General features: G+C 44.5%; 4 protein-coding genes across 10 annotated transcripts in view; 2 read left to right on the top strand and 2 right to left on the bottom strand.

The window, feature by feature from the left end:
• The first annotated feature begins 2,471 nt into the window (after positions 1-2,471).
• Nupr2 (nuclear protein 2, transcriptional regulator) lies at positions 2,472-5,958 on the top strand. Its single transcript, XM_036172668.1, has 2 exons — positions 2,472-2,837; positions 5,532-5,958. The coding sequence occupies exon 1, from the start codon at positions 2,525-2,527 to the stop codon at positions 2,831-2,833; it is 309 nt and encodes a 102-aa protein (XP_036028561.1). The 5' UTR covers positions 2,472-2,524; the 3' UTR covers positions 2,834-2,837; positions 5,532-5,958.
• Positions 5,959-40,007: 34,049 nt separating this feature from the next.
• Vkorc1l1 (vitamin K epoxide reductase complex subunit 1 like 1) lies at positions 40,008-84,675 on the top strand. 2 transcript variants are annotated; one of them, XM_036172442.1, is made up of 3 exons: positions 40,008-40,211; positions 78,445-78,554; positions 82,242-84,675. In XM_036172442.1, the coding sequence occupies exons 1-3, from the start codon at positions 40,018-40,020 to the stop codon at positions 82,466-82,468; spliced, it is 531 nt and encodes a 176-aa protein (XP_036028335.1). In that variant the 5' UTR covers positions 40,008-40,017; the 3' UTR covers positions 82,469-84,675. The 2 variants fall into 2 exon arrangements, with proteins under 2 accessions (XP_036028335.1, XP_036028336.1); XM_036172443.1 differs by lacking the exon at positions 78,445-78,554.
• Positions 84,676-86,747: 2,072 nt separating this feature from the next.
• Gusb (glucuronidase beta) lies at positions 86,748-105,845 on the bottom strand. Of its 5 annotated transcripts, none has more exons than XM_036172142.1 (13): positions 105,677-105,832; positions 104,790-105,184; positions 102,441-102,626; positions 101,854-102,035; positions 101,148-101,290; positions 100,540-100,727; positions 99,644-99,787; positions 99,238-99,416; positions 99,005-99,151; positions 96,676-96,760; positions 94,035-94,211; positions 90,739-90,874; positions 86,748-86,977 (listed from the first exon to the last, which is right to left on the bottom strand). In XM_036172142.1, exons 2-13 carry the CDS (start codon positions 104,997-104,999, stop codon positions 86,955-86,957), a joined length of 1,800 nt encoding a protein of 599 aa, XP_036028035.1. In that variant the 5' UTR covers positions 105,000-105,184; positions 105,677-105,832; the 3' UTR covers positions 86,748-86,954. The 5 variants fall into 5 exon arrangements, with proteins under 5 accessions (XP_036028035.1, XP_036028036.1, XP_036028033.1 ...); XM_036172143.1 differs by lacking the exon at positions 86,748-86,977 and adding an exon at positions 89,842-90,242 and having other exon boundaries at positions 104,790-104,906; positions 105,677-105,845; XM_036172140.1 differs by lacking the exon at positions 86,748-86,977 and adding an exon at positions 89,842-90,242 and having other exon boundaries at positions 105,677-105,831.
• Positions 105,846-130,733: 24,888 nt separating this feature from the next.
• Positions 130,734-142,493, bottom strand: part of Asl (argininosuccinate lyase) — a 15,507-nt gene continuing 3,747 nt past the window's right edge. For both annotated transcript variants that reach the window (XM_036172681.1, XM_036172680.1), the window contains 15 exons: positions 140,180-140,374; positions 139,466-139,549; positions 139,191-139,247; positions 138,951-139,048; positions 136,856-136,933; positions 136,674-136,751; positions 135,699-135,751; positions 134,849-134,911; positions 134,149-134,263; positions 133,922-134,006; positions 133,752-133,811; positions 133,412-133,495; positions 131,240-131,320; positions 131,044-131,150; positions 130,734-130,934 (listed from right to left, as the gene is read on the bottom strand). In XM_036172681.1, the coding sequence (XP_036028574.1) occupies positions 130,790-130,934; positions 131,044-131,150; positions 131,240-131,320; positions 133,412-133,495; positions 133,752-133,811; positions 133,922-134,006; positions 134,149-134,263; positions 134,849-134,911; positions 135,699-135,751; positions 136,674-136,751; positions 136,856-136,933; positions 138,951-139,048; positions 139,191-139,247; positions 139,466-139,549; positions 140,180-140,374 (1,383 nt within the window). In that variant the 3' untranslated portion in view covers positions 130,734-130,789. The remainder of the gene's footprint in view (positions 130,935-131,043; positions 131,151-131,239; positions 131,321-133,411; positions 133,496-133,751; positions 133,812-133,921; positions 134,007-134,148; positions 134,264-134,848; positions 134,912-135,698; positions 135,752-136,673; positions 136,752-136,855; positions 136,934-138,950; positions 139,049-139,190; positions 139,248-139,465; positions 139,550-140,179; positions 140,375-142,493) is intronic.

Below are 142,493 nucleotides of genomic sequence, written 5' to 3'. Positions count from 1 at the left end.
AATTAAAAAAAAAAAAAAAAGGCCTACAGACTTTCCTACAGGCAATTTGAAAGCATTTTTGCAATTGTGTTTCCTCCTCCAGATAATTCTAGTGTGTGTTAAGTTGACAAAAACTAGCCAGCATATCATATTAACATTGATTATTTCTTGCATTAGGATAAACTGTAAAAGTCACATCCCATCAGGTGTAACCACACTGTAATTTAAACAGCTGGTTTAAAAATTTTTTTATTCATTTATTTGGGCCGGGTGTGGTGCTGCACAGTTTTTTTGTTTTTTGTTTTTTTGTTTTTTTTTTTCTGGACGACTCGTGGCCGTAGAAAATACTGCCATGTTTTATTGTTAAAAAACGTCGCCGAAAACTCCCTCCTTACACCGCTGCGCCCAGCCGCCCACCTGCGCTTAAGGCAGAAGTTAAAAAACCACAACGGGACAGTTTTAGTCCCAGAATTTGGGAGGCTCAGGCAGGTGGGCCTCTGAGTTCAAGGCTGGCCAGAGCCGTACAGTGAGACCATCTCTGGAAACAAACTGTATCGGTTGTCAGTGGCTGTGATAAACCACATAACCAAGGCAACTTAGAGAAGAAGGAGGTTATTTGGACTCAGGGTTCCAGAAGGTTAGGTCCTTGATGGCATGAAAGCAGTGGGCAGAGTGGCGGGCGCAGAATGCCTAGTTTACACCCTTTGCTGTAAGCAGGAAGTAGAGGCTGTATGCCCACCGTCAGCACTGGATATGATGATGATACATGCCTTACAGAGTTCCAGACCAGTTAGGGCCACATAGTGAGGCCCTGTCTCAAACATCACTTTTTTTTTTTTAAGGACTTCTTTTCCTGGCGGTGGTGGCAAATGCCTTAGGTCCCAGCACTTGGGAGTCAGAAGCAGGCAGCTCTGAGTTCGAGGCCAGCCAGGTCTAGAGAATGAGTCCAGGACAGCTGAGGCTACACAGAGGAACCCTATCTAGAAAAAAATCAGCCAGTTTCTAGTGATAGAATTTCTCCAAAAAGGCCATACTTTCTAACCCTCTCTAAGCATTGTTACCAACTATACATGAGCCTAAAGAGGAAGATCACATTCAAATCAAATTACCACTCACAAGGAGAGAGTCTGTCCATATCCATCTGTCCATCCTGCCACCTCGTGGGACTTGGGGATAGAACTCTGGTCATCATCAGATCTGTGTAGAAGTGCTTCTCTCTGTCCGGTGGCGGTGGCGCACACCTTTAATCCCAGCACTTGGGAGGCTTTGGCTAGCCTGGCTGGCCAGCAAGCCCCAATGAGCCTCTTGTGCCTGCCTCTCTTGGTCCCTCTACAGGGATGAGGGGAAAGGCCTTTGCAGCCACACCTGGCTCTTGTTTGTTTGTTTTCCAGACAGGGTTTCTCTGTGTAGCTTTAGAGCCTTTCCTGGAACTCGCTCTGTAGTAGATCAGGCTGGCCTCGAACTCACAGAGATCCATCTGACTCCCTCCTGAGTGCTGGGATTAAAGGCGTGCGCACACATACACACTAAAATTTTAAAATTTAGATGCATTTATTATTTGTGTGAATGAGTTTTTCCTGTATGTATGGGTGGCCAGAAGAGGGCTTCAGATCCCCTGGGACTAGAATTATAGACTTGTGGGTTATCATGTGAGTGTTGGGAATAGAACCCAGGTCCTCTGGAAGAGCAGTCTTAACCACTAAGAACTCTGTCCAGCCCCTCCGTTCTAAAATACTACTTGGGATGGTCAGTCAGTCTTTTCAATTTATGAGGCACTCTTTTTGGTGTATCCGTTGAGGGAGTTTCCAGAGAGCAAAGATTGAGGGACAACCACCCTGAATGTGGGCAGCATTATCCAGTGGGCTGGGGACTTGAATAAAAATGGAGGGGTGGGAGGAGAAAAAAGCAAGCAAGACTCTAGAATTCCCCTTTCTTTGCTTTCTGATTGACCAATGCAGGTATGAATAAGTAGCCTCAGGATCCTGCCCACCGCGCCTTCCCACCCAATTCCTGCCACGTATTTGGTTATAGCAATGAAAAAGTAAACGTTGAAGAGAATAATCATGTCACACTAAGAAACACAGGAACAAAGCGAAAGTAATTCAACAAGCCTATTTTCTTTTGCAAAAATGAACCCCAAACTGGGCTAGCCAATACATTCGGCCCAAAGGGCCCCCATCTTTTTTATCCCTGTGCTGGGATTACAGGTGTGCACAACCACATCTGATTTATACAGTGCTGGGGGCGGAACCCAGGGCTTCGTGCATGCTAGGTCAGGACGCTACCCACTGAGCCACGTTCCCTTGCTCGCTCCCTTCAGGTTCGTGACCAAGAGAACCAGTAGGTTTACAGTTAACAATGCCGCCCCGCGGGGACACTCAGAATTCCCAATCTGGAACAAAGAAGCCTCTCCTAGAAGCCACGCCCCTCTGTGAGGTCACAGAGGGTTCGCCCCTGCAGCGGAAGCCAATAGGAGCCCTAGGCGGGGCCTTTGGGGCGGAGTAGCCAGCGGCGGCGGCGGCGGCGGGCGGAGCGCAGCGGCGCGATGGACCCGCCAGCTCGTCCTTCCGTCTCCCGCCCACGGGCTCGAGCTCGCCCGCCGCCGCCGGAGACGCTGCCCACTGCGGGCTTCGACGACGAGCTGTACGACTGCCTGGACTACTACTACCTGCGTGACTTCCCGGCCTCTGGAGCTGGCCGCAGCAAGGGCCGGACGCGGCGCGAGCAGCAGCTGCGCACCAACCGCACGGTGCCCGGCGGCCACGAGCGCAAGGTGGCGCAGACCCTGATCAACGGGCAGCGCAAGCGGCGCCAGCGCCAGCTGCAACCCCGGCCGCGCACGCGTCTCACCTGAGCGGGTATGGGCAGGCAGAGCCCCTCGTTACGGGGGTAGGAAATAGAAGCTCCTGTATCTCAGGCGGGTCTCGAACTCACCAGCGTAGGATTACCCTGGAACTCCAGATCGCCCCGTCTCCAGCTTCCAAGAGCAGGGATGATAAGACATGGGCCACAATGGCTAGTTCTTTTTCTTCCTTTCTTTTTAATAATTTCATTTTTTTTTTTTTTGGTTTTTCGAGACAGGGTTTCTCTGTGTAGCCTTGGCTGTGTTGGCACTCACTCTGTAGCCCTGGCTGGCCTCGAACTCAGGAGATCCTCCTGTCTCTGCCTCCCGAGTGCAGAGATTAAAGGCCTGTGCCACTCCTGCCCGGCGTTTATTTTTTATTTTTTGATACAGTATCACGTAGCCTAAACTGACCTCAAACTCCTCATCCTCCAGCGTTCACCTCTAATTTCAAGCAAGGGCCATGATCACATGCTGTGTTGTTTTGTTTTATTGATTAGGGCCCAGAGTAACCCAGGGTGGCATGGTATTGGGAGCAATCCTCAACCTCTCTAGCCTTGAGATTACAGGTCTGTGCCACCATGTTCCCCTCTCATACTCTTCTGAGACTTCCCAGCTTTAGTCATAACTGTACTCGACCCCTCCCAGGGCTTTCCTGGCTGTTAATGCAAGTCTATGGTTTGGAAGTTTGCAATTAGATGAGAAAGTTCTAGGTCAGAAGTGCCAGAATATGTCTCAAGAAATACATCCGGGAAGGTCGGCTTACACCTGTAATCCATCTCAGTGCTCTGGAGACTGAGACAGATGTATAACTGCCTGAGTTTGAGGCCAACCACGGATACAGTGTGTAGCGCTGTCTTGAAACAAAACAGTCCCTCCTTTTTTGCCTTCTGTCGCTGTGTTAAACACCCTGATCAAAAGCAACTTGGGCAGGAAAGGGTTTATTTAATTTTCCTCCCCCCAAGACACAGTTTTTATGTGTAGCCTGTCCTGGAACACTCTCTGTAGACCAGGCTGGCCTCAAACTCACAGAGATCCGCTTGCCTCTGCCCCCCCCCCCCCCCCCCCCCGCCCCCGCCCCAGTGCTGGGAGTGCTGGGATTAAAGGCGTGCACCACCCCCACCCCCCAGCAGGCGTATTTCATTTTAAAGCTTACAGTCCATCATGAAGGGAAGTCAGAGCAGGAGCCCAGAGGCAGGAACTGAAGCCCAGTCCACAGAGGTTGATGTGTTTACCTCTCTTACACCTCCCAGGACCATCTGCCCCGGGTGATCCTGTCCACAGTGAGCTGGGTTCTCCCACATCAATCATTCATTGAGAAAATGCCCCCATAGACTTGTCTACAGGCCAGTCTGCTACCTCTGTCTTCCCAGATGACCCTAATTTGTGTCAAGCTGACAAAAAACAAAATAGACAAACAAAACAGGAGACAAAAGCTAGGTATGATAGTGCATACCTATACACCTATAATACACCTATCACATCTATACACCTGTTCACCTATACACCTATAATACATCTATATACCTATAATACATCTGTACACCTATACTACATCTGTACACCTATAATACACCTATACACCTATAGTACACCTATACACCTATAATATACCTATACACTTATTATATACCTATAATATTCCTATAATATACACCTTTACACCTATTATACACCTGTGCACCTATAATACATCTATACACCTATAATACACCTGTACACCTATTATACACCTATAATACACCTATACACCTATAATACACCTATACACCTATAATGCATCTATATACCAATAATACACCTGTACACCTATTATACACCTATACATCTATTACATACACCTATACACCTATAATACACCTATAACACATCTATACACCTATAATACACCTGTACACCTATTATACACACCTATACACCTATAATACACCTATACACCTATAAATCTCTTGGCCCTAGGAAAGTGAAGGTGGAGTCAGAGGTTCAAGGTCAGAGACTAGAAATGGCTCAGATGTTGAAGCAATTGTTCTTGCAGGGGACCCAGGATTGGTTCCCTGCCCCCCACCTCCATCAGATGCCTCATTACTATCTGAAGCTCCAGTTCGAGGGGATCCAACACCCTCTTCTGGCCCCTGAGGATACCGCATGCACGTCATACACAGGCCTATATTTGAGCAAACACATACACATAATTTTTTTTTTTTAATGAAAAAGATTTTTTAAAAAAGTTCAAGATCATTGGCTCCATAGTCGGTTTGCAGCCTCCATGAGACAGAAAAGGGGAGGCTGAAAATCAGCTCAGTTGTGAGTTGAACACTCAGTGTGTGTAAGATTCCAAGATCAATCACCAGCATTGTCTACTTGGAACCCATACGAATAATCTTAGCATTAGGGAGGTAGAGGCAGGAGGATCGAACGTTTATGTTATCCTTCATTACATAGTTGGAGGCCAGCCTGGGCTACTTGTGATCCTGTCTAAAACAAACAACAAAAACAGTGCACTAGTGGCTCTGACCTGTTACGCTGGCACTCGGGAAGCAGAGGCAGGAGGATCATGAGTTGGAGTCCAGCACGGGCTTTATTGTGAGTTTTGGATCACTGTGGGCTAGAGTGACACCCCATCTCAAAGGAGAAAAAAAAAACTAATAACTTCTAATGCTCTTTGTGAGACGTGGGGGAATGATTGATTTTTGTTTCTTATTTTTTACAGGAAACCCGAAAGACCTGTTAAAAGTATTTTCAACTGTAACTGAGTTCCTCCATGTTGGTCAACAGGACTTTTTTTTTTGATAATGTTTAAGTTTCCTGCTTCAGTCTTTTCCTCAGTAATTAATTATTAAGTAAGTAGTTTCCAAGTGGGGATGTCTTTTTAGGGCTTCCAATTAAAAGAGAACAGCAAGAATGCATTTTAACTCTTCTGGGTTTTTCTCCCTTCCCCACCCCCTCCCCCCACCCCGTGATAACTGGTTTCCATTCCGCAATATATAAAGTGTAAAGGAGCAATCATGAGGCTAAAGGGATTTCAGCAACAGCCTAAGGACCTGAGTTTGATCTTTCAAAGCCATGGTTTTGAAAACCTGGGTGTAGTGGCCCACACTTAAAATCCTAGCATTTGGGAGGTAGAGACAGATTTCTGGGGCTCACTGGCCAGCTAACATAACCTACGATATGTGTTTCAGGCCAATGAGCAACACTGCCTTAAAAAAAAAAAATGGATGTGTCCTGAAGAACCCTACCTGATACTGAATAATTGCCTCTACATGTACATACCCATGCTCATGCACACACTCACACCCCAATAGTGAACTGGGGAGACAAGATAGGATATTTCACAAGAAAAGATTCTACCCATATGTCATTTCTGAAAGTTTGGTTTTGTTTTTGGGGAGTGATTGAGACAGGGTCTCTCTGTGTAGCCTTGACTGTCCTGGAACTTACTATGTAAACCAGGCTGCCCAGGAACTCAACAAGTTCTGCCTGCCTCTGCCTCCCGAGTGTTGAAATTAAATATATGCACCATCACTTTAGGCGGAATGTTTTTTGTTTGTTTTCAAAACGGGGTTTCTCTGTGTAGTCCTGGTTGTCCTGGAACTCCCTCTGAAGACTAGGCTAGCCTAGAACTTAAAGATCTGCCTGCCTCTGCCTCTAGAGTGCTAGGATTAAAAGCCTATACAACCACTGTCAGGCATCAGGCTGAAGGTTTTTTGTTGTTGTTGTTGTTCTTTTTTCAATTTATTTAATTTTATTTTATGTGCATTGGTGTGGGGGTGTCAGATCCCCTGGAACTGGCATCACAGACAGTTGTGAACTTCCATGTGGGTGTTAGGAATTGAACACGGGTCTTCTGGAAGAGCATCCAGTGTTGTTTTGGTTTTTCGAGACAGGGTTCCTCTGTAGCTTTGGCGCTTTGCCTGGAACTCGCTCTGTAGTCCAGGCTGGCCTTGAACTCACAGAGATCCGCCTGGCTCTGCCTCCTGAGTGCTGGGATTAAAGGTGTGAGCCACCACTGCCAAGCCTCAAATGTATTTTTTAAATGTATCCAAGATTTTGGTTTTTTTTTTTTAGCTGAGGATCGACCCAGGGCCTCGCACTTGCTAGGCAAGCGCTCTACCACTGAGCTAAATCCCCAACCCTCTCCAAGATTTTAAAGAAGCATTGTAGGTACTCTACATGAGCAGGTAGTCAAAGCATTCCCTCTCTCTAGCATCTTTTCTTCAACCTGTAGACAAGGTTGTATATCAGTCACACGCAAACTGTTTTAGACAACAGTGGAGTTATACAGGCCAGCAAAAGATCACAAGCTAGCTTTTATTTATCATCTGTCTTCAGTCAGTCCCTCTGCACCTTGAAGTGATCCTTGGCCAGGAGAGGAAGGTGTTTTACAGCCTAAATTACCTTTGGGACCTTCCCATTGCAGCATCCAACAGGCTGGTTTTCTCATTTGTAAAGTGCGAGCAACAGTGGATTCGTGTCTCAAGTGGATTCGTGTCTCAGGGTTACCATTGCTGTGATGAAACACCATGACCCAAGCAACTTGGAGAGGGAACGGTTTATTTCTCCCACGGTTCCAAATAACGGTTTATCAGCAAAAGCAGCGAGGGCAGGACCTTGGGGGCAGGGGCTGATGCAGAGGCCATGGAGAAGTGCTGCTTACTGGCTTGTTCAGCCTGCTTTCTTTTAGAATCTAGGGCCACCAGCCCAGGTTCAATAGTCTGAGCCTTTCCCCATCAATCACTAATTAAGAAAATGTCCTACAGCTGGGTTTTATGGAGGTATTTTCTCAAAGGAGGCTCCCTCTTTTCAGGTGACTCTAGCTGTTGATATAAAACTAGCTGGCAACGGGTTGGTGGTGGCGCATGCCTTTAGTCCCAGCACTTGCGAGGCAGAGGCAGGCAGATCTTTGTGAGTTCGAGGACAGCCTGGTCTCCAAAGTGAAAGGCACAAAGCTACACAGAGAAACCTTGTCTCGAAAAACCAAAAAAACAAACAAAAACTCGCCAGCACAGGGCTTGATAAAAGCAATCCATGTAAAGCAATCCATATATATCATAGACATTAAAGTTATTTGTAATAATGCTCCTATTGCATTGCTGCTGGTTCATACCATCTTAGCCTTCAATTTTTTTTTCCTTTTTTGGTGTGTGTGTGTGGGTCATGCATTAAGACAGTCTCGCCGGGCAGTGGTGGTGGTGCACGCCTTTAATCCCAACACTCGGGAGGCAGAGGCAGTCGGATCTTTGTGAGTTCGAGGCCAGTCTGATCTACAGCGCCAGATCCAGGAAAGGCGCAAAGCTACACAGAGAAACCCTGCTAGAAAGAAAAAAAAAAAAAAAGACAGTCTCATATAGCCCAAATTGACTCAAAAATACACACACACAGAGGAACAGTTTGGGAGCTAAAAAAAAAAACCATGAAATGTGACAGTCACCTTATACTACAGTAATTCTATTAAAAGTATTATCACAGAAACTGAGGTTATAACTCAGTTGGCACAGTGCTATTTAATATGCGCGTAGTCCCCAATGTTCAACTCCCAACGCCACGAAACCAAAACAAGCATTCCATCCCAATGATCACTAAAGCACAGGCCTTGGAGTCTTTATAACTGTTGCATTCCCCTCCTGAAATGCTCACACCCCTAATAAAGACAAGGCTTGCTTCCCTGATTCATGAGTGACTCTATTCCAGTGTTCCTGTTCCAGTCCTGCCCTGGGGTGGCAAAGACGGTTCAGTGGGTAAAGGTGCCTGCTTCTAAACCTGATGACCTGAGGTCAAATCCACATAAAGGAGAGAACTGACTCCCAAAATTTGTCCTCTGACTTCCATAAGCACCACCCACCCACACATTTTCATCAATGAACACGCACAGACACACACAGGTAACTTTTTCTTTTTAGTTTTTCAAGACAGGTTTTTTTTTTTTTTTCTGTGTAGCTTTGCGCCTTTCCTGGAACTCACTCTGTAGCCCAGGCTGGCCTCGAACTCACAAAGATCCGCCTGCCTCTGCCTCTCGAGTGCTGGGATTAAAGGCATGTGCCACCACTGCCCCGCTCCACAGATAACATTTTAAAGCCCTGTCTTACCCCCCCTCTTCTCTCTCTCTCCCTCTCAACTCTCTCTTTTTTTTTTTGGGAGACAGGGTTTCTTTGTGTAGCTTTGGCTGTCCTAGAATTAGCTCTGTAGACCAGAGATCTGCCTGCCTCTGCCTCGGGAGTGCTGGGATCAAAGTTGTGTGCCACCAGCACCTGGCTCCATTCTATTTCCAAAATACTTTCTGAGTGGAAACTAAAATGCCTGCCGTGTAGAGCAGCCTGCTCTAGAGAGCGAGATCCAGGACAGCCAAGGCTACACAGAGAAACTCTGTCTCAAGAAACCAAAATAATAAAGTTTTCCTTTATTTTCTTTTTAATAACAGCACTCATTCAGCTGTGGCTAATGCTCAGGTAGGAGCATTGAATGGAGGGTTTCAGTAACATCCACCCCTTAGGCTTATGCATTCCACATGTTGTCATTCTCCAATCTCTTTCGGGTCCCCATCCAAGGTTACACTTTGAATAATTTAAACAGAGATAAGAGACTTCAAGTCTGGCAGCTTGGGCAGATGGGAGATTTACACTGCAAAGAAACGTCCAGACTCATCTCTTAAGTATAGCAGGGTTGTCCTTTTTAAATAGTCATTACCTGGGCTCGCCTTGCACACCTGGCTGAATTCTGCCTTTCCTAAGAAGAGCACCAGGGACTTAATAGCATGTCAGGATCTAGTGGCTGTTGTGAGCCCCCACACCCCCAAGCTGCCCTTTAGAGCAGTGGTTCTCAACCTTCCTAAGGCTGCGACCCTTTAATACAGTCTGGACAGTATGTGGGCATATCAGCCTGTGGACAGACCTGCCTGGAGAGGGATAGAAGAGTGGTGTCTAAGTTCCTTAGATCATCAGAAATATGTTGGATTTAAAAAAAGATTTATTACATATACAGTGTTTTGTACGCGTGTATATATATATATATATATCTGCACACCAGAAGAGGGCACCAGATCTCATTACACATGGTTGTGAGCCACATAGTTGCTGAGAACTCAGCTCAGGACCTCTGGAAGAGTAGCCAGCACCCTTAATGGCTGAGTCATCTCTCCAGCCCCAGAAATATGTGTTTTCTGATAGTTGTCCTGTGAAATGGTCATTTGATCCTCAAGGGATGGTTGAGAACCACTGCTCTTACACATAAAATAAAAATAAGTCTTAAAAAAGAGCCTGGGGCTGGGCAGTGACACATGCCTTTAAACCTAGCACTCGGGAGGCAGAGGCATGTGGATCTCTGTGAGTTCAAGGCCAGCCTTGTCTACAAAGCAAGTTCCAGGACAGCCAGAGCTATTACACAGAAACCCTGTTTGGGGAAAAAAAAAAAAAAAAAAAAGTCTGGAAAGCCAGGTAGTAATAATGCAGGCCTTTAATGTTAGCACTCGGGAGGCAGAGGCAGGCAGGTGGATCTTTGTGAGTTCCAGACTCCAGGACAGCCAGGGCTACACAAGGAAACTCTGTCTCGAAAACAAACAAACAAACAAAATTCTCTGGGAAATGCTATACAAAAGAAGAAAAATGAGGTGGGGAAGGGGGAGAACATGCATGATTAGGGTATGATGGTACTCAGTATGTATGACTAGGGTATGAGGGTGCTCAGTATGCATGATTAGGGTATGAGGGTACTCAGTATGTATGACTAGGGTATTAGGGTGCTCAGTATGCATGACTAGGGTATGATGGTGCTCAGTATGCATGACTAGGGTATGAGGGTGCTCAGTATGCATGACTAGGGTATGAGGGTGCTCAGTATGTATGATTAGGGTATGATGGTACTCAGTATGCATGACTAGGGTATGATGGTGCTCAGTATGCATGACTAGAGTATGATGGTGCTCAGTATGCATGACTAGGGTATGAGGGTACTCAGTATGTATGACTAGGGTATTAGGGTGCTCAGTATGCATGACTAGGGTATGATGGTGCTCAGTATGCATGACTAGGATATGATGGTGCTCAGTATGCATGACTAGGGTATGATGGTGCTCAGTATGTATGACTAGGGTATGAGGGTGCTCAGTATGCATGACTAGGGTATGAGGGTGCTCAGTATGTATGATTAGGGTATGAGGGTGCTCAGTATGTATGATTAGGGTATGATGGTGCTCAGTATGCATGACTAGGGTATGAGGGTGCTCAGTATGTATGACTAGGGTATGAGGGTGCTCAGTATGTATGAATGGGTATGAGGGTGCTCACGTGCAGTCTCAGTACTCTGCTGGTACAAGCAGGAGGACCCAGAGTTCAAGGACATCCTCGGCTACACAGTAATCTGGAGGCCAGCCAGTGCTACAGGAGACCCTGTCAACAGGGAACATAGAAAAAGGAAGAGTTCTGTTAAGAAAAACAAAAACAAAAAACACTGCCAAACTGGGCATAATGGCTCGTGTCTATAATCCCAGTATTTAGGAGGCTGAGTGAGGCAGGAGAATTGCCACAGCTTTAGTCCAGCCTGGGCTACAGAATAAACAGAGAAAAGAAGGAGAGAAGGAAGAAGTAAGGAAGGAGGGAGCCAGGCTCAACCACAGTGTTCCCTCCCCCACTCTCCCACCCCACCCCCACCCCCTCTCATCCCACCTCCTGGGGTCAAAGGTTCTTAAACCCTGTGCTAGTGAGGCCAAACTAAGGACCAGGAAGCCCGTTAGCTACCACAGTCACCAAGAGGTTTTATTTGAGCTATAGTCTATAAAGTGCTTTCACTATAATATGTATGACATAATGTATATTGCAATACAAGCTATGAAAGCATTTTCCCATCTAGTACCCAACAACCTGCCTTTCAAATCCAGCTGCTTCCACTCATGTCCATGTGCTCTGCTTACAGGAACACAGTTGTGTTTGTGTTTTTTTTTTTTCTTTCGAGACAGGGTTTCTCTGTGTAGTTTTGGTGCCTGTCCTGGATCTCGCTCTGTAGCCCAGGCTGGCCTCGAACTCACTGAGATCAGCCTGGCTCTGCCTCCCCAGTGCTGGGATTAAAGGCGTGCGCCACCTCCGCCTGGCACTGTTACTGCCTTTGTTCTCTGTGTTTATTTCTCCTCGCAAACATTGAGCCCTTACTCTAGCAGCATCAGAAGTGCTGCACACTTGTAATGTCACTACTAGGTGGGTACAAGCAGGACAGGAGTCCTGTGTAGCCCAGGCTGGCCTCCAACTCACGATCCTCCTGCCTCAGTCTCTCCATGTGGCTGGGGTTGCAGAAGCACACATACATGTATAAACACTCCCCCCGGAAGTCCCGCCCATTCTCTCCTGTCTAGCTATTGGCTATCTGGCTATCTAGCTCTCCATTAAACCAATCAGAAGGCGCCTTAGGCAGAGCTGCATCTTTACAGTGTTAACTAATATTCCGCACCAGCCATGGCCAGATACAAATGTGTTTTTTATTCAAATCACAGGCTTTTTTTTTTTTCTTTTGGTGTTTCGAGACAGGGTTTCTCTATGTAGCTTTGCACCTTTCCTGGATCTTGCTCTGTAGACCAGGCTGGCCTTGAACTCACAGAGATCCACCTGGCACTGCCTCCCGAGTGCTGGGACCAAAGGGGTGCGCCGCCGCCGCCACCACCAGGCTCATTTTTCTTTTTCTTTTCTTTTTTTTAAATGTCTGCACTGTAGGACACAATACTGCAAAAGCAGAGGGTCTTTTTTTTGTTTTTTGTTTTGTTTTGTTTTTTCTTTTAGAGTTTTTATTTTCCTTTTGATTAAAAGTTATGTTGGTCTCAAAAATATAGAAAGGAACTTAAATTTTAAAAAACTGAAAAAAGGGGGGTTGCGGGTTTAGCTCAGTGGTAGAGCGCTTGCCTAGCAAGCGCAAGGCCTTTTTTTTTTTTTTTAAAAAAAAAAAAAAGGAAAAAAGGAAAGAATGAAATCAAAGAGCCAGACATATTGTCATAGTGATCTGGTGCTACATGGCTGTAATCCCAGCACTTCAGAGGTGGAGGCAGGAGGAACAAGAATTCAGTGTTGTTCTTGACTATATAACTAGTTCCAGGCTACCCTGAGCTCTATGAAATCCTGCCCCCCTCCCCAAGTCCCTTGCCAGTCGGTGGTGGCACACACCTTTGATCCCAGCACTAGGGAGGCAGGAGCAAGCAGATCTCTGAGTTGGGGACCAGCCTACAGGGTGAGTTCCAGGGAGCCAGGGCTGGAGGAAGCAACCCCGTCTCATACCAATCTTTCTCTACTGGGGCTGGACAGTTTTCCCAGTGGTTAAGAGCGCTTGCTGCTCTTACGGAAGACCTGGGTTTGGTTCCCAGCACCCACACGGTGAGTCCCAACTATCCCACATTAGACCCTACCTGATCCCAGCTTTCATGTACATGTGTCTGTCTGTCTGTCTGTCTGTCCTTTATTCCCACACCGTCCCTATCAGGTCAAGTCCCAAACCACACAGGATGCAGCATGAACTCTTTGTGTGTGTGTATGTGTGTGTGTGTTTCTTGTATGTATGTTTTGGGATCTGTGAGCATGTGAAGGGTAGAGGTCCATGTCAGACGTCTTCTATCTTATTTTTTTGGAATAGCGGTTTCTCATTGAACATGTGGCTCATCAATTAGGAAGCTGCAAGGATCTTCCTGTCTCTGCCTTTCCAGCTCTGGGATTACAGGCACAAGTTGCCATGCCCAGATTTCTTTCTTTCTTTCTTCCTTCCTTTCTTTCTTTCTTTTCTTTCTTTCTTTCTTTCTTTCTTTTTCTTTCTTTCTTCTTTCTTTTTCTTCCTAGCTATCTATCTAATGCTTTCTTTTTTAATGTTTTTTATATTTATTTTCATTTTATAGTTCTGTCTATATGCATGTTTGTATACCATGTGTATTGGACATCCTGGGCTGGAAGTTACAGTTATGAGCTGCCATATTGGTACTTGGAGTTGAACCCATGTCCTTTGGAAGAGCAACCAGTGCTCTTAACCTTTGAACCATCTCTCCAGCCTCATCCCACCTCCCCTCATGCCCAGCTTCTTTTTTTTGAGCTGAGGATCGAACCTAGGGCTTTGCACTTGCTAGGCAAGCGCTCAACCACTGAGCTAAATCCACAACCCCCATGCCCAGCTTTTTAATGTAGGTTTTGGAAAACCAAATTCAAGTTCTTTTAAAAAATTATAATTTATTTATGTGTATGTATGTGTGTCTGTGTATATGCCCAAGGAGGTGAGAGAGGTGAGCTCCCTGAAGCTGGAGTTCCAGGCAGTTGTGAGCTGCCTGATGTGGGTGCTGGGAATTGAACTTGGGTCCTCTGCAAGAATAACATGTGCTCTTAACCATTGAGTCATTTCTCCAGCCCAAACAAATGAGTAGATTTTTGTCTTGTTTTGTTTTAGATTTTCAAGACAGAGAAAAGACTCCATTGACATATGGTGCCCCATGTGGGGCACCAGATGAGGCATAACCCTAATAGTCTTAATAATAAAAACCTGGAGTCAAAGCTAGGCTGTGGTGGTGCACGCCTTTAATCCCAGCACTCAGGAGGCAGAGACGGGTGGATCTCTGTGAGTTCAAGGCCAGCTTGGTCTACAGAATGAGTTCCAGGACAGCCAGGGTACACAGAGAAATCCTGTCTCAAAAAACCAAATATATACTCCCTCATAGACAAATCCAAAGGCTCTTTCCTCAGAAGATTCTAGAGTTTTCAAGCTGACAAACACTATCACAACTACCCAACCTCCAACCACGTAAGCCAATTCTATTACTGCCCCCCCCCATACACATCTTAGTGTTTCTATTGCCGTGATGAAACCACCACAAACAAAAGCAAGTTGGGAAAAGAAGGATCATCACTGAAGAAAATCAGGACAGGAACTCAAACAGGGCAGGATCCTGGAACCAGGCATTTTTATTACTACTGTATTATTTTATTTGCGTTTTGTTGTTGTTATTGTTGTTGTTTTGGTTTGGTTTTGGTTTTTCGAGACAGAGTTTCTCTGTAGCTTTGGAGCCTGTCCTGGACTAGCTCTGTAGACCAGGCTGGCCTTTGACTCACAAAGATCCACCTGCTTCTGCTTCCTGGCATCACCACTGCCCCGGACAGATTTATTTTATTTTGTGTATATAGCATTTTGCCTGCATGTACAGCTGTGCATTACATTCATGCAGTGCCTGTGGTGGCCAGAAGAGGGTGTCAGATACTCCAGGAATTACAGAGGGTTAGGAGCTACCACGTGGATGCTGACCATTGAACCTAGATCCGCTAGAAGAGCAGCCAGGGCTCTTAACTGCTGAGCCGTCTCTCTAGACCTAAGACTTATTTTTATTTTTAATTCATGTGTATATGTGTGTCTAGTCAAGTGTGTAAGAGTTCCCGAGGAAGTCAGAAGAGGGCATTGGCTCCCCCAGAGGTAGCATTATAGGCCATTATGAGCAGCCCAATGTGGATGCTACTATCTGAACTCCCATCCTCTTCAAGAGCAGCAAGTGCTTGGAACTGCTGGGTCACCTCTCCAGCCCTCTCACACGCTCTTGTGAAGACAGGGCAGAGTGGGGAGAGTTAAGGCGGTCTTCCCTCTTTGCTATTTAAATAAGCAGCAGTACGGTCACATTCATCATTCAGGCTGTATCCGAAAGCCACCAGGAGCAGATGGCCCAGTGTGTGTGCTGGAGACCTACACAAGGGAATACTCTGGGATTAGGGAAGGCTTTCTAAGGTTAAATAAGAGTGGTTTTAATGCTGGCAAGAAATAACTATGGGGCGGGGTGGGAGGGGTGATTATGCAGTGAAGGCAGGGAGAGAGGAGATCCCCCACCCCCACTCTGGTGCTGGCAACAGGTCTTTACTACGGAGCCGCGCCCCCTGCTCCTTCCTGGCCTTTGGTTGTAACTGAAGGGAATATTGTGATAGTACATAAATTCAAGGCCAAAAAGTTCAAGAGGGAGTCAGGGATGATAGCTCTGTTAATCCCAGAGCTCCAGAGGTAGAGAGGCAGAAGGATCAGGGTTTCCAAGTCATCCTCAGCTACCAAGCAAGATGGGGCCAGCCCAGAGCTACATGAGCCCCTACCTCAAAACAAAAAACATAAGCTGGCAAGAGATGTGCTGTCTCCTTGGAAGCATACACGGTCCAGTGAAGGATGCTGGTTATGAAGTTGTTACAAAATGGCTCCATGTGATTTTTTTAAAGGTTTATTATTTTTTAATAACAGAATTCTTTATTGATTCACTGGAAAGTTCACATCAGGCATCCCAATCCTGCTCACCTCCCAGTCCCTCCATATCTGCCCCCTAACCCCTCCAAAAGAACCCCCTCAATTAATTCAAAACAAAACAAAACAAAAACCCCACCTCAGCCCTCCATCTTTCGCCTCCCCAGGAACTCGTCGTTTGTCCTGGTTTATTTATTTTCATTTTATGTGTGTGAGTGTTTTGCCTGCATGTATGTCTATGCGCCATGTGTGGCGGTGCTTGCAGAGGCCAGAAGAGATGATTGGGTCTCCTTCAACCAGTTACAGATGATTGGAAGCCATTAAGTGGGTGCTGGGAGTCGAACCCAGGTCCTTTGGGAGAGCAGCTGGTGCTCTTAGTCACTCTCCGGCTACCCAACTCCGTGGGATCTTACTCCGGCCCTTCTCACACAGTCAGCAAACCTCAAGCTCCAGCTGCCTTTTCCTCTTCCCTCAGGACCTTCCCTAAAATATTTCTTCTGCAGATGGCAGGTGTTAAGACTTCGTCCACAGCAGATATGGGAGAGGCGCGTGAGAACGGGGCTTACCTTTTCGCAGGGCATGCGCCTGCGCTGTGTAGGTTGGTCGTCCCTAGTCCCAGCTTCCCACAGCATTCGCCCGCTTTTCTGGAGACATTCCTTATCGACACAAGGTTTCAAATGTATGCTATTTAATCTACGTGTTTGGTGGCAGACTTGTGATCAATCCCACAGGGTAGACACCTAGCATGTTCCACATAGGGACTCTTCTCGGGCCATTCAATCTTAGGACTGTGTCCTCTCCAAGAAGACGTGGACCTCCTCTTGAAATGAATCCCTTCTTGGGCATTCTTTCTCAGCCTAGGTATCTGCTTCTCTTGTTAGTGTATATGCTAGTGTGGTGTTTGTTTGCTTGTTGTTGTTTTTGCTGATTTTTTTTTTTTTTTTTTTTTTTTGTATGTGTGTGTGTGGTGCTAGGGATTGAACCCAGGGTCTCATGCTTGAGTGTTCTATCTCAGAGGTACACGCCCAGCTAAACTTTCTATTCTCCTGCTTCAGCCTCCTAAGTGCTGAGATTAGAGGCATGTGTTACCGTAATACCTACTTTAAAGTTATATACTTTCTCTCTCTCTCTCTCTCTCTCTCTCTCTCTCTCTCTCTCCTCTCTCTTTAAAAAGCCTCACCATGTAAGCTCTGGCTCTGGCCTGGAGCTCATGATGTAGACCAAGTTAGCCTTAAACTCACAGAGAGCCACCTTCCAGTGCCTCCAGAGTACTAGGATCCACACACATGCTATGATGTGTGCATCCCTTACAAAAGTAAATAAGTTAAAATATAATTTAAAAGAACTGCTGTATCTGAGGAAGATCCAGTTGGGGACAGCAGAGAGCCTGTGTGACTCATGCCCTTGGGAGTTTCCAGAAGGAAAGTACAATAGAGACAGGAGCAGTGACATTCCTTTATGATTCTGATTGTGTCCTCATTTTTCACTCCTGACCTAGCATTGGCATGTCTGGAAGACATGGGTTACACCTTTACTGTCACCTGATTTTTGCAGATTATTGGTGGCTAAAGCTTTTACTAGGGATAGTGCAAACATATGCCTCTCTTTATCTTAACTTTGCATTTGTCAACTGAACTAAAGATGGATCAAAAATAATCTGGAAAAGGGCCAGAGAGATGGCTCAATGGTTAAGAGTAACTTACTACTCTTGGAGAGGACCAGAGTTCAATTCTCTGCACCTCAAACATACCCTTGTCTCTAGCTCTAGGGTATCCAGTGCCCTCTCCTGTCCTCAGTCACTTGCACTGACACACACACACACACACACACACACACACAGAGGTAAACAAATAATAAAAATTTTACTAATATTTGGGAAGGAGCTGGAGAGGTGGTTCAGTGGTTAAGAGCACTTGCTACTCTTGCAGAGGACTTGGGACCAGTTCCCAGCACCCACATGGTGACTCACAGCCATTTGAGACGTCAGTTCCAAAGGATCTTTTTTGTTTGTTTGTTTTTGTTTTGTTTTGTTTGCTTTTCGAGACAGGGTTTCTCAGTGTAGCTTTGCGCCTTTCCTGGCTCTCGCTCTGTACACCAGGCTGGCCTAGAACTCACAGAGATCCACCTGGCTCTGCCTTCCGAGTGCTGGATCAAAGGCATGCACCACCACCACTGCCTGGCTCAGCTCCAAAGGATCTTATGCTCCCTTCCGGCCTCTGCAAGCACACACATGATGTACACACATATATGTAATCAAACACATAGAGAGAATGATACATTTCCTTGGGATTCTGAAATCACCATCAGCAAACATTAAGAAGACACACCCATGATCCCAGCAGTTGGGAGGCTGAGACAGAAAGACTGCAAATAATTTGAGGCCATCCAGGCTCTATAATGGGTCCCAGGCTGGCTTTGCCAAAAATAAATAAATGAATAAATAAATAAATAAATTTTGAAAACCCTCTGAAGAAGTACAAAGTACTGCTACTAATAAAAGTGAGGTTACTGAAGGAAGTCATGAGTCAATAGGACTTTGCTCATTAGTCACCCTCCAGCAGAGCGTGGCAAAGGGCTGGAATGTCTGAATGTCATCATCATATCCCTTCCACCCAGAGCGGGAGGGAGGCTTTGCAGTTATTACTTCATGTAAGACCATCGTCAGCAAAATCAACAGCTATTTCCCAAACACAGAGCTATTGAGTTAACAGCCTTGGTCAGGAAGTGGGTATTGTATTTGTCTGGCCAGAAGTAGGTCCTGCCCTGGGCAAATGGCACAGCGTGGATATGTAGGCGAACCACACGAATGCACAAAGCATACACTTGAGGGTTGAACTTGACGAAGCTGGAAGAAGGCACAATTGTTTTGGCAGCAAGCACAGTTTGAACTCTGCCCCTACTTCCTGTGTGATCAGAGAATTCAGAAATCCTCATGAGCGGCTGGAGGCATGGTTCAGTGGTTAAGAGCACTGGCTACTATTTCAGAGAACAAGTCCCCAGCACTCACATGATGACTTGCAACTGTCTAGAACCCTAACGCTAGAGGGATCCAACACCCTCTTCTGGCCTCAAAGGGAGGGCCACTATACACCCATGGTGCACAGATAAACATGGAGACAAAGCATACACACAAAATAATAAAATAATTAAAAAATTTAAAAAGAAATACTCATGAACCTCAGTTTCCTATTCTGGGAAATGATTAGTATAATCTGTATTTTAATGACTGGTATATAGATTAGACAATCTAGTTGTACGTAAGGTATCTAGTGTATAACTGAATAATATTTCTTTTGGCTCATTCTCAATAAGTGCTTAGTTTTTAAATTTTTTTTTTTTTTTAGTTTGAGATAAGGTCTTTCTATGTAGCCCTGGCTGTCCTAGAACTCACTGTGTAGACCAGGCCAGCCTCTGCCTCCCAAGTACGGGATCTAAGGCATGTGCTACCATTTCCCAGCTACAGTAATTTTTGTATGGAACCAGGAAGATGGCTTGGTGGTTAAAAATGCTTCCTTGGTGTCTGAGTTAGGATTTCTGCTGGTGTGATAGGACACCAAGCAACTTGGAGAAGAAAGGCTCTGTTTCACCTTACCGTTTACAATCCATCATGGAGAGAATTCGGAGCAGGAACCTAGAGACAGGAACTGAAGCAAAAAGCCATGGAGAAGTGCTGCTTACTGGCTTGCTCTCTGTAACTTGCCCAATTCCTTTGTTTTACACCCAGGACCACCTGCCCAGGGATAGGCACTACCCACCATGGGCAGGATCTTTCCACATCAATCACCAATCAAGAAAATGCCCCCCAAACTTGTCTAAGACCAATCTGAAGAAGGCATTTCTTCAATTAAGAGTTATTCTTGGCCGGGCAGTGGTAGCACTGCCTTTAATCCCAGCACTCGGGAGGCAGAGGCAGGCAGATCTCTGTGAGTTCGAGGCCAGCCTGGGCTACCAAGTGAGTTCCAGGAAAGGTGCAAAGCTACACAGGGAAACCCTGTCTCAAAAAACCAAAAACAAAACAAAACAAAAAAGTGTTATTCTTTGGGGTTGGAGAGATGGCTCAGTGGTTAAGAGCACTGGCTGCTCTTCCAGAGGACTCAGGTTCAATTCCCAGCACCCACATGGCAGCTCACAATTGTTTGTAACTCCAGTTCTAGGGTACCCAACGCCCTCATACAGACATATCTGCAGGTAAAACACTGATATACATAAAATAAAAAAATAATAAATTTTTCTTTTTTAAGTCATTCTTCCCAGATATTTCTGGAATTGTATTAAATTGACCGAAACTAACAAACCAACAAACTAACCACTTTCAACCTAGGCAAGCCTGACAACTTCAGCTCAGTTCCTGGATTCAGGGCGGAAGGAGAGAGTTAATCTCAGAAATTTAGCCACTGGCTGCTACGCTTGTGCGGTGACACACAGGGACTCTCACTCACACACAATAAAATAATAATAAATCAATTAAGGAGGCTAGGCTCGGTCAAGATTGTGTACTGCTCTTGCAGAGGACCAAGTTCAGTTTTCAGAATTCACATTAAACAGCAGCACACAACTGCCTGTAATCCAGCTCCAGGGGAATCCGGCCTCCATGGTCCCCTGAACTCAAGTACATACCCCGCCAACACCACCCACACCAAGGAGCACATATAATTAAAAATAATTTATTAAAAATTATTGGAGCTGCAGAGATGGCTCAGAGGTTAAGAACACTGGCTATTCTTCCAGAGGTCCTGAGTTCAATACCCAGCAACCACATGGTGGCTCACAACCATCTGTAATGAGATCTGGTTCCCTCTTCCGGTGTGCAGGCGTACATGCAGACAGAACACTGTGTACATAATAAATAAATAAATCTTTTTAAAAAAGAAGTTTAAAAAATTATTTATTTACCTTGGTACTTTGTCTGTATGTCTGTGTGAAGGTGTCAGACCCCTTGGAACTTGAGTTACAGATAGTTGTGAGTTTCCATGTGGGTACTGGAAATTGAACCCAGGTCTCCTGGAAGAGCAGACAGTACTCTCAACCACTGAGCCATCTCTCCAGCTCCTAAAAATAATTTTTGAAACCTCCAAACAATAAAATAAAAATGTTTTAGAATTAGTATAAGCGTGATTGGGATGTAGCGCAGTTGATAGCATGCTTGCCTGGCATGAAGGAAGCTCTGGGTTTGATCCCCAGCACCCATAAACTAAGTATGGCCTTTAATCCCAGCACTCGGGAGGCAGAGGCAGGAGGATCTCTTCGAGGCCAGCCTGGTCTACAAAGCAAGTTCCAGGATAGTAAGAGCTGTTACACAGAGAAACCCTATTTTGAAAAACCAAAACAACAATATATAAAATATAAATAAATAAATAAATAAATAAATATATATATATATATATATATATATTAGAACACACATACACACACACACACACACACACACACACACATATATATATATATATATATATATATATATATATATATATATATATATATATATATATAGTTGAGACTAAAGGGATGGCTCAGTGGTTAAGATCACTTGCTGTTCTTGCAGAGGACTAGGATTTGATTACCAGCACCACAGGATGTCTCATAGCTGTAGTCCAGTTCCAGAGGCTCTGACACCCTCTTCTGGCTTCCACAGCAACCAGGCACTCGAGTGGTTCACAGACATGCATGTGAGTAAAATACCTACACATATCAAATCAAATCAAATTCCATGATTATTTTTAATCTACAATTTCTCTTTTGGCTCATAGCTGCTGTATTTCCTGACTTGGCACATTTGAGAGTTTCCGTTTAATGATTTTATACTGGATGACATCTTCATGGAAGATTCTTTAAAAAAAAAAAAAAAAAAAAAAAAAGATGCATTTTATGCCTGTGTGTGGGTGTGTGCAGATGAATGCTCGTGCCAACAGAGACCAAAGTGTCAGACCCCCGACCCCCCACCCAGAGCTGGTCACAGACAGTTGTGGACTGTCTAGTGTGGGTGCTGGGAATGGAACTTAGGTCTTCTGGAAGGTCACCAGACATTTTTTTTTTTTTTTTTTTTTTTGAGACAGGGTCTCACTATGTAGCTCTGGATGTCTTGAAATGCATAGAGAGAGATCCACATGCTTCTGCTTCCCGAGTGCTGGTATTAAAGGTGTATGCCTCCATGCCTGGCATGACTCAGTCACTATCTGTCTATCTATCCATCTATCCATCCATCTATCCATCTATCTATCTCTCTATCTATCTATCTATCTATCTATCTATCTATCTCTATGTTTTTGGAGACAGGGTTTCTCTGTGTATCCTTGGCTGTCCTGGAACTTCCTCTGTAGACCAGGCTGGCCTACAATTTAGAGATCCTCCTGCCTCTATCTGCAAAGTTCTGGGATTAAAGGTGTGCCTTGGCTGGGCAGTGGTGGTGCACACCTTTATTCCCAGCACTTGGGAGGCAGAGCCAGATGGATTTCTATGAGTTCTAGGCCAGCCTGATCTACAGAGTGAGTTCCAGGACAGGCACCAAAACTATACAGAGGAACTCTGTCTCGAACAACCCCTCTCCCCCCAAAAAAAACCCCAAAAATAAATAAATAAGATAAAATAGAGGTGTGCCCTGTCACTACTCAACTTATTGTACATTCTTTACTGCTGAGCTGTTTCTCTAGTCCCCACAGAATATTCCAGATGCTCCTTCCTTAGCTGTTAGTGTAGAATCATCTAGCTGTGTCAGAGACTCTGGAAAAGTCTGTGGCTGGCCAAAGGGTCTTGTCATAGGTAGATCATCCTCTCCTGCCCAAAGGTTTGTGGAATGCTACCTTAGTCTTTCAGATTGAAAAACTCAGTCACTGGGCCTAAGCCAATTCTATATTAATTTTTACAGGCATATGATATGTCCTTTGATGAAGGACTGTATACTTTTTTTGTTTTTGTTTTTCCGGACAGGGTATTTCTGTATAACAGCCCTGGAACTTGCTCTGTAGACTGGGCTGGCCTCGAACTCACTGAGAGCTGCCTGGAGTGCTGGGATTAAAGGCGTGTGCCACCCTGCCCAGCCTGTTATTAGATTCTTAAAGCAAAAGGAAAATAAATTGCTTTGATTTGATTTTTAATTTTTATTATTTTTTTAAATTTCATTTTAAATTTTTTTAGATTTATTTTTTTCTTTCGTGTGTGTGTGTGTGTGTGTGTGTGTGAGTGTTTTGCCTACATGTATGTCTGTGCACCATGTGTGTGATGTCAGAAGACGGCATTATATCCCCTGGAACTGAAGTTGGATGGTTGTGAGTTGCCATGTGGGTGCTAGGACTTGAACCCGGGTCTACTGGTAGAGCACTGGAGGACTTAACTGCTGAGACTCCCCTCCAGCTAGATTTAATTTCTAAATTGTGAAGATAGACAGCAAGTGTGGATGAGTTGTTCAAAATTGGGCGGGAGAACACTGTGTCTCACTCTTTGTTACTGTGTGTTGACTAGACTGACTGCTGGTACTCAATGCTGTGGAATAATCCTCTGTCCACTGTGTGATTATATGTTGCTATGATTGGTTTAATAAACAAGATGACTGGCCAATAGCTGAACAGGATAAAGCTAGGTGGGAAACCCAAACTGAGAATGATGGGATGAGGAAGAGCAGAGTCAGGGGAGACACCAGCCAACCACTGAGGAAGCAGGACATATAGAAAATGAGGTAACAAGCTGCAAGTCACATGGCAAAACATATATAATATGGGTTAATTTAAATGTAAGAGTTAGCTAATAGTATTCGGCATTCAAAAGAAGAAGAAGAAAAAGAAGAAGAAGAAGGAGAAGGAGAAGGAGAAGAAGAAGGAGAAGAAGAAGAAGAAGAGGGGGGTCAAGATCATGACGGGGAAACCCACAGAGATAGCTGACTGGTGCGAGTTGGAGCTCACTGATTCTGGACTGACAGCTCGGGAACCTGCATGGGACCGAACTAGGCCTGCTAAATGTGGGTGACAGTTGTGTGGCTTGATCTGTTTGTGAGGTCCCTGGCAGCAGGACCAGGACTTATCCCAGGTGCATGAACTGGCTTTTTGGAGTCCATTTCCTGTGGTGGGATACTTTGCTCAGCCTTGATACAACGGGGAGGGGCTAGGCTCTCCTTCAACTTGGTATGCCAAACTTTGTTGACTACCATGGGAGGCCTTACCCACTCTGAGGAGTGTATAGGGGTAGAGTGGGAGGGAGGTGAGGAGGTGAAAGAAGGGGAGGGAGAGGGAACTGGGGTTGGTGTGTAAAAAGAAAAAATTTTAATAAATAAATATATTTTTAAAAAAAGGAAAAAGAAGAGTTAGCTAATAACAAGCCTGAGCTATTGGCCAAGCATTTATAAGTAATATTAAGTCTCCGTGTCTGTTATTTGGGAACTGGCAGGCAGGACAGAAACTTTCACCAACAACGCTTTTCTCCACCATATACCAGCTAAGGAACAAACAATGCTCCTGTACAGTATCCTTCCATCTTACCTGGAGGTTTCCCTTCATCCTCAACACCAGTACCACCTGCTCTCCAAGTTCTTCTTGGTTATGCCTCATCTTCTCTCCTGTCTACTTCCTCCTCCTCTGATTCATTCTCCATCCCTCCCTCTCCCTTTCCATCCTCTTCCTTCTTCTCTTCCTCCCTTCTTTCATCCCACTTCCTTCCTTTCTTCTATCTTTTGTTTGTTTTGAAGCAGGGTCTCTCACCATAGCCCTGGCTGTCCTGGAACTCACTAGGTAGACCAGGCTGGTCTCTGCCTCCAGAGTGCTGGGATTAAAGGCGTGTGCCACCACTGGCTGGCAATATATATATATAGTTTGTCTTGACACTGAGTCTCACTATATAGCCTAAGTTTTGAGTGTCCTGCCTCAGCCCCTCAAGAACTGTGCTACTACACTCCATAAATGTTTGTATCTAAACTGAGTGAAAACTAGAAAATCAGGCAAACTATTTGAGTCTCCACTAGTTTAATCTTTTTGGGTTACAACTTTCCCTATCTGTCGCCTGTCAGCTGACCATTTGTATGTTCTTTTTTCTTTCATGTATGTGTGTGTATAAACACATCACAATGAGTGTGCAGTGGTCAGAGGACAGCATCCAGGAGTCAATCTAGTTCTCTCCTTCCCCTGAGTCCTGTCACCAGTCCTCCATCTTCTTTTTTTGAGACAGGGTCTCTCCCTGAACCTGGAGCCCACTGATGGGCTAGAACGACTGGCCAGTGAGCCCTCCGGTCTCAGTCCTTTTAAGCACTGAAGTACAGGCACATGCTTCTGTGCCTGAGTTCTTGCCCTGGCCAAGTAGGGATCGAGTATTTCTGTTTGGGTGGCAAGCATTTTACCAACTGAGCCATCTCCTCATTTCCTATTAGCATAATTTAGCATATTCTTAATCAATCTCAATCTCCCCCCACCCTTTGAATGTTTCTTTGTCATCAAGAGTAGGATAATTTGGAGGTCGGGCATTTAGTTGAATTGGGAGACTACTTGCCTGGTGTGTATGAAGTCTTGGGTCTGGTCCTTAGCACTGTATAAACCAGGCATGATGGTACCCTGCTGTGATCCTAGCATTCAGGAGGTGACTCGGGATGATCAAGGTTCAAGGTCATCCTGAGCTATGTTCAAGTCAGAGAGAGAACAGCCTCATTGTATGAAATCCTGTCTCAAAACATCAGAGAGTGAGGGAGGGAGGGGACACAGACACAGACACAGACACAGACACAGACACAGACACACAGACACACACACACACACAAATAATAAACACTTCTGTTCACCTCAGGTCTCCGGGGAGGGCATTTGGAGAGTGGCCAACCGGTTCCAGCCTTTGACCTTCATTGCGAACCAAGCAGTGGCTTTCCATTTGGGCATGAGTGCTGTTCAAGAGCTTGCACAAACACAGGTTTAGAAATAGCACTTATGAAAAGGTTGTAAAAGAGGCAAAGGACATGACTTGTCCTCGGAGGTGGAAGCCTTTCAGAGTGGCCTCGGGCGGTTTCCCGTTGAACTCCGGAAACGGAGGCCGGATCCTGTCTCACCAGGCTTCCAGTGAGAGACTCACTGTGGGAACAGTGGACCTCAGAGCTGTCCTTCTCTACTTGGCATATTAGACCTTCTGCTGCTCTGAGCAATGCCTAATAGAAGCCATTTGAAAGGGGGAGGGCAGCGGGCAGTGGTGGCACACGCCTTTAATCTCAGCACACTCCGGAAGCAGTGAGTTTCAGGACGGCCAGGCACACACAGATAAACCTTGTCACAAACAAGCAAACAGAATTGTTTAGTCTCTTTGCTATTTATTTACTTTTGAAACAGGGTGCCAGGTTTCAAACCTAGCTCCAGATCTTTGTGCTAGGTAAGCATTCTACCGACTAAGTCTCATCCCAGCCCAATTCAGTCTCTTCAGCACCAAGTTTTCTCTTCTTCAAAATCAGGATGTGGTGTGGTGGGATGTAGTCTGTACTCCCAGCTCTTTGGGAGGCTCAGACAAGAGTCATGTTTGAAGCCGGAAGTTCAGAGCCAGCCTGGTCCGCATAATAAACCCCTATCTCAAGAAATAAAACAAAGTAAGATGGGAACAAAGAGTAAAGTTAGAGGATGAAACCACATGTTCCCTAAACAATTTTTTTCTTTTCTTATTTTTTCAAGGCAGAATTTCTCTGTGTGGGCCTGCCTGTCCTGGAACTCACTCTGTAGAACAGGCTGGTCTCAAACTCAGAGATCCACCTGACTCTGCCTCCTGAGTGTGCTACCACGCTACCATGTAACGTATTTTGGTTATGTTCTCCCATAGGCAGAGTTTTCCTGTCCTGCAGCCACTCTCAAATAAACACTCAGAGGCTTATTATTAACTGCAAATGCTCAGCCAATAGCTCAGGCTTATTACTAACTAGCTCTTACTTTTTTTTTTCCCCTGAGACAGGGTTTCCCTGTGTAACTTCGTGCCTTTCCTGGAACTCACTTTGGAGACCAGGCTGGCCTCGAACTCACAGAGATCCGCCTGCCTCTGCCTCCGGAGTGCTGGGATTAAAGGCATGTGCCACCACCACCCAGCTTAGCTCTTACATTTTAAGTTAATTCATACTCCTTATTTATGATCTGCCACGTTGGCAGTACCTTTATTAGCATGGCACATTCATCTCCTTTTCCCTCTGCATCTGGCTGGCAACTCCTGACTCAGCCCTTCTCCTTCCCAGTATTCTCAATTTGGCTCTCCCACCTAACTTTATCCCGTTCAGCTATTGGCCAGTCAGCTTCTTTATTAAACCAATCACAGCGACAAATCTTCACAGTGTACAAAAGGATTATTCCACAGCATTCTCCCCCTCAACTCTTCTCAGATCCTCTTTATGCCCTCTATCCACCTAACTTGGGAACTTTTTTTTTTTTTTTTAACCTCCCAGACCAATTTGTGTTGCCTAAAATATTCTTGGCTATGTGCTGTTTTTTGTTTTTACTCTTTTGGAGGGCCTGACACCCAACTCCCAAATAAATCCACACACAGAGCCTTATTCTTACTTATGAATGTCCGGCCTTAGCTTGGCTTAGTTTCTAGCCAGCTTTCCTTAACTTACCCTGTCTATCTTTTGCCTCTGGGCTTTTCCTCATTGTCTTACTTCTGTAAATCTTACTCTTACTCCATTGCTAGTTGTATAGCTGGGTGGCTGGCCCCTGGAGTCCTCCCCCTTCTCTGGCTACTTCTTTTCAATCTCTCTTCCCAGATTTCTCCTTCTCTTTGTACTCTCTACCTGCCAGCCCCGCCTATCCTTTCTTCTGCCTCGCTATTGGCCATTCAGCTTTTTATTAGACTGTCAGGTATATTAGACAGGCACAGTAACACAGCTTCTCAGAGTTAAACAAATGCAACATAAACAAAAGTAACACACCTTACAATAATATTCTACTGCATCACCCAGAGGTTGGCTTTGGACTACAAACTGCTCAGGACAATTTTGAAGCAGCTAGCTGAGATGATCCAGCCTCATAGACTGCTCTAGCCAGGACTTGAGATAAGCCCTGCACTTTCTCATTACACAGAGACCGGACAATAAATGATACAGGCAGCTTCCCTAGGACTTGACAATTAACCCAACATTTTTCTTTTCAGGATCCCCTAAAGATGCTGTTGTCCCCAGACAGCAGGAAGTAATTTTTTGTTTGTTTTTTGAGACAGGGTTTCTGAGTGTAGTTTTGGAGCCTGTCCTGGAACTCATTCTGTACACCAGGCTGGCCTGGAACTCACAGAGATTCATGTCTCTACTCCCAAGTGCTGAGATTAAAGGCCTTCACTCCCACCTGGCTGTGCCACCACCGCCTGGCACAGTAAGTAATTTTAAGAACATGACACCCTGCTGGGCGGTGGTGGCACACACCTTTAATTCCAGCACTTGGGAGGCAGAGCCAGTGGATCTCTGTGAGTTCGAGGCCAGCTTGGTCTAGAGAGTGAGATCCAGGAAAGGCGCAAAGCTACACAGAGAAACCCTGTCTGGAAAAAAAAAAAAAAAAAAAAAAAAAAAAGAACATGACACCCACATTCCCAAGAGGTAGGGTGGGTAATTTTCAGTCTTTGAATGGATTATGGATATTTGTCATTGTTTAGGGAGGTTGGTTATTGTTTAGGGAGGTTAGTTACAAATTGTTATTGGTAATGCTTTTTTTTCTTTCGGTTTTTCGAGACAGGGTTTCTCTGTGTAGCTTTGCGCCTTTCCTGGAACTCATTTTGGAGACCAGGCTGTCCTCGAACTCACAGAGATCCGCCTGCCTCTGCCTCCTGAGTGCTGGGATTAAAGGTGTGTGCCACCACCACCCGGCCTATTGGTAATGCTTTAGAAAAAAGCTGAACAAAGAAGATTAGATTCAGAGTTCTTGTTTTGAAAAAGGAAAAAAAAAAAAAAAGCAAAAAAAGGCATATAGAAATGATAGGATAAGCTGGGTGGTGGTGGCACATGCCTTTAAACCCAGCATTTGGGAGACAAAGACAGGCATGTCTCTGAGTTCAAGGCCAGGCTGGTCTACAGAGTGAGTTCCAAGACAACCAGGACTGCTTCACAGAGAAAGCCTGTCTTGGGAAAAAAAAAAAAAAAGAAAGAAAGAAAGAAAGAAATGATAGGATAAAGGGTAGATTATTGAATCTACTCTGAAAAGAAAAAAGGGGGATATAAATATGATAAGATAAAAGGATAGATTATTGAATCTACTTTTAAAGAGCAATTACTTGTTTTAAATATTTTACATTGATATGGATCTTTATAGATTGATACAAATTTGAGATTTTTTTTTGTTGGAACATACTGTACATACATTTCTAATCCTGTTTGAGGTGTTTTACCTATACATCTCATTTAACAATGTAATGCAAATTGCTAGTCCTTGAAAGTTATTATTAACAACTATTTAGGATAATAAAGAAATTCAGGTTAGTAGTTAGTCACCTATTCTAATTATACTTGTAGTCTTGTTAGGTATGTTTTCAAGGTCAAACAGATATATTTTTGGTAGACAGGTGGTCTTCAAACAATTCAGAGATCTACAGAATATGGCATTTAAGATGTTTTAATAACATATTCTTGTTGTTGTTGTTGTTGTTATGACAATGAGACATGTCTGCTCCTGACAGCACCAATCTACTTCAGAGAAGATGATGAGCATTGAAGAAACTCCATATGGAGTTTACTTTCTTTGTGGCAAAAGTTAGCCACTGGGCAAGAAAATGCCCTTGCCCTGACTGCTGACACTATGCTGTCCAAGTGGGACAAGCAGGACACAAAAGACAGTGATGGCTGAACTTCACCAAGAGAGGGTAGGACAGCCCTTCAGAAAATTCTGCTTCACAGATAAGTCTTTCAGATATTCTAGGCTTCTAGGCCAAAGATGGATGTCCCAACATTGTAGAGGAACCTTGGGTGACTGTCCAGGCAGCCAGCTGTTTCTGTCATTTCTCACTTTTTTTTTTTTGGAAGTCGCTTGTTTGCACTTCCTGCTTACTCAGGTAATATTATTTCCTTCTCAGGTCTCTGATGGAGTTGAAGACTTTATAGTTACCTTGTTTTCCTTGTTACCAGATTCAGAAAAGACATTTGCCAAAGGGGTCTAAAGTATGTAAGGTTGAGAGACATTAAAAGATAGTTTGGGTAATGCAAGTTAGAATAGAAAGTAGATTAAGTACAACCATTTAAACTCACCAAAATAGGATAGCTAATGGAATATTTTCTCTGAATTTGTCAAATGTTTATGGACTAGACATTGTTGATGTATTTATTGCCTGAATACATTGTATATAGTTATTGTACTTCTTTATATAGTTTTTTCTTATATTAGTTATAATCTTTTTTTTTTAATTTTAGACACAAAAAAAGAGAAAGGTGGTGATATTTTGTTTGTGCTCTAAGGAATAAAGCTTGCATGGAGATCAGAGTGGAGAGTTAGCCACTAATTAACCATAGAGACCAGGCAGTGGTGGCACACACCTTTAATCCCAACACTTGGGAGGGGGAAGCAGGAAGATCAGGAGTTCAAGGCCACCCTGGGCTACATGAGATTGATCCATTCTAAAAGAGAAACAGAGCCAGGTGGTAGAGGCACATGCCTTTAATCCCAGCACAAGGGAAGTGGAGACAGGAAGTGATATGGCTGGGCAGAAAGAGGAATATGAGGCAGGAGGAGATAGGAGCTCAGCCCTTTTGATCTGAGTTGTTGTGAATGTAATAGGTGACTTTGACTAGCTCCTTTACTTCTCTGATCTTTCAGCATTTACCCTGATATCTGGCTCCTGTTTTTTTTTGTTGTTGTTGTTTTTTGTTTTGCCAGGGCTGAGGACTGAACCCAGCTCTACCACTGAGCTAAATCCCCAACCCCTGGCTTGTTTTTAACTAGCTCTTATAACTTAAATGAACACATTTCTATTCATCTACGTGTTGCAATGTGACTCATGGCTTCTACCTTTCCTTCTGGATGTCTGTTCCCTCTGCGTCTGCTGGCGACTCTGCCTTTCTTCTTTCCCAAGACCTTTCTGTTCTCGGAAGTCCCGACTAACCTTTTCCTGTCTAACTATTGACCATTAAGCTCCTTATTAAACCAATCATAGTGACACATCTTCACAGAGTGTCAAGGAATATTCTGCAACAGAACACCCTGGTGGAAAGCCATGACGGAACTAAGTCGGTCACCACAGGGCAGCCAGGAAGAAGAGAGGGACAGGCAGGAGGGGACCAGGGCGAGGCATTCTCTTCAAACCCACTCCTCCAGGGACCTGCCACATCCAACCAGGCCCTACTTCCTCATAGCCCAGTTAGTATGAGTTTATCAGTGGATTAACACATTATTAATCAGTACCCTCGTTACAGCCAATCATCTCTCAACAGTGCTAGCATCTGGAGACCCAACCTCCTTGGGGAACAGTCCATATCCAAACCGTAGCACCGGTGTCTTCCTTTTCTGTACGCAACCTGTAGTCGTCACCTTCTGATATGGATCCCAGTATTCTCTACCTCATGGTAGTTGCTGTTTATTGTGATCTTTCCCTCGTTAACGTAGGTAGGTCAGACCTGCTTGCCTGCTTGCTTCTAAGCAACATAATAAACAAGATCGACAGAAGGTCATTTTGATGATTTGATTACAACAGACTGAGGCTTCTGTCTGGCTCTCTGTCTTTCTCTCTCCCAACCCCCTGCTTGCCTGCTCACATTGAGGAGACAAGCTCTCCTGTTGGGAGGACCAGATGACTAGGAACGGAGGGTAATTTCACAGCCACTGCTATCGCCCCACTGAGACCTACAACTGTCCAATCAATGAAGAGGTAGTTTGGACCGAGAGTGTGTCAGCTGGCTTTGAACCTGGTTCTTCTGCAGGTGGGCCTTAGGATCACCGGGCAGTGGTGGCCTATGCCTTTAATCCCAGTACTCAGGAGGCAGAGGCAGGAGGATCTCTGAGTTCGAGGCCAGCTCAGTCTACAGAGCAAGTTCCAGGACAGCCAGAGCTACCCAGAGAAAACCTATCTCGAAAAACAAAAACAAAACAATAAAGAGAGCATGGTGTTGGGAGGAAGCCCTGACTCAGGGGACATAGGTAATTGGTTGGTTCCTGAGAGCTTGGTCTCCAGCTGGTGGCTCTGGGGTGCCTTTGAAGAGAATGCCAATAACTGAGTCTGTCTTCTCTCTTTGCTTCTATCCACCAAGAAGTCAAGAATCTCTTCTACCATGTGCTCCCACTGCCATGATGCGAGTGTGTGGGGCTAAGCTACCATGCACTAAGCCTCTGAAACCATTTGCTTGATAAACGCATCCTTCCTTAAGTCAGGCATTTTGAGCACACTGAGGAAAAGTCAGTGTAGGAGACATTGCCCCGACTCTCCACTTCCTTGCCTGACAGTGTCCGTGAGTCTCCTCATGTCCTCCTTCCAAGGGAACTAACTAATGCCAGCAAAGTGTCTGGGGTTTCATCTTTTTTGTTTGTTTGCTTGTTATGTTTGGTTTGGATTTTTGAGACAGGGTTTCTCTGTATAACAGCCCTGGCTGTCCTGGAAGGCCCTTTGTGGATCAGGCTGGCCTTAAACTCACAGAGATCCACCTGCCTCTGATTATGAGTGCAGGGATTAAAGGTATGTATGTGCCACCACTGTCCAGCTGTTTTTATGTTTTTTTTTTTTTTTTTTTTTTTTAAGGGAGATGAACTGTGCCTTCTCTTAAACCTTGAAGAGTTGACATTCTGGGTAGCTGGAGAGACCAATGTCCATAAGATCATTATTTTATTTATTTATTTATTTATTTATTTATTTATTTATTTATTTATCACACAGTCTTATGTAGTCCACGATGGCCTCAAATTCACCATGTAGTTCAGAATGACCTCAAACTTCTCATACTCCTGCCTGTCCCTCCTGAGGGCTGAGTGTTGTGGATATCGCTCTGTGTAAATAAAGTTCTGATTGGCCAGTGGCCAGACAGGAAGTATAGGCGGGACAAGAGAGAAAAAAATTCTGGGAAATAAAAGGCTGGGGAGAGACACCGCCAGCCGCCGCCATGAAAAGCAACATACAAAGACACTGGTAAGCCACGAGCCATATGACAAAATATAAACTAACAAAAATGGGTTAATTTAAGATAAAAAAAGTAGATAACAAAAAGCCTGCCACAGCCATACAATTTCTAAACAATGTAAGTCTCTATATGCTTTCTTGGTTGGGTCTGAGCGATTGTGGGACTAGCGGGTAAAAGAGATTTGTCCTGACTGGGCCAGGCAGAAAAACTCTAACTACAAATGGCGCCCAACGTGGGGCAAGAGTTTCCACCTAAAACCTAAAAAAAAAGATTCTAAACGAAGCTAAAAATAGCTTCCTAATTGTCTCTCTCAAGTTAGCGGCAGCCTGCCGGTTTGAGCTACTATGGCGAGTTCCTGACATATGCGTCTAACCTGTAATATGATGGGAATGAGGAGTCTATAAATGACACTTTACTCTGCTACATGATGGATTTAACCTTTACTAGTTTAAAAAAAAAAAAAAAGTTTCTGGGCTATACACTGCTTTAATAGAACTGCTTCTGATAGTTGATGTTACACATAGCTCCAGACCCAGAGCTGTCAACAAACTGTACCACCGCCATGTTGGGAAACTGAGATGGATAAAGCCAACAGCCACAATGGCGTTTCAGTCTTACAAAGATGGATATTACACAGAGAATCTGGTTTGTCTTGTCTTTGGGATTTTTAACTACAAAAAAAGATTTGATCATAAAAGCTGTTAAATTAAACAAATATGTAAATTTTAAAGATACCTTAACTTCAAAATTTGGATATAAAGATATGTTGCTTTGGAAAGGAGTCTCTGCTTTTGTTTCCACAGAAAACCAGAGACTATGGATTTGTTCCAGATTAAGATACATCAGGTTTGATCAGCCAAGACCACCTGAAAGGTCTCCCATGACACCATGGCCCAGATGATACAACATCCAGAATGGTTTCAAGGCAACTGGCTCAAAGGTTCACCCTAATGGACGACTCCATAATCCTAAAATTTTCTTTATGTCCCCATAAGATACAGTGCCCCCCTCCAACAGGAAATAGTAATAAAAACTACACCCACATTCCCAAAATTATCAAGCTGGCTTTAGAGATAAAATTGGCTCACTCCTTCTCTAAACCCAAACATATTACTAAAAAAAAAGGTTAAGAGATTCTTATGTCCCAAATCAAAAGAGCCCTCTGGTGTGGGACAGAAAAAAAAACAATATTTTTCTTTAAAACAATTTGATTATAAATGAGATCTCTTTCTAAAGAAGAAAAGGGGATATGATACAGATATAATAGGATGAAAGGGTAGATAAAGGAACTTATTTCTAAAGAGCAACAACTTGTTTAAAATGTTTTACATTGGTATAGATTTTAGTCTATTGATACAAAGTTAAAGTTAATTTTGTTATACTATGTATATATTTCTACTCATGTTTAAGGTATTATGTTTGTATAAAACATATAAAAACTCTAACTACAGCTGAGATTACAAATATGTGCCACCACAGCTGGCCAAGGGACTAAGTTTTGAACACATGATTTTGAGGCTGACATATCAGAAACTTAGAGAACATACTCTTGCATTATCATGTGGCTTTCTACGATAGTTAAGTATAATGTTAATGTGGCCACATTTGAGTCTAGATTTAACCAAGGCTAATTTTCAAATGACAAAGCAAACACAGATTTTTTTTTTTTTTTTTTTGAATAGGGTTTTTCTGTGTAGCCCTGGCTGTCCTGGAACTCTCTGTAGACCAGGCTGGCCTTGAACTCCTCTGCCTGCCTGTGTCTCCTGAGTGCTGGGATTAAAGGCATGCCCCATTGCCCAGAGAAGAAGGCTGTTCTAAGTGCAGACTTCCTATCCTGGTGGTCAGCCTACTATCCCTGCCTGGAGGGTTAGGATTGTTGAGGTCAGTCTGGACTACATATGAATGCCAAGCCCTCTGGCTACAGAATAAGACCCTGTTTCAAAATATATAAAATCAATAAGTGAATAGGCAAGCTAGCAGGCATTGGCCATGGTAGCACATACCTGTAATTCTAGCCCTTAGATTGGGTGGAGGCAGGGGGATCAGGCAGTCTTCCTAAGGATCAGCCTCAGCCTCATAGTTAGTTTGAGGACAGCCTGGGCTACATAAGTCATTTCTTGAAAAAATGTCAAAAATAAACAAACAGAAAACCCCCAAATAAGCAAACAGACAAAATGAGAATGTGAAACTGTGATTTTTTTTTTTTTTTTTTTTTTTTTTTTTGGTGATAGGGTTTCTTTGTGTAGCTCTAGCTCTGGCTGTCCTGAAACTCGCTCTGTACACCAGGCTGGACTTGAACTCACAAATTTCCACCTGTCTCTGCCTCCCAAATGCTGAGATTCAAAGGCATGCACCACCATGCCCGTGTGCTCTAGGTAGTCTTTATGATGAGATCTGCTTGCTTGCTTGCTTGCTTGGTTTAAGACAGGGTCTCCCTAAGTAGCCCAGAGTGGTCTCAAATCCATGATCCTTCAGTCTTAGCCTCCCAAGTAGCTAGGATTACAGGATATTCTCAGCTGGGTATCCCAGGGTTTGGGAGATGAAAGGAGCAGGAAGTATTTGGAGGAGGAGTTCACAGTCATCTTCAGCCACAGAGTGAGTTTGAGGCCAACATGGGCTACATGACACCATCTCTCAGAAACAACAAAAGTCAAAGAAAAACCACAACAAAACAGCAAGAACAACAAAAATTTCCCAGCCAGGTGGTGGTGGTGCACACCTGTAATCCCAGCACTCGGGAGGCAGAGGCAGGTGCATCGCTGTGAGCTCCAAAGCTACAGAGAAACTCTGTCTCGAAAAATGAAAAAAGAAAAAAAAAATTCCCGAAGGACAGTCAAGATGGCTCATCAGGTGTCTGGAAGTGACTCTCATTTGTACCACGGCACATGCACACCCACACTTAGATGCATGCCCAGAGCACGTTCCAGGACAGAGAAATCCCGTCCCTAACAATCAAAACAAAAACCAAACCAACAAAACACACAAACTACCTAGAGAACTTTGCTAAAAAAAAAAAAAAAAAAAAAAAAAAAAAAAAAAAAGCACTCCTAGGCCTCTCCCCCTAAGAATTACATTTTAAATTATGTATTCCATAGTTGAAATACTGATCAGTTAAGTTTTGAATGTTTATTTTAGGTCATTGGTTCTGGAAGATTTTTAATCTCACCCAGTGCTGTGTTTCATTTTCACCCACGGAGAGGATTAAGGTAACAATAGGGAGCATTTACTGGACACTCCCATGTGCCAGGCGCCAAGCATCTAATCCTCCTTAACTCCTCTAGGTCGGTGGTACAGCCCTCCTAATTTATAGATGAAGACAATGAGTAGAGGGAGCAAGAAGCCTGCCAGGCACACAGCTAGTGAAAGGTAGGGATCTGAATCCATGCTCTTAAGCAATAGGACACTCTCTGGGATTACAGTGGTGAACCACTGCATTCAGTTCTTCAACTATTATGTGCACCGAAGCTAACCTTTTCAAAATCTACTTACTAGAGAGGTGGAGGCGAACAGTCAGAAGTTCAAGGTCATCATCAGCTATATGCTGAGTTGGAGGCCAGCCTTAGGATACATGAGACGTGACTTAAAAAGAAAAAAGTGCCGGGCGGTGGTGGCGCATGCCTTCGGATCTCTTTGAGTTCGAGACCAGCCTGGTCTACAGAGTGAGATCCGGGAAAGGTGCAAAGCTACACAGAGAAACCCTGTCTCAAAAAACCAAAATAAATAAATAAACAAAGAAAGAAAGAAAAGAAAAAGAAAAAAGAAAAAGAAGAGTGGAGGGACCTTGGAAGCAGTAGCGAGTCAGGTGTGGTGGTGCACACCTGTAATTCTAGCCTTCCCCCACTAGTCAAGCACTTTACTACCGACTACACCCTGCCAAGGTCTCCTGCTTTGTCTCTTTGGCTGTCCCTGCTTTTGAAATGGTGCTTTCTTGATCTTTGGAGGAACGGGCCGGTCCTTCGTAGAATGTAACCTGTTGAACAGCAGTGTCTCTGAGTAAAGCTTCTCCAGACGGCCTGGAGTAGGAGAATGCCCAGCTAGAGAGACGCTCCAGTATCTTCTGGCTTTTCTGCCCACTGACCCTTCCCCTCCTCTTCGCGTACCTGAGTCCCTTCAGACGGCTTTTCAGGGGGACAGTGGCTTCTTCTTTTTTTTTTTGGAGCTGAGGATCGAACCCAGGGCCTTGCACTTGCTGGGCAAGCGCTCTACCACTAAGCTACATCCCCAACCCCGACAGTGGCTTCTTATCATCTGCTCTTTTGTTGTTGTTGTTTGGTTGGTTGGTTTTTCGAGACAGGGGTTCCTCTGCATAGCCCTGGCTGTCCTGGAACTCCATCTGTAGACTAGGCGCTTATCCTCTGCTCTTAAACCTGACTTCTTTTGACCATTTCTTCTCAAGTATTGGCTTTCAAGTAGCAAGCAGATGAACTTAAGTCCTATGATACTCTCTCCTTTATTCCAAATATTTCTTCCCATATATATAAATTATATATATATATATGTTATGTGGGTGTGCATGTGTGTGTAAGAGAGAGACAATTTACGTACTTATATGTCTGGGTGAATGTACTTATTTGTTCGTGGAGGTCAGAAGAGGGCATTGGATTCCTCAAAGCTGGAGTAACAGGCATTGACAGGTGCTTGCCTTGAGGCACACACTCCAACACCGAGTGAGACTACCTTGTTTCTAAGTCACAATGTATGAAAGCGATAGGTTATCGTTTCTCAGATCATGTCACAACGAAAGACTCAGGATGAAATGATGGCTCGGTTGGTAAAAAATGCTTGCTGCCTAAGCTTGAGGACCTGAGTTCAAACCTCTGGCACCTATCTAATGTGGTTGTATATGGCTGCACCTACTCATAACCCTGGCACTGGAGGTGGGGACTGGCAGAGAGACAGATGGATCCTCAGAGCTTGGCCAGCCACAGATTCCAGATTCAGTGGGAGACTCTGCCTCATGGAAGTAAGTTGGAGGGCCATTCATAGTGGATTACACTCAATGATCTTCTTCATACCCACGCATATGTGAACACACACCCCAATCAATCGTATCATTTTTAAAGAGTCTCATCTCAGCCGGGAGGCGGTGGCGCATGCCTTTAATCTCAGCACTCAAGAGGCAGAGCCAGTCAGATCTCTGTGAGTTTGAGACCAGCCTGGTCTTTAAAAAAAAAAGTCTTATCTCATCTCTTCCCTCTCTCCCTGTTTGCTGGAGGTTCAACCCAGAGGCTCACACATACACTCTGAAAGTGCTCGAATGTTAAACTATGGCTCCCTTCTCTTTAACCCCTTACTATGTGCGAGGAAGCCAGATGCATTTCCTGGAGGTGCAAATTGGAAAAGTTGCTACTGCCCAGCAGCCAGAGAGGGCCTGCAGCCTGATAACTGCCATGGAGTAAACCTGAAAGAGGACTCTCAGGGTTTTCCCCCAGGTTTCTCTGGGGGAAAAAAAATGTTTATTCCTTGCTTAAGCTGCAAAAGATTGGGGTGATTCGTCACCTAAAGTTGTATAATTAATTGAAAAAGATTGCTTACTAATCAAAATCACTTTGTAAACCCCCCCCCCCCAAGCTTGAGAGCTCCACTGGGGCAAAAGCTAGCAATCTCCAGAAGCAGCTTGTTTCTTCATAGACACAGATGCCCTTATATGTTGTTTTTCCTTTCCAGTTTTGGCTACCAGGAAACTCAGAGTCAGTTATGGCTCAGTTTTAACGATTGTGCAAGCCCCTATGACCTGCTTATCTTTCTCCTCACATCTCCCCTTTCGTTTTTCTTCTGATTTGCCCTTTTCCATGTCTTGAGTTTTTTTGTTTATTTTTATCCTTTTTGTATGAATTTATGTTAAAGCCATATCAAATCCAAATTATAGAGAAGTATTCATGAACCCATTTAAAAATAGTTTTTTTCTCTAAATGTAAAAATAGTTTCGCATATTTAAGAAAAAAAGTTTTTCACGTGTTGAACGCAAGATGACTGGGGAAGATCATGTCATGCAAACGTTGTCTCTGGAGCTCTGGAGCCATTGGTCAGGGATAATTTGGATTGGATAAGAAATATCAAGTGATAACGACGAAAAAGAGGGGGAAAAGGGCAACTGACTGCTACCAGGGGCCAAGGGCTTGCCCAGTCATGCACAGTAAGAGCATCTTTGAAATCGATCCCTTGCAACAACCCTCCTAAGGCTAAGCCAAGCCACCTCGCGCCTCACCCCTTCCCCGGCCACACCCCTCAACTCCCCTGGTCGCGGCGTCTCTGCCCCCTTCCCACAACACATCAGAGGTTTTTACGCTCCGCCCCTTCCCTCCGCTCCCGCCTTCTCCGCCCTTCTTTACTCCGCCCTTTCTTTGACCGCTCCCTCCAGTCTGGTGAACCCTGCCTCAGTCCCGCCCTCCACTTGCGCCACGCGGCCCTGGCTGGTTGAGACCCCCGCCTCTTCCCCGCCCGCGCGCTTCCGCCCACCCCCCGCCCCTTTCACATTAAACCACGCCCACCGCCCCGGCCACGCCCCTCGCCTGCGCCGCACCGCCTCCCGGCTGTTGCGCGCTCCGCCTCCTCCCTCCACACTTAGGTGCGCTTTCCTCACCCCGCCCCAATGCCGGCCAAGCCCCGCCCCTCCGCCAGCCCTTCCCTCCCCTCAGGCCCCGCCCTCCGCATGCGCCGCACCGCCTCCCTGGCGGTTGCGCGCTCCGCCCCTCCCTCCGTGCCCGCGCGCGCGCCCTCCCCGCCCAGTCCGCCTCACTCCTCTCGGGGCGGTTGGGCCGCGCGCCTGTGGGGGCGGGGCCCGGAGGAGGCGACCGAGCCAATGGGGCGCGGCGGTGGCGGCGGCGGCGGCGGTGGCGGCGGAGGCGGTGGCGGCGGCGGCGGCGGCTGGGTCGGGCCCCGACGGGCGGCGGCGTCTGAGGTGGAGGCGGAGGGAGGCGGCGGCGGCGGCGGCGGCAGCGGCGGCGGCGGCGGCGGCGGCGGCGGCGGCGGAGGGGGGAAGATGGCGGCGCCCGTCCTGCTGAGAGTGTCGGTGCCGCGGTGGGAACGGGTGGCCCGGTATGCAGTGTGCGCCGCCGGGATCCTGCTCTCCATCTACGCCTACCACGTGGAGCGGGAGAAGGAGAGGGACCCGGAGCACCGGGCCCTTTGCGACCTGGGGCCCTGGGTGAAGTGCTCCGCCGCCCTAGCCTCCAGGTAGCCCGGCTTGAGTGAGGGGAGCGCGACGCGGGCGGCGGCGGGGGGCGGGGAGCGCGCGGGGAGCTCCGGCCTGAGCGAGCCGGGCCCGGGCCGCGACACGGACGGCGGCGGCCGGGTCGGGGGCGGAGGGCAGGCCGCCGGGATGAGGTGGCACGGTGCAGCCGGGAGGGCGCGGGCGCGTCCTGGCCGGCGTGACTTGTCTCCCTGTTGTCGCCGTGCGAGGCGGGTGAAGACCCCGGTTGCAGGGATCGGCGAAGCCAGTGTCCATCCCCGGGGTCCTCGGACCTCTGCTGCCCCGGGGCAGTGTGGCCGGATGTACGCTCTCGGGGATGGCTTTCCCTACCACCCTCCGGTGGTCCAGGACAGGTGTTTTCGGTGCTCAGGCCTCTTTGTACTCCCGTAGAGTTACAGAGAATTGGCAGCCTTCTGGAGGCGACAGTGACATTTGCGGGTAGACACGCGTTTGACCCTACTCTGGAAGAGGACAGTACCAGCACTTAACCTATCTGATTTCTTGGATTTTTCTCCCTCGTGGATTTCACGAAGTGTGCCCAGCAGGGGGAAAATGGCCAGAGTTTGGTTGTACTTTTAAGTTTGGGGTGAAAGATGCGTATGTTGTGTGTAGTGAAGATGTTTGAGGCACCTACTACGATGACTTTTATTTTGAGATCCACATTGTCCTGGAACTCATCCGAGTGTAACCACCGAATCTATTCTCCTGCCTCAGTCTCATGAATGTCGGGAAATACAAGCATGCACCACCGTGCGTGACTTAGAATGACTTTTAAATGTTGCTGATTAGTATTAACGGAACAATCCGCAAAAGATTAAATATGCACAATTTTGCCAAGCTGGTTTGTTTGAACAGTTTTTGTTTTTGAAAGTACAGTTGATATTTTTTTTCTGTTACATTTTATTTAGTGCGTTATTTATTTTTTCTAGTGTATTTCCAAGTAAATGACTTGGAAACATTATTTTACACTTTTTAAAAAGGCTTTTTTTTTTTTTAAGGGTAGCAGTCATCAAAAACAGCAAAAGTGAAAAGAATTATTGCAAAATTGATAGTTTGTAATTTTAGTAGAGACTTCCTACCTCTAATATTTGGTTGTTGTTGAGAGTGCTTAGCGCTAGAAAGATGGCTCAGCCGTTAAAAGCTAGGTTCACAACCAAAAATATGAGAGAGTGCTTAAATTTCACTGCATTTCTTTCCCTCCCTTTGATAAATTGCTAGGGAGACAGAAATATACAGCTCACAAGTTTATTTTGCCCTCCATATTGGTGGAGGAATATTTGAACAAGCTAAGATTGGAGTTTCTCTTGTATTTATTTGTAAACTTAAGGCTGTTTATCTTTTCCACTTAGCCCTTTTCATGAGCCAGGTGGGTTGTCTCATTTGCTCTTAAATGGAATTCCTGTATGTACCTTTTTACTTGAAGAATGGTTGTCACTATGGCTTCATTAAACATTTTTTGTTTTGTTTTTTTGGGACAGGGTTTCTCTGTGTAGCCCTGGTGATCCTGGGACTCACTTTGTAGATCACGCTGGCCTTGAACTCAGAGATCCTCCTGTCTCTGCTAGGATTAAAGGGGTGCATCATCATGCCCGGCTCATTAAACATTTAAAAAGTGCATTGAGGATGTAGCCACCAATTTACATTGGAGAATATATCAGTGTGACAAAGAGCTCATAGGAGTTTATTTTCATCCAAGTTAAGTGTTCTTAGACTTATTTCAGACACTTTGAGAACCACTGAGTGTATCTTTCTGTTATTGCCCGTATTTATATTGAGCTGGAGCACACCCAGTTGTGGAGGTTGGTGGACAACATGTAGGAGTCAGTTTTCCACCATATGGGTCCTAGAGATTGAACTCAGATCATCAGGCTTTGTGGCAAGCATCTTTGCCAGCTGAGCCATCTCACTGATCCCACTGAGTGTATTTTATGCACACATTTTTTTTTTAATGTTCTTTGCACTTTTGGAAAGGGTTTTTAAACTCAAATAACACTCAAAATTTGTTGAATGGATAAATACAGAATCAAAAGAATATACAGCAGCATATTTCCAGTACTTACAAACCATGAAATAAAAGTGACTGGATAATAGGCTAATATGAAATTTAGTTATAATTATACCAACTTTAAAATTTTTTTATAAGTCTATATAAAACTTTTTGGGCCTTTTACTATTTGGTCATGTATAAAGTAGTTTACTGTATGCTTAAGTTCTTAAAATTGGCTTTTCTTTAAGAGACTGTCTCTGAACCATTTGATTACTATACATTAGATATTCTCATAGTTAATAATGCACCATAAGAAAAAATTGTTTATGCTTTTTGTTTTTTGAGATAGCATCTTGCTTTGTAGTTCTGGCCAACCTTGAACTGAAAGTTGTCCTGTCTCAGCCTCTTGAGTACTGGGATAATTATAGCCTTGCATAAACATTTGTCCTGTCCTTGTTTTGTTTTTTTAATAAGACATGATTAAATGATATTTAGTAACATCAGTTAATGAATGAAAATTATTTTAAAGTACATTAGTCTAAAAATCTCTCTCTGTCTATCTCAGAGGTACTAGAGATTGAACACAGGACCTGACCAATATTAGGCAAACTCTTTGTTACTGAGTTTCATCCTAGGCCCATTTTATTTTTTGTCAGAGCCTTACTATGTAGCATTGACTGGCTTGGAATTCAGAGATCTGCTTGCCTCTGCATCCTAAGTGCTGAGATTAAAGCTTTATGCCACCATGCCCAGCATTGTTTCTTAAGGTAGATCTCATGTAACTCAAGTTAGCCTCAAACTTGCTATGTTGCAGCACAAGTTGAGGCTGACCTTGAACTGAGTCCTCCACTAATATTCTGAGATTACAGGTATGCATCATCATGCCTAGCTTCTATATATCTGTAATATATAAAGTGTGACTATAGTATGTTGTGGCTGATGTTTAGTTATATAGTGATGTATTCAAATATCTTAAATTTGCGTTGGAGAGATGGCTTACTAGTTAAGAGCATATACTGCTCTTCCAGAGGATGAATCCAGTTCCCAGCACTCATAGTGAGTGGTTCATAACCACCTGTAACTGCAGCTCTGGGGAATTCAGTGCCCTCTTTTTTCTTTACTTCCTTTTCTTTCTTTCTTTTTTTTTTAAAATGAGTCTTTTGCCTGTATACACTATATGTATGCCTGGTATCTACAAGGTCAGAAGAGAGTGTTTGGTCCCCTGGGATTGGAGTTTGAGCAGTCCATGTGGGTGCTGGGAATGAAACCAAAGTCTTTGCAAAAACATGTGCTCTTAATCGACGAGCCAACTCCAGCTTTCATACCCTCTTCTGGCCTTTGAGGACACCTGCACATATGTGCACATATCTACACATAAACGTAAATAAAAATGAAGACTTTAATATTTTTAAATTTGATGCTTACCAAAGGATAGGAAAGAAGGCATTCTAACAGGACAGACTGTATCCCATATATAAAACTATTTCAAGAATTAGCCTTTTTACTATCTTGAGGGGTGTGTATGAGTGTATTTAATGAAGATAAGGGAATTTAGACTAAGTTTGCTTTGTAGACTGATTTTCTTTTGGAATTGGGTAGTATAAACGTCTATAAGATGCTCTTGACAGTGCGGGAAAGCCCTTAAGGAGGCACTACTAGAGACACACATTAGTTCCTTTGGTTTGAAGACTGAGTGCCAGATAGCAGTAGTATTACAAGGTAATGTTAGGAGACAAAAGCTTGAGCCCAGAGTTAGAATGGATGGTAAAGGAAATTAACAGAAGAGAAGGTTCCCGAGCAGGGGTTGTTCCAGGACCGTGTTAACTCATATGAATTGCTTAAATCCACTTTATTCTCATTTCTCAATTTCTTAATTGAAATAGAATAAAGTAGGCATTAATATTAGATAGTTTTAAGGTCTCTGTGTCTAAGGCCTTTAGTATTTTGGAAAGTATAATTACATAACAGAGTAGTGCCAAGCTTTTGGATTTCAAAAGAGACATTGCCCCCAAAGTTCAGAGGCAGCAGAATTGCCAGTAACAGCAATAGCAATGGTACCAGGAATGGTGGCACACACCTTTAGTTTCAGCATTCATGAGGTCGAGGCAGGGGGAATCTGTGAGTTCAAGGCCAGCCTGGTTTATATAGCAAGCTCCAGGACAGCCAAGGCTACCTAGAAAGATCCTATCTAAGTAAACAAAAATAGTAATGCTATTGTCTGTCACTGTCATTGGTTTGTTTTCTGGTATTTTAAGCAATTTGAAAGAGTAGAATCTTTTTTGTTGTTGTTGTTGTTTGTTTGTTTGTTTTGTTTTTTCGAGACAGAGTTTCTCTGTGTAGCTTCGTGCCTTTCCTGGAACTCTCTTTGGGGACCAGGCTGACCTCGAACTCACAGAGATCGCCTGCCTCTGCTTCCAAGTGCTGGGATTACAGGCGTGCGCCACCACCATTGCCCGGCTAAAGAGTAGAATCTTAAAGTGACAGATCTTTACGTTGAATTATTTATCTTTTATTGAAATGTTTACATTAAGCATTTAATCTCCAGTACCACAGTGAAAGGACATAGAAATGTTCTGTTTCTTTGTCAGAGTTTTAGGCATGATGAGGACATAGAGGTAGTGGTAGGTTAAGATCAGAAGCATGGCTTCTAGAGTACCAGTTTAGAGCCTCCCATTCCCCCCCCCCCTTTTTTTTAAGATTTATTTATTTATTATGTATACAGTGTTCTGTATGCATGTACACCTGCAGACCAGAAGGGGGCAGCAGATCTCACTACAGATGGTTGTAAGCCACCATATGGTTGCTGGGAATTGAACTCAGGACCTCTGGAAGGACAAAGCAGTGCTCTTAACCTCTGAGCCATCTCTCCAGCCTTCACCCCTTTCTTTTGGAGACAGGTTCTCACTATGGCCCAGGCTGGCCATGAACTCATCATTGACCTCCTGCCTCTCTTTCCCTCACAGTGGCTGTGTACCACCATTCCCAGTCCAACTGTTTAACAAATTTAAACAAGTTTTCATCATATGTTCTGACTCACCTCTTGTTTTTTTGCTAAGCATTATTTCTACCGCTCCATACTTTAAGAGTTTGTATTTATATCAGTGAAACATTAGTAACTGCTAGTATGTGAGAGAACTTCCTAATTTAATGAATTCGGGTGAATTTAAGAAACAGATTGCTGTGTTGCCATTGTGTCTTGTAACAAATCTCAGAAGCAGCTTAAGCAAAAAGGGATGGAAAGACACAGAGTGAATGTGGGTGGCCACATGTAGCGAAGATGTCAGTATTTACAGGCCGTGCTTGCTCTCTGCTGGGCAATATCTAAATACTTTACATATATTATCCTTGTAACAGTCTTTTGAGCTCAGTAACTCATCATTGCTTTACAGATGAGAAACTGAGGCACACTGTGTGAATGAAACTCATTCCAGAGAGTGGAATAGTAGAGGCCTGACTAATGTCGGCAGCCTGGCTCAGGACTCCAATCACTTTACTATTTTTAAATCCTTTATTATTATTTATGTGGAGGTTAAAGGGCAACTTTGGCAGCTTTTCTCCTTCCACCTTTACAGGGGTTCTAGGGATCAAGCCCAGGTTGTTAGGCTTGTTCAGCAACAGCTTTTACCCATCTCACTGGCTAGGGTATTGCTTTTACCTCTGTTTATTTTTATTTTCTGAGATAGGGTATCACTATATAACTTTGACAGACCTAACCTCACAATCTTCCTGCTTCATCCTCAGGGTACTGGGTTTACAGGGGTGTGCCATCATGCCTAGCCTTTTACTATGGCTTTAAATTCCATTTAGATGGGATACTGATTTATAGTGGTGCCCATATTAGCAAAACTAAAACCATTAATGGGAAGTGTTCACATTTTAAAATTAGAAATGAATGTGGAAATGCCCAGGCTCTTAGTATAGCTTTTTACCTATCTACAGCAGTCTTTTTAGAAAAACAAGGACATTACTAAGAAGGTGTGGTGTTCAAGAAGTAAGTTCCTGGAGTGTGTGCCCTTTAAGCCTAGATCTGTGAAGGCCTGCCATTCGTCACACCCAGTAGTTAACAGATACTCCTGAGGATTTAGGAGGCTAACCTAGTGAAGAAAGAGAAATGCATCTAGGCACCTGCAGGGAAAGGGAAGGTTTGAATCTGTGTTGGGGTAATCCAGTAGTTCTCAACCTTCCTAATGATGTGACCCTTTAATACAGTTCCTCATGTTGTGGTGACCCCCAACCATAAAATTACATTCATTGCTACTTCAGAACTGTACTTTTGCTACTGTTAGGAATTGTGGTGTGAATATCTGTTTTCTGATAGTCTTTGGGGGTTTCCACCCATAGGTTGAGAACTACTTTCTCAGGAATGCGTCTTGTGAACACACAGACGGGATTGGGCCTTGGTTGAGCTGGCTAAATCACTAGGTAGAACTAAGACTTCACATGCAGTTGTTTCTGTATGATTAGAAACAACTCCAGAAAATGGCATTGGGAAAGGCATGAGCACTGGGAAACTGGCCATTAAAGAATACACAGCATGTGTTGTCTTTGAATGTGACAGACCTACCGCAGTTAGGTTAGGACTGAGATCTAGAGCTCCGAAAACCAGATATTCTACCATGTTCTTGTCACAGACTTGAGCACCGAGCCTTCAGTTTTTCTCCTATAAAATACTTGGGCAAGACTGCTAGACAGATATCTATCTAAAATTCATTCCTTAGAGTCCTTGTTTGGTGTCAGAATTTCACAAGTGTTTGATTCCTGTTTTAGTGTTTTAACCTTAAACACTGTAGGCATTTATATAGGCTCAAATGCATTATCATGCTAGCCTTTTGGCGTATTGGGAACCACTGATTTGTACTGCCAGGTTATCTCAATAGACTTAAACCGAGTTGGGGATAGCACTGGTCTTCAAAGAGTGCATGTCATGTCTTATGAAAGCATTTATGTGACACTGGAATGACAAAACTGGAGATGAAGGAGTTTAGTTGCTGCAAGGAGTTAGTAATGGAAGCCAAGAGGTGGTGTGGGTCTGAAGTAGTATGAAGGGTCTTGAGGGGCAGAACTAGCTCTCGTATCAGCTGTGATTGCACAAAGGTATGACTGTGATAAGAGTTGCACCTGATGTGAGGTCTGAATGAACACTGACTGCATCTCATCAAGGTCAAGTGCCTGGTTTGATAGTGAACTACTTACATCATCAAGGAGCTTGGCTGAAGAGTGCTTCCAGAAGTTTTCCTCTTTTTCACAAGGTTCTGTAGTGTATAATTACAAAATTTTTGAAAAAGTAATACAATATATTTAGAATATTTGGAGGGAAAATAAAAATAAGTAAAAGGAAGAAATTTAAATTACCTGTAATGCCACCACTCAGGATAGGCATCTTAGGAATAGTTTGTAAGTTTGTTCATATCCTGGGATTAGTTTTTGCTGTAAGGACTGGCTTTATGGTAGTAGTTTAAGAATTTGGGTAGGGCAGCAGTGGTGGCTCAGCCCTATAATCTCAGCATTTGGGGAGGTTGGGGCAAGAGGATCATAAGGCCAGCCTGAACCACCTAGGGAGACTCTTATCTCTTTATCACACACACTCACACACACACACACACACACACACACACATCGTGTTTGTAGTTGTTTGTTCATGTTAAGTTACATAAGCCAATTCAGGACTAATTCAGTCATTGATTGTGCAGTGACATGAACATATAACTACCTTATACATATGTCTTTTTATCATGATTACCACATATTTGCTTGTACTAAAACATTTGCAATTAGCAAGTATTCATATTTTTAAATAATGTACACATTTAACTTGGAGATGTATTTTATAGTTTTTTAGATAAATTTAGCCTTAATGCACTGTTTTTGTTTTTTTTTTTAAAGAACAGAATACTTATCATTTGTGGCTGTTTGTCTCTGGCGAATTATTTATTTATTTTTAATTTTTTTTTCAAGACAGGGTTTCTCTTTGTAGCCCTGGCTGTTCTGGAACTCTTTCTGTAGACTAGGCTAACTTCAGACTTAAAGAGATCTGTCTGCCTCTGCCTTCCCAGTGCTGAGACTAAAGGTGTGGGCCACCACTGCCTGGTTGAATCAGATTTGTCTTCATGCAATATGATTAAAACAGATTTGACATAGACTGCCTCAATCATCATAATTTAGGTTTTTTTTGTTTTCATCAGGAGAACTTTTTTGTTCTCACTGTAAATGTTACACATTTGGACTTAGCAAGTATACTGATTTTAAAAAAAGATAAAAGATAGGGCCAGCAAGATGGCTTATGGATTAAGGAACTTGCTTGGGACTTACATGGTGCAATTAGAGAAAAGATTCATTCGTGTTGTCCTCTGATCTCTACACACACACACACACTCCTCCACACAAATAAATAAGTGTATTTTAAAATTTAAGAAATTAAAATAAATTCTGCTTTGTTTCTCATAGATTCACAATCTACATAAAATTTCATTTAGAAATGTTTTTGTTTCATTTTTGTGTTTGTTTTTATTTTGAGACAGGAGCATAGCCCAGGTTAGCCTTAATCTCCACCATTTTGCCTCAGCCTCTCTATACAAGGACTAACAGGTGAGCTTCACCATACCTGGCCTGTAAACTTCCTTTTGTATTAGTTTCTCTACTGAAATTCCAGGAACACATTGTTGCTGTCTTGTGGGTTTTTTGTTTTTGTTTTTGTCAACCAAAACATTATTGTATTTGAGAAGTAAAATAGTAGAAAATCTATGACAAAATAATTAAATTGGATAGTAAATCAACATCACTGTGTTTAGAATTTGATTTATTTCTAGTGGGGCATGGTGGTGCACGTCTTTAATCCCAGCACTCAGGAGGCAGAGGCAGGTGGATCTCTGAGCTCCGAGGCCAGCCTGGTCTACAGAGAGAGTTCTGGTACAGCCAGAGCTACATAGTGAGACCCTGTCTCAAAGAACAAACAAAAATAATTTGATTTATTTCTGTACATTGCGCATGTAACAGAGTGTCAGTACAACTCAACCAGGGTTGAAATCTTGGCTTTATCTCTTCCTCACCGTGTTTCTGTTTCCTCCTTTACCCCATGAGGGAAATAAGAGTGTTATCTCATAGTTGTTGGGACTGTGAAGGGCATTAGTTAGTGTATGTAAACTGTCTAAGGACAATGTCTGCATAAAGCCTTCATTATAATAATTATTTTAGAGCATACTTGAGTCTTATGTGTATTTAATGGTTTTCTTCTCACTAACACACCACAGCTATTTTCCCTTGTCACGAAAAGTCACACCAGTAATGTAAGAGACTGTCAGGAACCTTGTACTCTTGCCAGTATTGGGCAGTCTCACTTTTTAGTTTTTTGCCAATTTGATACATGAAAAATGTTATCTTATTGTTCTGATTGGCATTTCTCCCTCCCCAAGGATCTATAAGGCTTAATGATGTTTTTAAGTCTATTTTTTAATTTTATGTATATGTTTTGCTTTTGAGTATGCATATCCAACTGTGGTGCCAGAAGAGGGTGCCGGATTTTCTGGAACTGTAGTAACTGATGGTTGTGAGCTGCCTTGAGTGGCTAGGAACTGAACATGGGTCCTATGACAAATTGTCATATTGTACAGGCTGGCCTGGAACTTGATATGTACTTGAGGATAACCTTGAAAGTCCTTCTGCCTCTAACTCCTGAGTGCTGTGGTACAGCTTATACTAGCAGGCCAGTTTAGGCTGTACTGGGATGGAGCCCATGCTTAGGCAAGTACTCTGCCAGCTGAACCCAGCTTAACGAGTTTTGTTTTTTGAGACAGAATTTCTCTGTGTAACAAGCTCTGGCTGTCCTAGAACTCACTTTGTAGACCATGCTGGCCTCAAACTCACAGAGATCTACCTGCCTTAGCTTCCAGCTTGATGATTTTTTAAAAAACATTTTTATTAATTGTACTTTACAGGTTTTTATAGTTTTTTTGTTTGTTTGTGAATATGGCTTGTATAGATCTTAGGATTTTTGTGTTGATTTGGACCTCCTGTAAATATTTAAAGGGTTTGAATGTTTCACTGTTTTTGTAGTTCATTTTTAGGTATCATTGTAATTTTTATTTTTATTTTATTTTATTATTGTTTTTAATGACATGGCCTCACTATGTAGCTTTAGCTGGATTGGAACTTACTGTGTAGACCAGGCTGGTCTTGAACTCACAGAGGCCCACTTGCCTCTGCCTCCTGAGTACAAGGATTAAATGCCTGTGCTACCACACCCAGTAACTATATGGATTTGCTGTGGTAGCACACCCTTTTAATCCTAGCACAGGGGGAGGCAGAGACAAGCAGATGTCTGAGTTTGAGGCCAGCCTGGTCTACAGGTCAAGTTCCAAGACATCCAGAGCTACACAGAGAAAACTCTGTCTCGAAAAACCAAAAAAGAAAAAAATGTTCGTAATTTTATCTTGTGTGGAATTTACTTTTGTGTTTAGTGTTAAGTATAGATCTGGCTTATTTTCTTCTAAAGATAGGCTTTTGCCTAACTCCCATTTTCTTTCTCTCTCTCTCTCTCTCTCTCTCTCTCTCTTTCTCTTCTCAAACCAGAGATTCTCTCCTTAACTTTCCAAGTGTTGGGATTATAGGCACATACCCCCATATACTGTACAGATTTGCCTGTGTTTGACATGGTACAGACTTTCCTTGATAAGACCTCTTGTTCCAGAAAAAATGTTTTATCTGTATTTATTCAATTTTCACAGTTTCTTGGACCTCTATGACTGTACATAGTCAATTTGGTATCTAATAGTGTAAATGTGCTTGTTTTCAGTATTTTCTGAGCTATTTGCGTGCATATATTGTCATGGGAATCTTTGATCTGGGTTCTAAAAATGTCCCTTTGAGGATTTTGGTTAGAAATGTATTGGCTTTTTAGATGACTTTGGAAGGAGTCAGTTTCTCCCTTTTTTCCAACCAATCCTTTCTTAGAGTGCATCTTCCTATTCTTAAGTTGCTTATTTGATGCCTTTTTAATATAGATTCCCTTTATGGTTTTACTTCATTCTTAAGTAAATGTATTAAAAAGATAGCTATTGCCGGGCATGGGGTAGGGGGTAGGGGATGCCTTTAATCCTGGTGCTCAGGAGGCAGAGGCAGGCAATCTCTGAGTTTGAGGCCAGCCTGGTCTACAGAGCTAGTTCCAGGACATTAAAGGAGTGTACCACCTGTGATTCTTTCTTAATGTCATTCATATGATTAAGGACTATTTCATCAAGTTGATAACTGAACATATCCTTTTTTTGTTGAATATTAAGGATAGTTCCAAGTTTTTGTGTATGTTTTTGCATGTGTATGTGTGGGATACGTGCATGTAATGTGTGTTCACATATGTGGGTAGAGGCCCAAAGTTCCTGTTGTTTCTTCCTTAATTGCTCTCCACTTTATTTATTCAGGCAGGACAACCAAGTCTGGAGCCTTTCACTCTGGCTAGTCTAGTCCCAACAGTCTCCTGTCGCTGGGATTGCAGGGACCACCATCTTTGCCCAGCTTTACATGTGTTCTAGGGATACAGACTTAGCAGATAAAGCACTGCAAGTTCTCTGTCTACTGACCCATCTCCATAGCCTCACTTCCAAGTTTTGACAGTGTAAAGTAATATTGTGCTTACAAGTTGGACTTTATTTTAAACTGTCCTAGAAGAGAAATCATCTCAAAAAATGGAAGCCGGGCGTTGGTGGCTCATGCCTTTAATCCCGGCACTTGGGAAACAGAGGCAGGCGGATCTTTGTGAGTTCCAGGAAAGGTGCAAAGCTACACAGAGAAACCCTGTCTGGGGGGGGAGGGGGATGGAAAAGAAAGAAGAGTCTTTAGGTAACCTGGGATGTGAGCAGTGCACACTGTGTTAGCATGTAAGGAAGAGGGTGCCACTGCTGAAGAGGTGTGTCCTTTTCCAAATTCAGCCCCACACGCCTCCTCTTGTACTCCTTTCCATGTGTTTAGATCATCTATACTATTTGTGAAGTTTTGTAAAAGTTTACTGAAGAAGTGCCAGGGCAGGTTTGGTGGTGTGTGACTTTAGTTCCATCTACTTGTGCTGAGGCCCAGGGTCTTAGAATTGCAGAACATAGTGGGACCCTGTTTTAAAAAAGAAAAGAAAAGCTGAGTGGTGATGACCCATGGCTTTAATCCCAGCACTCAGGATGCAGAAGCAGGTGGGTCTCTTGAGTTTGAGGCTTGGTCTACAGAGTGAGTTCCAGTTCTGGGACTCTATAGAGAAACCCCATCTCAGGAGAGGGGGGGTTACTCCCCAAATCCGTGGCATTAAGAATATGAATTCTGCTGGGTGTGATAATCCCAGCACTAGGGAGGCAGAGGCAGGGAAATCCCGGTTCAAGTCCAGCCTGTACCACTGAGAGTTCCAGGACAACCAGGGCTACACAGAGAAACCCTATCTCTAAAAACAAAAGCAACAACAACAAAAATTATGAATTCATGTGCTGATGGATCAATTGTGTTTTGTTGTTGTTACTATATTTTGAGACAGGGTTTTGCTTTATAGCTCAGGGTAGCCTGGAACTTGCTGTATAGCCAAGGCTGGCCTTGGATTTATCCCCCTGCCGTCTCACTGATCCTGCTTTGTTTGATTTTTAAAAATTTTATATATATAAATATTTTGCTTGCATGTATATATGTGAACCATGTACATGCCCTGCACCCTTTGAGGCCAGGAAAGGGTCAGATCTCCCAGAGCTGGAGTTACAGATATTTTGAACCACTCTGTGGGTGCTGGGTACTGAATCTGTGTTCTGTACTAGAGCAGCAAGTATTCTAAACCGCTGAGCTATCTATCTCTCCAGCTTCCCCCATCCCCGCCCTGCCCCCAGCCCCACCCCCTGTTTTATTCTTAACTAAGACTTTGGCACCAAACTTTAGGACAGAAGACTGGCATGAGCTCAGCTGGTACATGTAGAAATGGTATTTTTTAGACTCTAAGTTAAACTTAAATTATTCAAACTACTAAAATACCGTGAGGTGAACTATCTCTAATTTTCAAATATAACTAGATCTTCCCTGGAGATCTGAGCAAAGCCTGATTTCAGTAGGTCCTGTCACCTACCCTGGGGCATGTAACCAGAGGAGCCCATTTGCCTTGGCTGACTGCTGACCTGCGTTGGCCACCTGCCCCCAGCCTGTTCTGCACAAGTCATAGCCTTGGCCCTGGGTGTCCCCTGGAGAAGAGTGTGTGGGGGGGTGGTTGTTGAACCTTCTCCTGCCAGTTCAGACACATGGAAGGAGCAGAAAAGTGAGCCATTCCCTGCATGCTGACCTTTTAATGGTGACACTGTCCAGTGGCACAGACTTGGTGCTCAGAAGGTTGCCTTCTCCCTCCTTGACAGAGCAGAGCAACTCAGAAATCCTCGAATCCATTCTCAGAAGCAGCTGTTTCCTGGTGGGATGCTGCTTGTCTTGAGTCAACCAGAAAGGGTGGAGTAGAAACTGGCTTGTTGAGTATTATCTGTAATCTGCATCCTCTCTAACTAAGTAAGTAAGCATCAACCTGAAGAGTGGCTTTCTCTTGCCATGTTATCTTGCTTAATGGTTCATGATGTGCTCCTTATTTTTCTCCTGCCACTTGGTCCCTTCCCTTCTTTTCTTATTAGCCTGCTCTGGTCTGGCCATTAAATGTTGGTGTGGATTAGTTCTGGGCCCTCCAGTGACTGTTTGCTCTTGACAGTCATCTCTCTATAGGTTTGTTTCTAACAGGTTCACTTAGAGAGGAATCCAAAGGTTGTGTCTCCACCTGTGGCCTCTCCTCTGAGCACCGATCTGCATGTCTGTTTTCTTACTGGACATTTCTGCCTGTTTTTTTAAAGTACTTTAAATTCAGCATGCTCAAGATTAGTTCATATTCTTCTCCTGAAAGTGCTATCAGTGAAGGGCATCACTTCACAGGCTGTTGCACAAGTTAGAAGCCTGTGGCTTGTCTGAGGCTCCTTCTCTCCCATAGCGAGTGTAGTTGAGTCAGCAAGCCCAATAGATTGTAAACGTCATTGACCTGTGCATCTTTCCTATATTCGTAAAGCATAATTATTCCATAACCAACAGTCAGATCAGTAAGAACTGACCTCTAGCTCAAAATGGTATCTGTCTTAATTTTCGTGAGAACCACTTTCTTTTTAGCCAAGAGTCATCCAAACTTGAAAATCTGGTGCTTTTTTTCTTCTGTTGTTTTTGTTTACTTGCTTTTTGCTTTTTGTTTTGTTGCTTTTTGATTTATTGAGATAGATCCTCTTTACCCTACCTGGCCTGAAACTCAAAATGTAGACCAGGCTGGCCTTGAACTCACAGAGATACACCTGCCTCTGCCTCCCTGGTGCTTTGATTAAAGGAGTGTGCCACCACACTCAGCTTCTGTTGATTGTTTTTTCACAGCCCAGGTCTTTTATTTCCTTTTGTTCATTAAGCCATGAATTCATAGGTAATGACCCCGGTATTTAGGCTATTTTCCGCTGGTTCTCACGAAATGTTTTTCTGGGTGGAGAGCCTGGTGCTTCAGTTGAACCTGGTGCCTTTCTTCACCCCTCCCCTGTTTTTCTCCTAGATCATTTCCTCATTTTCTTTGACCTGTCAGAGAGCTGTCTCTGCCCTCAGAGGGCTGTGTTTGCTCAGTCCACACATGAAGTCAGTCAGTCTCTCTCTCTCTCTCTCTCTTTTTTTTTTTGTGGAGCTGAGGACCGAACCCAGGGCCTTGCGCTTGGCTAGGCAAGCACTCTACCATTGAGCTAAAATCCCCAACCCTCATGAAGTCTCTTGACAAGAGTTGTGCCTTTAACTTGCAGTGCCCACAGCATGGTGAGTGGCACGGTTGTCTCGGATTTGTATGTGAACAGTAGGGACCATTGCTTGTGAACAACACCCATTCCCTTGATGTTGATAGCTTTCCTCTTCTTGTATGTTCAGACGCGGGTGGCCAAAGGAACACCTCCATGTTTTCTGAAGGCCTAGAGAACACAGAATTGGCGACTCTCCTCTTTTTCTACGTGTTTGTCATTCTGGTGCGTTTCTGGAAGATGGCTGCTCAGCTGAAGGGCAAATTTCTGAGATGGTCTCACGGAGTAGCCTAGGTTTGTCTTGACCATGAGGTCTTCCCTTTTCATCTTGAGGCTCTCAAGTTCCAGGGTTATAGGTGTGTATCATCATGCCTTGATCATTTGAATTTTATTAATGGAAACTTTAATTTTGTTTTCTTTATTCTCTGCCTTCACTCAGTGACTTTTTTTTTAAAGAGAGAGAGAATGCTAGACAGACAGACAGACAGACATGGTCTCACTATGTATAGCCCTGCCTGGCCTGAAACACTATGTAGACCAGGCTGGCTTTGATCTCAGATCTGCTGAGTGCTGGGATGTAAGGTGTACATCACCATGCTTGGCTCACTCAGTGAGTCTTTGTGAGATTTTGTGTTTACATACTTGTTAATTAGTCATTGCTGGATAAAATTCTGTTAATTTTGTGCTTTCTGTGTCTGGGTACTTTGCTTCCATGTATGTCTGTGCACCACATGCATGCCTGGTTCCCACGGAGGCTGGAAGAGAGTGGTGACTCCTCTAGGACCAAAGTTACAGACAGTTGTGAGTCACCAAGTAGGTGCTGGGTGCCAGTGCTCTTAACTGCTGAGCCATCTCTCTAGCCCCTCATCCATTATTTTTTTTATGGCTATTTCAGTTGCTCCCATTTCACAGCAATTATGAACACTACTTGTATGAACATTTTTGTGTATGTTCACTGTTAGTTGGTAATGTCAGACCAGGTAACCAGGGGTTGCTTTCAATAGATTTCTGCCAATAATATGTTGGAGGGAACTCCTGTTTGTTCTTACAAACCCTTGAAACTGTTGCATTTTTAAAGATATGTTTCATTTTATAAAATTTAGGGGGTTGGGGATTTGGCTCAGTGGTAGAGCGGTTTGATCCTCAGCTCCCCCCCAAAATTAATTAATTAATTAAAAAATTTAGGCATGTGTTCATGCGTGTGAGCATGCATGCTTGTATCCTCACATGATCTCTTGTGAATGCAGTGCCCTCAGAGGCCAGAAGTGTCAGATCCCGCTGGAGCTGAAGTTACAGAGATTGTGAGCCACCCAGTGTGGGTGCTAGGAAGCAAACTCAGATCATCTGCAAGAGCAGTGCGTGTTCTTTACCTCTAAGCCAACCCCGTATCAGTTTTGTAAAATCATTATTACAGTGCTGAGTTGAGTTCTCTTGTCTAATTATACTTCCTTCTTATTTGAGTGCTGGTTCTGAGAGTTTGGCTGTTGTGAACTAAGCTGCTGTTAACAATCACATGCAAATCTTTTTACGTACCTTCTCATTTCTCTTGGGTATGTCTTTAGGAGTGGTTTTCTGGGTCAGAGAGTGAGTGTTCGTGAGAAACTATAGAACAATTTCCCAAAGTGATTGTACTATTTAACACTCTTTTTTGGTTTTAATTTGCGTTTCCCTGATTACTAAAGAAATTGAGCAGCCTTCTACATGGGCTTTGGCTGTTTGGATAACTTCATTTTGAAAGATTGATTAAAATCTTTTGCTTATTTTTCTAGCAGGTGTTCTATCATTGTTTCACTCCCGTGTAGGAGATACACAGACATGCATATAAGTACCCCACACATTCACATACTCACTCCCCATATATGGCTTTGCCTTTTCTTTATTCTTGAAGATAACCTGAAAAAGACACCCCACCCCCTGCAGCTCTAGGCATTGAACCTAGGGCTTCACCCAGTGCTAGGCAAGTGCTTTACAACTGAACTACATTCCCAGCCCTCTTTTTACTTTGAGATGAGCTCAGCAAGTTGCTCAGGCTGGTTTGGAATTTACTGTAGCCCAGGCTGGCCTTGAATTTCAGTCCTCCTCCCAAGTGACTGGGATTATAGGCTTGTGCCACCCGGTCTTTTTAGAAGACGGTCTCATTTAGCCGAGGTTGGCCTTGAAGCTCCCGTCCATGTGTGTCCGGTGTTGTGTCCCATATTCCCCCCCCTCCCCGTGGGATGGGATGACAACTTTGCTTTTATGTGTATGTTGCCACTCTGGACTTGTAGAAGTTAGATGGGAGTCACCTTTTAGGACTCAGGGATCCAGCCAAAGTTGTCTGGTCTGATTGCATATGCCTTTCTGTCTGTTGAGCCCTCTTGCTGGTCCCCAGCTAGAAATTCTTAATATTGTAAGATGGCTTGCTTATTTGTTTGTTTGTTTATTTATTTATTTATTTATTGTGCATTGTTCTGCCTGCATGTATGCCTGCAGGCCAGAAGAGGGTACCAGATCTCGTTACAGATGGTTGTGAGCCACCATGTGGTTGCTGGGAATTGAACTCAGGACCCCTGGAAGAATAGCCAGTGCTCTTAACCTCTGAGCTATCTCTCCAGCCCTTTTGGTTGTTTTTGAGATAGTCTTACTATATAATATAGCTTAGGCTTCTGAGTACTGAAATTGCAGGCCTGGGCTGTCACATCCAACTAATTAATTCTTGTATTATCAACATTCCCCTTTGAAATGAAGAGTTTTTAGCTTCTAATTGTAAAGATATTCTGTATTATTTTCTGTCTTACTGTTTTCATCTAGGTAACAATTTATAGGATTTATTTCCCCTTTTAAAAAGACTTTTTTGTTGTTGTTAAGAGAACTTTAAAAAAAAATTTAAGCCGGGCGGTGGTGGCACATGCCTTTAATCCCAGCACTCAGGAGGCAGAGGCAGGTGGATGGATCTCTGTGAGTTCCAGGCCAGCCTGGTATACAGAGCTTGTCCAGGACAGGCTCCAAAGCTACAGAAAAAACCTGTCTCAAAAAACAACAACAAAAAAATTTAATTATGTGTAGGTGTGCATATGTCTTCTTGTGGGTATGGGTATGTGCACATGAGTGCAGGTGCCAAGGAGGCCAAGGTGTTGGATTCCCCCTTGGAGGTAGAGTTACAGATGGTTGTGAGCCAATAATGTGGGTGCTGGGAACCAAACTTGGGTCCTCTAGAAGAGCAGTAAGTGCTCTTAACCTTTGAACCATCTCAATAGCCTTTCTCCTTCCCCCTTTTTAAAAATGCCTCTTACTGTGGTTAACCCTGAACTCATAGTCCTCCTGTGGTGGCCTCCTAAGTTCAGTGTCGGAATTACAAGTGTGTTCTTGGCTTATTTTTATTTATTGTTTATTTATTTTGAGATAGGGTCTCTCTCTCTCTCTACATAGCCCCTTTGTTCTGGAACTCAGCATGTACACAAGGTTGGCCTTGAACTCACAGAGATCTTCTTGCCTCTGCCTCCTGACTGCTAAGATTAAGGGCATGTGCCACCACGCCTGGCTTTTCTTTTCCTTTTCTTTTTTCCCCCTTTTGAGACAAGTGGAAATCTTTTTATTTTTATTTTTATTGATAGTCAACTGTTTTTTTCTATATTGTCATTATTGATATATATATATATATATTTTTTTTTTTTTTTTTGGAGCTGAGGATCGAACCCAGGGCCTTGCGCTTGCTAGGCAAATGCTCTACCACTGAGCTAAATCCCCAACCAATGTTGTACAATTTATTAAGAAAATCATTAGTCTTGCTCTGTAGAGCCATTTTTGTCATAAATCAGGTAAATTTATAACCAAGGCTATATCTGGACTTTTATTTTATTCTTTTTGTGATTTCATTCTTTTTGAAATTGGGCCAATGTTTTATGTTCTTAAGTACTCTATTTAAAGAGTTCTCAAAGTGTAAGACAGGGTTCCTGAGACCATTTCAGAGACTCTTCCAAGTCAAAGTAATATACATAGGGTCCTAGTTTGTTTCTTTACTGTGGTAAAGACCATGACCATGGTACCAGATATTAAACCTAAGGCTTCATACATGCTGGGCAGGTGTACTAATTAAGCCTCATCTCCCGCCTTCTTTTTTTAGCCTTTATTTTGAAGCAGAGTCTCATTAAGTTGCCCAGGGCCATGAACTAATTTGCAGCCCAGGCAGGCCTTGATCTTCCTGCTTCAGTCTTCAAGGAGCTAGGATTATAGTCACTTAAAGATGATTAAGCCCCACCCAACTCCCCCTCCTTTTTTTTTTTTCTGAGTGTTTCATCCACAGTTGATGAAGATGCTGAACTTACAAGGGCCACCTATACACCAGTAAAAATTGTATTTGAAAAATGCTGCTCATGAATACAATAACTTGAATAAATCTACTTTTTGTTTCAGTAATTCTGTTGTAGGCACATGTACAATGTTTGTATTCAGATATTTAATGCTGCATTGATAATCGTAAAAGTTGGGACAAAACCTAATTCCTGTCAGTAAAAAACCAAGAAAATGATTTAGTCATATGCTGAATTAGCTTTTAGAATGAGGGTGGTAATCCTATATGAATCTAAGATACATTAAATGAAAAGATGAAAGTACATGAACAATATATAATGTACATGTATGTGCTGTTAATAAGTCATATACTACTATGTAGATTTATTTTAAAGACAAAAGGTATTCTTTTTCTCCCTTGGGACTTCTCATACTCATGGGAGTTCTTACTTTTTCTTAAATTACATTCACTCGGTTTTTTTGAATGATGTGCAAGCATATCTAGATGATCTTTGAGGGAGTAGAATGTATTATAGAAAGGTTTTTGGAACTGGCTGGAAGGCAGAATTGAAAGATATTTTCTCTGTATAATATTTTTTTTTGTTGTTTTGTTTTGTTTTTGAGACAGGGTTTCTCTGTGTGGCCCTGGCTGTTCTGGATTACCTTGAGAGGTAAATGTGGGAGAATCAGGATTTCACATAGTTAAGATCAGGACTGACTGCTACATAGTTAAAGACCAACCTAGGATACTTGTGGCTGTCTAAAGAAAACCAAATTAAAAAAGAAAAACAACCTAAGTAATAAAATAAAACATGAAGACTTGAATTGTGAAAAAAGTTAAAAATAGGGGTAAAATATACACAGCAAAGCTTATTTAGTAATTGCCTTTCTTTTGGGGTGGGGATTTGAGACAGGATTTGTCTGTGTAGTCCTGGCTGTCCTGGAACTTGCTCTCTAGACCAGGCTGGCCTTGAACTCATAGAGGTCCACTGGCCACTACCGACCAGTTTGTCTTTTTGTGAGTAGTGTTTGTTTTGTTTTGTTTGGAAAGAAGGTCTCATGCAGCCCAGGCTGGCCTCTGTCTCCTGATCTTCCTGCTTAGGAGTGCTGAGATTATATGCATGTGTACCACATCCAGCTGAATAGTTTACTTTACACAGTGCCTCAGACTTCATCCATACTTCATTCACAATGTTTGAATTCTGTACTTTGTTCATTTATTACTTCTTTTTAAAATAACATAAAAAGATATCATCATTCAGAGCTGGGCTAACCATGAGGTTAAAAGTTGGTAGCTGGTGTTCATTATTCAGCTCAACCAATATTGATTGTCAAGATGTTTGTCAAAATAGCTTTGTGTCTGAATGCTGTTTGAAGCCTGATTTCATTGTGCATTTTCCTTTATCAGTAGGCACCACACAGAAATGTAGGCTTGTGTCCCCAGCCTCTGAACCCTGCTCAATAGTTTTTCCTCTGGGCTTATTTAGCATTGGCACTGTCCTCAATATCTACCTCTTTCTCCCCATACAGTCCTGTACACCAGGGTCATTGCTTCATATTTGATGATTTCTCTTGAATCTCTGACCTGGAAAAAGCGGCTTTTCAGTACTACTCTGAGAACACTCTTCAGTACTTGCTACTGTGAGCCCCCTCTGCAGTATTTACTGTTTCCTGTGAATTGTTAATGGGAAGTTTGGGCTTTCGTTACCTTTTTAATTTTTGCCTTTCATGACATTCAGTTCTCATTATGTAGTCCCCTCTGGCCTCAAATTATGATCTTCCTGCCTCAGCCTCCTGAGTGCTGAGATTCACAGGCATATACCACCAAACCTGGCTACAGTAGGATTTTTGAGTTGGTGTGGGAACAAAGGAGAGAGTTGAAATGATTGAGGCTTATTGGAGGGCTATGCATCATTAGAATGGAGGGGGTCATGAAGGCTGTAGGTCAAAGGTATGTGACGGTTTCAGAAATGTCAGTTAGAGAGAATGGTTTGCAAAACCAGCTACAACTGTGAGCTGTGGTTGATGTCTACACACTGTGCTCAGGAGGCTGAGGTAAGGAGATCATGCTGCAGATTTAGACCAGCCTGGTCTTCGTGGTTTTACATAAACACACACACACTCTCTCACTCTCTCTCTCTCTCTCTCTCTCTCTCTCCCTCTCCCTCTCCCTCTCCCTCTCCCTCTCCCTCTCCCTCTCCCTCTCCCTCTCCCTCCCTCCCTCTCCCTCCCTCCCTCCCTCCCTCCTTCCCTCCCTCTCCCCCTCCCTCCCTCTCCCCCCTCCCTCCCTCCCTCCCTTCCTCTCCCCCACATATACATCTCATTTTCTTTGTGTATACGCTTGTATTATAAGAATATGGAAAAAAGATTGCCATTTAAAAAATACCCAGAAAAGCCGGGTGGTGGTGGTGCACCCCTTTAATCCCAGCACTCAGGAGGCAGAGGCAGGCGGATCTCTGTGAGTTCGAGGCCAGCCTGGGCTACAGAGTGAGTTCCAGGAAAGGGGCAAAGCTACCTGTCTCGAAAAACAAAAAACAAAACAAAACAAAAAACCCAAATCCAGAACAGGTATTTTTTTTTGTCTTGGTTTTTCAAGACAGGGTCCCTGTGTACCCAGGCTGTCTGTCCTAAAACTCTCTCTGTAGACCAGACTGGCCTGGAACTCGGATCCTCCTGCCTCTACCCCCTGAATGCTGGGATTAAAGGTGTGTGCCACTACTGCCCAGCTGGGTTGTCTTTCTTAACATTGGAATGGAATTAACTTCTAGTTATTTTTCTGTTTATACATGAATTAAAAGGATAGATTGATTTTTAAAACATAGTAGATTACATTCTAAAGTTTTTCTCCTCTGGGTTGTTGCTAAGTGAAGAAATCCAAGGCACTGTGGCACTATAAAGGAGAGGCAGGAGAAATGTCAAGGAAACAGGAGGAAAGTTGGGTTAGAGATTACAGAGAGGAGGTGTTGAGTAAGACAAAGGCTTTAGACATGAAATGAAGGCATTACTATTTTGTTTACAATAGTCTGTCCGGCTGTAGTTTGAAAACAAGAGCTGGATTTAATCCCCTGGCTTAGTTTCTTTTCCTGTAGCTGTGACAAAATATCCTGACAAAAGTGACTTAAGTGAGAAAGGGTTTATTTTAGCTTTAGTCTGCAGGGGCTTGAAGCAGCTGTCAGAGAACAATGGATGCCTGTGCTCAGCTTAGTCTTTCCATTCTATAGAGCCCAGGGACTGATCCCACCTACAATTAAGATGGATCTTCTCACACCAGTCAACTTAGTCAAGATGATCCCTCACAGGCATGCCCAGAGGCTCATCTTCCAGGTGATTCTAAATCCTGTGACATTGACCATACTAATAATCAGACATTGATTATTATTATGGCTCAGAGGGTGAAGGTTCCTGATGACCTAAGTTCAATTCCTGGGACCTACCTGGTCAGAGTAGAGAACTGACTTCTGCAAATTGTTCTCTGACCTCCACACCTGTACCCCTCCCCCATAAATAAATAGTAAATAGGAAAGAAATGAAACCAGAAAACTGGCTTGGGCATAGTGGCCCTTCTGTAATGCCAGTACTTGGAAGGGTAGGAGAGGAAGAGCTTCTCAAATTGGAGACTGTCTCAAAGAACAAATCAGATGTTGTAAACAGTTGTGAGGGTGAGGCCAGAGCATCACCACACCTTTGAATCCAGCAGGGTTTAATATCATGAGTTCCCATCAGGCCAGAGCCACATAGCAAGACCCTATCTCAAAAACAAACAATCTCCAGAAAGCTAGTTGAGTGGTACACTGTGCTGCCTAGCCACTGTGAAGACCTTAGTCTTGTCCTCAATATTAAAAGAAAAAGAAACTGGAAAGCTGTTAAACATCGTGTAAGATAGCAGTTTGTAAGTACTGGGAGTACCTACATTGGCCAGTGATCTCTTAGAGAAAGGAGGCAAACCTGAGCTCTCTGGTTACCCCAGTTCATGTAGAAGTTTGCAGGCTGCAGAATAGAGAGTAAGGAGCCCAAATAAAGTTTGGTGGCAAAGGGTACTGTTTTTTGAGACAAGGTTTCTTTGTGTAGCCGTGGCTGTCCTGGAACTCGCTTTGTAGACCAGGTTGGCCTTGAACTCAGAGATCTGCCTGTCTCTGCCTCCTGGGTGCTGGGATTAAAGGTGTGAGCCACCACAGTTGGCAGGTTTGGTGGTCTTAACTTGGTTAAGAAGCTAGACATAAAAGTTGGATAGAGTAGGAGAGGAGGAGGAAAAGTTTGGAGGCAGATTACATAGGGGGAAGATCTCTAGACAGGCAGGGTGTCTCTGTTAGTTTGGTGAGCACTGATCTGCACTTTGGTGAGAGCACTGATCTGCACTCAGCCCATAGAAAGCCCTAGGGAGAGTGGTCTAGGCACTGTGCTGGACAGTCTGTTCCTACTAGCCAGAGTCTTTGCAGGCCGTCAAAGGCTGTGGTCCTGGAAATAAGGCTAAATCTGCTCAAATTAAAGGCTCTGTTACACCCACCCTCTCAGTGCAGAAGTAATTTTGGAGGCTAATCCCAAGAAACTTAACACTGCCAAAACAAAAACCTGGCACTCAAGAGAAAACAGTGTCTTATCGTTAAAAAAAATTACCAAGCATAGAAAGAACCAGGAAAATGTGCCTTAAAATCAGGAGGAAAATCAGTCTCAGAGATAACACATTGGAATTAACAAAGACATTGAAATAAATACTGATTTTTTTGTTTGTTTGAGAAGGCAAAAGAAATGTATAACAGCCGGGCAGTGGTGGTGGCTCACGCCTGTAATCCCAGCACTCAGGAGGCAGAGGCAGGTGGATCTCTGTGAGTTCGAGGCCAGCCTGGTCTACAAAGCGAGTTCCAGGACAGGCTCCAAAGCTACAGAGAGAAACCCTGTCTCAAAAAAACCAAAAAAAAAAAAAAAGTATAACACAGTGGAGATAAAAATATATATTTTATTCAGATAAAACATTTAGCTGGGAGTGGTGGTGTTGGCGGCTCCTCACGCCTTTAATCCTAGCACTTGAGAGGCAGAGGCAGGCGGATCTTTGTGAGTTCCAGGCCAGCCTCGTCTACAGAGCAAGATCCAGGGCTACACAGAGAAATCTTGTTTCTAAAAACCCAAACAGAAACCAAACCACTTAGAAGTGGAAAAGAAAAGTACACACAGATGAGACACCTATAACTCAGTGAACTTGAAAATGTAATGATTTAACAGAAACAAAATTTTTTAAAAATGGAGATATTAATAAGTCATCTGTCACTCACTATACTAGGGGCAACAGTTTAAAACAAAAACAGAATGAGAGAGGAAGATGCAAACGTGTAAGTAATGCCAAGAAAATTAGAAATGCACGGATTTCAAGAGGCTCAGCAGAGAGGTAACCACACCAAGGCGAAGCCAGCAAGCATTCCACCACGGGGCATTCCTTTCTTTAGGTTTTTATGTGCTCTTTACTGATTCTGTTGCCATTTTAAATTTCACAAGATGTTCTTTCTTCTTTACTTTTCAAGACAGGGTTTCTTTGCATTGCCCTGACTGACCTGGAACTTACTCTGGAGACCAGGCTGGCCTCCAGCTCACAGAGATCTTCCTGCTTCTGCCTCCTAAGTGCTGGAATTAAAGGTGTGCGCCTCTGCTGCCCAAGTGGCAAGACTTGCTTTTTATGTCTGATATTTTTTAAAGGTTTTTCACTTTGTGTTTCCTAAATTGTCCTTGAATTTGTTGGCTCAATCCCTGATCCCACCTTGCCTCCCAAATGCCTAGGACTATAGACATAGACCCACATTGCTGAGCCCAGGTTGAAAATTCTTTCATCTCTAAAGTCTTTTCTCAGATTACTCAGTTACTGTCTCACTTCATGATGATCTACAGATAGGAAAATGTCCCTAAATCATTCATTTTATTTTCTGAGATTTATTAAAAATTTTTTCAAGTATAAATGTTTTTTCTGTGTAGATATATGTGAATACCTGGTGCCTGCAGAGGCCAGAAGACGGTGTCAGATCCCCCTAAAGCTGCAGTTATAGGTAGTTGTAAGCCACCTGATGTGGGTATTGGGAATCAAACTTAGATCCTCTGCAAGAACAGTATGCACTAATTTTTTTTATTTTTTTAAATTTTTCCTGTGTAGTTTTGGTGCCTGTCCTGGATCTTGCTTTGTAGACCAGGCTGGACTCGAACTCACAGAGATCCACCTGGCTCTGCCTCCTGAGTGCTGGGAGTGAAGGTGTGCACCACCACTGCCCGGCTCAGAATGCACTCTTTACTACATCTTTCCAGCCCCATAGCCTGAATTTTTCTGCTAAGGAGCTAGAAGGAATTTTATAAAGAATGGAAATGTAGGCTTTTGTTTTGGAGTAATAGGGACTTTTCATCCATGAGTAAAAATAAATTGGAACTGGGTTGGGTGGCACACTTGTCATCCAACCATAGAGAGGCTGAAGCAGGACTGCTGTGAGAGTTTAAGGCAACTTGCACTACATTATGAGTTTGAGCCTGCCTGGACTAGCAAGGCCCCGCCTCAGCCTCCTACCCCAGAGAAGATTCCCAAGAAGTGCTTAATACTTGATACTGAGCCCATTCTCATTCATATTCATACCCCAGAACCTCCAGTAGTGCTTAGTAGAGTTCCTATGTAGGTGTGAGTGTAAAATTGACTGGTGTATTTACTCACAGTGGATGCTTTGAAGGAGAGTGGGAGTAACAGGGAAGTGCTCCACCCTAAGCCTCAGTCTAGGTAGGTGACTTTCTGAGATCTCATTGTTCCCTACCTTACACATAAAATCCATCATTCAAGCCAGCTTTTCATTTCCTTCCTCATGCCTGAAAACTTACTCAGAGTGGCAATATTTCTGATAGCCTTTTCCTGGTAGTTAGTTAGAGGAGCCTGTAGACCTGCTTTCTCAGCAGAGGCCTCAGTAGACCTTCTGGCATTTAGTTACTTGCAAATGCCACCAAGTAAACTCTACTATTGTTTTGTCTTACTCTCTAAGAAAAAGATTTCGTATTTTCTTTTTCTTTTTCTTTTTCTTTTTTTTTTTTTTTTTTTTGAGACAGGGTTTCTCTGTGTATCCCTGGCTGTCCTGGAACTCACTCTGTAGACCAGGCTGGCTTCAAACTCAGAAATCTGCCTGCCTCTGCCTCCCAAGTGCTGGGATTAAAGGCTTGCCCTACCGGGGCAGGAGAGAGGAGGGCTCAACAGTTAGGAAAACTGGCTGCTCTTCCAGAGAACCCAGGTTCAATTCTCAGCACCCATGTGGCAGTTCACAACTGTAACTTTAGTTCTAGGGGAATCTGATAACCTTCACACCAATGTACATAAAATAAAGTTAAAAAATAAATACAGGGGTTGGGGATTTAGCTCAGTGGTAGAGCGCTTGCCTAGCAAGCGTAAGGCCCTGGGTTCAATCCTCAGCTCTAAATAAATAAATACATGCATACATTCATACATACATACATATATAGCCGGGTGGTGGTGGTGGCGCAGGCCTTTAATCCCAGCACTTGGAAGGCAGAGGCAGGAGGATCTCTGTGAGTTCGAGGCCATCATGGTCTACAGAGAGAGTTCTAGAACAGGCACCAAAACTACATGGACAAACCCTGTCTTGAAAAACCAAAACAAACAAACAAATAACAGACAAAAGAACATCACCACCACCACCCGGTTGGAAGATCGCATATTTTCACTGCTGCTAGCTGGGTTAACCATCCTCAGATCTTTGAGCTGGATGTTTAATTGTTGTTTGAATTAAAATGTACTTAAACTGTGGGGAGTCTCTCCTTAACAGAACATTCTGGTATTTCCAAAGACAGTTTGTTATTTGTTAGTCTGACATAGTTAGGTTTTATTTAGGGGAGGACTGTTTGCAAAGTGCTTGCTACACAAATGGCTGGGTGAGGCATGTCTGTCAGCCAGTTTAGCCAATCTGAGCTCCAGGTTCAGTGAAAGACCCTGTCCCAAAAAAAATAAAGGTAGAGAAGTTGTGGAGGAAGACAACCCACATCATCCTCTAGCCTCCACATGCACATAAAGGTTTCAGTTGTTCAGAGAATTTTCTACCAGTCTCTTCTTAACAATCTCTGTGGACAGGATGCTAGATTAATAGGAACCACCATACCCTGGTTCTGTCTTTTATTACTTAGCTGTGGGAACAGGGAACCATGTGTGAGACCTGTTAATTTGTTGGTTTGTGAAAGCTGAACTATTCTACATGTAAATATTGACGTGGTTAAAAAAGCGTTCCTGTGTGCTTCAAATTTCTTTTAAGTATTAAAAATTTAAATTACTTGAAGTATTAACAGAATCTCAAGCAACAGAGCCTTTTTCAGAATTTCATCCATATTTAATCTGCTGACCAAGCTAAAGACACATGTAACTTCCTAAGGCTAGCCTAGTTTTTCCAATGGTGAAGAGTTTGTAAAATTCCCAATTCAGGGGCTGAAGAGATGGCTCAGCAGTTAAGAGCAGAGGACCCAGGTCCAGTTCCCAGCACTCACTGTGGTTCACAGGCATCTAACTGCAGTTTTAGGGGATCCAGCACCCTCTTCTGATCCTCTCTGGCACCAGGCACACATGTGGTACACAGACATACATACAGGCAAAACATTTATATACACAAAATTAATTAAAAATTTTAATTTCCAGTCCAGAGGCTGGGTGGGGTTGGGGATAGCTCAGATGGTGTAGTGCTTGCCAGACAAGCGTGAATTCCTGAGTTCACTTCCCCAGCACCTGCATAAAAAGGCTGCTATAGTGGTGAGCTTTGTTATCTCAGTGCTAAGAAGTCAAAGACCAGAGAATTCCTGTGATTCTCTGACTAGCCAGCCTAAAATAATCAGTGTCAGGTTCTAGTGAGATGTAGTTGGTTGTTTTGTACTTTTACTTCTTGTTCTTTGCTCTTTTGGGGGACTACCACCAGCTCTCAAATAAATACACACTGAAGGGGCTGGAGAGATGGCTTAGAGGTTAAGAGCACCGACTGCTCTTCCAGAGGTCCTGAGTTCAATTCCCAGCACCCACATGGTGGCTCACAACCATCTGTAATGAGATCTGGCGCCCTCTTCTGTGCACATAATAAATAAATAAATCTTAAAAAAAAAAAACACACTGAAGACTTATTCTTTCTTATGAATGCCTGGCCTTAGCTTGGCTTGTTTCTAGGCAAGTTTTATTAATGTAAATGATTCTGTCTACCTTTTGCCTCTGGGCTTTTATCTTTCTCTATTATATCTACCTTTTTTTACTACTTACCCCATGACTTGCTGTGTAGCTGGGTGGCTGGCCCCAATGTCCTCCTCCTTTTCTCATTCCTTCTTCCTCTTTGGGCGCTTTTTTTTTTTTTTTTTTGAGGCTGTCCTGGAACTCGCTTTGTAGACCAGGCTGGCCTCGAACTCACAGAGATCCACCTGCCTCTGCCTCCCGAGAGCTGGGATTACAGGCGTGCGCTGCCACCACCCGGCCTCTTTGTGCTTTTTCTCCTCCTATCCCTTCTCCTGCCTCACTATTGGCCATTCAGTGCTTTATTAGACCAATCAGGTGATTTAGACAGGCAAAGTTATACAGCTTCAGAGTTAGACAAATGCAACATAAAAGAATGCAACACATCTTTGCATCACTAAACAAATGTTCCACCGAATAAACAAATGGAACACATCTTAAACTAATATTCTACAGCAGTGAGAGACTGCAAAAACAAGGTAGACAGCTTTTGAGGAGTAAAATCTGACATTGACCTCTGACCTATACACAGCGTGGACACACATGAACCCACACACAAATACTAATTTCTAATCCATTGTGAACTGATATGTTTGTAAAATGTATCACTAAAACAATGAAATCAGACATACAAAATACAAGTTCACATAGTATAATAAACTGACATTTCAATATTTAAGTAGAACAGGATAAGGAATTAAAAAAAAACTGGACATAGAGTCAGATGCATAGTTATTTTGCAGTTGAAATTGTTAAAAAAAAAAACCTATAGGAGAGCAGTATTTTGTACTAACAAATAATATTAAAAGCTTTAAGAATAGTTTATTTCTGCGACTGTGATTACATCATCTCTCCCCTTCCTCCCTCCGAAAGTCCCCGTGTAGTCCTCCTGCAGTAGTTAAAGTTTGTATCTTGCAAGCGAGAACACCTCTGGTTGATTACCTCAGAGCAGTACCACTCTTGGGTGATGCCTGGACTTTGCAATGCATTCAGAATCCCCAAAGTACAGAATCACTGTTCCACCATTCTGTTTATAGGGTTAGAAAAGACCTTGAACAGTTTGATCCTCTTCAGAACATTCATTCTGAATTTTATACAAAATGAAGTAATATATAGCCTCCAATGCATCTTTGAACAGTAGCCAATTCATAATAGATTTTATGTTGTGAGTAATTAAAATAACTTTACATGAAAAGATTAGATTTAGTTCTGTTATATTTCCTTAAGTAGGTCTCATTTGGTTGGAAAGTCAAGTTTGAATTTTTTGTTAAGTTTATAAGGCCAAGATAAAAAACATTTTTCAAAGCTGCTCTTTCTCCCCCTTGAAATTCCCAACTTTTGTTTTCAAGGTTTAAGAACTTTTTTCATTACCCTTTATTTCATATGGGGTCAGGAGGCACCATGTGCCATGGCATTCACGTGGAGGTCAGAAGTCTTAACTTTCTGGAGTTGGTTCTCTTCCACCGTGTGTGTGCTGGGATCAAACCCAAGTTATCTGGATGGGTGGCAGTTGCCTTGTTTTATTTATGATTCTCTAGAGGACTGTTGGATTAAATGGGATGAATATATATTACATATGTACATATGTATGTATTAAGAATTTAAGTCAGCTTGCATTAAAACAACAACCATTGAATCATACCCTAGAGGCTGAGAACCTGTTAGTTGCTCAGGTTTGTTTTTTGTATTTTGTTGTTTTGTTTTGTTTTGTTTTGTTTTGTTTTGTTTTGTTGAGACTAGATCTCTCCACAGCCCTGGCTGTCCTGGAACTCATTGTTCCAGGCTGACCTCCAACTCACAGAGATCCATCTGCCTCTGCCTCCTGAGTGCTGGCCTTAAGAGCGTGGACCACCACACCAGCTTGTTCATTTTTGAGGTTGAGTGACTCAGCACCCAGAGCGGTCAGTCCTGCAGAAGCTGTCTCACGCCTTAGGCTGTCAACCCAGTGGTTAGCATAGTCCACAAGGCTAGGTGCCTGAGGAGTTACAGTTTGGTGTGGGAAATCTGAAAAGGTCCTGGAGAGCCACTGGCACTTAGTCCACAAGGGAAGCCTGGAAATACTCTTTCTGATACCAGCGAAGGAACCAGCAGCAGCAACAGGGCAGATCAACTCCTTGGCAAGAGAGAAGGCCAGTCGAGCAAAAGGTGAGCAGTCACCTTCAGCCATTCCCTTTGGATCTGCACTGTTATCATTGGGACAGCTCTCAGGAGAGGCTTCCTACTCAGCTCATGATTTCTGGCCAGTTGACATCAAAACCAGCCATAATACTTGCTTGAGCCACCGTGAAGGTCCCCCCGTTTTCACTCTGTAACTTGTCTGCTGCTGACAAGAAAGTATTATGATCTCACTGGGTGATGGTGGTGCAGGCCTTTCATCCTAGCACTAGGGAGGTAGAAGATGGCAGGTCTCTGTGAATTTGAGCCCAGGACAGCCAGGGCAAGAAGAGAAACCCTGTCTCAAGAAACCAACCTCCCCCCACCAAAAAAATCTGAAAACAATTCTTTTAAAGAGTATTAAGTAAAGAAAGTTAGGAGTGGAGCTCAGAATTTGAGCACTCTGAGTTCTGTCTCCAGCCCTTCCATTAAAAAAAAAAAAAAATGGGGGTGGGGGTGCTAGAGAGGTGGCTCAGCAGTTTAAGAGCACTGAATATTCTTCCAAAGACCCTGAGTTCAGTTCCCAAAACCAACCACATGGTGTTTAACTCCAGTTCTGGGGAATACAACTCCCTCTTCTGGCACTCCACAGGCACTGCATGTATGTGAGATACACAGACCAAAATATTCACATACCATACAATAAAAATAACAAAAGATTAAAAATTACCACGTACCTGGTAGAACTAATTTTTAAAACTTCAGCCTCAATGACAACCTTGGCTGTTCTTCTGGCACAATCTGCTCTATTTTTTTGAGACAGGGTCTCTTTGGCCTGAAAGACCAAGAAAGTTAGCGTAGCCAGTCAACAAATCCCAGGGATGATCTTGTACCTCCCTGGTGCAGGGATTGCAGGGTTGCATCACCATTCCTGGCTCTTTGCAGGGGTGCTGATGAACCAAACCCAGGTCCTCATGCTTGCATAGTGAGCGCTTTACCAGTTGAACTACCCCGCCCCTCGCCACACACCATTTCAGTTTTGCTGCCCCAGCAGGCAACACACCCTGTTGTCAGCCTTCCGCCATCAGTCTTGGCACTGAGGCTGAATTTTTCTGAGGATGATACTTCTTGGCCCTCATTGCTAGGATGCTTCTTCCAGCCTCCTTTGGTTTGCTGGTGCAGTATGCCAGTGCTTGTTTGTCCATATGTAGATTTTATTTCTCAAGTTCAACTAGTGTTAAACTATAAATTAAGTGGGGCATAGTGGCACATGCCTGTAGTCCCACCACTCAAGAGGTTGAGGCAAGGATTGCCATTAGTATAACAAGTACCGGGCTAGCCAAGGCTACGTAGCAAGATCCTGTCTTTAAAAAGAAAAGAAAAGAAAAATGTATACAGTTGCTAAAAAGCGTAGATCTCCTGGATGTGGGAATGCACTGCTTTAATCCCAGCGCTCAGAAAGCAGAGGCAGGCAGAGCTCTTGAGTTTGAACCCAGTTTAGTCTACATAAAGAGTTTATGGCCAGCAAGGGCTGCATAGTGAGCCCTTGTCTCAAAAAAACAAACAAAAAGTACATGGTAAGGTCTTTTACTCCCAATTTGTTTTTATTTCCTGTATTTTTTACATCAAGAATTTTAGTAGGCTGGGGATAGCTTAGTGAACAAAGGGCTTGCTATGTGACTGTGAGGAACTGAGTTCAGATCCTTCACACCCACACCAAGTGTTAGAGGTGAGGGAAGCAGTGATAGGTGGATCCCTGAGAGACCTTGTCTCAAGATCAAATGGTGGACCATGGTGGTATATGCCTGTAACCCCAGGACTCGGCCTCCAAGCCTTCTAGAGGAGGCTATAGTTGGGTTCTCTTCCTCTAGCACTATGATTTTGCTCTTTATGAAGACAGTAAAAACATAGAATCAAACTTTATATACTTCATGGCCCTCACCTTAGACCTTGTGCTCTGCCTCACTTCTGGAGTGTTGGGGTTATAGGCTTGCTTTCACCATGCCTAGCTGGCTGGCTACCTGAAAAGGAAATATTAAAGCTAGGTGAGGTACCATGCCGGTAGTCCTAGTACTTGAGTGGCTGAGGCAGGAGATTACCACTAGTTCAAAGCTATCCTAAGTGAGTTGATGCTAGTTGATGCTAGACCTCTTTTTAAAAATGAGAGGGCAAACTCCCGGATTTTCCCATTGTGCTGTAAGCCTGTATTTAAGACCTCCTCCCTCCTTCAATAAACGGCATTCGGAATTTTAAAAAAATGCCAAATATAAAAAACAAACAAAAAAAAAAATGAGAGGGCAAAGCCGTCTCTCTCCATCAATTATTAATCTCCTTTAAAGTATAACATAAAAATATATAGCTGTAGGTGTTTTGGCAACATTCCTTTAGCATGTAAAGTATTCATAAGCATGAGACCAACATTAAATTCCAAGGAATCAGTTGTATGTAAAAGAGAGAGCAGCCGGGCGGTGGTGGTACATGCCTTTAACTCCAGCACTCGGGAGGTAGAGGCAGGTGGATCTTTTGAGTTTGAGGCCAGCCTGGTCTACAGAGTGAATTCCAGGACAGCCAGGGCTACACAGAGAAATCCTGTCTTGAAAAACAAACAAACAAGACAGTGTTTTCTAAAGACAGCCTTCTGGTGGTTACAGCTGAGTAAAACTCAGCTAGGAATAGTGGCTCACACCTGCAGTCATGCTTGGGAGGCTGAGGCAGGAAGATTGTCACATGTTTAAGGCCAGCCTGAGCTACATAGTTCTAGGCCAGTATAGGCTACAGAATGAGAGATCTGGTATCAAAACCTTAAGGAAAAAACAAGTAAAGTTCATAGAAATGAGTGGAATGACCTCAGATGAGTCCACAGAATGTTTCTCAGCCAGGTTGTCTGTGTGTGTGTACTCAGTGCGTGTGGAGGCAGGTCAGTGTTGAATGACTTCCTTGATTTCCTTCCCCTTCTTACTATTTTTTAATGCATGTTTTTGTATATACACCACAGAATTATTTGGAGGTTGAGGACAACTTGCAGTATCCAGTTCTCTCCATCCACCTTGTATGTGGGTCCTCAAGATTGAACTTAGGTTGTCGGGCTTGGCAGCAAGGGCCTTTACCCACTGAGCCATCTAGATAGTCCCACCTTCATTTTTGAGACAAGGTCTCTCACTGCTGGGGGACATCCTGATCTGGCTAGGCTGGCTAGCCAGCAAGTCCCAGGTATTCACTTGACTGTGACCCACCCCCTGGCTGGGATTACAGGTGCCATCACACCTAGCTCCTTGCTTAATTGCAAACACTTTACCAAATCAGCCATCTCCTCATCCCTTCAGCCACATTTTGAGGAGACATCTCTAGCCTCCATTTTGAGGACAGTTAAAGGGAAAGCCACCAAATCTGGAGTTAGTTGAGGAAACCTAGAGTGTTAATGTTGGCTGGGTGGTGTTTTACTGAACTGTGGCATCTGAGACCATCTGAAGGCACAGGGTTGACAACTGAAACAGGAACAGTTGTAGTTCGTGTAAACACAAGCATCGTCACCAAAATCCTCAGCCACGTGTTCACCCTTTCATCTCTGATGCCATTAATTTATCAGAGGTTGTTGTTGATGTCTCCTAACTCTAAAATTCCACCCATATCCTGACTTCCTCCTCCAAATTTATCTCTAGCTTACACTGCAAGTTCATACATCTAGTTGCTTATCTGTCACCTTCTGTAGATACATAAAGGCAATATAAACCTGGGTCCAAAGCTGAGTTTCTGATCATATCCTTCCTAGCTCAGAAGACTTGAGCAGCTTCTCTGCCCAGCTGCCCAAGTCAAAGTCCGCAGTGTTGCATCATTTCCTGGTGTCATACTTCATGTTCTGTGTGTGTGTGTGTGTGTGTGTGTGTGTGTATGTAAATAATAAATATTTGTTTTGTGTTTGTTTTGTTTTGTGTTTGGAGACAGTTTCTCTGTGTAACTGTCCTGGAACTCACTCTGTAGACCAGGCTGGTCTCGAATTCACAGATATCTGCCTGCTTCTGCCTTTCTGCTGCTGGGATTAAAGGCATGCCCCACCATTCCTTGGCTTATTTTATGCTTTTTTAAACAAATTTTAAAAATATTTTATTTATCTATCTATTTACTTGTTTTTTGAAACAGGTTCCCCATTGTAGTTTTGTCTGGCTTCATGATTGCTATGTAGCCCAGGCTAGCCTCAAACTCACAGAGATCTACTTGCCTCTGCCTCCTGAGTGCTGGGATTAAAGGCACACATCACTACTACTGGCTTATTTTTATTTTATTTAATTTTTTAAAATTTTATGTATTTTTGTGGGTATGGGTATTTTGTGTATCTGTATGTCTGTGAACCACATGCATGCCTGGTGTTTGAGGAGGCCAGAAGAGGGAGTTGAATTAGATCCCCTGACTGGAGCCATAGACAGTTGTGAGATGCTGTGTTTCACTGGGACACAAACTAGGTCCTCTGGAAGAGCAGCCAGCATTCCTAACCACTGAGCCATTTCTTCTGCCCCCAGCTTATTTTTATTTTAGTGTGTGTGTACATGTGTAGGTGTTCATGTTAGTTCAATGCTCAGGGAGGCCAGAGAAGGTGTCAGATCACCTGGAGTTTTAGTTACAAACAGTTGTGAGCCACCTGACATGGGTCTGGGTTCTGAACACAGGTCCTCTTCAAGAGCAGTGTGTGTTCTTAACCACTGAGTCATCTTTCAGCCCCCTAGAATGATTTTGTTTTTGTTTTTTTGGACACAGAAAATCACTTTGTAGCCCAGGCTGGCCTCAGCTTCTCATCCTTCTGCCTCAACCTCCCAAGTCCTGAGATTATAGAGATAAACAACCATACCCATTTCTTTTTTTTCACTCAATAATTATATTTATGATATTAATTACATTAATTAAATTGATTTATTACATTCATGGTATTATGTCCTGATAATACTGTCCATTTGTGGGGCTTTTCCATCACATAAAACAGAAACTCTGTACTTAGGAAATCATTGCTCTATATTCCTTTCTTCTCCATCTTGAGATAACATCTAATCTTTCTGTCTCTATGAATTTGTATATTCTATATATTTCATGTAATACAATTCTATAGTGTTTTTTTTTTAAATGTAAAAACATTTTATGTACAACTGCAGGAGAAATAATACTCAGATAGCCTGAATATAAAAACAGGTTATGGGTTGGGGATTTAGCTCAGTGGTAGAGCGCTTGCCTAGCAAGCACAGGCCCTGGGTTCGGTCCTCAGCTCAAAACAAAACAAAACAAAACAAAAACAGGTTATAATTTAAAAGTTCAGGGTTATTTTAAACAGTAAAATATTTTCTTTGTAGAAAATAGTATAAATGATAACATTTCCCAATAAGCCCTTTTAAGCCAAATGATAGCTGAATTAGACATATAAATATTGATTAGGTTCTGGTAGACAGAGAGACCTATCTATTCAGAGAGCTATGTTTTACTTAAGTTCCATACCCATTTCAAAATAATCTTTTCATAATATACACTGGGGTAAAGCCAAGCATGGTATCTCATGCCTTTAATCCCAGCACTAAGGAGGTAGAGGCAAATCCCAGCACTAAGGAGGCAGAGTTCAAGGCCAGCTTGGTTTACATAATGAGTTCCAGGATAGTCAGGGTTACACAGTGAGACCTTAAAAACATGTTTTAAATTATTTTCTCAGTATGTTCTATCCATTCTGGCTCCTTGGCTGTTCTTCACACAAGATTACGTATGGGTGTGTGTGTGCATTTTAATGGCGTGTGTGTACCAGTCAGAAGACAACTTGTGGGGTTGGTTCTCTCCATCATAGTAAGTCCTGAAAGTTGAACTCAGGTTATCAGGCTTGGTGTCAAAGGCATTTACTCCCTGAGCTATCTCTCACTGGCCCTACATTTTTTAAATTTATTGTTATTATATATAGATGTGCATACATGATGTGGACAGGGATGGTGGTGGATGGCCACAGCACACATGTGGAAGTCAAAGGACAACATTGTGGAGTGGTTCTCTCCTTCTACTTTCATGTGAGTTCCAGGGGTTGAACTCAATATCCACAACATGCAGTAAACATTGATGTGCAAGCTTGGAACCATTCTGATAAATAACTAGGAATGGAACAGCTGGGTCCAGTGGGAGGTCTATTTCTAGTTGATTATTTTTGTTGTTGTTTTGACACAGGGTCTTATTTTGTAACCCAGACTGCCCTAGGACTCACTGTGTAGCTCAGGTTAGCCTCACACTCATGATAATCCTTCTGCTTCAGCCTCCAGAGTGCTGGAATTACAGGCGTGCACCCCAGCCTCAGCTTCTTTTGTTGAATGCAGTCTTAGCCCCACTGCCAGCCCACTGAAGCAAAATCTGCATTTTGACAAGTCCCCACTAGGTGATTTCATTTTACCAAGTGCTGACCTGGAATGTCCCACCCCAATTCTTCTGTGTATCTGAGTAGGCTTTTCCAATCCCAAAGGTAATGTACTTGGTAATTTTTAATTTTTATTTTTGTGGCCATAACTAGAATGTAAGTCCCATGTGGGCAGTGCTGTCTGTTGGGTGCTGTACTTCAGCACCTGGACCACTCAATAAGTAGTTGATGAATGAAGAGAATACATGTATGTAACAGGACTTGCTTTGTGGTTTGAAATGTGTAAGTCTATGTAATAAAAATCCTCGGTAGTTCTCAGTTCCAAGATTGGGGTGGTTACTGTTTTGACATCAGTGTGAAGGGGTTTGTTCTCTTTCTAGGGCATGAATTCCTTTAAATCAGTGTGACTCGATCAATCATTCTTATTTTCAGACGTTTGTCTTTACAGCAAAGTTGAGGTGGTTCTAGTGTACCCCACTAAACACTATGGTTATTTCCTTTTTGTATTCAGAAAGACCGTCCTTCTGCGTTCAAGCTGAAGTCTCTTAAGGTTTTTATCCAGTTGTTAATCTGTTTGTATTATCTTATTCAATCGTGATTTTAATAATGAATTGTTTTTTAAGTAAGAGGATTCTAGGGTGGGTAATAGAGGTGGGAAAGATATTAAAGGAGGTGGACAGAATGAACTTTTTATACATTTCATGTGTCAAACTGTCAAAGAACAAACTCAATAAAAGTTATTTTTAAAAGATCCTGAAAATGTGAAGTTACATACAAATTTTAAAGTTAAACTTTAAATAAACAGATAGAGGAATGTGAAGTATCAGTTTTTTACTTTGAAAGCAGGATTCTAGAAGAGACCTATGTTTTCCGTATTGCTCTGCATTCAAAAATCTGTTCCCAGAGTATCTATTCCTCAGGCTTACCTTGGTGAAATTTCCAGTAAGCAATTCTCAATCTGTCGATTTTGAGTACAGCTAGGGACGGACCACGTCCAGTTTTCATCCGGGGGCACTGAGCAGTGGCTGAAGGCTTTGGTTAACGGTCACAGCTGAGAGTGGGAATGGGGTGCATGGAGGCCAGGGATCTTGATAAACACTGGCATGCAAGAACGGCCCACATGTCAAAGAATTACCTAGTTGGAAAGGTCTGAGAGGGTGACTTGAATTGAGAGAGCCTTTCTCTTGAGTACTGTCAGTAAAGAAACCTTTGTCTACGTAAGGAAAAAAGAAAGTAGCGTGGAGAGTCTTAGAGCGTGGAGATGGAGAGCTTTTAGGGTTGTTTGTATTAAACCATCATTTTAAATCAAACACAATACAGGAATTCAGTGATCGGCCTTCCCCTGTGCGTGCGTAAATCACCCTTGGAACAAAAGATATTTAAGCATTTTGTCAACGTAGTTGATTTTGGAATTGGATAACCTTCTCAAATAATTTTACATTTTAAAAATTAGGGAATCTCAAATATAGGGTTACTGGTTTTCCTTATTTTACAGATGGGGTCGAGGATTTGGTCTTTTGGGTTCCATTTTTGGAAAAGATGGTGTATTAAACCAGCCAAACAGTGTCTTTGGACTTATATTTTATATACTACAGTTATTACTTGGTAAGTATTTATACAGAGATACAGAAATAAGCTTGTTACCCCATTCAGTGCTTGTGTCTTCGCCCTAAAGTGTATCTTCACAGTGGAAAGCACGTGCTGATAATAGAGCACCACTAGGGGGCAGCATATTTTTGTACTGTGAAAATGTGATTCACTGCCTTTTATGATGTGCTGACCTTGGTATCAGTGGACCTTTAGTCATGCTAGCAGTGTGTCATGATGTCCAGAACCCAGCCCCATCCATGGAAATTATTACTCCAGTAATAATTACTCCCTTGTAAGCTTGTTTTTTTTAAATTATAGACTCTGGCTATCTTAAAATAGCACATATTAAGTAAACAGTAGTAGAAAGCTGCCATAACTTCATCGCTTTTATGTATCTACTGTTTCCTGTCTTGTGGGTCTTTGGTTTGTCCCCTGTGGTGCTGGGATCAAACCCAGAATTGTATAATTGAGCTACATCCCTAGCCCTGCCTTTTGCTTTTAAGAAAAAAGTCTTACGGCCCTGTATTTTCAATGTCATTGTCCTAAGTAGACATCTCAGTTTCACATTTTTTACTAAATAAGCCACGGGGATCCATTTTCTTTAAAGTACTGCCCCCCCCCCATTATTTCCCTGAAATAAATGTCCAGGTGTGAGGTTCATAAGTCAAAAAATATTTTTTAATGGATTTTAACAGTTATTGCCAAATTGTTGTTTCCTTCCCCAGTCGTCTGGTCTCCATTTAATCTTCATTTTAAAGGGTGTTTGGTTTTTTGTTTTTTTTTTTTTTTTTTGTTTGTTTTGTTTTTTTTTTTTTGGTCAGATTTTCTAGGTATCAAGTATCAGTGGCCATCTTTGTAATTTTACTTACTGTATTTTAATGTCCTTTTACTGCCCACTGAGCTTATTTGTGATAATTCTTTTATCCTTTTAAATGTTGGTTCTGTGGCTATGCTTGGGGTCTAGTGCTTTGCAGTTCAACTTTTAATGAGTCAGTCATTGTTTGCCAGCTCCCCCGTGCAGTGACTGGCTAAGTCTACAGCTGACTTGCTGGGGTTCACATTTGGAATATGATTTTTTTGTGAAAAGTTTGATCAAGGTTGCCCAATTCTGAATGTACATATTTATCTTGCAGAAATAGGAAGGCATAGACAAAATGATAGTGCAAATAGTAAAGCTGTCACGGGTGCAGCTGTCAGTCACGGCTGAACTAACGAGGGCGTGTCCACATTGGAAAGTTCTGTGTAGCCATGAAAGCAAAAGTGAGTGGGAGGAGATTAGGATGCTGTCCCGAAGAACAAGCAAACAGGGCTTGAAGTCTAGGGTGATCATGTTTGTGTGTGCATGGGAAAGCATAGTGAGGGGTTCTGTGGTTGGAGGGAAGGGTCATCTCGAGTGTATTGGTTCTGTGGATTTCTAAAGTACAAACTCCAACCCGGGAGCAGCCCCTTCCCCTTCATAGGAAAGTGCTTAGGGAAAAGTCATCCATGTTTGTGTGGGAAATCGAGGTGAGACAGGTTTCCATTTAGAATATTAATGTGCTGGTTCCATTTCATGTGCATAATTTCATCCTGTATAGTATTATTTCCACTCACATTTCCTGACTTGTTAGTTTCTACATGCTTTTGTAATGTCAGTTCTTTTGAGTCAGCTAACACATCAGAGCTTGTCACCTCATTTCCTCGGTAGACTGTGTGACCGTCATCATTTTAAATGATAGTTCATTTTAAACATAGTTCAAATGTTTAAAAAAAAAAAGCTGCTGTGTGGTGAAAAGCAGTATCACCTCAGTTCCAGTTCATTTGATCTCCTTTGCCCCACCCCCACCAGCTCATAGTTCTGGTGTGTTTTTGCATATATAAAAATACAAACAAGTGGTCTTAATTTTTTTCTTCTAAAATAGAAAAGTAAATGCTGTGTTCCCTGTGCTACAGCTTACTTTCTTTTCTCCCCTTTTATTCTGTTTTTTGTTTTTTGCTTTACTGGTCTATGATCTATCTTAATTATCTTTATATATATATATATATATATATATATATATATATATATATATATATATATATATATATATATGTTTTTGTTTATTTGTTTTGTTTCATTTTGCTTTTCAAGACAAGATTTCTCTATGTATCAACCCTGGCCTTTCTGGAACTCTCTTTGTAGACCAGGCTGGCCTTGAACTCATAGAGATCTTCCTGCCTCTGCTGGGATTAAATGCATGCACCACCACTGCCTGGCTCTTTTTTATTTTTTTATGTGGATACATTGTTTTTATTTTATTTTTTCACAGCTATAACATATTTTATTGTTAGAGTTATGGCCCATTATAAAGTCCACAGTTTTTCCACAAATCACAAGTACCTGCAATACCAGCATTAATACAGTGGCCCTCTGAGCACCGTACTGTAGCTCAGATAGTCAGGCTTTAGCTGAGCTCCCTTAATCCTCACAACAGACTGAGGAGGTAGCTCGTGTACTGTCTGCTACTGAAATCTGAGCGGAGAGAAACACAGTAGATAGTTTACATGTCACTTTATTTTTCTGGTTGTTTGCTTGCAGCGCTGGGGATTGAACCCATAGCCTTGTGCATCTAGATGACAAGAGAGCTACTACTGAGATTCATCTCTAGCCTATCAGTATCATTTCTCAAAGTATTTCTTTATTTATAGACATATCTCAGACCAGGCTGGAACTCATAGCTTAGGCTGTCCTTAGATTCACAGATGACCACCTGCCTTAGCCTCCTGGGTGCTGGGATTCTAGAGTGGCTTGCATCATTTCAAACTGTCTGTGATAAGGTGAAGGTGTCAGCACTCATTACTCAGGCTTAGATCTTTAGTACAAGTAAGTCAGTGCTAGCTGAGTACACTGAACACAGGCTAGGCTTGGCTGGCCCACTAGCCATTGGATGGGCAGAGAGTTGAAGAAGCTCTGCCCCTTTTTGACCTTGAAAAATGAATGTATATAGTCTTTGTGTCCTAAGCCCTAGCTTCTAATATCTGACTACTTTCCCTCCACCTTGGGGCAGGGTCTTACTGTAACCCAGACAGGCTCACAGTCTTTAGTCCTTCTGCCTCCGCACAGAGTGCTGGATTATGGACATGTTGCCACCACACCTGGCTCAGACTGCCTGTTTTCCTCATCTGTTTTGCTGCACATGTGGCTACTGGCCTGCTATAGTTGCCCTTATCTGCCAGTTAGCCATCCTAAAGTGTTTCAACACTTTATTTAGTTTTTTCCTCTTCAGCACAGTGTTGGCAAGGGCATTACCAGGTCTGGGTTTTTGATAAATTTGTTCTAACCATGAAATGCAACATTCTCCCTAGATAGGGAACCTATAGTGAAACACCAGGGGAGGGTCCCAGGAGGTGTGACTTGGAAGGAAAGCTGCAGCCCTCATTCCTCTGCACATTTGGAGACTGTCAGCATCTTTGCTTAAAATGATTGTAAGCTTGCATAGTTCGTGTGCACACATCCTCGTGAAATAGTAACAGATCAGAACCTGGCAGCTCTGAACCTGTCCTTTCAGTACAACTCAGTCTGCTTAGTGTTAAAACAGACGGGCGGTTTTTGCATTGTTTTCAGAGTCTAGACGGTAAGGTCAGTATTGATCCACGACTGCTTTTAGCTACAGCCTGTCACTTGTCAGTTAAGACACTTCCGCCCAGGCCAGGCCCTGACCCAGCCATGTCTCTCTCTTGCAGGCATGACGGCCAGCGCAGTTGCGGCCCTTGTCCTCATGACCTCCTCCATCGTGTCTGTGGTGGGCTCTTTGTACCTGGCCTACATTCTGTACTTTGTGCTGAAGGAGTTCTGCATCATCTGCGTCACTACATACGTGCTGAACTTCATTCTCCTCATCATCAATTACAAACGACTAGTTTACTTGAATGAGGCCTGGAAGCAACAGCTGCAGCCTAAGGAAGACTGATGGCTGGTGGATTCCCACCCAACTGTCTCAGACACTTCTTTCATTAAGTTTATTTTGCAAGTTTTTTTTTTAAATTCACAACAGACACTTTCCCTGAGAATCTTAAACTGATTTTTTTTTTTTTAATACTGTAAATTAGAAGGGGCCCTAGCTATTTTCTGTGTCAATCTTCATTTTAAATCTGGATACAAAAAAAGGATATGCCGAGCCAATCAAAGACAAGCTTTAACTTTACCTTGAAGATATTTCTGAGATAATAAAATGTAGCCCTAGCCCCCGGTCCTCCACCGTAAAGTGAGCAGCCATGCTAGCAATTCTTTAATGTGTATAAATTCAATTTCAGGTATAACACGTGATCATGAACATGAAAATATTTTAGAATAGATACTGTATTAAATATTGCCATGTTTACAATATGTAATATGTTTTTAGCTGATGGATTTAAATCTGTAGATTCAATTAGAGTCCATTCGTGTGATATTTGTAAATAAAGGTAGAAACATTGGATCCACCCCTGCAGAACTTACTGTACAGTTTAGTTGAAGTGTAGCTGAGGAGTTGTCAGCTCAGCCTGACTGATTAGTGGAGAGAGTAGACAGCAACAGATCATCTTGGGAAACGTGCTGACAGTCCTGGTGCAGGGTTGACAGCAGAAACAGTAGGGTGCTTGCTTCTCTTCCGGCTCCCACTCTGAGAGGAAGAAGCGATATCTGAACATCCCAGTCAAGTTTGACTAGTCATAAAACTGGATGGATCCTAACGGTTTAGGATGTCATGTGACCAGACCTGTAATTCCAAGGCTCTTGGGACACTGATGGTAGGAAATGGATGTAGTCTTTGGAGAAAAACAAACCACTATGTCATTTTTGGGCAAAGCCTCTTAACCAGTAGCTGACCTTTCAATACCGATGTGTTCCCTTGATCCTGGTGCCAGTCAGCTCAACAGTATTAGGACTGAAATCTGCACAAGCCTGTGCTCCGAGGTCGGTCCATGGTGTTTCCTTTCTCGTTTCTTCTTGCACTAAGGATTGTCAGTAAGTGTTTCACAATTACATATTGAATTTGTAAACCTTAGGGCTGACACGAGGACCAGTTTCCTGACTCAGAAGAAACACATCACATAGAAAGACCTGGAAGTGAGACATGGGAACTTTGTCTGCCCCACTCCAGGAGCCACACAGAAGCAGTGAGAAGAGACCCAGAGGTGATCTGAATAAACCCGATGGCATAGTTTACTGTGTTTCTCTGGTTAGCATCTTACAGGAGATGTTCAAAGTGCCTTCTGTCTTCAATCTCAAACCAAATCACTCTGTGTGTTGAACTGGGGCAGAAGTATCCCTCCTTTCATTCCTTACCACGAAGCAGAGAATTTGCTTTCTACCAGAGGGGGCTGTGCAGCCATTTTATTCCTTGGGTTGAGAAGTAGTGGCAATGTTCTGATTTACAATTTGGTTAATCATTATGTTAAAAATAGGCAACTAGATGGCAAATTCTGAGAGCTTTTATTTGCCTTGTTTTTGGAGGGAGAAAACAGGCTTTGCTTGTAAAGAATGTGTATCTTTGAAGTGATTTAGGACCTTCAGTCACAACTTATGCACCATAGGATTTCTGGCCCAGGGCAGGTATAAAATATGAATTGTAATGCCCTTTTAGTAGGTTCTAACCAGTTTCTTTCTTTCAAGACAGCTAAATTCTGATTTCATGAAAGGTTGTGTTTCCCCCACAAATGTGAACATTTCCATGACTGTCTTACTATGTATGCATTGTTGTTGTCTTCTGAAGTAGTTAAAGAACTTCTAGAAAGTTCTGAATGGTATTTATGGAGAACCAAGTCCTCATGAGAGAACTGTACAGTGAGGTCATCTCGTAGCCCTTCGTCCAGGTCTCCCGAGGCAGTGGAAATGGCTAATAGTCAAAGACTTCTGCTACTTACATATCAAGGGTGTGCTAAACAAGTCCCTTGGATCCCAATTCCAAATGAACTTTTGTATCTTCTGTCACTCAGTAGAGTGGCGTTAAAGCGTGTCTTGACAGTACAGCTGTCTTCCCCAGGAAAAGGTGAGAGTATTCCATCCATCAGACCTTTCATAGCTTCCCTTTGCTTTCCTAAGTCTTGGGAGTGCAACCATTATAGATTGTATGGATATTTTGTTTATTACATTCCTGTGACCCAATAAAGTGAATGCCCCTTTCTCACTGAGAGTTAACAGGTGCTGTCTGAAATAAGAGTGTTTGTGCTCACTCTTGCCTGTGGTTCCCTCACTTGGGAGGTGGAAGGAGGAGGATCAGGAGTTCAAGGTCATCCTTGACTATGTAGCAAATTGGAGACCGGCCTTAGCTACAGGAGACCCTGTCTTTAAAAGAAAAAAGCATTTGCTAAAATATATGTTCTCAGTAAGCAACCCTGTTGTGTTTTATTTGGTAGTTTTTGCCCTGAGGAAATTCGGGCTCCTCTCTGTTGTACCTTCTATTAAACCTAGTAGAATGGGGGAGAAAAATACTGTGTTATAAAACTGCTAATATTGTTATGACTGTTTCAGATGGAATATTTAAACACTGAAGAAGCGGGGTTTGGCTGGGCATGGTGACATACACCTTGAATCCCAGCACTTGGGAGGCAGGGGCAGGTGGACCTCTGAGTCGGAGGCCAGCCTGGTCTAGATAGTGAGCTCCAGGCCAACCAGGGTTCTATAGTGAGATACACACACACACACACACACACACACACACACACACACACACACACACATACGTGTCTCAAAAAGCCCACCCACAGAATAACAACAAACCCTGAAGCGTGACTAACAGGAAATGTGGAAGGGCAGACTAGGGGGACATGACTCCTACAGTAATCTGTGAAGCCTTTCACTCGGTAGGTGACGAGACTTGAAGGAGTAAGAGGAGTCTGGTGAGGCGTGCTCCAGGGCCTGTGCGCGGGCAGTCCTTGGTCCTTCCCCGCAGCTGGTCTCTAGCGGGAGGGTAAACTGGAACAACTCAGGGGAACAACTTGCACTAGCTGCATTCCAGGAATTACTTTGCTTCATATATGTAGCCTCTCCTTCAGCTCTTTTGTTGTTCTTTTGTATTTTTTTTAAGAGACAGATGATCTCATTCTGTAGCCTAGGCTGTCCTAGAACTAAGTACATAGCCCAGGCTGGCTTCAAAGTTGGCATTCCTCCTGCCTTAGCCTCCCAAGTGCTAGAATGAGTGGTTCAAATTCATTATATGGAAGGAGGTTGAAAGACATTGGCTTTTTCATAGAAAGAGAAAAGCCCACTCGTCTCTCTTCTTGCAGAGGACCTGGGTTCAGCTCCCATCACCCACACGTCAGCTTAACCATCTGTCACTCCAGTTCAGGGGATCCGATGCCCTCTTCTGGCTTCCAAGGGCACTGCATGCATATGGTGCATAGACATACATGCAGGCAAAACACCCATACATATATAAAAGTATTTCACTTGGTACAAAGTACCTTTTACCTATGAGGTAAGATAGAGGACAGTAAATTAATATTGCTGCTTTTTTGTTTTTATTTATAATTATTTTCAAAAGACTACCGGTAAAGTGCAGCCAGGCATGGTAGCACACACCTAGAATCCCAGCACTTGGGAGGTGGAAGCAGGAGGACCAGAAGTTCAAGGCCAACCTCGGCTATATGCGACCTTGTCTGAAAAGCAAAATTAAAAACACGAAAACTGCTCAGCAATGACTTGCTAAGCTCTAGTTGGCACCGCCAGTTGATTCTGATGACTACTGACAGGCGGTGGCTTTCCCTTAAAAGTCAGAAAAATGTCAGCAAAGCTGTCATTTCCCACTGTCATTTCCAGGAACCACCCCTGTGTTTTCCTTCAGCATCCATCAGTGAACCTGCCCTCTGCCCCTTTTAGCATTTTAGGCAGCACATTTATGAATCCTAATGTGTGAGAAGAACCCTACAATCAAAGGGGCAGAGTAGGATCCCAGGCAACTTGATCAAACACCCCCTACCCCCTTTTTAAACTAATTGGCCCAGAAGAGGTGAAATGTTATGAAGCTGTATTGAGCATGGCCTAAATAATAGGTGTATATGACCTGTGAAGTCTGTTCCATCTAAAATATTACTCATGCTTCGAAAGCTCCTGAGTAAACATTCATGTAAAAAGGAGTTCACTGGGAAGATTCCCTCTTTAATATAGATAGAAATATTCTTTATCAGAGATTTAGGATACCATTTTGCTAACTGATAAATAAAAACCGATGTAAATATGTAAGAATGTTTATTTGTTGCACATAACTTTTGGTATAAAATAAATGTAGACGTTACCTGTGGACATTGTGCTGCCATTGTTCTTACTTCAGTGTGGAGTCTTCAAACGAAGGTGGATGAGATGAAGTCTAGAGTCAGGAAGAACGTGCGTATCCATGGTACTGTAACTCGGTCCCTACAGGTACTAATCTGGAGCCTTTTCTCTTAAATCCCAGGTAACTTAAAGATGAAACAGATTCTTTAGGGGTGATGTTCTTGGGTTCCTGTGGGTTTGTTACATATGTGGTTGTCAAGAATTTATGGCAGGGCTGAGTGCTGTAGTAGCTTAGGCCTTTAATCACAGCAGAGGCAGACATAATTCTGTGAGTTTGAGGCCATAATGAGTTTCTAGGACAGCCAGAGTTACTTGGTGAGACCATGACTTTTAAAAAAAAAAAAAAATGACAGGCTAGAGAGGTGGCTCAGTAGTTAAGAGCACTTGCTGTTGCAGAGGACATAGGTTAGGTTCCCATCACCCACATGGTGGCTCACAACCATCTGTAACTCCAGTTCTAGGGGATCTGATGCTCTAGGAACCAGGCATGCAAATACAGTAGTGTACCGACATACGTGGAGGCCTGAGATTTATCCTCAGGACCCATACAGTTGAAGAAGAGCACCCATTACCATTGTCCTCTGACATCCATACATGGACTATGTTAAGAGACTAGCCCAGCCAGGTGTGGTGGTGTACTCCTTTAATCCCAGCAGAGGCATGCAGAGCTCTGAGTTCGAGGCCAGCCTGGTCTACATATCAAGTTCCAGAACAGCTAGGATTACAGAGAGACCCTATCTCAAAAACAACAAAAGAGAGAGACTAGCCTGGAATACATGAGATCCTGTTTCAAAAAACAAAACAGCAAAAAGACTATTTTCGGACTTATGACTCATGCCTTATCTCTAATTTGTAAAACATTTGCATATCTTCCATTAAGCATATTGTTTGTCAACTAAGAAACTTCATTTAAACTAGAGGCTGATTGGAGAGATGGCTCATTGGTTAAGAACATTAGTTATTCTTCCAAAGGACTGGGGTTCAATTCCCAGCATCCACATGGTGGCTCACAACTACCTATAACTCCAGTTCCAGGGGATCTGATGTGTTCTGGCCTCCACCAGCACCAGGCCAAGCATGCACATGGTACCCAAACACTCATACACAGAAAGTAAATTATTAAAATATTAGTAAAAATTTATAATAAGCTAAGACACAAAACTAGATTATTTTGAAAATTTTAAGAGTTCCATGGTGACATGAAATACAGCTCTCCTAAAATCCCTTCCCACTTGAACGAATAACAGTCTGTCTTAAATTATCTCAAGCTAGTGGGAGGAGGCGCTCTCTTCTTTTCATGGGTCTAGGGAAGGAAGACTGGAAAGGGATGTGTACACCTGACCCTGAGAAGAGTCCACTTGTCTCCAGCATGGCACATGGCTCCTTGTCTTCCACCAGACTGGACAGCTCAGCCCTTTTCAGGACATCATCCTCAACACCAGTGTTGATCTTCGGAAGAATACTGGGATGTGTATACCCTTGCTTCAATGCAGTGTCTGGACCAGGGATCCAGGGACAAATCCCCAGGGAAAGACTTAGCAAGACTACAGGTCATCATCCCTCTGGAGGTACCAGCCACAGAACACTAGTTTATATATATAGGCCCCGTTTAAAGAGGCAAGTCCTAGTCAGTGGCATTGCTGAGAACCCTTAGGCTTTTACCCAAACCTGCCCCGTCAAGTTTGAACTATAGAAGTGCTTGTGGTACATGCATAAGGAACTCATGCTTAAGAGCTGGTCTGGGACTGACAGCATGTGCTTATAATTTCAACACTGGGAAAGTAGAGACAGGCAGAGCCCTAGGCTTGCTGGCCAGCCAGCCTAAACTGGATGAATTCTCCCGGAATCTGAAACCCTGTCTCAAAACCCAAGGTGGATGGATAGCTGCTGAAGTGGTTCTCTAGCCTCCACGAGCATGCATATAGAACCAGAGAGTAGGCTGGAGTTGGGAGTTCACAATTCAGAGACTCGGTATTTGAACCTGAACTTGTCATCTCAACCATGGAAAGTGGTCTGTCAGCTGCTGTACTATACAAGACTTCTCTATGTATGTGAATCCCCACAGGTCTGTGGCTAATCAATAGGGAGTTTGTTTTGAGACAGCTTGGCCTGCCTCTACCTCCCGAGAGTGGGATTAAAGTCATGTGCCATGTGCCGCTACACCCAGCTCCTCTGTGGGTTTTTTTTTTTTTTTTTACCCCCTCTGGAGCTGAGGACCGAACCCAGGGCCTTGTGCTTGCTAGGCAAGCGCTCTACCACTGAGCTAAATCCCCAACCCCTGTGGGGTTTAATGAGTGTTTTTTGTTTTGTTTTGTTTTATTTTGTTTTTCCAGACAGCCTTGACTGTCCTGGGACTCTCTTTGTAGACCAGGCTGGCCTCGAACTCAGAGATCCTCCTGCCTCTGCCTCCTGAGTGCTGGGATTACAGGAGTGCTATGCTACCATCGCCCAGCTGAGACTCTTACTGGGTCAAGATTAGCCAGTTTTGATGCTCAAGCGTGGGTGTCTTGGGGCAGTGAGCAGTCTGTCACCTGTAGCACTTTAAAACAAAAATTAGCTGGGTGGTAGCATACACCTTTGATCCCAGCACTCAGGAGGTAGAGGCAAGAGGATTTCTATTGAGTCTGAGGCCAGCCTGGTCTACAGAGAGAGTTCCAGGACAGCCAGGGCTGCAGAGAACCCCTGTCTTGAAAAACTAATAAATAAATAAATAAAACAATTTGAATTTATATTATTTTACATGTATGGCTATTTTTCCCATGTGTGTCCGTCTGCACACCATGCGCATGTGGTACCTGTAGAGACCAAATGAGGGTGTTGGTATCACCTCGGAAATGGGGATTCTGATGGCAGTTGGCCAAGTGGGTGCTGAGACTTGAATTTAGAATCTCTGGAAGAGCAGTCAGTGCTCTTAACCTCTGAGCTATTTCTCCAGCCCTTCACCAGTATCCCTTAAGGAAGTGTAAGTGTCCACACACAGGTTTTCAAGAGTGCACAAAGCCAAGGCCAAAAATTGAGGCAGAAATGACCTCAAACACTTCTCAGCACATCATGTTACTGAGCTTAAGCTCAGACATTCATAGCAAGTCATTATTCCCATACAAGATAAACTTTATTGTCACTTTCAATGTCCCCTTCTAGCAGATCACAAAATCCAAAGTCAAAAGACTCTGGTGCCATGAACTGTCTGGGGACATCTGCTCTGTTGAGAACATCTTTTATTTCATCAGAGGTCATGTCTGCAGTGAGGTAGTTCTAGCTTTAGAATGTGAATGGTCTGCTTCCCAAACACTGGGTTCTTGGCACTGAATGGTGATGCTGCCTGGTTTCGTTGGCAATCCTCCAGTATCTCTCTCGCAAAATAAATGCTGCACTTTTGGGGCGTCTCTGACGAGTGAAGATCCCTTTCTTGTTCCCCATTACTCTTATTGGTGCTTTAAAAAACGAAACAAACAAGGGGGGCTGATAAGATGGCTCACAAAGTAAAGGAACCTGCTGTTAAACCAAATCACCCCAGGTTCAATCACAGGCACCCTCACAGTGGAGCAAGCAGATTTCCCAAAGCTGTCTAACTTTTACCTATGTGTTATGGCATGCACACACACCCCACTTTCCCACACACCAAATAAAAATGTAATAAAGTTTAAAGTACTATGGAGGAGCACATCTTTAATGCTAGCACCCAGGAGGCAGAGGCAGTCTGGATCACTGTGAGTGCCAGATCAGCCTGGTCTACAGGCCAGCCAAGGTTGCATATCAAGACCCATCAAAAATTGAGGGTGTGAACTGACCCAATTTTAAATGTTGTAAAATAGACCAAGGAAAATACTACCTAAGTCATCTCCCTAGCCCCGTTTCCAGAATTCTTACAAAAGCTCAGAACTGGAAAAGCCAACCTGAGAAAAATCCATAAGCCTCACAGACACTCACTCTGGTTGGTCATAAAGTCAGCAAAATTCCAGATGAGTTCTCCGATCACATATTCCTTTCGTTTCTGATCGAAAACTGAATGATAATTCTCCAGGAGAGCTTTCTGATACTCCTCACTGAACATGAGAGGTGGATCCTGGGATTCAAGGCAAAGGGAATGTCAGAGTTGGGACTGAAGTATTAGAGATCCAGCCAGGTGACCGTGGTGCATGCCTTTAATCCTAGCACTTGAGAGGCAGAATTATGTGGATCTCTGAGTTCAAGGCTAGCCTGGTCTACAGATCGAGTTCCAGTACAGCCAAGGCTACACAGAGAAACCCTAACTCACAAAAACAAAACAATCCAATTTTGAGACAGGATCTCTCTAAACTGTGCAGGCTGTCCTTGAGCTTGCTACCCTGCCTTGGCTTCCCAAGCATCTGGGCTGTTACCACCCTGACTGCTCAGGTTAACTGAGCAGTGCATATTCATTCTCTGGCTTCCACTCTGCCCCCAATTTGCATGTGCTGGAAGTCAGGTAATCCTTAACTGTATTCTACCTTAAATAATCGAGCCAGGGTCTCTTGCATTCCAGGCAGTTGGGTTAGGCATCTTGCTCTAGGGATCTCATCTCTACCACTGGAGTACCAGGATTACAGGAAGCCTGCCACACCAGCCTGGAGCCTGCCTGGGCGGCGGGGATCTGAATTTTGCTCCTTACATTGACAGAACAAGTGCTTTCCCTTCTGAAGCCACCTCCACAGTCCCCATCTCTCGCTGTTCTTTAAAGGACTCAGGAAGTAAAAAGTATGTTTACCTCAACTCTAAAAAAGTTTGTTGTGGGTTTTGTTTTCAAGGTCGGGCCTTACCACACCGCCTGGCTGGGGCCTCGACTACCCTCTAACACGCAGTCACCCTGCCTTAGCAACTCCTTCGTCTGGGACTGACCTTTGTTGTTGTTATTTTAAAGTGTATGTATAAGGGGCTGGAGAGATGGCCTGGTGGTTAAGAGTGTGCTGTTACTGCAGAGGACCCAAGTTCGGTTCCCCACTCTTGTATCAGGTGGCTGATAACCACCAGTGACTCCAGCTCCAGGGGATTCTGATACCTCAGGCCTCAGTGGGCACCCTGACACAGACATACACATAATTTTTTAAAAAATGTTAAATCTTGTATATGGGGCTGGAGAGGTGGCTCAGAGGTTAAGAGCACTGGCTGCTCTTCCAGAGGTCCTGAGTTCAGTTCCCAGCAACCACATTGGGAGCTCACAACTGTCTGTAACTCTAGTTTCAGAGGATCTGTTATCTTCACATAGACATACATGCAAGCAAAACACCAGTGCACATAAAAAATGATCCTCAAAAAAATTTTAAAAATCTTGTGTATGATGTAGGTATGTGTATGTGCATGAGTGCATGCATGTAGAGGTCAGTCCTCGCCTTCCACCTTGTTTGAGACAAGGTCTCTTGTTCTCCACTATATACACCAGGTAGCCGGCCTGATAGCTAGTGGGTTCTGTTTCTGAGTCTCCGCTTGCAGTCGGAGAACTGGCATGACAGGTGTGTGCCACTACACCTGGCATTATGTGGGTTCCTTGGATTTGAACTCTGGTCATCACACTTGTGTAGCTTAGCACTTTATCTGAGTCATCTCATGTAGCCCAGGCTGGCCTACAACTCAGTGTGTAGCTGAGGCTAGCCTTGAACTCATTCTGCCTTCACTCAAGTGGTAGAACAGACATGGACCACCTTGCCCACCATGACGTTTAATGGAAACAGACCCACACGAATACAGCAGCTCCAGCCACGTGTGGCCATTTAAATTAGGATAACACCAAACCAACGTAGTCTACTACCCACATCTCAATCTCAGTAGCTGTTACATGGCTAGTTGCTATCAACACCGGTCTGGACAGGAGAATGTTTGTTTGTTTGAGACAGGGTTTTCTGTATCCTAAACTAGCCTCAAACTCCTTAGTAGGCAAGGATGACCCTGAACTTCAGGTTCTTTTGCCCCCACTTCCCAGGGCAAGTATTACAAGCATGCATTACCACACCTGGCCTGTCTGGTGCAGGGATAGCATGTGGAGCTTTATTCGTGCTAGACAAGTACTATACCAGCTGAGCTACCTTCTCCTAGGCTGAAAATTACTTTCTTTTGGTTTTTTTTGTTGTTGTTGTTTGTTTGTTTGTTTTGTTTTGTTTTTTGTTTTTGGAGCTGAGGATCGAACCCAGGGCCTTATGCCTGCTAGGCAAGCACTCTACCACTGAGCTAAATTCCCAACCCTTTTATTTTGGTTTTTTGAGACAGGATTTCTCTGTTTAGCTTTGGCTGTCCTGGAACTCAATCTGTGGACCAGGCTGGTCTTGAACTCATAATGATCCACCTGTCTCTGCCTTCTGAATGCTGGGATTAAAGGTGTGTGCCACCACTGCCCAGCCTGAAAATTACCTTTTCAAAAAAGATTTGTGGGCTGGAGAAATAGCTCAGAGGTTAAGAGCACTGACTGCTCTTCCAGAGGTCCTGAGTTCAATTCCCAGCAATGACATGGTGGCTCACAACCATCTGTAATGAGACCTGGTGCCCTCTTCTGTATATATAATAAATAAATCTTTAAAAAAAAAAAGATTTGTTCATTTTTTAAATTGTGTGTCTGTACACTACAGACATGCAGGTGCCTGTGGAGGCCTAAAGAGGGTATCAGATCCTCTGGTACTGGAGTTACAAGCAGTTGTAAACTGCCCAGTGTGGGTGCTGGGAACCAAACAGGTCCTCTGGAAGGGCAGCAAGTGCTCTTAACCACTGAGTCATCTCTTCAGCCCAGAGGCTGAGAATTTTAAAAAGTCATTATTGGAACCTTTAATCCCAACACTTGAGAGGCAGAGACAGGTGTATCTCTGTGAGTTCAAGGCCAGCCTGGTCTACAAAGCAAGTTCCAGGACAGCCAAGGCTACACAGAGAAACCCTTTCTTGAAAAACCTGAGGAAAAAAAAAATTGGACCAGGTGTGGAGGCACACACTGTCATCCCAGCAAAGGGAGATTGTGAGTTTGAGGCTAGCCTGGGCATCAAACAAAGACCTTTGGGGGGAAAAAAAAATGTGAATAGCAGGTTGAGGAGGGGGTGGACACAAAAATGGGCCTTCCTCTAAGACACACACGCTGAGCAGAGGCCTGTATGCAGGGGCCACAGTGTGTGTAGGGCTGGGCATAAGGCTGGGTCACTGGTCCAACTGAGGGCAGGGAAAGCCCAGAGAGACAAGTAGTGTCTCATGTCACCACTGTGGTAAGTGACGATAAACCATTCTACACCGTTTACCTCGTGAAACCCTGTGATTGTATCGGCTCCATATTCGCTCTGGATAATCGGCTTCTGGTGAGTCTTATACCAGTTCTCAAACTGGCTCTTGAGCTGTGGCTGAATGACCTCCAGATGCCCATAGTCGTGATACCAGGAGAAGTAGCTGTTCACACAGATCACGTCCACGTAGGGAGCCTAAGACAGGAACGGTAAAGTGAGTTTACCCCCCACACTGAGGACCTCTTCTTCAAGGTCAGAAGAGAATGCAGATGAAGTAGGTTACGCCACCCAACATGTAGGAAAGAAAGCCAAGAACAGACCCAAATGGGGCTAGTCTGTATCGCTAGGCAGAGGCTCCCACCTGGACCGTGGCTGGAAGCAAGGCAGGCTGCCATCAGTTCCTGACCTTGTTGGACTCCACTGCTTTATTCCTGTCACTGGTCTCCTGTGGCCTTGCCTGGAGATAGGACCCAACCTGAAGAGTGGATTTTTTTTTCTCCACAGTTCAGTTTTTGAGACAGACTTATGTAGTGCAAGCTGGCTTCAAGCTCCCCATGTAGTCAAGGCTGACCTTGAACTGACGATCTGCCTGCCTTCACCCCCCAAGTGCTGGGATGGCAGGTGTACTTATACCTAGCTTTCTGCCTTGCTGAGGATCAAGTCCAGGGTTTCAGAAATTCGAGGCAAACACTCTTAACGATTAAGCTACATCTGCTGCTCAATTTTTTGGGTGGAGGGGAGCGAGGTGCTGGGGATGCAACCCAAGGGCTTGTACATGCTAAGCATAGGCTGTCACTGAGCCACATCACCAGCCCTTTGCAGGGTCCTCTGATCCACAATTGGGAAGGCAATGCTGTGAGTAAGATTTCTTCCTAGGAAGTGATGAGGGTCCACAGAACAGGGATAGGGATGTGTCTAACCAACAGAAAAGAGTTCTGTGTCTAGCTGGCTAGCATCCAGTGTCACACAGGCATGTCTCTTTCTAGCCACACTGCTCAGCTCCAGAGCTGCCATTTGAATGGTGAGGTCTTTCCCAAGGGACCCTCAGACCCTCTCCAGGCTGTGGTGGCGGGAAGGTGCAAGCTGCAGAAAGGTCAAGTAGTGTCACTTCATAAAGCACACTCCAGGTAAAGAGGCCAGGCATGGGGCACCCAGCAAAGCCTTCCCCGTCCTCACAGAAGACAGGGCGAGGGGTTGGGGATTTAGTGGTAGAGTGCTTGCTAAGCAAGCACAAGGCCCTGGGTTTGGTCCTCAGCTCCGACCAAAAAAAAAAAAAAAAAAGACAGGGTGAGCATTGGAATGGTCAGCATCAGGGCCTCAGTACAAACTCTGGGTTTTTTTGAAAGGTAGGCTCTAGAGAGAGAGAGAAACCAGGGCTAAGAAGACTTTTATTGTTGTTAATTATTTTTAGATATTTAATTTATAGATGAGTGTTTTCTCTGTATATTTGTATACTCATCAGGGGGTGTCAGATCCCCTGGAACAAGATGGTTATGAGCCATCACCATGTGGATACCAGGAACTCTGGTCCCCTGGAAGAGCAACAAGTGCTCTTACCCGATAAACCATCTCTCCAGTCCCCTGATGAGGCTTTCTTATCCACGAGGACTGTCTTAACAAGACCCCGTCTCAAAAAATAAGAGGGGGAGGTGGATGATGCTGAAGAGATGGCTCTGGCTAGGAGCTCACACTGTGGTGGTTTGGATGAGCTTCCATAGGCTCTCCTGTCGGAGTTCTTGGTCTACAGTTGGTGGAACAGTTTGGGAAGGATAAGGAAGTGTGGCCTTGTGGGGGAGGCGTGTCATTGGGGGTGGATTTTGAGGTTTCACTCCAAGTGGCTGAATCACCTCCAAATGCCCATAGTCATGATACTAAGAGAAGCAGCTGTTCACACAGATCACGTCCACATACTGGGCCCGGGACAAGAGTAGCCAACTGAGTTTGCCTCTCACACTGAGGGCCTCCTCAAGGTCAGAACAGAATTCAGATGTGGTTGTGTCTGAAGATGTGAGCTCTCAGCTACTGCTCCAGTACCATGCCTGCCTGCTGATATGCAATGAAGGCATACAATTATGAGAAAAAAAAAAAAAAAGGGAGGCAGGGAGGCTGAGTCTGTCCAGCATGATGGCTCACACCTGTAATCCTAGAGCTCTGGAGGATTTTTGAGTTCTAGGGCAGCTTAGGCTACAGGCTACATAGTGGGATCCTGTCTAAAAACAAAGAAGCAAACAAAAACCATGAAGTTGAAGGGAGACTTGTTGGGAAAAGCAGGAGTATGAGATGGGCAAGGAAGGGAAATGGGTATGACTGATCAAAATACACTATACACAGGAAAATATAATCAAATAAAGCTATTATAATACATACATATACATATATATGTATGTGTGTGTGTGTGTATATATATATATACGTATATATATAATGCTAATAAAAATCATTTTAGAAAAGCAGAAGTCTACAATGAAACAGGTACATTGTCCTGACTAGCCCAGAAGCCACACTGCCTAGGGGATAAGCAGGAAGTTAGTCATTTTAACCACTCGTGAAAATGGCCGGGCTGGCCACTGCTGGTTCATGTTAGCAAGCACAAGACTGAAAGGCCAACAAGCACAGACGAGCAGAGGCAGTGTGATGACCACCCGGCCCCCAGGCTCACCCCCAGGTCTGCATCATATTTGGCGTTGGTCACAAAGGTCACGGGACGGGTGGGGTCCAGGGCTTTGGTGTGGGAGATCAGCGTCCTGTCCGTGGAAGCCAGAAGGGAGGCAGGCTGTCAGGTGGGGAGGGGCTCTCAAGCACCCCTCTCTCTCCCTTTCCTTCCCAGCTCCCCCATCAGTGGTGGCTCCCAGCTAAGGCCATGGCTGCAGGGAGCCACGAGAGCAGAGGTGAGCACAGACTGCAACATCAAGAGGCGGCAGAAATAGAGGGAAGTGTAGCACTCTGTGAGGCCCTGGGGGGGGGCATGATTGAAATTTAAGCAATGACAGTAGTGCTGAGCTGAACCCCACTGATTGCTGAGGAATGTAGAGGAGAGAATTCAATGGAAGGACTAGTCTCGGTTAGGGTCTGGTACCTGGGACTTATCCCTGGCCTCCACAGCACAGATCACTCTCATTTACCATTGAAGACTACTTTTTTTCCCTTTTACATCTTTTTTTTTAAAGGTTTATTCATTTATTATATATACAGTGTTCTGCCTGTACGTATGCCTGCAGGCCAGAAGAGGGCGCCAGATCTCACTACGGATGGTTGTGAACCACCATGTGGTTGTTGGGTATTAAACTCTTCGGGAAGAGCAGCCAGTGCTCCTGACCGCTGAGCCATCTCTCCATCTTTTTGAGCATTACTCTTCTTGTATGAAGGCTGTGTGTTGCCCCTTGGACATATGTTCTGGACCCACTTTCTCAGACAGCTCCAAACCAGGAAAGCCAGTTTGGGCTACTCTAGCCCAGCCAGTCCTGGCTTCAACGATGCTGTCCCCTAACACATGCGTCTCACCTCGTCAATTCCTGAAAAAGAGTCTGGGAGCCTCACGAAGCTACATGCTTCCCCTTCAAGACAAACTATCCACCCAGCCCTGGTCCCAAAGCCCTCTGAAGGGCTTTGAGTGTCCAAAGCTGTCACTGGCCTGGCTTCTACACAGACTCAGGAGCTCAAATTACTATGTGGAGCTGGGATGCAGTGTCAGAAGCTACCATTGCCTCTCTGTGACGAGCAGTATAGTTCACCCTAAAGATTAAATGACAGTTCTCATGACAGATGAAGGGCCTGGAGATGGAGCTCAATGATAGAGCACTCACCTAGCATGCATAGATAAGGCTCAGGATTGGATCCCCACATTAGAAAGTACATTTAACATCTTTCTGTGTCATTTTTAAAAAAATCCCCTTTTATGGTGCTGGAGAGAGAGCCCAATGGTTGCTCTTTTCCGGAGGACTGAGGTTCAATTCCCAGCACCCACATGGTGGCTTCCACCAGCTGTAACTCCACTTATTATTGGGGATCTGATGCCTTCTGGCCTCTGAAGGTAGCAAACACACACACATGCAGGCAAAATACCCAGACACACAAAACAATTTAAAATCCCATTTATATTCGCATGCCTGTGTAAACTGGTTTTATGAAGATGAACCCAGAGTGTCACAAAGTGGTTTTTTCTAGAGCTTCCACAAAAGTTTCTGTCTAGAATGAGTGAGTGAATGAATGCCAGGTGTGATGGAGCACACCTGTAATCCTTGCCCCCAAGAAGGAAGTAGAGACAGAAGGATTAGGAATTCGAGGCCGGCTTTGGCTATATAACAAATTTGAGGTCAGCCTGCACTATTTGGGAACCTTGTTTAAAAAAAAAAAAATCAGAAATGGTCTGGAGAATGACTCGGTGGTTAAAATCAACTGTTGCCAAGCCCAGTGACTCGAGTTCAAACCCTGGGACTTCCAGGGTAGAAAGAGAGAACCAATTCCTACAAGCTATCCTCTGACCTCCACATGTATGCCATGGCACACAAAGAAATAAACAAATTAAAAAGAAGTCTAAAACCAAAAAATTGTCAGGCTTGGTTGGTCACGCCTATAATCCCAGCACTCAGAAGGCAGGGTCAAGAGGATCAGTGCCAGTTTGAGGCCAGCCTGGGTACATAGCAAGATCCTGTTTCAAAATAGATAGATAGAAGATAGATAGATAGGTAGATAGATAGATAGATAATGTGATATAAAAATCTGAAGTTCTGTGTATCAAAGGGAACTCTGGATTTCCTTTCAGGTATGACTAGAAGGGTCTCACTGGGTGGAAAAACCACCATTTGGGTGGGCTGATTTGGCTTCCCAGAAGTGATTGGCCAGGAGGGGACACTGACATGCGGAGCATACGTCCACCCTCTAAGGCTGACTTCCACGCTCCTGGCTGCCTACAGAGGTTGAGGCAGGCCACAGGGCTAAAGGCCACAGGTCTGCCTCACTCAGCCCAGGGGAGGAAGGGTAGTACTCACTTGAAGTAATACCCAGCAGGTTTCAGAGCTGAAGAAGGCTCATTGGCTACAGACCACATCACAACCGCAGGGTGATTTTTGTCCCTGCACACCAGCTCCTCCATCACCTCGAGGTGGTGCCGAAGGGATTCATTGCCAAAACTCTGGCTGTGGAGCCAGAAAAGGAAAGGGTCACCAAGGGCTCTGAGAAGAGCCGGGCAAGCTGGGCAGTGTGGGCGGCGAGGGGCACTCACGGCAGTACGATGCCCACACCGGGGCACTCATCAATGACCACAATCCCGTAGCGATCGCAGAGCTGAAGCACCTCCTCCGAGTAGGGGTAGTGGCTGGTACGGAAGGAGTTGGCGCCAAGCCAGTAGAGTAGGTTGAAATCCTTCATCAGCAGCGGCCAGTCGAAGCCCTTCCCTCGGATCTAGGGAACAGCAGGGCTGTGTGGCCTCTGCTCTTGTCACTGGAGAACACCCACTTTCTTCTGCAGCCCCTGTAGAGCCACCCCCACGCCCCCACCTAGGCTCGATTCACAAACCCCAGCCCATGATGGCATCTTCAGAGCACTCAGAGGAAGGGGAGACCAGTGACTCCTGACATTCCCCCTCCACCCCAGGGGGTGGGAGGGGTGGTACCATAACTGCAACTCACATCCGAGTCCTCGTGCTTGTTGACGCCATGGAAATAGAAAGGCTTCCCATTTATGAGGAACTTGCTCTTGGTGACAGCCACTGTTCGAATCCCAACAGGGAGGGTGTAGAAGTCAGACACAGGCCCAGCGGTTGTCATCCTCACCTAGGAGACCAATGTGCCAGGCAAGAGCACCCAGGTAGACAGAGCCTCGACCATGTCACCCAACAGGAAGGGCTGCCCCCATGCATAACACTTTGGAGCTTTTTTTTTTTTTTTTGGTCCAAGACAGGATTTCTCTGTGTAGCCCTGGCTGTCCTGAAACTTGCTCTGTAGACCAGGCTGGCTTCAAACTCAGAGATCCACCTGCCTCTGCCTCTGCCTCTGCCTCCTGAGTCCTGGGGTGCACCATTGCCGTTGCCCAGCTTTTCTTGTCAGACCTCATGTATCCCAGGCTAGCCTCAAACTCACTTGTAGCTAAGGATGACCTTCAACTCTTGATTCTCCTGCCGAATCCCTCCCAAGTGCTAAGATTACAGGTGTGCACCTCCATGCCTAGCTAGTTGGGCTTTTTAATTTTTTAATTAATTAATTTATTTTGTAGCTCTGGCTGTCCTGGAATTCACTAGGTAGACCAGGCTGACATCAACTTCTATACTTATTTGATCCTATTATCCCATACCTCCCTGGGCCTGACTGAAAAGGACCTGTGTATCTCACAAGGCTTCAGCGGAGATGCCAAAATGCCACTCTCTGTCTTTAGGAAGTACATACTCAGGACTTTTCCACCAAGGGATAGAAAACAGGAATCTAGGACAGTGCCCACTGAGTCACCTGTCCTGGAATGCCTGCTGAGACTACTGTCACCAGGGGGCAGCAAAGGACCGACCTTGGCCCCAGCTCCAAATCCCCATTACCTCCAAGGAGTACAGGTAGGCGGGATGCTCATGCATCAGGTAAGGCCACCAGAGGTTGGCACCAGGCACCTGAAGTTGACCCTGGTGCCCTGTTTTCTGGGCCACGACTTTGCCATCCTCATCCAGAAGACGCACTTCTAGCTCAAAATGATCATTGCCGCAGACGGAAATCCAGTAATTCACCAGCCCTGTGGGAAATAGGAGATGGAGACAAAGGACTTTATCATACCGTTCTTGGAAGTCCTCTCAGGCCCCAGGACCCTAGCCAACAACTGCTTGATGTTTTCAGTTTACTGTTCGGGGAGGAGAGATTGGGGGCGGTACAACAGGGGAACAGCTAAGTGACTCAATATCTTGAACTATGTCACTTTAGCCAAGACCCCACTCTCCACTGGTCCTCACTTCCTCACAAAGTGAGGTCCACCAGATGGGGTGAGTTCTGACGCCCTGGTTGGCTCGGGCAGTCTGGGTCTTGTCTTCTGAGGGTGATCAAGCAGGTGACATTTACAAGACGCCCCAAGCCTTCTGCCTTTGGGATTATTTCCTCTTGGGAACTGAGATTAAACTGGGCCCAGCCTAGCACAGAACCTCCTGCCAGGGGCCCTCACCGACATCTTGCTCCACATCAGTGGTCACAGTGATGTCGTCGATGTAGGTGGTGGGGGTGGTGTAGAGGACCACGGACCGATGCAGTCCCGCATAGTTGAAGAAGTCAAAGCTTGTGTCCTGGACAAAGTAACCCTTGGGATACCTAGGAAAACGAAGGTCGATCGTTCCTCTGTCTTTTTTTTTTTTTTTTTTTTAAAGCTGAGGATCGCTAGGCAAGCGCTCTACCACTGAGCTAAATCCCCAACCCTCTCCCCTTTTTTTAAAATTGTGCATGCAGTGTGTGTGTGTGTGTGTGTGTGTGTGTGTGTGTACACCACAGTGCACATGTGGAGACTGTAGGACAACCTTGGGTACTGGTTCTTGCCTTCTATCTCCAGACAGGGTCCCTTGTTCTAGCTGGCCTGAGAACTTCCAGGAATCCCATCGCTACCTCTTATCTCGACACAGTAGCACTCAAGAACACTGGGAATACAGATCCAACCTATTGCATCCATCCTTACATGGGTGCCTGGACTTGAGATTCATGACTTCTTGCTGACATAGTGAGTATTTTACCCACTGAGCCATCTGCTCGGCCTTCTGCCTCCTTTGATGTTTAACTAGCATGTGTCCCCCGGTCTTCCCAGATCCGGGGCTAAAGTCACTCTCCCTGTGTGGAAATTCACTGGACAGGGGAAGGGAGGGAAGGGAAAGGATGCTGCTCACATGGAGGTATCGGCCTTGTAGACGATGGACCCTGGTGGCAGGGTATGAGGAGTCAGTGTGTTGTTGATGGCGATCGTGATCCGGCAGGTGGTCAGCGGCCCAGTCTGGACCAGCTTGCTGATGTCAGCTTCAAAGGGGAGGTGACCCCCCTCATGTTCCATCACATGAATCCCATTCACCCACTGCAGACACAGGAAATATGAGCAGAGTACCGAAGGGGGTACCCAGAAGCCGGTCCTGCCATAAGCCTTTTTGGGTGTTTTTGGGTTTTTTGTTTTTTTTTTTTTTAAGATTTATTTATTTGTTATATATACAGCGTTCTGTGTGCATGTACACCTGCAGATCAGAAGAGGGCAGCAGACCTAATTACAGATGGTTGTGAGCCACCATGTGGTTGCTGGGAATTGAACTCAGGACCTCTGGAAGAACAAAGCAGTGCTCTTAACCTCTGAGCCATCTCTGCAGCCCCAAGAATGGTGTTCTAATGGAGCCCATGAAGCACCCCTTTCTCCGACCCATGGCACAGACCCCTTCTCAACAGCCTAGACTGCTTCCCCCCACCCCAGACAGCCACTCCCTACACTGACCACAACAGCATAATAATGGGCACTGTTGATCCTCAGCACCACTCGAATCTCGGGGTCTTGGGTCCACCGCTGTGGCAGGATTGCTTCCCGTTCATACCACACCCAGCCAATAAAGTTCCGAAGCCGCGCCTCTTGGGTGATGTCATTGAAGCTGGAAGGGACCGGCATGTCCAAGGTTGGGCCCGACTGGAGGAAAGAAGAGCTGGAGTCACAGGCTAGGGATATAGCTCGGCAGGTAGAGTGCTGGCCTACCATGCATGGGACCTCTGGTTCTAACTCGGGCACTGCATAAACCAATGGTGGTATGCACCAGTAATCCCAGCACCTGGGAGGTGCAGCCGGGAGGACCAGAGTTCAAGGTCACTAAATCCTCTGCTACACAGCGTATCTGAGGATACATGAGATTATCCAAAGGACAAGAATCAGGGCTGTGCTTCATGCCTGCACCCCCCCCCCATCCCCACAGCGCCTCACAGAAGCACAGGGACACAATGGCTGCATGGGTGGGCAAACCTGCTGACTAGTGACCCGCACGGACAGTTTGTACAAAAGACTGTTGAAACCCAATTCTTTCTCAGGACAGGTGACACCAGGATCGAGATTTCCATGGAAAGGGTGAGCCAAGGGCCACAAGCCCAGCCAGCCTAAGACAGGAAGAACCAGAGCCTGACAAAGAGGCAGATGGCCACTGCCACAGGGGGAAGGCCAACAGCAGGGCCCAGGGGCCCCTGAGCTGAGTAACTGGAGAAGACACGTGAGGCGCTGTCTCCTCCTCACTTCCTCTTCGGCTGAATGCTGGGCAGTGCAGTTGAAAGCTGAGCGGCTAAACCTGGTGGTTCATAGCTTGTAACCCTGACACCTGTGGGAGCAGGGTTACTATGGGGTGGGTGCCAGAGTGAGAAGCTGTCTGTCTGTCTGTCTGTCTGTCTCTCTCTCTCTCTCTCTCTCTCACACACACACACACACAGCTGCTGAGATGACTCTGGGTTTAAGGCACTACATAGTCACCAAGCCTGATGACCTGAGTTAGATCCCTGGGACCGAGGAGAGACCAGCGAGGTGCCCTCTGGCCTCCACATGCCCTGGGTGGCACATGGGTGCCCCCCCCCCACACACACACACACGTTCTAAACATAAAAACAGGCCGGGCAGTGGCAGCGGCGGCACATGCCTTTAATCCCAGCACTGGGGAGGCAGAAGCAGGTGGATCTCTGTGAGTTCGAGGCCAGCCTGGTCTACAGAGCGAGTTCCAGGACAGGCTCCAAAACTACATAGAGAAACTGTCTTGAAAAACAAAAACAAAAAACAAAAAACGTTAAAGAAGGGAGAAAGATGGGAAAGTGGAGGAGAGAGCCAAAGAGGGGAAGAGGAAGTGAGGGACAATGGACGGACGGACGGACGGATGAATGAATGAATGAATGAATGAATCCGAGAGAGGCTGAGGCTGTGAGCACACAGGTTTTCTTCACCCTGCTACTGCATCAACCCTACCCAGTTAGGAAGGGAGAGCAGAGATGGAGACCTCTGCTCTCTGTGTGCCAACTCACGTCCGTTATCCAATCCTGCAGCTCCAATGCCCTCTTGGTTGGGCCGAACCCTGCACGGCGTACCAGCGCTCCCTTCCTCTACTCCCACCCACCCCCGAATCTTTGTGGTGGGCAGCATCCCCTCTGTACACTGCGAGGGTTCTGCTTCTCGCTAGATGTGAGAGAGCAAGCGGGAGGCAATGTGCATAAACATCCACTCCAACACTCGGGAAAACTGGCGCAAGAAGTTCACCAGGGCGGCAGCGGCAGCGAACGCCTTTGATCCCAGCACTCAGGAGGCAGTGGCAGGAGGATCTCTGTGAGTTCGAGGCCAGCCTGGTCTACAGTGCAAGATCCAGGGCAGGCACCAAAACTACACAGAGAAACCCTGTCTCAACCCCCCTCCCCCCAAAAAAAGTTCACCAGGATATCCAGGCCAGCCTGGGTTACAGAATGAGACAGTTTCAAAACAAAAACAAAAGGCTCAGTAGAGACATGCACGCACAGGGTCCTGGGTTCAACCCCTCAGCACTTTGAAATAGAATGAAAAGTTTGAAAAAAAAAAAAAATCCATTGCCTGGGGCAGCGCTGGCCTGGCAGAAGCCCTGGAGTTCATGTGATTCTCGGGCACGCAAGGTGCCCCCACTTCCTGCTCCGGCCGCTCCCCACCCCAGCCTGCAAACCCATATTAACCTCTTCTAGACCCGCACCAGGGGACCTCCAGGTCCACGCACCCCTCCATCCATCCCCTGGCTTCCAGAGACTTCCAGACCGGGGGTTCCCCCACCCCACCCCACCCCACCCCACCCCGGGGAGCGCGCACCTCCCTCAGCGGCTGCCGGTACCACTGCTGTTCGAATCCCTGCAGCCGGTTTTCGGAGAAGTCCGCGCGGAAGCGCCACAGTCCGTCCAGCGCCTTGAGCTCCCGAGACGGGCTCTCCTGGGGGAAGAGCATCCCGCCCTGCAGCGCCAGCGCCCAGCTGCACAGCAGCGGACCCAGCGCCACCCGGCACGCGCTCAGCCTTGGGGACATGCTGGCCTGGCTGCCCACCGCCCAGCGGCTGGGCTTTTAGCCGGGCCTTCCCGGGGAGGGCGGGGGCGGGGTCTGGGAGGGTCACATGGTCCCGCGTGAAGCCGCCGGCGCCAACTTGGTTGAGGGCAAGTCGGCGCCTGTCCCGAGGCTGGGGCAGGGCCATCCGGAGGTCCCCGGGCTAGGATCTGCGCAGGGAGAGAGAAAGCTCTCATGTTCCTTCTAGCCCCAAAGGCATGAAGTCCTGAGTCGTGCTCCCTTAGGAAGGCCAGAGGTCCCCGCCAGTCTGTCATTGGCATCCCTCCACTCTCTGGGGCTGTGCCTCCCAGGGCCATTAGGCTAAGGTCTGGGAGACCCCTTGAAGTCCCGGTCCCCAGCATTTAGTTCTTCACCACTCCCGTGAAAGGTCCCGGATGAAGGGATCAAGGGAGCCACTAAAGAAGGATTGTTGGGGGTTAGGAGCTTATGAAAGGGGTGTCTTAGGGCCTGGGAAGGACACAGAGACAACCTCCCGAGGTAGGGGCTCCCAAGAGAGTTCGGGGCCCAGTGCCAGAAATGAGAGTCCCTTCTTGTAGGTCTCTGAGGAAGCTTGCAGCCAAGCTCTCCTGATGCCCAGGCAGAAGGCAGGGAAGGGGTGGGGGGCGGGGGGGCGGGGGTGTAAGATGTGTGCCCATCAATACCTGCTTCGATGTTTTATTCCTTCGCCCAAGTGAGAAATCTGAGGACCTGAAAATCCGTTTGCCACTGGAGTACGGATGGGAGTGGGGCGGTAGGAAGACCACTGAGGACCCGGGTGAGAGGGGAACAGCCTCTGCGGGTCGTGTGACCTGCGGAACACCCAGCGCAGCCTGCTCCGTCGACACAGCACAGGCGCAGGAGACACTTCTGTCATGCCCGATGGTGTCGGTTCTACAAGCGGCTTGAACTTCGGTGCGGATACTCCAACTCTGCCCAGAAACCTCAAGTTCCCTCTTTGCCTCGCAGGCGCCAGTAGCCTGGAGGATTACTCAGAATTCCAGGTCCACCTAGGCTACAAAGCGTGTTTTAGGCCATGGGTACCATGAGACCCTGTCTCAAAAAGCAACCAAACAACAAAACAAATTTTTAAAAGTATATAGCCTGGCGGTGGTGGCGCACGCCTGTAATCCCAGCACTCTGGAGGCAGAGGCAGGTGGATCTCTGTGAGTTCGAGGCCAGCCTGGGCTACAAAGTGAGTTCCAGGAAAGGCGCAAAGCTACACAGAGAAACCCTGTCTCGAAAAACCAAAATAAATAAATAAATAAGTAAAAATGAATTAAAAGTATATATAGCATATACAAATATACAAAAAATTATATGACTGCAGTTAGAGAAGGCTGTCATTTTGCTATCCATATTTTTTGAATTTTCATAATGAAAAATGTGTTACAAAAGTAATTACAATCACCGGGCGGTGGTGGCTCATGCCTTTAATCCCAGCACTTGGGAGGCAGAGCCAGGCAGATCTCTTGTGAGTTCGAGGCCAGCCTGGGCTACCAAGTGAGTTCCAGGAAAGCACAAAGCTACACAGGGAACCCCTGTCTCGAAAAACAAACAAACAAACAAACAAAAAAAAAAAATTATAATCACGACCAAGCCATTAATTCATTTTTAAAAAGCGAAGGGGTAAAAGGAGTATCTATGTGCTCTTATAGATGAATTTGTTTCTTTTTATGCTTTTTAAAATGTATTTTGGGCTGGAGAGATGGCTCAGAGGTTAAGAACACTGGCTGTTCTTCCTGAGGTCCTGAGTTCAACTCCCAGCAACCACATGGTGGCTCACAACCATCTGTAATGAGATCTGGTGCCCTCTTCTGGCCCGCAGATGTACACGCAGGCAGAACATTGTATACATAATAAATAAATAAATCTTTTTTTAAAACCCTGTATTTTATGTGTGTGCATAGATATGCTTACATGCATCTGCAAAGCCAGAGGAGGACATCAGGAGTGTCCTCTGTCACTTTGCTGGTTTGCTGGTTAGCTTTTTGTTGACTTGAGACAAGCTAATCTTCTGGGAAGATGCAACCGTTAGATTGACCTGTAGGCAAGAAAGATTGTTTTGTGGCAAGTTTTCTCTCTCTCTCTCTCTCTCTCTCTCTCTCTCTCTCTCTCTCTTAGTTTTTTTGAGATAGATTTTTCTCTGTGTAGCCCTGGCTGTCCTCGAACTCAGAGATTCCCTCCTGAGTACAGGGATTAAAGGTGTGTGTGGTGATATATTGTGTACCCTAATAAACTTGCCTAAGGATCAGAGGACAGAGCCAGCCACTAGATTAGACACAGAGGTCAGGCAGTGGTGGCACACATCCTTAATCCTATCACTGGGGAGGCAGAGATCCATCCAGATCTCTGTGAGTTCAAGGCTACACTGGGTTACATGAGATTGATCCAGTATAGGAGAGAAACAGAGCCAGGCAGTGGTGGCACACACCTTTAATCCCAGCACTTGAGATCTCATGCCTTTGCTTGGGAAGCACACATGTCTTTAATCTCAGGAAGTAATATGGCAGGGCAGAGAACGGTATATAAAGTGTAAGGAAACAGGAACTCACTCTCTTTAGGCTGATGTTTTCAGAGGTAAGAACTAGTGGCTGGCTGTTCTGCTTCTCTGATCTTTCCATTTTCACCCTGATGCCTAGCTCTGGGTTTTTTATTAAAAGACCATCTATATTCAAACAACAGGTGTATGCCACCACTGCCCGGCTAGTTTCCAGTACTTAAAATGGAGGTGAATATCATTAGGTTTCAACATCAATCTTTGAACTGAGCTTCAGATACACCCACCCCAAGATGTCCATTGAACTTTTCAACTGAGCTGAAAGGCAGTTCCTTAAAACATAATGAAAACCTGCCAACTTCAGCATAATGAGTGGTTTCCCAACCACCCTGCAAGCCCTCCCAATTTTTTTGTTACGAAATACCAATTTTTTTGTTACAATTGTCAGTGTACTGGTTAATGAGTTGGGGGTGTTGTTGAGCAGGTAGGAGCGGTTTTTAGCATGGGAAGACCTTGCCAAACACAACTATTCTAGTTTCTAATCCACTAGTTTATGTTTGTGTACTTACATTTCTTGTGCCTGCCTTGATGTGTACATATGCAGGAGCATGCGATGTGGAGGTTAGAAGTCAATCACTTTCTACCTTATTTGATTGTTTTAAAATTTATTTATTTACTGGGGAGGGCTGGAGAGATGGCTCAGTGGCTAAGAGTACTGGGGGGCTCTTCCAGAGGACAGAGTTGATTCCCAGCACCCACATGGCAGCTCAAAACCATTTTTAACTCCAGTGCCAAGGGATCTGCTGACCTCTTTTAGCCTCAGCAGGCACTGCACCTGTATGGTGCATAGACATACATGCTGGTAAAACAACCGTACACAGAACATAAACTAAATAAACTCTAAAAATAGCAGCAACAACAACAACAAAAAAAAACTTCCCTAGAATTGGATGTGGTGGTTCACACCTGTGATCCAGCTCTCAGGATGTTGAAGCAGAAGGATAAAGAGAGTCAGTCAGCTTGGGCTACATAGCAAAACTGTCTTGTGTGTGTGTGTGTGTGTGTGTGTGTGTGTGTGTGTTATACACAGATATAATATATATGTAATTACTATATCTATAAATAAAATGTGAATGGATGTTTTGCCTGCTGCAATGTATGTGTACCAGGTGTGTGAAGTACTCATGGAGACCAGAAGAGGGCGCTAGAGTTACAGAGAGTTGTGAGTCAACATGTGGATGTTGAGATCGGAACCCAGGTCCTCTGAAAAGAGCAGCCAGCGCTCTTAAACACTGAGCCATTCTGCAGTTCCATCCACCTTCTTCTATTTTAACTTTTCCATTTATATATTTATTTGCATGTGCCCATGCATATGTGAGAAGGTCATATGACAACTTGCTGGAGTTAGTTTTCTCTCTCTCTACCCTGTAGGTCCCAGGGATTGAACTCAAGCCATCAAGACTTGGCGGCAGACACCTTTATCCACTAAGCCATCTTGGCAGCCCTCCTCAGCCTTATGTTTTGAGACCGAGCTCACTGACCCCATTAAGCTGGCTGACCAGAGAGCTGCAAAGATTCATCTTACTCTGCCTCCCCAGCTCAAGGGATTACAGGTGCACCATGCCTGGATTTTATGTGGGTGCTGGGGATTCAAACTCAGGTCTTCATGTTGGCGGGGCAAATGCCTTACCAACTGAGCCATCTCCCCAGTCTAGTCTCCTTATTTAAATCTATAAATATGGAGGCTGGCTGGGCAGCAGTTGTGCATACTTTTAATCCCAGCACTGGGGAGGCAGAGCCAAGCGGATCTCTGAGTTCAAGGCCAGCCTGGCCTACAGAGCGAGATCCAGGACAGGCACCAAAACTGCACGGAGAAACCCTGTCTCAGAAAACAAAAACAAAACAAAACAAAAATATGAAGGCTGTTTTGAAAAACCTGAACCGACTACTATCGTAACTAAATCTGTATTTTCTCATATTGGAATCCCAGTTAGCACCATATGAACATTACCTGTGCTTAACTGAACTGATTTCATTCTGGGCCTTCTGTTTCCCCCGCTTCTGGAAGCCTTTCTCCTTGTCCCAATGAGTAAACTCTCCTAAACTCAACTCCCCTCTGTCTTTCTCTCTCCCTCTTCCCCAGGCTGGCCTTGAACTGCTGGTGACCCTCCTGCCTCAGCTTCCCCAAGGCCAACATTACAGGCGTGTACCAGCACACTCAACTCAGTTAAGACATCTTTACTCTTGCCATATGTCCCTTGATCTAGGTCATTCTCCTGCTTCTTGTACATAATTTCACTGAGGTGTTTTGATCCTTGTTGCCCACAGGTTCTCATCCTTCCAGAATTCAAGTCCTGGCAGTGAGTGGCCTTTTCACTCCAGGCCTGGTCCCTGTGCCCTCTTAAACATTAGTTAACTTTCCCTTGAGGCAATTTTTCATAACTGCCCCCCCAAAAAATGAGCAAATAATTTAAAGAGTGCTAGATGTCTCTCGCAAAGGTTTTGAATGGCTGTCTGTGGTCACATGACCTGCTTGGCTCAGGACACGCCCATTAGAGGCGGGGGCGCATCACGACAGAGGAAAGCAGCTCACCTCACAGCAACCAGGAAGCAGAGGGGAAAAATAAAAGAAAGAGCAAAGGTCTGGGGATAAGATAGAACCGTCAAAGCGGCGGTGGTGGCGCAAGCCTTTAATCCCAGCACTCGGGAGGCAGAGCCAAGAGGATCTCTGTGAGTTCGAGGCCAGCCTGGTCTACCAAGTGAGTTCCAAGAAAGGCACAAAACTACACAGAGAAACCCTGTCTCGGAAAAACAAAAAACAAACAAATAGAACCATCAAAGGCATACCCCAGTGACAAGCTTCTACCTAGTCTTGCCTCATTATGGTTCATTCTGTGTGAATTCGTGAATAGGCTAATCCACTGTTCAAGTTAGACCCTCATGCCGAGGTCCAGTCATCTTCCTAAAACCCACAAGCTGGGCAACTGACCCCTTGACACATGAGACTTTGGAGGACATTTTCTTCTTTCCTTCCTTCCTTCCTTCCTTCCTTCCTTCTTTCCTTCCTTTCTGTATTAATTAATTAATTAATTAATTAATTAATTTTTTGAGACAGGTTTTCACTATGTAGTCCTGGCTAGCCTGGAACTCAGAGCTCAACCTGCCTCTGCATCCTGAGTACTGGAATTAATGGTGTGCACAACCACATCTGGCTGGAGGCCATTTTGATTGTAATTTTGAGACAGAGTTTCACATAGCCCAGATAGGCCAGGGAGTGAATGAGGCCAAGATGACCGTGAACTCCCAGTCTTCCTGTGTCCTTCTCTGGGGTGTTGGGATACAGAGCCATGTTCCAATAATCCGGTTTAAGGCAGTTGAGGGCTCAGACTCAGCTGACTCAGGTTCAATGACATAGTGTGTCACAATTGTCTGTAACTCCAGTTCCAGGGGATCTGAAGCCCTCTTCTGGCCCCTGTGGGCACCTGACTTGTATGTGGCGCACAGACATGCATGCAAGCAAAATGCCCCATACACATAAAAAATTATTTTAATTGAAAATAAGTGTGCCGGGCGGTGGTGGGCAGGTGGGTTTCTGTAAGTTCAAGGCCAGCCTGGTCTATAGAGGTAGTTGCAGGACAGCCAGAGAAACCCAGTCTTGAAAGACTTCCCCCCAAAAAATTTAAAAATAAGTAACAAAATACAGTTATTGATTTGGAAACGCAACAGAATGAAAAGACAGCAGGTTAACTACCTCAGAAAACAGTCTTGAGCTGCGTTTCCAGCTGTTCTGGCCAGGTAATTTGTATGTAATTATGGCCTAAGTGTATGAGGTCTTGGAGGACTCTCTATATAGACTGGGCTAGCCTCACACAGTAATCCTCCTGCCTCAGCCTTTCAAGTATTGGGAATATAGGCAAGAGCAATCGTGATAGGCTTTGTTTGTGTTGCTGGTTCATTAACCTACTGCCTCAGTTTCCCTGTATTTCAAAGAAATTGGAAAATGAAAGTTGGTAAAAAGGAAAATGGACCAATGTTTAGTTTGGTGATAATAAGGGAAAAGCAGTCTAACATCTTCCCCATTGTACCTGTGCTATCTAATGGTTTAGAAAGCAAAAAACAGAGCACATGAAAATTTAACCAGGATTTCAGGCCCCTCCAGCCTGTGTTAGAGACAAATATTTTTGTTTGGTTTTTTATCCTTTTCTTTTTTAAAAAATGGAAATATTATTGGTTTTTCGAGACAGTTTCTCTGTGTAGCCCTGGCTGTCCTGGAACTCACTCTGTAGACCAGGCTGAGCCTCGAACTCACAGAGATCCGCCTGCCTCTGCTTCGGAAGCCCCTGTGCTGGGGCTAACAGGGTGCACCACCACACTTGGTCCCTAAATACGTTTTGATAGATATATAGGCTTAAGTACAGAGAGAAAGGGTGTTTGTTGCTTAGAGGTAAGCAAGACACACCTGTGAACACTGGTGGGCACGCGATTTGTAAGGGAGAGCAGCAGCAGGACATACTAAGGGTGGGTGTAGGCTCCTCGAGAGAGAATCGTGACTAATGGTCTTGGCGTTTGCTGTGTATATCATTTTGATGGCTTTCAAGTTACACCCCAAAGTGTTAAGAAACCTTTCCCCCTTTCTTCTCTTTGACTTGGGGAGATTGTAGGGTGCCTCTGAAGATGCCTTGGGTGAGGTGGAATTGTAATGTGATAAGAGAGAACCCGGAGGGGCTGCCGGCTTGCACAAGAAGTGAGTAGGTGTCCTTTCTTGGAAAATGGAGTTGTAGTAAGAGTCCTGGAAAACTGCAATTGAGAGCCTGGGAGGAAGACAGGCCTTAAGTGGTGGCTGATGCTTCTTTTTTTTTTTTTTTTTTTTGAAGCGTAAATATTTATTTGTAACAAAGGAGTTTGTGTACAGTATTGAAAATCTACAAGTTCTTGTTAAATTCACATTTACACTTCACCCCCCCTTTTTTTTTTCTTTTGTTTTTCGAGACAGGGTTTCTCTGTGTAGCCCTGGCTGTCCTGGAACTCACTCTGTAGACTCGGCTGAGCCTCCAACTCACAGAGATCTGCCTACCTCTGCCTCAGGAGCCCCTGTGCTGGGGCTAACAGGGTGCACCACCACACTTGGTCCCTAAATACGTTTTGAGCCGGGTGGGGGTGGCACACGCCTTTAATGCCAGCACTGGGGAGGCAGAGGCAGGCGGATCTCTGTGAGTTTGAGGCCAGCCTGATCTACAGAGTGAGTTCCAGGAAAGGCGCAAAGCTACACAGAGAAAAAAAAAAGTTTTGATATATATAGGCTTAAGTACAGAGAGAAAGGGTGTTGCTTAGAGGTAAGCAAGACACACCTGTGAACACTGGTGGGCACGCGATTTGTAAGGGAGAGCAGCAGCAGGACATACTAAAGGGTGGGTGTAGGCTCCTCGAGAGAGAATCGTGACTAATGGTCTTGGCGTTCACTGTGTATATCATTTTGATGGCTTTCAAGTTACACCCCAAAGTGTTAAGAAACCTTCCCCCCTTTCTTCTCTTTGACTTGGGGAGATTGTAGGGTGCCTCTGAAGATGCCTTGGGTGAGGTGGAATTGTAATGTGATAAGAGAGAACCCGGAGGGGCTGCCGGCTTGCACAAGAAGTGAGTAGGTGTCCTTTCTTGGAAAATGGAGTTGTAGTAAGAGTCCTGGAAAACTGCAATTGAGAGCCTGGGAGGAAGACAGGCCTTAAGTGGTGGCTGATGCTTCTTCTTCTTTTTTTTTTTTTTTGAAGCGTAAATATTTATTTGTAACAAAGGAGTTTGTGTACAGTATTGAAAATCTACAAGTTCTTGTTAAATTCACATTTACACTTCACCCCCCCACACACTTTTTTTTCTTTTTGGTTTTTTGAGACAGGGTTTCTCTGTGTAGCTTTGCACCTTTCCTGGATCTCAATCTGTAGACCAGACTGGCCTCGAACTCACAGAGATTCGCCTGCCTCTGCCTCCCGAGTGCTGGGATTACAGGCATGCGCCACCAACACCGGGCTTGCATTTCACCCTTTTAAACAAACATTTATAATGATTATTTTATACAGATGTAGATACGTAAATACAACATCAGGTTCAGTGGTCCTTCAGTATTTTCCACTTAAATGTTTTTTTAACATAAAAACAGGTTATAATTCCAAAGTCCAGAGTTATTTGAAACTAGAACATATTTTCTCTTAGAAAAATAGGAAAAATGATAACATTTCACAATAAGCTGAATTATACATATAAATATTGATTAGATTCTGGGATACAGAAGAAATCTATCTTCATCTGTTCAGAGAGCTATGTTTTACTTAAGTTGTGTAAGTGAGGGGGGCTGGAGAGATGGCTCAGAGGTTAAGAGGACTGCTTGCTCTTCCTAAGGTCCTGAGTTCAATTCCCAGCAACCACATGGTGGCTTATAGCCATCTGTAATGAGATCTGGCGCCCTCTTCTGCCCTGAAGGGATGTGTGCAGGCAGAGCACTGTATACATAATAAATTTAAAAAAATGTTGTATAAGTGAGATTCCTATTCATCTTACTTTTCACTGTTTGATTTATGGCAGACATTTTTCTTCTTCTTCCCTCCCCCCCCCCCCCCCCGTGGGTCCCTAAGCAGACATTTTTCTATAGGCTAAACCATAATCTAAAAAAGATTTTAGCCTCCCCTCCTGAAAGTACAGTCAGCATATCCTTTCATCAGCTTGATATGGTACAAATTCTTATCCTAGTAGTGAATTGTTTCGCTAAAGCATGCCCAGTGACTGGGCAAAACCAAAACTTATTATAAGCCACAGTCATCCTAGGGTCCTCCCTGCTAGGTAGCCTCCCTGGATCTGTGGGTTGCAGTCTGATTGTTTTTTGCTTTATATCTAGTATCCACTTATGAGTGAGTACATACTGTGTTTGTCCTTCTGGGTTTGGGTTACCTCACTCAGGATGATATTTTCTAGTTCCATCCATTTGCCTGCAAATTTCATGCTGTCATTGTTTTTCTCTGCTGAGTAGTATTCCATTGTGTATATGTACCACATTTTATTTATCCATTCTTCAGTTGACGGGCATGTAGGTTGTTTCCAGGGTCTGGCTATTACGAATAATGCTGCTATGAACATAGCTGAGCATGTATCTTTGTGGTATTATTGAGTATTCCTTGGGTATAATGCCCAAGAGTGGTATGGCTGGGTCTTGAGGTAGTTCGATTCCCAATTTTCTGAGAAACTGCCATACTGATTTCCACAGTGGTTGTACAAGTTTGCACTCCCACCAACAGTGGAGGAGTGTTCCCTTTGCTCCGCATCCTCTCCAACATTGACTGTCATTAGTGTTTTTGATCATGGCCATTCTGACAGGTGTAAGGTGGTTTCTCAGAGTTGTTTTAATTTGCATTTCTCTGATGATTAAGGATGTTGAGCATTTCTTTAAATATCTTTCAGCCATTTGTGTTTCTTGTTTTGTGAATTCTCTGTTTAGCTCTTTAGCCCATTTTTTAATTGGATTGTTCAGTATTTTGATGTCTAGTTTCTTGAGTTCTTTATGTACTTTAGAGATCAGTCCTCTGTCAGATATGGGGTTGGTGAAGGTCTTTTCCCAATCTATAGGCTGTCTGTTTGTCTTATTGACTGTATTCTTTGCCCTACAAAAGCTTCTCAGTTTCAACAGGTCCTATTAATTGTTCTCAGTGTCTGTGCTGCTGGTGTTATATTTAGGAAGTGATCTCTTGTGCCAATGCATTCAAGTGTACTTCCTACTTTCTTTTCTATTAAGTTCACTGTAACTGGATTTATGTTGAGGTCTTTGATCCACTTGGACTTGAGTTTTGTGCACGGTGACAGATATGGATCTATTTGCAATATTTTACATGTTGACATTGAGTTATGCCAGCACCATTTGTTGAAGATGTTTTCTTTTTTCCATGGTTCAGTTTTGGCTTCTTTGTCAAAAATCAGGTGTTCATATGTATGGGGATTAATGTCAGGATCTTCAATTCAATTCCATTGGTCTGTATGTCAGTTTTTATGCCAATACAAACTGTTTTTATTACTATAGTTCTATAGTAGAGCTTGAAGTCATGAATGGTGATACCTCCAGAAGTTCCTTTATTGTACAGGATTATTTTAGCTATCCTGGGTTTTTTCTTTTTCTATATAAAGTTGAGTATTGTTCTTTCCAAGTCTATTAAGAGTTGTGTTGGGATTTTGGTGGGGATTGCATTGAATCTGTATATTGCTTTTGGTAAGATTGGCAGTAGCTAATTCTTCTCTATTGGCAAGATCCCTCAACTAGAGTCCTGGGTAAAGGGTACCTCTCTACTGTCATATCCACAAAACTTGACCAGCCTTTCTTTTCTTTCTTTTTTTTTTTTTGTTTTTTTGTTTTTTTGTTTTTTGTTTTTTGAGACAGGGTTTCTCTGTAGCTGTAGAGCCTGTCCTGGACTAGCTCTGTAGACCAGGCTGGCCTCAAACTCACAGAGATCCACCTGCCTCTGCCTCCCGAGTGCTGGGCTTAAAGGTGTGTGCCACCACAGTCCTGTTTTACTAGCCTTTCTATCTTGCCCCAAGTATGCCTGGCATATCTTCTCAGGTGTATTGGTAATCCTAGCACCCAGAAAATGGAGGCAGGAGGATCAGGACTTTAAGGTCATTGTCAGCTACATTGAGGACAACCTTGGGTGAATGAAATCATGTCCCTCCAAAGGAGTGTGGTCTGGAGATACAAGTCAGTTGGTAGAAAGCTTGCCTAGATGCCCAAAGCCCTGTGTTCTGTCCAGAGTGCCATACTTGGAAGATGGAGGACCAGGAATCATTGGCTGCATAGCAAACTCAAGGCCAGCCTGGGAGCTGGCTACATTAGAAGACATTTGTTTGTTGATATATTGTGTACCCTAAGAAAATTTGCCTGAAGATTAGAGAACACAACAAGCCACTAAATTAAAAATAGAAGCCAAGCAGTAGTGGCGCACACCTTTAATCCTAGCACTTGGGAGACAGAAATCTGTCTGGATCTCTGTGAGTTCAAAGCCACCCTGGATTACATGACATTGACTCAGACTAGGAGAGAAACAGAGCCAGGCAGTAGTGGCACATATCTTTAATCCTAGCACTTGAGATTTCATGCCTTTGCTTGGGAAGCACACATGCCTTTAATACCAGCACTAGGGAGGAAGTGATGGTTATATTGTCCATCTCAGTGTCTGTGCTACTGGTGTTATATTCAGAAAGTAGTCTCCTGTGCCAATATGTTCAAGGCTACTTCTCACTTTCTCTTCTATTAGACTCAGTGTGACTGGATTTATGTTGAGTGAGGTCTTTGATCCACTTGGACTTAAGTTTTGTGCAGGGCTATCGATATGAATCAATTTACATTCTCCTACATGTTGACATCGAGTTATGCCAGCACCATTTGTTGAAGATGTTTTCTTTTTTCCATGGTTCAGTTTTGGCTTCTGTGTCAAAAATCAGGTGTCCATAGGTGTGTGGATTTATATCAGGGTCTTCGATTTGATTCCATTGATTCATGTGTCTGTTTTTATGCCAATACAAGCTATTTTTAATACGATAGTTCTATAGTAGAGCTTGAAGTCAGGGATGGTGATGCTCCAGAAGTTCCTTTGTTGTACAGGATTGTTTTAGCTATCCTGGGTTTTCTGTATTTCCAAATGAAGTTGAGTATTGAGAATTGTGTTGGGATTTTGATGGGGATTGCATTGAATCTGTAGATTGCTTTTGGTAAGATCGCCATTTTTCTATATTAATCCTACCTATCCAAGAGCATGGGAGATCTTTTCATTTTCTGATATCTTCATCAATTTCTTTCTTCAAAAACTTAAAGTTCTTGTCATACAGGTGTAGTTGGAGTTTTTTTTGTCTGGCCCATAGTTAGGACAAATCTCTCTCACCCACCAGTCCCAGAGTCGCTCAGACCCAACCAAGTAAACATACAGAGATTTATATTGTTTACAAACTGTATGGCTGTGGCAAGCTTTTTGTTATCTACTTCTTTAATCTTAAATTAACCCATTTCTATTAATCTATATTTTGACATGTGGCTCATGGCTTACCAGTACCTTACATCTTGCTTGTCATGGCGGCAGCTGGCAGTGTCTCTCTGCCTCAGCCTTCCACTTCCCAGAATTCTCTTTTTTGTTTATCTCGTCTATACTTTGTGCCTGGCTACTGGCCAATCAGTGTTTTATTTATTAACCAATCAGAGCAACACATTTGACATACAGAACATTCCACAGCATACAGGTCTTTCATTTGTTTGGTTAGAGTTACCCCAAGGTATTTTATATTATTTGTGACTATTGTAAATGGTGATGTTTCTCTGATTTTTTTCTCAGACCATTTACCGTTTGTATATAGGAGGGGTACTGATTTTTTTTTTTAAGTTAATCTTTTATCCTGCCATATTACTGAAGGAGTTTATCAGCTGTAGGAGTTCCGTGGTAGAATTTTTGAGGTAACTATGTATACTATATATGATAATATCTTCAAATAGTGGAAGTTTGACTTCTTACTTTCCAATTTGCATCCCATTGATCTCCTTTTGTTATCTTATTGCTCTAGCTAGAACCTCAAGTACTATATTGAATAGATATAGAGAGAGTGGACAGCCTGTCTTGTTCCTGATTGTAGTGGAATTGGTTTGAGTTTCTCTCTATTTAATTTGATGTTGGCCATCAGCTTGCTGTATATTGCTTTTATTATGTTTAAGTATGTTCCTTATATCCCTGATCTTTCCAAGACCTTTATCATGAAGGGGTGTTGGATTTTGTCAAAGGCTTTTTCATCATCTAATGAGATGATCATGTAGGTTTTTTTTCCTTTCAGTTTGTTTATATGGTGGATTACATTGACAGATTTTTGTATGTTGAACCATCCCTGCATCTCTGGGATGAAGCCTACTTGATCACGGTGGATAGTTTTTGTTTTTTGTGGTTTTTTTTTTTTTTTTCTGGATATGTTTTTGGTTTCAATTTGCCAGGTTTTTGTTTTGTTTTGGTTTGGTTTGGGTTTTGATGTTGTTGTTGTTTGTTTTTTCGAGAGAGTTTCTCCATGTATTTTTGATGCCTGTCCTAGATCTCACTCTGTAGCAGGCTGGCCTTGAACTCACAGAGAACTGCTTTGCTCTGCCTACCAAGTGCTAAGAATAAAGGTGTGTGCCACTGTCACACAGCTAGTTTGCCAGTATTTTATTGAGTATTTTTGCATCAATATTCATGAGGGAGATTGGTCTATAATTCTCTTTCTTTGTTGCATCTTTGTGTGGTTTGGGTATCAGGGTAACTGTAGCCTCATAAAAAGACTTTGGCGGGGTTGGGGATTTAGCTCAGTGGTAGAGCACTTGCCTAGCAAGCACAAGGCCCTGGGTTCGATCCTCAGCTCTTAAAAAAAGATAAAAATAAAAATAAAAAGACTGTGGCAATGTTCCTTCTGTTTCTATTGTGTGGAACAATTTGAGGAGTATTGGTATTAGCTCTTCTTTGAATTCTGGTAGAATTCTGTGCTGAAACCATCTGGCCCTGGGCTTTTTTTCGTTGGGAAACTTTTAATGACTACTTCTATTTCCTTAGAGGTTATAGGTCAATTTAAATTGTTTATCTGATCTTGATTTAATTTTGGTAAGTGGTACCTATCCAGAGAATTGTCCACTTCTTTTAGATTTTCCAATTTTGTGAAGTAAAGGTTTTTGAGGTATGACTAATGATTCTCTGGCTTTCCTTAGTGTATGTTGTTACAGCCTCCTTTTCATTTCTTGTTGTTGTTGTTTTTATACTTTTGGGGGCCTGCCACCCAGCTCCCAAATAAATTACACATGGAGACTTATTCTTACTTATAAATGCCTGGTCTTAGCTTGGCTTGTTTCTTGCCAGCTTTCCTTCACTTTAAATTATCCCATCTACCTTTTGCCTCTGGGCTTTTTCCTTTTCTTACTTCTGTAATCTTACTTTCACTCTTACTCCATGGCTGGCTGGGTGGCTGTTTGGCTGGGTGGCTGGACCCTAACATCCTTCTCTCCTTGTTGTCTTGCTCCTTCTTCTTCTCCTCCCATATTTCTCCTTCTATTTATTCTCTCTGCCTGCCAGCCCTGCCTATCCTTTCTCTCACCTTTCTATTGACCATTCAGCTCTTTATTAGACCATCAGGTGTTTTTAGACAGCTTCACAGAGTTAAACAAATGCAACATAAAAGAATGCAACACATCTTTGCATCATTAAACAAATGTTCCACAGCACAAATAAATACAACACACCTTAAAATACTATTCTACAACAATTCCTGATTTTGTTAATTTGGATATTCTTAACAATCTTCCTCCCAGGAGCCCAGAAGAAGAGCTAAACGATGCAAATTACTTTCGGGAAAAGAATCTAATTAAATCAAACTCTTTTGTCCATCTACTTGATTCTTCTGGGATAAAATCCTATCTACTCAGCTTCTATTCTTCTCTCATGCCTAGCTCCTTTCTTCCTGATTTCTCTTTACGTTCATCTGCTGTCCCCTCTAGGTTCTATCTTAATTCTCTCATCTTAGTTCTGCCCCATCTAGGTTCTCATCCATCTAGTTCCTTCCCTCTTAGCTCCTCTCCCATCTTCTCCTCTCCCATCTTGTTCTTCCTCATCGGCTCTTCCTCATCTTCCATCTCGTTCTTCTAGTACTCTCTTCTAGCCCTTCATCTCGATCTTCCCCATCTCAGTTCGTTCCTCTCCAGTTCTTACCCATCTGGTTCTTCCATTCTCTTTTCTCTTCTCTGTCTCATCCTTGCTTTGAAAATAAAACTACCTTTTATCACTTTGGTCCTTATCTCTCCAAGCTATCTCTGCTCCTTCCGTTTTCTGGCAGGAGGTGGGGTGGGTGAGAGTGTGCTCAGTTGCTAGGCAACTTAGGTAGGCCACTTCGGTCACAGGTAGTAGCACCTGTCAGTAGGAACCCTTTAGTTCTGAGTTAATTGTTAAGGGTGTATCTAAAGCTAGAGATAAGACTTTGGAAAGGAGAAAGATAAGCTTAATTAGCACATCTACCAGGACTTCTCAAACAGATAGTCTGGATGCGTAAGTCTGTTCTTAGAGAGTCTGTGAGGTATCTTGGATAAGATACTTTCCTCCATCCAGGGATGGTCCTGGCCAGATGCTGCTAATGATGATAATCACAGAAAGGCCTGAAATTAGGGATCCTGCCTGCATTACTGCTCAGAAGGTTATACAAATATTCCTTTAATAGAGGGGAAATGGTGTCCAATAAATGAAGGAAAAGCTACAACAGCACACGAGAAATTCATTGCAGGACCAGCTAATAATCAAAAGCCAAGATCACCAAGACGCCTTCAGCCTTGGCTTGACCTCTGGAAGGTCCTTGGCTTCCTCCAGGTATAGCTTGTCATAATCAGCTGAATTCCTACTTCGTATATATTTTGCGGCTTACAGCAGATATTCTCTCTCTGCCTTTTGGTTAGTTTGGATAAGGGTTTGTCTATCTTGTTGATTTTCTCGAAGAACCAACTTTGTTTCATTGATTCCTTGTATTGTTCTCTTTGTTTCTATTTTATTAATTTCAGCCCTGAGTTTGATTATTTCTTTTCCTTTTTTTTGTTTGTTTTTTTTTTTGTTTTTTGTTTTTTGTTTGTTTTCAAGAAAAGGTTTCTCTTTGTAGCTTTGTGCCTTTCCTGGAACTCACTCTGTAGCCCAGGCTGGCCTTGAACTCACAGAGATCTTCCTGGCTCTGCCTCCTGAGTGCTGGGATTAAAGGCGTGCGCCACCACCGCCCAGCTGATTATTTCTTGGCGTCTATTCCTCCTGGGTGAGTTTGCTTCTTTTTGTTCTAGAGATTTCAGGTGTGCTGTTAAGTCCCTAGTGTGAGATTTCTCCAACTTCTTCATGTGGGCACTTAGTGCTATGAACTTTCCTCTTAGCACTGCTTTCATGGTGTCCCCTAAGTTTGGGTAGGTTGTGCATTCATTTTCATGGAATTCTAGGAAGTCTTTAATTTCCTTATTTTTTCCTTGACCCAGTGGTGATTCATTTGGGCATTATTCAGTTTCCATGAGTTTGTGAGCTTTCTGTAATTTGTGTTGTTGAATTCTAACTTCAAACCATGGTGATCTGATAAAATACAGGAGATGATTTCATTTTTTTTATCTGTTGAGATTTGCACAAGACTTTAGTATGTGGTCAATTTTAGAGAAGGCTCCATGAGTTGCTGAGAAGAAGATATATTCTTTTGTGTTTGGGTGACATGTTCTATAGACGTCTGTTAAGTCCATTTGAGTCATAACATCTGTCAGATTCCTTATTTCTCTGTTAAGCTTCTGCCTGACAGTCTTGTCCATTGGTGAGAGTGGGGTGTTAATGTGTAATTTGAGCTTTAGTAATGTCTCTTTTACAGTTGTGGGTCACACACGGTATTCTTACTAGCAAGTGCAAGGCCCCGGGGTTCAATCATTAGCTCAAAAAAAAAAAAAAAAAAATCAGAAGCAAACTTCTGCCCTCCAGGGTTCTCCCATTGTGCTGTAAGCCTGTATTTAAGACCTCCTCCCTCCTCCAATAAAGGGCATTCGGCATTCAAAAAAGAAAAAAAAGAAGAAGAAGAGGGGGTCAAGATCGTGATGGGGAAACCGACAGAGACAGCTGACCAGTGCTAGTTGGAGCTCACTGACTCTGGACTGACAGCTCGGGAACCTGCATGGGACTGAACTAGGCCACCTGAATGTGGGTGACAGTTATGTGGCTTGATCTGTTTGTGGGGTCCCTGGCAGCAGGACCAGGACTTATCCCAGGTGCATGAACTGACTTTTTGGAGCCCACTCCCTGTGGTGGGATACTTTGCTCAGCCTTGATACAATGGGGAGGGGCTAGACCAGTGAATCATCCACTTTGTTTGAAAAGGTCAGCCAGTGGAGAAGTGTATCATCAGTCCGTGACTGGATTATGAAGTGGATTCTCTGCTCATTCTTACTGATTGGTAACAGAAAACCTAAGCACACGGAGAAAGCATGAAAACCAGTGTCCCTTCCACTCTTGTTTTTTAAATTCTACAGTTTGGGAGAACACACACATTCCATGAGCGTCATTTAAGGAGTCTTGGGACAGGGCGGAGGAATGCATGGTAGAAAGAGCCTGTGACTCAGGAACCCAGGGCTGTGAACCTGAATGCACAGACTGTCTCAGAATTTCAGATTTCATTCCATACTCTACAACTGGTGACTTTTCATGGATCTCTCCAGTGATGTGCTTTTATTTTTAAAAATTTGGCTGTTGACCATTTCACACATATATGAAGTATTCTGATAATTCTTCTTTTCCATGTCTAAGATCTTCACCTCAGTCTTGTCAAAACCCCTCCACCAACAAGTCCCTTCCCAGTACCATTTATTTTCATTGTATTTGTGGCCCTATGAGTTTAACCAGGGCTCTGTGTGTGCCCTTAGCTTTGGAACCAACTCTTGGGCCCTAATGTCCTCACAAGTGGGAATAATAGAGAAGGTTTCCTATCCCAAACCTACCAGTGGCCCCTAGTTCAGAAAGGAAGTGTGCAATACCATGAGCCAGGTCCTTCAGCAGACAGGAAGTGACTAGTTTAGGCCCGGTGTAAGCAAACAAGCTAGCTGTGAATGAATATCTGTAATACATAACAAGTTTCAAATTCAAAGTGTCAGAAAACACACAGTCCTGTGGTGGTATTTTCTCCGCCCATGACCTTGGGCTATACGGCCCAAAGGAGGGAATGCTTCCTGCCATTGTATGTGACCTCTTATAAGTAGTTGGAGAAGGGTCACATGTCCCCTCTCCCTGCTCCTGCCTTCGAGGTGGATTCGCTCCCAGTCAGATCAGAGGATGACTTCTGCTGTCTACTCCGTTCTGTAGTCGTGAGTGTATTTCCTCAGTTTATATCTTAATAAATTCTGTTACCCATTTCAGAGACTCATGTGGATTGATCATAATACAGTCCCACAAAATGAGCCTGGGCCCTGAAGAGAGTCATTTGGAAGGAAAACACACACACACACACACAACACACACACACACACACACACACACACACACACACACACACACACAGAAAGAGAGAGAGAGAGAGAGAGAGAGAGAGAGAGAGAGAGAGAGAGAGAGAGAGAACAATATACCTGATGGTCATAGGGGCAAGATTCTTTAATAAAATACTAGCAAAATGAATACCTGCCCATATCAAGAAGATCATCTGCCATGATTAAGCTGGCTTTATTCCAGAGGTACAGGCTTGGTTCAACATACATCAGTCTATAAATATAATAAATCGTAAAATGTAATGAAGGCCACAAATCACACGATGAACTCAATAGATGAAGAAAAAGCCCTTGACAAAATACATCATGCTTTTAAGACAAAATTCCCAGAGAGAGTAGGGCTGGAGGGAACATACTTCATAATAATAAAAGCTATCTGTGACAAGCATGCAGCCATGTAGAAAAACTTCAAGGAAATCCATTAAAAACGGAGGAAGACAGGCTGCCCTCCCCGTTTTCAATGTTATATATTGAAGGCACTACATGGAGCAATACAGGGAGAGAAGGAAATTTAAAAGCATACACCTATGAAAAGATGAATTCAAGTTATCCCTATTTCCATATGATGTGATATTATATATAAGACATCTTCAAATTATACCAGAATACAGGTAGAAGAGTCAACGATGTCAGCAAAATGGCAAGGAAAAAAAAAATCAGCTTACGAAAATCAACTTCCTTTCTATATACCATCGACAAACCCACTGAGAAAGATGTGGACAGGCATCCATCCACAGTAGCATCAAAGAAAAGAAAATATCTTGGGATAAACATAACCAAGATTAAGAAAGTCAACTTCTAATCTCAGGAGAAAGAGTTTGAAAAATAATCCTACAAAATGGAAAGACATTTAATAATCATAAAATAGAATCCCAGCACTCAGAAGGCAGAGCCAGGTGGATCTCTATGAGTTCAAGGCCAGCCTGGTCTACAAAGTGAGATCCAGGACAGGCTCCAAAGCTACACAGGGAAACCCTGCCTCAAAAAAAAAAAATCATAAAATGATAGGATTAATGTTTGAGAAATTATCATCCTACAAAAAAAAAGTCTAAAGATACAACACAATCACAATAAAATTAACATTCTTCATAGAAAAGAAAAAATCTCCTAAATTTCACATGGAACCAGGAAAGACTTCAGATTCTCAAAGCAGTCATGAGCTGAAAGATCATTATGGGAGGTGTTGCTATTTGGGGCTCCAAGATAACTTATAGAGTTAGAGTGATAAAAAAAACAAAAAAACAAAAAAACAAAAAACACTAGTTACCTAAGGCGAGTGATGTCTTGTACAGTCAAACAACTGCCACATCACCAAACCAGCATAGTCCCTAACAACAATACACACACACACTCACTCACTCACTCATACCACACAGTTTTGTGCTTATACCCACAGAAGATTATATTCTTCATCTCTCTCTCTCTTTTTTTTTTTTTTTTTTTTTGAGACAGGGTTTCTCTCTGTAGTTTTGGAGCTTGTTCTGGATCTCGCTCTGTAGCCCAGGCTGGCCTCGAACTCACAGGGATCAGCCTGGCTCTGCCTCCCAAGTGCTGGGATTAAAGGTGTGGGCCACCACCACCCCACTCATCAATTTTGCTTTCTTCTGTTTACACAAGTGATTTCACTCCTTTGGAGTCTTTTGTATTTTACATATTTTACACACACACATATAAGTATTTTACAAATATATATATGGAGAGAGAGCGAGAGAGGGTCTCTCAACATAGTCCTGCCTGTCCTGGAACTCATTGTGTAGCTAGGCTGACCTCAAATTCCCAGAGATCCTCCTGTCTTTGCCTCCTGAGTCCAAGGACTAAAGCCTCTGCCACTGTCATTCTATATCTGAAATATTATAAACCTGTATTTTTGCCAGACAGTGGTGGTGCACACCTTTAATCCCAGCACTTGGGAGACAGAGGCAAGCAGATCTCTGAGTTCGAGACCAGCCTGGGCTACCAAGTGAGTTCTAGGACAGCCAGGGCTGTTACCCAGAGAAACCCTGTCCTGAAAAACCAAAAATAAATAAATAAATAAATAAATAAATAAAAAATAACAAGTCTCTACTTATTTGCACATGGGGACATGCCTATGCCAGGTCCTGAGTGTGGAGGTCAGGGCATCACTTGTGGGAGTCGGTCCTCTCCTTCCAGTGAGTCCTGGAGATTGAACTCATGTCCTCAGACTTGGCAGCAGGTACATCTTGCTAGCATTATTATTATTTTTTTAATCTAGGGTCTTAGGCATCCCCGACTGGTGTTGAATTCAGTGACTGGTCTAGCATGACCTTGAACTCCTAATGCTCCTGCCTCTACCTCCCACGCGCTGAGCTGACAAGTGTGCCCCACTTTGCACAACTTAAATTATATTACTCAAGCAATGTCATGTAGAACCAGGTTCAAGGACTGAACAGAGTTTAAATATTAAGTAGAGTTTAAAGGTTGTTTGAAAAATGAGCTGGTTCCTGTATTCCTCTTATCTTGGAGAATTTTCTTTTGTAAATGAAGCTGTAAGGTTTTTTTCTGGGGTGTTCTGTTCAGATCCAGGCATGGAGAGCGGGACTGATAAGGTTAAGTCAAAGGTCACAGACATTCTGACTGCAAGCAAGGCTGATGGGCTATTTAGACACTCTTGTTGGAGACTCGTCTTTGAAAATGGAGCAATGTTGCTGAAGGAACTCTTGATGGGAATTTTGATTGTGTAAGTTATGTCCAAGTTCTTGACTTGGTCAGTTAGAAGCATAAATCAGCAGCCAGCCACCCAAGGGGATGTGTTTTAGTTAGGGTTTTATGGTGATAAAACCATGACCAGAAGCAACTTGGGGAGGAAAGGGTTTATTTCACCTTCTTTCAGGGAAGCCAGGGCAAGAACTCAAGGCAGGAACCTGGAGGCAGTAACCGATGCAGAAGCCATGGAGGAGGGCTCCTTACTGGCTTGTTCCTCATGGCTTGCTCAGCCTACTTTCTCTTTTTGTTTTTGTTTTTTCCAAGACAGGGTTTCTCCGTGTCATTTTGGTGCCTGTCCTGGATCTCGTTCTGTAGACCAGGTTGGCCTCGAACTCACAGAGATCCGCCTGGTCTGCCTCTTGAGTGCTGGGATCAAAGGCTCGTGCCACCACTGCCCAGCTTCAGCCTGCTTTCTTATATAGCACCCAGGACCACCAGCCCAGGGGTGGCTCCACCCACAGTGAGCTGTACCTTCTGACATCAATCATTAATCTTTAAGAAAATACCTGTCCGGTGAGTGTGATTGGGGGCGCATTCTCAATTGAGGTTCCCTCCGCCCAAATGACTCTAGTTTGTGTCTTGTTGACATAAAATTAGTGAAGACAGGGCGAGGCTTCTTCCTCTTCTCATGTCCTCCCTCCCTCCCTCCCTCCCTTCCTCCCTTCCTTGTTCTCTCTTCCTTCCTTCCTCCTCTGCCTCCTTCTCTTTCTTTTCGACAAGGTCTGCTGTAGCCCAGGTTGGCTTCCAACCCCCTCTATACAAAGATGATCTCAAATTCTGATCCTGCTCTCCACCCCACCCCACCCCCGCCCCATCTCCTCCGCAGTACTAGTGCTGGGGTTACAGGTGTGGGCCATCCTGCCAGTTTATATGATGCTGGGAATTGAACCCAGGGCTTCATTTCTGCTAGGCAAGCACTCTACCAACTGAGCCACCTTTCCAATACTTCCCCCATCTTTCTATCTTGTTCTATCTGGCTTCTAAAATCTCTTATTAATTGGAGGGGGGATCATTTATACAAACGAGGCTGATTTTGAACTGCTTATCTCTGCCTCCTCCACCTCCCATGTGCTGGCATTACAAGCATGCCACCACACCTGCCAGTGTATGTTATCCAGAGGATTCTGTCCTGGAAGTGGAGACCTTTTCAGGTCGGTTCTGCAGGCTTGTAAGCGGAGAAGAGAGCACAGGCAGAGAGAGAAAAAACTCATCAATAGGTGTACACCGCTCACAAGGACGTTGGCTTGGCATAATTCCTTTACTATTCTGACAATCTTGCTTTTCTGCTGTCTCTCAGAAAGACGAGTACAGTTTTTTTTAAGCAGGTGCCCTATTTAATTATGCCACAGTTCTTGGTCCTGTGCCAGCAAGAGATGGATATCAGATGAGGAGAATAAAAGAATCATGCTCTTCCACCCATTAATCCCTTTCTCTGAGAAACCTGATCATCTTGGATAGGAACATTGACTGTGGCTGCTACTGAAGTGAGCAATTCTTTTTTTTTTTTTTTTTTTAATAATTTACTTAACTTTATTTTATATGCATTGGTGTGAAGGTGTCAGATCTCCTGGAACGGGAGTTACAGACAGTTGTGAGCTGCCACACGGACACTGGGGATTGAATCCGGGTCTGAAGTGAGCAGCTCTTGTAGTGTCAGCTCTTGGCGTTAAAGCAGATGGTTTAAGGAAGAGAGAATGGTCACACATCCCTACAGATGACAAAAGATTCGAAATGTTTGTGTTTCCAGGTCCGATGAGAATCTGCAGGGTGGGCATAGCTGTGGGACACCAATAGGGACAGGGCAGGAAGAGAAAAGTTGTCTGTGGAGGAACCATGGATGCAGAGGGTGGAGAGATGCCCAGCAATGAAGAGGGCTTGACAGTCTTTCAGAGGACCCCAGCCTGGTCCCCAGGACCTACGGCAGGTGGCTCACAACCAACCGCTTGTAAATCCAGCTCCAGGGCATCAGACGTCCAGGGCATCAGGGCTTCATCTGGCTGAAACCTACACACACACACACACACACACACACACACACACACACACACACTTATCCATACATAAAAACTAAAATAAACCCTTTTAAAAGGATTCATGGTAGTGGGATTAGCACGCAAGAAGCCCTGGGCTCCATTGCCACCACTCCAGAAAACAGGAGTGGCGGTGCACACCTGTGATCTCAGGACTAGGGAGATGGAGACAAGAAGATCAGGAGTCCAAGGTCATCCTGAGCTGAAAGGCCAGCCTGGGCTAAAAGAGGCTTTGCCTCAAAAAACAAAAAAGAGCGAGCGGTGGTGGAGCACACCTTTAATCCCAGAACTCAGGAGGCAGAGGCAGATGGAGCTCTGTGAGTTCGAGGCCAGCCTAGTCTATAGAGCAAGATCCAGGACAGGCACCAAAACTATACAAAGAAACCCTGTCTGGAAAACAAACAAACAAACAAAAAAACCTAGAGAAACAAAAAGCTAAAAGATAAACAAACAAACAAACAAATAATTCGGTGTCTTGAGATGTAGCTTAGGTGGCAGGCTGCTTGCCTAACATGCACAAAGCCCTGAAGGGTGTGTGTTCTTCAATGGAGTGGCCACAAATAAGTTGTCTATGCTTCAGTAAATAGTCATTTACCCATGCTCATTCCAGAAACCCTAATATGCTATACACACACACACACACACACACACACACACACACATATACATATATATTGCATATCCTGAACAACCTAAGTCTTCTTTATTGTAAAAAAAAAAAATTTTTTTGAGACAGGGTTTCTTTGTGTAGCATTGGCAAAACTGGAACTTGCTCTGTAGTCCAGGCTGACCTCCAACTCAGAGACCCCCCTGCCTCTGCCTCCTGAGTGCTGGGATTAAAGGTGTGCGCCACCACCTTTTTTCTTCTTGGATTTATTTTCCATCTCTGAGTATTTTTCCTGCATGTATGTGTGCATCATGTGCGTGCCTTGTGCAGGTAGAGGTCAAAGAGGATACTGGATTCCCCGAAACCATTTCCAGGTGGTTGGGAGCCACTGTGTGGGTGCTGTGAACCAAACCTAGGTCCTCCCTGAGAGCAACAATTGCTCTTAATTGCTGAACCATCTTTCTAGCCCCTTAGTGCTTTAAAAAAAAAAAAAAAAAGATTTGCTTTTATATACATGAGTGTGTGTGTGTGTGTGTGTGTGAATTGATGTCACATGTGTGTGCCCACAGAGACCAGATGAGGATGTTGGATTCCCTAGAATTGGAGTTAAGAGACAGTTGTGAGCTGCCATATAGGTTCTGGGAATAGAACCTGAGTCCTCTAGAAGAACAGCCAGTGCTCTTAACCAACAGGCCATACACATATCAAAATTTGAAAATTATATGGGGTGGTGGTGGTCCAGATCTTAAATCCCAGCCCTCAGGAGGCAGAGGCAGGTGGATCTCTGAGTTTGAGGTCAGCCTGGTCTACAAAGTGAAAAATGTTAATATATAGCAAAGGCCCCTCAATCTGTTCCATGTGTCCCCAATAATGGGTTTATTTTATCCAGGATGATGAAGGTGCTCCCTTAGCTTCTGCATGTTCTGCCTCCAACCAAGAGTTTTTCTCCCTTTCCTTCTGGGGACCTCTTCCCCAGCCTCCTCATTTTTTGCTGATCAAAGGTAGAAAATAGCACCTATCTGTCTGTCCATCAGTCCATCCATCCACCCACCCCCCCCACCCTCCACGATATCTCTCTCTCTCTCTCTCTCTCTCTCTCTCTCTCTCTCTCTCTCTCTCTCTCTCTCTCTCTCTCTCTCTCTCTCTCTCTCTCTCTCTCTCTCTCTCTGTGCAGGGTTTCTTTGTGTGGCCCTGGCTGTCCTGAAACTCTCTGTGGACCAGGCTTGCTTCAAACTCAAGAGTCCTACCTGGGATTAAAGACATGCGCCACTACCGCTCGGCATATATTGTATTTTTATTTTATTTGATTTTGTTTTATTGAGATGGGCGCTCATGTGGCCCCAGGCCTTTATCATGTGGTTTTTAAAAAGATTAATTAAAAAAACAAAAAACCATGTGTATGTGTATGGAGTAGTATGCGGGTATGTGCAGTACTCATGGAAGCCAGAAGGGGGTGTCAGAGCCCCTGGAGCTGAAGTTCCTGGTAGGTTTGTGAGCCTCCCGGTGTGGGTGCTCTGTGCAGGAGTGAGCACTGTCGCATCTCTCCAGCACCCCTTCATGATGTTTTAAGTTTATGATTTTGTGTTGATCGTGTATTCATAGCTATGCTGCCTGCCCGGGGCCTCTGGGATGGGGGGTGTAGAGCCTAGAAACGACAGGATCAGATGGGAGCCTCGACTCCCCTTCCTGCCTCTCACCATTGGCATTCAGTTTTTGTTTTTTTCCTACTTCCTTCATGTCCCCAGTGGCCAGCTCAACAAACCCCCCAAGCCCATCCGAGCGGAAGACAGGCTGAAGCAGGAAACACATGGCGTCTCTTCAGGGTCCCACTTTATTATTGGGGCGTAAGCAGCTTTGGGTGGGGGGAATCTAGGCCTGCTGGGCCCGCAGCAGGGCTCGCACCTGGCCGATCTGCCACTCCACACTGGATCGTGCAGTACCACCCAAGGCACTGTACTGTTCCACACTGTGGCCGTAGTCCCACACGTGACTCACGTCACCTGAGAACAGGGGGCTGGGGAGAAAGATGAGTCAGGATAGACAGTGCATGCCAACCTGGAGCTGCCCAGGGTCAGCTTCCGGATGCAGCTTCCGGGATGGGGGTGGAGGAGGGGCGCGCACACCTGATGGTCTGCAGTTCCTGCAGCGACAGCTGGTTGAGGGCGACTCCTTTAGTCTCTGCCATGAACACAGCTTTCCCTGAGGCCTCATGGGCCTGGCGGAATGGCATCTAGAGACAAAGGCAGAGGGGGGTGCTGTCGGAGCTTGTTTTCTGCCGTGACCTGGGTGCCCGGCTTTGGGGACACCCTTCACACTCACCCCTTTGCGGACCAGGTAGTAGGCGAGGTCGGTGGCCAGCATGTCAGGGCTGAGTGCCTGTGTCATGTTCTCACGGTGAATCTGGGAGCACAGGTTCAGTAAAAGTGAGCTAAGGGGACCTCGTGGAGTCTGCCCTACTGAGTGCTAAGCAATCGAGTAGTCTCTTATGCACCCACCCCACCCCATCAACTCTCTGCTTGGACACATTCATCATTGTTAGTTTGTTTTTATCTTTTGAGACTTTGTAGCCCAGACTGGCCTCAAATTTACATTCCTGCCTCCCCACCTTTAGCGTTGGGATTACAGGGGTACCCCCATGCTCCCAGTATAGGATTACTTTTTTTTTTCTTTTCCATTATGTGTGTGTGGTGTACCTATTGTATGCGCAATTTTTTTTTTTTAATTCAGGGTGTTTTTTTGTTATTAAGATTTACTTTGTATACAGGGTTCTGTCTGCATGTATGCCTGCAGGCCAGAAGAGGGCACCAGATTTCATTACAGATGGTTGTGAGCCACCATGTGGTTGCTGGAATTGAACTCAGGACCTCTGGAAGGATAGCCAGTGTTCTTAACCTCTGAGCCATCTCTCCAGCCTGATGACTTTAAAAAAAAAAAAAAAAAAAAAAAAATGTGTGGACACATGTGCGTGTCCATGCATGTGCAGGCCTGAGGCTGAGGCAGGGAATTGTCTTTGTTAGTCCTTTTACCATATTCACTGAGGAAGAGTCTCTCAGTCAAACCCAGACTTCACAGACATGGCTAGTCTCACTAGCCAGCTTCCTCTGGGGACCCCCTATGTAGTGGTTTGAAAGAATATGGCCCCCAAAGGGAGTAGTACTATTAGGAGGTGTGGCCTTCTGGGAGTAGGTATGGATTTGTTGGAGGAAGTGCGTCACTGTGGAGGCAGGCTTGGAAGTCTCATATATGCTCACGCCATGCCAAGTGTCTCAGACCACTTCCTGTCATCTTCAAATCAAGATGTAGCAGGTCCTTTGTCCAGCACGATGTCTGCCTGCACACCACCATCCCAGCCATGATGATAATGACTAAACCTCTAAACTGTAAGCAGCTGCCTCAATTATTTTCCTTTATAAGAGTTGCCATGGTCATGGTGTCTCTTCACAGCAACAGAAATCCTAACTAAGACACCCTGTCTCTGTTTTTGGGGTCTGGAATTACAGCTGTGACTCCATGCCCAGCTGGTATCTGCATGTCTTTCTGGGGATGGGAACTCGGGGCCTCACACTTGTGAAGCAAGTGCTCTAACCACTGGGCAATCTCCCCAGTCCCCATCAAATAAGCAGAGGCACATTTTGAGAACCAGTGCTTTAGAAAGAGAACACTATTCAGGGATGAAATGAGATGACATTGGAAACTGACTTCAGAATAACTATAGGAGAGGAGATGAAATGGAGAAAGACAGCAGAAGCGACATGTGACCACACAGTGAGACCCTGTCTTAACCAAACAAAGAATGGCCGCGAGGTGGTTATTTTTAAAGCTGGATGTTGGCACATGGGGGTTCTCTACGCATCTCTGTTGTATACTGAAAGTTCCTATGATAACTCACGAGTAGCGGTACATGCCTTTAATCCCAGCACCCTGGAGGCAGAGGCAGGCAGACCTCTGTGAGTTTGAGGCCGGCTTGGTCTACATAGTGACTTCCAGGACGGCCAGATTTACATAGTAAGACCCTGTCTTACCACCACCACCACCCCCCAACCCCCAGAAAAGAAAGTTCATGTGATACACGGCTACAGCCAGAATCTGGTTAGTGGTAAGGAGCATGCCTGTGACCCTAGTACTTCGGAGACAAAGACACAGGATGGCGAGATTAATGCCAACCTAACTAGGCTATATGCAAGACCCGATCTCAGAAGGAGAGTGGGGAGAGGCTGAGGCCAGCCTGGGCTACACAGTAAGATCCTGTCTCAAAAAAAAAAAAACAAAAAAACAAAACACCAAAAACCTACTCTGTCCAAAACCCGAGACTTAGGTGTCTAACCATCCCGATCCATCCCTATTCTTCTGTATCAGGTTTTGGTGCCTTGCCCTCCCCATCCCAGGTCTTCTGGCCTCATCTCCTCCCCTGCAAATCACTGTGTGGCATTTCCACCGATCAAGGGCCTAGCGAAGGGCGTAGGTAGGTGACGTGGGGAGGGCTAGTCTTGCCTGCAGCGTAGAGATGACTCCCGTGGCCACTTGGAGGACAGCAGTCATGGTGTCAGACACTTCAAACACAGCTTCCTTGTCTTCCTGGGAGGCATGTGGCAGGTAAGGGGCTGGCAGCCCCACCTGTCACCCAGACTTCTTCCCTTGTTCCGTTTGGTACACTTAGCACCTCTCCCTGTTACCCCCAAGAAGCAGCAGGGTACTTCTGAGGATAGTCACGGACTGTGTGCCCAGGACAGGAAGGAATCCTTCTAGGGATTCCTGTCTGGGTGTGTCAGAGCTCTGAGAAGATGGCTGGGGTATCGCCAGAGGATTCCTCCTCACATTCCCAGCCTCGTACCTGTAAGTCCTTGTTGTAGGTGCTTGGAAGTCCCTTGAGAGTCATCAGGAGCCCAGCACACTGCAGGAAGAATGAAGCTGAGGAGCTGGGACACCAGAGCCAGCCATGAAGTCCCCTGAGGACCCAGTGGGTCCATCTGGAGGCCTTGCCTTCCACTCTTCCCAGCTCACCCGCCCAAACACTCGGCCCGCTTTGCTCCGGATCAGCTCCAGGCTGTCTGGGTTTTTCTTCTGGGGCATCAAGCTGCTTCCAGTGCTGGGGACAGAGGTGTCGGGTCTGAGGTTCTGCTTACGCCTGCTTGGCCCGCTGGCAGAGGTACTGGGCGGGCCTTGCAAAGGCTGGGGTGGACTGGGGTGGGAGGAAGCCGTTCCAGTTGGTACTGAGATACGGCCCTTACCTGTAGGCATCAGAGAGCTGGACGAAGTTGAATTCCTTAGTGCCATAGAGGATAAGGTCCTCTGCCATCCTGCTGAGGTGGGTCATACACAGAGAAGCCCAAAACAGGAACTCCACTGGAAGGGACAGCAGGCTCTTTTTTGAATTTGCATTCACTCATAGAGGTCAAAGGACAACCTGTAGCAGTCAGGCCTCTCCTTCCACCATGTGGGTTCAAGGCATCAAACTCAGGCCGTCAGGCTTGGAACTATGCGCTTTTACCCACTGAGTGATGTTTTATTTTGAGCTTTGGGGCCTGTCTTGGAACTCGTTCTGTAGCCCAGGCTGGCCTCCAACTCACAGAGATCCTCCTGGCTCTGCCTCCAGGAGTGCTGGGACTAAAGGCGTGCGCCACCGCTGCCACCCAGCCCCACTGAGTCATCTTGCTGGCCCCTATTGTTGTTGGGGATTTTTTTTTTTTTTTTGGTTTGGTTTGAGACAAGGTCTTAGATAGTCCAGGCTGGCCTTGAACTAACTAGCAGAAGGATGTCCTCCCATTACCGGTATTCCTGCCTCCACTTCCCAAGTGCTGTGACTGTGGGTGTGTACCAATAGGCCCAGTTCATTACAGCAGCGCTGGGGATCAAACCCAGAGCTTCATGCACACTAGAAGCGTTCTGCTAAAAGATGTACATCCCCAGCCCTGGACTCCTGTGTCTTACCCACAAAGTCTCTCTCGCTGGTGGCATCCATGCTGTTGAGTGTGATGGCCCCAAAGTTCAGTTCTGGATGTGAGGGAGGAAAATTGATTGGACTGGAAGGTGAGCAGCACTCTTCTCTACCCTGAACCGGGGTCCCCAGCCTCATCCTGGACCCCTTCTTGGAAACAAGAATGGAGGAGTATGGGGTAGGGAGAGGGGCCTCTGTATGGATCTCAGGAGGGTGGATGGAGGTCTGAGTATTCCCAGCAATAGGTACCCCTGCCATAGGCAACCCCATTCATCTCAGTACCCACAGGTAAGATATAAGGGCCTCTGCCCTCTTGTTGCGGGGGCAGGGGTGGGGGGGGGTGAGGCACACCTGTTTTCCACCCTAAAGGATGGGAGCAGAAGAGGTTAATAGCCTGGTAACCTTTGCATTCTGTGTGTGGCCAAGACCATACCAGATCCTGCCCTGGACCCTTATCATGAGCTTGTCAATCTATAGAACCTATCTTTATGGAAGGTGTCACATGTACTTTCCAAAGAGTTTCAATATAGTCATGTCATAAGTTTTATTGTGCCCATGGGATTGAGTTAATTATCACCAGGGAAAAATTCATCCAATTGTGCTATGCTTCAAAATGCCTAAAATAAACTGCTTGGGGTCAGATTCCCAAAGTTTGAACCAACACTGGCTACTAAGTTGTATTGAACCTACAACCCTGTGTGTTTTACATTCCTGGCTCCCCTAGTGTTTATCGGTGAACACAAGGACCCCTGAATCTCCCACATGTCATCTCATGTGTCTTTGGGACCCAGCAGGCACTAAGAGTGACAGTCTCCAGAGAAGGGTGAACAGAGTATACCTCACCTGCTCGGAGTAGCTCCCGGTCCACACCCAGAGGGTTGCCTGCAATGGCCCCACTGTAGAGACAAAAGGTTCATAGTGATTGAGGTTCTGGGTACCACACACATGCAACACTCAGAATCAAATCTTAAGGCCCCAAACATTTGGTATCGTGCAGGGGAAATGGTATCCAATGGGAAGTTGGTTGGAGGTTCAGCACATTCTTAAGTTTAGTTATCACCATGTTAGATAGGGGCTAGCCTTTGTTGTTGTTATTAAATAAATTATGTATATGTGTATGTATCATATATATGTGTATGTATTATGTATATTATGTGTATGTGTGGGTGCTTCCTTGTCTGTTTGTAAATCATAGGCATGTGGGGGTCACAGTGGGGTTTTTAATTAGCATATATATCATACATATCTGATTTCATTATGATATTTTCATACACCTATAGAATGTATTTCAATTATATTCATTCCTCCGTTACCCTCTCTTGTCCTCCTACCCTGCTGATCCCTTCTCTCCAGCTAATTGATTTATTTTTATTTTATGTGCATTGGTGTTTTGTCTGTTGTATGTCTGTGTGAGGGTCCCCTGGAGCTGGGGTTGCAGACAGTTGTGAGCTGCCATGTGGGTGCTGGGAATTGAACCCGGGTCCTCTGCAAGAGGATCGATACTCTTAACCGCTAAGCCATCTCTCCAGCCCATCCCCAGCTCGTTCTATTTTCATGTCTTTTGTAGTGACCCAATGGGAGTCACTGGGGTTGCTACAGGCGCACGTGTGAGTGGTTCCCAACAGCAGCATGGGCAATTTACCCACTGAAGAAATGCCCCTCCCCAGCAAGCAGAACTGTGTATAAATAGACTCTGAGGAAGGGGCCGGGCCTCCCAAGCCCCTCCTCTAACCCCCAAGCTTTCTTCATCCATGCTGACTGTGTAGCTCTCTGCCCTCACTTCCCATCAGGCTTTGGGGACACTGAGGACAGCCTTACCTCCCCAGCGGCAGGACATTGATCCGCTTCTGCACCTCCAGCAGCCTCTCTGAGTCTCGCGTCAGGGCAACAGCATGGCTGTGGGGAAACCGGACACGGGTGGGTGGTGGGAGGCAGGACGCTAGGGAGCCTCCCCTTCCATCAAGGCCCCTGGTTAGGGCCCCCTGCTCCACACAGCTCACCTCAGGATCCAGTGGCTCCAGCGGATGGGCTGAGCCCTCTGCAGGTGTGTGTAGCCTGGGAAGAGGACATCACGTTCCCTGTGATAGAGGAAGAAGCAGGAGACCTGAGAGGCTGGGGTCCAGCAGGGACAGGTAAGGCTTGCCTAGGATACCTGGAACCCTACATGCTAGGCTCTTTTCAGGGAAAGAAGAGACCTGTGGGGCTCTGCCTGAAGAAGGAACCAGACGCTCACCAGGAGACAAAACAGAAAAGAGACCGGAAGCGAGACAAGGAGATCAAAGACTAAGCTAGGAAGGGCACAGGGGTGCAAGTCCACAGTCCCAGTGCTCGGGAGGTTGAGGCAGGAGGACTGCCATAAGATTGAGGGCAGCATTGGCTATATGGTGAGTCCTTCCGCAGCCCGGGTTACAGATAAGAACCTGTCTGAAAAGCAAAGCCCAGCTCTGGGTGTGGTGGCATACACATGTAACCTTAGCATTTGGGAGGCTGAGGCAGGCGGGCCTGCAGTTCAAGGTCAGCTTCAGTCACACAGTGGCTATGAGGACAGCTTGGACTGTGTGAAGAAAAAAAAAAAAAAGGAAAGAAATGGAAAGTCGAGGACAAGAAAGAAAGGATGAGATTAAATTTGAGGCTAGCCTGGACTACATAGCAAGTCCCAGGCTACGCTTAGTGTATAACCACCACTGCATTCAATTTCAGAATGCTGTTATCATGCCACTAAAAACAACCCTTTTTTATTAATTTGCCCTCACATCCCCTATTCTTCCCAGGAAACCACCCCTATGCCCTTGTATTCACAATTACAGGGGACAGAGTCAGGGACAAGGAGGGGTCATCCCTGATTCTGATACCACCTAAGATTTTTCAGGGGCTCCTTGGTCAAGTCTGAGGGGACAAAGCCAGTTCCAGGGATATTAACACAGAAGCATTGGATCATGCTGGTAGGAGGCAGCCTTTGGTTCTGTGGTTCGCCTTCCATGTTGGGGTAGGATGTAGGGTAAGATGGGACAGTGTGAGCTGAAGGGTGATTGCCTGCTTCAGGCTCAGTCATGACCTTTCCTTGGGCACCTGGAGCTTTTGTCTCCAAAGATCCTTAAGGATGACTCGTCACTGCCCTCTGATCTAGGCTGGAGCTGTCAAGACATGCTCCACTCCTGCCGGGCGGTGGCGGCACACAATTTAATTCCAGCGCTTCGGAGGCAGAGACAAGCGAATCTGAGTTCTAAGCCAGCCTGGTCTACAGAGCGAGTTCCAGGATAGCCAGGGCTACACAGAGAAACCCTGAGTCAAAAACAAAAAACCAAACCGAACCAAAACTAGATATTCCCCATTCCTTACTACTCTAAGCTCACCTAATACCTGAGGGCCTCATTCTCCAGCTCTCTTCACCCCTGCTATCTAGGTCTTGCACTTAGAGAACACAGAGCCTGGTGGCCCTCTGTGACTCCCGGTGTCTGGTTTAAGGCCTGATCCTCTGAGCCAAACTGCTGCCATCTTCATGAGAGTAGTTGAGCCTATCACAATTGGGCCCATGGGACTGGAGAGATGGCTGATTGGTTAAGGCCACTTGTTTTCCATTTGATTCCCAGGTCCCACATGGTAGCTCATAGTTATTCACAGCTTGGGTTCCAGGGGCTCTAATGCCCTCTTCTGACCTCCACAGGCATCAGGCATGCAGGTGGAACACATGTATACATGCAATCAAAACACTCATACATATAAAATAAAATAAATCTAAAACAAACAAATACCACCTCCCCCAAACCCAACTGGGCCTATGGACTGTTGATACTCTCTTCCTTTAGGAAGGAGCAGGAGGTTCTTTGGTCCCTCACTTGAGCATTCCATTATTCCTCGTTTATATGCAATTCTGCTCTCACTGTACATTGTCTCGCATCTGGTCCCTGGAGGAGCTAGGGTATATATAGGCTGGGGAAGACTAGAACCCCATCTACTACGCAGCCACAGCGGAACCATCATCCATGCTGGGTGCGTAATTCTGGCATGGCTGGTTTAAGGTTACCAACACCCATTCCTTGCTTAGATCCCCCCTAGGGAGAAAATCTTTGTGGCAGTGTCCCCCAGAAGACTTACGCCTCAGCCCGGTCGACCATGCTTCCAATAAGCGCCCAGAGGAGGGCAGAGAGTTTTGAACAGGTCTGCCTCATCCACAGCCTGAGGTCCGTGACCACCTGTGGGGATGCAAAGGCCGCACTCAGGGAGTGGAGCTTGCTGCTTCCCTGGAGAGCCAGGACTACAGCTGAGCCCCTAAGAGCCTCCCGGGTTCCCAAGGCTGAAAAGTTCATAGCAGAGGGTAAAGAGGGTTGGTGATACCTGGTCGTTGCGACTCCGTCCTGTATGTAGCTTTCCCGCAGTTTCGCCGATGAGCTCCTAGGGGTGAAGAGACAAGAGGTTAGGCTAGAATTCCCTGCTCAGTGTGAACACTGAGTCTAGGTAGCGGTCATTGCCAGCCCTATGGCTTTCCCTCCCTATGCCAGGGACCTGGTCTTGCCCAAGTCTCTTGGCATTTCTACTCTGCCAATGACGGTTAGTGTCCAGGGTAAGGGGAAAAGGGGAGATCAATTGTTAGGAGAGGGAGTGTGTCATACCTTCAAGCGCCGCTCATTGGCTGTGTGGATGTCTTCATCGTTAGGGTGTAGTTTGAAGGTGCCCTGGGCCCACTCATCAGCTACCTGAAGCAGGTGGCAGCAACCCAGGGTTTCAGATTAATAGGCATCAGGAGCCAGGAGTCTCCCTGCCTTGGTTTCGATTCGCCATGGCTAAACACTCTGGTATGGAAGCTGAACCATAGACTATTCCGAGTCCTTGAGGGATGATCTCAGACCCAGTCCACCTTGGTCTTGAGCCAGGAGGACTCATTAAAAGATAAAGATGGGGTTGGGGATTTAGCTCAGTGGTAGAGTGCTTGCCTAGCAAGCGCAAGGCCCTGGGTTCGATCCTCAACTCCAAAAAAAAAAAAAAAAAAAAAAAAAAGATAAAGATGGTAATTATAACATCTCTCTAGTCATCTCCTTACCTCGAGATAAACAACAAACCTGGAATACTACAGCTTGTGCCCCAGGATATAAGAGCCAGGATATGGCTCAGTGGTAGGATTGAACACTTGTCTAGAATCTCCCAGTGAGGGCCTGGGGGCATAGCTCAGAAGTCGAGCATTTCCCCAGCATGCACCACAGCTCTGGGTTCCATCTCCAGCATCAGAAGGAGAAAATAAAGTTGAATGTAGTGCTTAGGGATTTGGGGTAGGAGCCTGGGTTCCCAGGGGAGTGGATGTAGGGTGGGTCTCAGGACATGGAGGCTACCTTGTCCAGGCCTTGCAGTATCTGCTGCATCTCGGCTTTGGTGAGGAGCCCCGCCTTCTCCAGGCCCCTGCTGTAGGCCTTGCTCCCCTGCACATCCACGTTCCACAGATGCCGGTCATAGGAGATGGATGAGTTGAACTTCTCCATGATGGGGTCGACAGCACCCACAAACCGGCCACCCCATAGCTTCCCACTCTGGCCAAGAGAGCAGAATAGAACATACTTTCAAAAGGAACCCTTAGGAGAGTTACCCAGAAAGGTGAGGGGGCAGGGTAGGCATTAGACGTTATTCTTACTGGACAGATAGGGCAACTGAGACCCAGAGGGTCAGGAACTTGGTGAGTGTGCCAGAGAATATGACAGAAACAGAAGTCAGGGCTCTTTCTCACCACATGGCATAGACCAGGTAGCATTCCTGGGATCACAACAGAATTTTTTCTTTAACTGACAGACAATAAAGTATGTAATTACTCTATGATCATATATATGTGTATGTATATGTAATACTGGAGATTAAACCTAGGGATTCTTGCATGGCAGACAAGCATTGTGTTTGAGCTACATATTAACAGTCCTGTTTTATTTATTTTTTGGATTTATTTATTTTATCTTATGTTTTGCGTGATATATGTCTGTGTACCATATACACGTGCCTGGTACCCGTAGAGGCCAGGAGGTGTGTTGGATCCCCTAGAACTGGAGTTTATGGATGGTTGTGAACCACCATAAGGGGGCTGGGAATTGAACCTTGGTCCTCTGCAAAAGCAGTAAGTGCTCTTAATCGCTAAGATATCTCATCTATCTATCTATCTATCATCTATCTATTTATTAAGATAGGGTCTTACTATGTCTGGCTGGCTTGACATTCTTAGATCTGCCTATCTCTGCCTCCTGAGTATTGGGATTAAAGGTGTATGCTGCTAAGATGACCCTCTTAATTTTGAGAGTTTCCTAAGTTGCCTAGGCTGGCATTGAATTTACTCTGTGGTCTAGGCAGGGCTTAAACTTGCAATCCTCCTGCCTCAGCCTTCCAAGTAGCTGAGATTATACAGGCCTGCAGCCCAGACCTTACAAATATGTTTTGTAATATATATATATATATATATATATATATATATATATATATATATATATATGTTACAGAATGGTTAAATTTAACTTGCACAAATTATACTGTTATTGTGATAGGCCCAGGCTGACCTTCAAATCTCTATGATGACCTTGAGCCACCGATACTTCTGCCTATGTCTTCCTAGGGCTGTGATTAAAGGTGTGTGACCACATCCAATTTATGTTGTCCTAAGGATGACATAGTAGGCAAGCACTCTACCAACTGAGCCACATCCCCGCTCCTCTTTTTTGTATCATTGTTATTCTAAAAAGACATCAGCTGATCCCCAAACCCCAGGCACCAAAAAGGCAGAGGGACAGGTCAGAGAGGCACCTGTTTGGAAAGAGGAGGGCACAGGCCAGGACAGGGACAGGTGGTAGGACGGGACACAGAACATACAGGAAACAGCGTGACCACGACTTGAAGGAGAATGTGTTAAAGTCAATGTTAAGGGACATGGCATGTCATCGATGGCAACATTTCTGTGTGTGTGTGGGTGTCTACAAGAGTCACTGGGGACATCTCACTTCTGCCCTAGAACTCTGAACTGACTCTGGACATATCATATCATGCCTTGGAACCTCAGTTTTGGCTCTTTACAGAGGAGGGAATATACCCATGTGATAGGCTTGTTATAAGCCAGTGGTCCTCAACCTTTCTAATGCTATGACCCTTTAATACAGTTCCTCATGTTGTGGTGATCCCCGACCATACAATTATTTTCAACCACACAATTATTTTCATTGCTATGTTACAACTGTAATTTTGCTACTGTTATGAATCGAAATGTAAATGTCTGTGTTTTCCGATGGTCTCGGGTATCCCCTGTGAAAGGGTTGTTCAACCCCTCCCCCAAAGGGGGTGGAGAGAGCCTCAGGTCGAGAACCACTGTTATAAGCATTCATTCTGACATCATTTGCAAAGGGCATGCATAGTGAAGGAGGGCTGGGGGTGCTCAGGGTTAGGGGGCACGCTCTCTTCTCTCTCTTTCTGTGTGTGTGTGTGTGTGTTTTGTATGTACATGTTCTCATCTGTGTACAAACACCAGAGGTCAATGTTGAGTGTCTACCTCAATAGCTCTCTTATTTATTACTGCTATTTATTATTTTTGAGACAGGGCCTCACTAGCCCTGGCTAGCTTGGAACTCACTGTAAGTCAAGCTGGCCTGGAATTCATAGAGATTGCTAGTCTCAGCCTCCCTA

Source organism: Onychomys torridus, chromosome 22 (assembly GCF_903995425.1).
Source record: "Onychomys torridus chromosome 22, mOncTor1.1, whole genome shotgun sequence".
NCBI classification, from domain to species: domain Eukaryota; kingdom Metazoa; phylum Chordata; class Mammalia; order Rodentia; family Cricetidae; genus Onychomys; species Onychomys torridus.
Note: the sequence above shows the minus strand (reverse complement) of the source record. Positions and strands in the feature narration are given on the sequence as shown.

Bases quoted from the DNA above. Each gene is read 5' to 3' on its own strand.
- Nupr2 (XM_036172668.1), top strand. From the start codon at position 2,525: ATGGACCCGCCAGCTCGTCCTTCCGTCTCCCGCCCACGGGCTCGAGCT.
- Vkorc1l1 (XM_036172442.1), top strand. From the start codon at position 40,018: ATGGCGGCGCCCGTCCTGCTGAGAGTGTCGGTGCCGCGGTGGGAACGG. The intron at 40,212-78,444 runs GTAGCCCGGCTT...CTTATTTTACAG, and splicing joins TCCGCCGCCCTAGCCTCCAG to ATGGGGTCGAGGATTTGGTC. The intron at 78,555-82,241 runs GTAAGTATTTAT...TCTCTCTTGCAG, and splicing joins TATACTACAGTTATTACTTG to GCATGACGGCCAGCGCAGTT.
- Gusb (XM_036172140.1), bottom strand. From the start codon at position 104,999: ATGTCCCCAAGGCTGAGCGCGTGCCGGGTGGCGCTGGGTCCGCTGCTG. The intron at 102,036-102,440 runs GTCAGTGTAGGG...CTGTGTCTGCAG, and splicing joins CCCATTATTATGCTGTTGTG to TGGGTGAATGGGATTCATGT. The intron at 90,243-90,738 runs GTGAGTGTCTGT...CGTTTTTTAAAG, and splicing joins TGACTTTATGACCAACCAGA to CACCAATAAGAGTAATGGGG.